The sequence below is a fragment of the Hemicordylus capensis genome, chromosome 2, assembly GCF_027244095.1.
Source record: "Hemicordylus capensis ecotype Gifberg chromosome 2, rHemCap1.1.pri, whole genome shotgun sequence".
Lineage (NCBI taxonomy): Eukaryota > Metazoa > Chordata > Lepidosauria > Squamata > Cordylidae > Hemicordylus > Hemicordylus capensis.
In genome coordinates, this window is record NC_069658.1 from 329560499 (window position 1) to 329673896 (window position 113398).

Genomic DNA, 113398 nt, shown 5'->3' on the forward strand with positions numbered 1-113398 from the left:
CTGGGATCCTTCCCACCCACCCCCAAAGAAGTCGACAGGTGCACTCCAGGGAGCCCTTGGGCTGGAGTCTTGGCCCCGCAGCAGCCGTGGGATTCCTGCGGGGAAGTGCGGGGTGAAGAAGCGATGGCAGCCTGAGCTGAGCGTTTACACCCAGAAAGGACCAGAAGATGTCAGTAAAGAAAGCTGCAAGCCGAACCCACCACCCTGGAAGGAAAAGAACTGGCCTGCTAGTCTCTCGAGCTTTTATTGACTTATTTCTGGAGGGTATGGTACACCAAATATCCCATTGGCAGTAAAGCGCATTCAATGTGTTTATAAGCCAAAACAGTCACTCTTTGTTTAAACAAACACAGGTACAAAGTCAAAAATAAAACCACAAAAATAATGAACAGCATGTTCATAACATACAAAAAATTGCCGCCTACTCAGTAGGTAACTACAACATTCCAACTCCTGAATATATTTATAAATTTTTACACTTCTGTAACAAAAATAGACTTTGAGAAGTTCAATTTTTTTGTTTTGTTTTTTTGCTTACATTCTGTCCTCGGGTTCTCTCCCTTTGTTTTTGTTTGTTTTTGGAGCCTCCGTTCCCTTTCCACACTTTCCCTTTCACCTTAAGGCTAGATGCGAAGCATCCAATCACACAAATGCATGACGTCAGCAGGGCTTCACAACAAGGCACCAAGACTTGGGACTTGGAAAGGGGGGGAAACAAACGAAAAAACTTTTTGCCACGTGGGAAAGTGTTTCCTCCTCAAGGTGATATTTACAAAGAACATCACACTCTTTTGACATGCTCAAATACATAGTTAAGTGCTGCTTTTTTTTCCTCCCCCCCCACCCCTCCCGCAAAAAAGTTGTAAAACTCATTACAGCTTCGTCATCACTAAGAGAGCAAAAATCACCATTTACAAAGAAAGAGAGAGAGAGAGAAAGAAAGATGGCCGTTCGTACCCCAAATAATGCAATATGAATATGTCAAGAGGTTTCCACGTCAAGAACCCAGAAGGAAAGGAAAGCCGTGGCACATATACAATTACGCATTGTTTTCACGTGGGTTCCAAAGTCCCTGGCTTCCCAGTGAATCGCGGCTTTGCGGGGAAATTATCAGGGAAGAAGAAGAAGAAGAGATCCATCGTCCATGCAGAGTCAGTCAGTTCTTGGACAGAAGTGGAGGAACTCAGATGTCCATGAGTTGTTTGTTTTTCAGGCAGTTGAAGTTGAAAGAAGTGTCCCAGGGCCTCGATGGCAGCTGGGAAGCTGGGGCTGGCTTTGGCTGGAGAGCCCAGCTCTTCCCACTTTCCCACCTCCCACCAAACCCGGGCCCACTGGACCAAGTACCGGTGGGATGGGAAGAGCCTTCATCACCCCCACCCCAAGGTCAGAGTTTGGGTTTGTTCGTGTTCCTTCCTCTCAACAGATCTCAATTGTCCGTGGTGAGAAAGTGGAGGCCATATCGGAAAGTGCTGAAGTCACTTGAGAGCTGAAGGGGCTGGAGATGCCCCCAGGCGAGGGAAAAGGGGTGACCGCCGCCTGGCTCTGGAAGGTGGACGGGGCGATGGAAGCGTAGCTGGTGGCCACCGAGGGCGAGGGGAAAGAGGGGAAGGGTGACGTCACGGGGGACGAGTATGAGGTCACGGGGGACGAGTATGAGGTCACGGGGGACGAGTAGGATGTTGTAGGGGAGGAGTGGGACGAGTAGGATGTTGCGGGGGAGGAGTAAGAGGCAGGTACTGGCGAGGGGAATGATGTGGTGGAGGGAGAGCGGTAAGAGGCTGCCCCCGGGGAGGCGGAGTAGCTGGCCAGTGGGGAAGGTGCGGGGGCCCCAGGGGTTGGCGGTGGCGCGGCGGAACCCTTGTCCGCCTTCTTCTCCTTCTGCCGGAGGTGGATCTTGGTGTGGCGCTTCCTCTCGTCGCTGCGGGCGAACTTGCGGCCGCAGATGTCGCAGGCGAAGGGCTTCTCGCCGGTGTGCGTGCGAATGTGCGTGGTGAGGTGGTCGCTCCGGCTGAAGTTACGCATGCAGATGCGGCACTGGAAGGGCTTCTGGCCGGTGTGGATGCGGATGTGCCGGGTGAGCTCGTCGGAGCGCGAGAAGCGGCGATCGCAGGACTCGACGGGGCAGGCGTAGGGACGCTCGTGTGGCGGCGTCTTGCTAGGCCGGTTGGGGTACTTCCTCATGCGGCTCTGCTTGACCAGCTGCGTTGGGTACGCGCCGCCGCCAAGGCCCTTGGGCTCCTGCTGCGACGAGCTGCTGCTCTGCGTGGCAAAGGCCTTGATGGTGGAGAGCGGCGTGAGCGACGGCTGCGGACTCGGGAAAGGCTTCTGGTCCACCGAGTTCAGGCCGATCTCGCTCTGCTGCGGCTGCTGCGGGAACAAGTAGTCCGGGATGATGGGCAGCTGGAAGTTGCTCTTAGCCGTCGGGTAAGCCGGCGGTGGGAACTGCAGCGAGCCCCCCGACGGGCTGGGGAACGCCTGGCTCGAAGGCTCCGGGAAGATCTCCGAGCCTCCCGGGTTGGGGAACGTGGGCGCCGCCGAGTAGATGGGGCTGGTGTCGCTGGCTTGCACCGAGCAGCTGAGAGCCGGGCTCGGCGAGGCGGACGACGAGCTGGGCGGCGAGGCGGACGACGAGGGTGCGGACGTGGTGGGCGGGTTGGCCATGCCCACCAGGCCGCTCACCAGGCTGAAAAGGGGCTCCGGCCACAAGGTGTTGCTGTTGCCTCCGCTGGACGCCGGCTCCAGGGAGAAGCGGCCGGTGTAAGTGATGGGCGGCAGGCGGGTGGTGCTCTGATTCGGGTAGCTCGTCTCGACCAAGGACTTTTCGCCGGCGCTCAGAGAGATCTCGGGGAACGTGTCTGGCGAGAGAAGAGCAACAGCCCCAGGTGAGTCCCGAGCTCTCCCGTCCAGCCCAGCAAGAGCTGCCACCTCCTCACCTGCCCGAGGGCGGGAGGAGCGAGGCTTGCTCAGCTCTAGATCCCCCGCGGGGCTCCCCGGCGCAGCCCAGCCAGCCCCAGCGTCGCCGCCACCGAGGCGAATAATGAATTATTGAGCGCTATACATATTGCAGCGCCTGGCGCGGCTCCAGCTGCAAAAGCCCGCGGCCCGGAGCGGGTGACGCACACCGGAGAATCCCCCCCCCGCCCCACTCTGTGCAGCAGGCGAGGCCGATGCCATCGCGGCGCCAGTGGAATCCCTTGCCCAAGGGTGAGTAGCCCCACTGGCCCTCCCTGGCTGGCTGGGATCCCCTCTGCCTCGGCTTCGCCCCCCGCCCCCGCGCCTAGATGCGCCTCTCCCTACCTGCAGCGAGGTGCTCGAAGGACTGCTCTCCACCTTCGCCGGAGGAGTTGAAGCTGCCGCCGCTCCCGCCGCTGTCGGGCCCCCCCGTGGGGTTGAGGAACTGGGGCCCCCCGCCAGCGAGCAGCATAATCTCTTCCAGCTTGGGATAGTGGCTGTCCATGGTAGGGGGCGAGTGTGGGAAAGAACCGAAAGGATCGGCCATCTGGAGCGAGGGCAACAGCTGCATTTCGGCCTTGGCCGCGGCCATGGGGGGCGAGCAGGGGCTCGGTCGGGTTTGGCTTGGGGCTACACGTAGGCTGGGCTGCCGCCCGCGGGGCACGAAGAGCGAGTGAGTGCGTGAGTGGGTGGGCGGCTGGCCTGGGGTTCCCCCTGGCTCTGCCCGCTGGAGGCGCTTCGCTCCCTCCCCCACCCGGCCGGCCCGGGGCTCCCCCTGGCTCGATTCGCTGGAAGCTCTCGGCTTCCCGCCCGCCCCACATCAGCCTCTATATATCGGATCTCGTCGGCCGCAGTCCGCCTCTTTCCTGACGTACATGTCCATATATGGAGGCAGGAAGCCCTTATTTGGTGGCGGGGCGAGAGAACCCTGCCTGGCGTCAGAGCCTGACATTGGGGGAAGCCGGAGAGGGGGGGGTCGGCGACCAAGGCCCGCGCCGGACTGCTGGGCCCCTGCTGGGCCCCCGGGGCCCGCGACCCTTGGCGAGAGCGGCTGCTCAAGCCCTGGCTGCCTCCCCAGGCGGGGTCCCCCCTTTCCAGCTTCAGTCGCGGCTGCCGGAAGCCCCCGGACGCGGCGGCCATATAAGGCCAGGCCCTTACAAGGCCCTGTTCCGGTGCGAGCTTTTCCTGCTCCTAATATGGCAATTCCGGCCGGGGTGGGAGGGGGAGCGGCCAGGAGAGACCGGCCGGGAGGGAGGAGCCGGGAGAGCCGAGGAAGGCGCCCTTCGCCTCCCCGCTGCCACGGCCCTGCGGGGCCAGCTCTGCAGAGCCCGGAGGGCGAAGAAAACTGCAGGGGGGCGGGCAGGGCGGGAGGAGCCCGGGGGCGCGGGCGGGAACAAAAACAAGGGCCGGCGCGTAGCGGTAGCTTCGCAGGGCCAGTAGCGGAGCACACGAGCCAGGCCAAAACAACTCGCCGCCCGGGGGCGCCACTTATCTCCTGCGGGAACAGCTTGCTGGCCCAAGTTTGCTGTGCCGGTGCACGACGTTAAAGATTGCCTGACGAAGCGGCTGAGTTGCATTTCAGACCACAATTGGGGGGGCAGCAGACCAGTGGAAAAAAGCATGGATTTCTCTCCCTGTGCTCAAGACATTTGTAGGGCCAAAGGAAGGCTTTTTGTCTGCGTTAGTGCTTGTGAGCTCCGGGCCAGAAAATAGCGCTTGTTCCAGATTCTTTGACCTGGAATACACGCACGTGGCTTTGTATATGTGGTTTAGGTGGCCTCGCGTTCCGCCCGCCACCCCAGTTTGCCCACCTCCAAAGTGTTTCCTAGCCTTTCGGCCTTTCCTTTGGCGTTTCTTTCAGTCGCATTCCCAGTGTAGCCCACGCCTGTTACTGATAATTGAAGGGAGGCTGTTGCCGGCTGTTTACCCGGAGTGGGCAAGCTCTCGGATTATTTAAACTTGTTGCGCCCGGCTTCTTCTGGTACGAAGATGGGCGCGCCGCAGACACTGCAGAAGGGTTGCCCATTCTTTAAGAGCGGGTGGCCGAAGGCTGCCAACCCCGACTGAAGCTATTCCTGGAGATTCTCCTATAATGTCCACACAACACCAAATCATTAAAATCTCCAGGTCTCTTGGAGTCAGATGCTGATTCCTGACCTGGAGGCCAGTCCTGGAGGGTTGGCTATCCTGCCCCCTCTTAAACTGGTGTGATGCCCCATAAACCAACTTTATACGCCTTTCCATCGTCGCCCCCTCCCTTTCTATGCTGAATGGATATTAATTATCCGTCCCCCACCCGCCGCCTTTATAAGCTTGGGGGAGTTAAACAACAGTCCCCTTTCTGGGCCCAGCTTTGAGCGGGCCGGGCCATCTCCGTTCCCTCGGGCACTGGCAGCACTTTGCAATTCTCTCCCCCTCCTTGAATATTCCTTGCTCTGCTATCTGCTTGGCTGGATTGGAGGGGGGAGAGAGAGAAACTAGGAAGTGTGCCAGTGCCGAGCACCCCTGGCGCATACACTGCAGAGGCTGCAGCAGCATCTCGTCAAAGGGAATTTCCTGATGATGCGAAATGCAGGGAATCTCGGGGAGTTGCGAAGCAGGCGGCTCACTGCTGCCCCCTGGTGCCCTGGGCCAGCTGCGACCAAGCGTCGCCTCTGCAGCTGGCTGGCACTGCAGATTTGGCAGGCGGGTGGGCGGGCAGCTGCGGGTGGGATTCGCCGCCCGACTCCCCAGCCCAGGGACTCCTCGGTTCCAAGGAGCAGTCCCTGCTGCTTCCGCTTCTTGGATTCCCCCACCCCTCCACCCCGCTCCTTGGCGTCTGCCCAAGTGAGAGCCTGAGACGCAGTGAGATCGCACTGAGCCTGCGCGGCAGCCTCTGCAAGTGCTTCCCCCGCAGTCCTCTGGGACCCAGCTCGTAGCTCTGAGCGATTGAGCCTCCTTTGCTGGAATGAGGCTAGTGCTGCAGAGAGCCGCGGAATGCACAGCTCCGCACAACACACACCGCCCCCTCCGCCCCCTGCGCGTAGGGCTGAGGAATCCCTGCCACTGAAGGGAAACCCTCGGAAGGAATCCACAGCCAGTTAGCGAGGCGAGCCTGCCAGCCCCTCGGCCCTCGCCTCTCCCCCGCGCAGCCACACAGGCAGGCAACCCTTTGGAGGCGGCACGGGGGTGGGGAGCCAGCAGGGACCCCCCCCCTTCGCCAAGCGTTGTCTTTCAATCACTTCATTTGTGCTACCGGATCTCCCCCATCTCACTCCTCATAAGCTCAGCTCCAGAAACTTAATCCCTTGGGATTCTGCTGGGGGCGGGCCGTGATTTTTGGACACACACACCCCGCCCATCACCCCTCCACTCTTTTATTGACTCCAGTAAATTCTCAGGCAGCCCGCCAGCCAACGAGCGGGTACCTGAAGGCAGGAGATGCTCGTCAGGTCCGAGCATCCCCTCTCTCACTGCGCATGTGCAGGAGATCCTCTATGTCGTCGTTGTCGTTCTGGTGCTCTCCTGGCCACGTCACTCTGCAGGCTCTGGAAGCTCGCCCCTTTGCTGCGGGCTACCTTCCCTCTGCGTTGACTGACTGACGAGAACAGCAGCAGGGGTGGAAAGCGGGGCGGGGGGAGCCTCTGAGTATTTAGTGAGCAGCCTTTCGGAGAGACAGCGCTGCCTGACAACGGCGGGCGAGCGCCGTGCAAAGACATGAGCTCCGCACCGCCTGAGGACGGTCCAAGAGGGCTCTGTGCTCACCCCTGATGAACTGGGCCCGTTCATCTGCTGCAGCAGGTGTAAACAGAGAGGGCAGCAGCATCCAGCCAAAGTGACACACTTCTAAGCCCCCTTGGTTGCAACCGGGACAGGCCAGCACATGATTATCTGCATGATCCATGGAGGTCCCCTGAGAGACAGCGAGACACTGGCCACAGCGGCACACCCCCCCTCCCCCCCCTTCAACTCGCGACACCAGGTTCCCCGCACGTTGTGATGGGCATGCGATTGATTATCGCGCCATCCTATGGGCAGAGAGAGGGAGGGAGGGAGGAGACAGGGCTCTGTGCCAAAGGGCTCACCATTGAAATCTGAGCTCCGCTGTGGATGATGAATCACTTAAGAGAGAAGCAGCCTAAGAAATGGGCACTGCCTATATGGTGTGTGTGGACCATCTGTACACTGTGTGGATGGTCAAAGTCAGCGGGCTGGGCACAGCGGGCCAGACTGTTTTGGCCTGATTTAAAACCAGGAAGGACTCAGAGGCCTTGGACTTCTCAGACCATCTCCTATGGAGCATATGCTCCCTCCTGGCCTCTGCATTGGCCAGAGGTTAGTGGACACCAGCTAGTTCCATCCACACCAGCTGAGGAGGAAGGGGCAGCAGACTTTGGAAAGGAAGCAATAGGCAAAGGGAGGACGAGCATCTTTTTCACTTTGTTCAGGGGCCTAGCAAAGTTGGGGTGGGCTCTAGGACAAAAAGTGAAGATGGGCCCCTGCCTCCCTCCCCACCTTCTTCAGAGAGGTGTGAGGGGGAGAGCAAACCACTGTTGTCACCAAACAAGTGGGGGCCCCTCCCTCAGGGGCCCAGGGACATTTGTTTCCCCTCCCCCTTGTTCAACTGTAGCTATGCCCCTGACTAATTTATTCTGTCCTTTCCACTCCCTGAGGATTCTCACAAGTCTAGCATTTGGGGAGGGGATGATTGTTTTTTCTAAAGCTTAGCAGTGCTCTTTGTGGCCTTCATTCTGAAACTGATTCCACACAGGCTCTAAATTAATCCAAGGACAAATTTAAATCTAGTGAAAATGTTCTGCGTTGACAATCCTCCACAGAGTTTTAGGCATGCCATTTTAGCTGAATTTAATGTATTTAGTTAGGAAATTTTGAATGACAAGAATAAACAGAAGAATTCATATAATGAGTGTTGCTGTATTTTGGCTTCATATTTATATTTATAATGAGGAAATGTATGATGAAAATTTGACTCTATTGTGTCAATCAGAATTTCCTAGCAACTTTATTAAGAGTATTTTAAAAGCTTCAATCTTCTATCTGTCTGTCTATCTATCTATCTATCTATCTATCTATCTATCTATCTTCGGGGGTAACCTTATTGAAGTTAACAAAATTTCCGCGTTATCAAGAGTCACAGTTAGGGTTGCCAATGCCAACTTCTTTTTCCTGGCAGTGTTACTGTGCCTGTAACAACTGCATTATATTTACAGACTGGGAAAATGTCTCCTACTGAATGTTAACATCCATTGAAGTGGGAAGATCAGGTCTTGGATTGCACCTGCACCTAGTTTTTTGTTCTTGATTTTAGAATTAAATTTCAAAATATGCATATAGCATTTCCCGTTCATCTGTGATGACAATGAATACTTTTGCTGCCATGTGGCAAAACCTTCTGGTATAGATTGTGCTACAATCCTGCACACAGTTATGCAGTTGCAATCCTATGCATATATATATTGGAACTCAGTGGGGCTTATGATACAACTGGGATACAGTCAATGAGAGTTATGCACTCTCATCATGTACAAGCCTACAGTCTTAATGGTTGTATATCCCAAAATCTACTTCTAACAATTTAATAGCTCCTGTTCTTAGACATTAGTAGGTTGTATTAGGAATGATTACACTTATCTTGCATTGGGCTTCATGAACTGTCAGATATCTTAATGTGATTCACAGCCTGAATTACTTTCCTTTATGTCCCTTGAGTATTTGTCTACCACTGCCTAGGAACAGTGCATTCAATGTAGCTGTAAATAACACAGTGTAGCTGTTTAAGACAGAAAGAGACAGGGTCCAGTTCACATAACCAAATGGGTAAATGTAGATTGAGCTTGACTTGTGGTAAAGTGGTCACAGGATTGCTTCACCACAAGTACAACTTGCAGCCTATACTCTGGGAAATTTGGTTTTCATTTCAGGGCTTCCTTGGGGAGATGAGGTCAATGGAATGCTGCTTTAGTCTGTGGGTGCTTAGAATATTTAACCCAGCATAATTAAAGCAAGGTGGAGAAGGCCTTATTCTTTAAAAGTTCAAATGTGGGTACAGAACATTTAAATTACTGTATAGGCGAAGAGTTCATTTTCTCATGGCTTGCATACAAGATCCCAAGAAACAGACATGGTTCATTCAGGGTGACACCAAACAAACAACTTGCAGATTTATTTATTTACTATAGTGTCTACATGTTTACAGTAATGATTGCTTTCAATTCATCAATAGAGCATGATGTTGTTAATCGCTTGCACCGTCTTCAACCACCACCCACTATTCTGACTGGGATCATTTTTACATGGTCAGTCACCTGATGCAAGGATTATCGACAGACACTCTGGCCTCCTTTTCTGTCTTTCACTTTTGGAAGTACTCCAAGACTGAGTAAACAAATACAAAGTTTGAAAGAGGAAAATTGTTCCCTACAAATACTTGGTCATGTACTCTGACCCACAATATGTTACACAAGATTGAATTCTAACTTCAGAGAATATCGTTGTGGTACCTTTTAACCATTTTTAGATGTGATTAAAGTTATTGTAACATTTCTTCTCCTAGCCAGACCCCAGATTTTTTTTTTTTAAGTGTTCAGCTAGGTATGGGAGAGATATGAGGGGAATATATGGTTACATATGAGGTGGGGAATTGCCTTTATAGGGAAACTAAGTTTAGACCAAACAAAAATATTTGGTTAATTTGTCTACAGTTTCAATTAGTTGTTCTCCGATACATTAGGCACATAGGAAATACAAGGTACATATATTTGAAAGGTTGTATTAATGAATCATTTATCATTCTCATTTTTTCATTAGTAATACAAGCATTCCAAATGCATGTACTAAATATTCAATCATGTTAGCAATTTAGAGTATATAAATCCAAAAGTCAAAAAAGAGTAGTGTATAGTTGTCAAATGTTATTATACCATCCAACCACAAGAGGGCACGCTTCTCTGTGATTGTGGGATGGGGGAAACAGCATACAGTGCTATTGCTAAACAGGGCACAGATTGCACTTGTTTTAGAAGTGAGCTTGCTGTTTTGTAATCACACTCATACACAGTTGAAATTCTGTTTGTTCTAGCCTTTATAGTCAGAGGGGGCATGGATCAACCATGATGCTGCAACCATCTGGCCAGTCATGGCTATGAGTAGCTGGTTGTACTTTCATAGTTGTATCTAAAACAGGGGTGCAACTTACATGATTAAGCATGCAACCTAATGGTGCAGAAGATAGTTTGAAGCATAAGATGCAATGCTACTACAGAAGTTAAGCAAATCTGGCCCTGTTAACTGTCTGGAGAAGCGAGTGTTTGGGAACTATATGTTAGTTCTATATGTTAGAGAGCCAGCATGGTGTAGCGGTTAGAGTGCTGGACTAGGACCGGGGAGACCCGAGTTCAAATCTCCATTCAGCCATAATACTAGCTGGGTGACTCTGGGCCAGTCACTTCTCTCTCAGCCTAGCCTACTTCACAGGGTTGTTGTGAAAGAGAAACTTAAGTATGTAGTACACCACTCTGGGCTCCTTGGAGGAAGAGCGGGATATAAATGTAATAATAATAATAATATGTAAGCTGATCTGAGCTTTTTGGAGATAAAGCAAGGTATTAAGTGAGATCAGTTAATAAATCCACAAAGCACTAACATCCATGGGGAAACTGTTGTTGACACCACTGAGATGTGAAAGTCACCATGAGTGTAAAAAACAACAGCATACAGAGATGGGCCAAGTACTGTTACCCAAAAGCAGATCTGAGCAAAAAGAAAGGGGGAGCGCCCACAATAGGTTTTTGGATCCTTGAAACAGTGCTCAGAAAACAGAAGGTTTGTGGATTATAGATTCCCACTACTTGTCCTTAGAAAAAACTTGACAGCCAACACCAGAGGCAGGGTATGCAGCTTCCTGTGTTGCAGTGATTCAGAGCGGGTGGCAGTAGGCTGTAATTCTGCCTCTTGGCTGTAAAGATACACAGGAAAGAGGGAGGGAGAAAGCTGTTCTTCCATAGCAACCATTGGCACCTCCCCTATGGAAGAACTGGAAGAAATCCACAACTGTCAATACTGAACATTGTTACAGAGGTAGATTTTGGTGGATTCTTTTTCTCCTAGCTGGAGATGGGAGAAGTCCCTGTCTCCTGACCTGTGCTGAAATTAAAACTAGGCCACATGTTCTTTGGACTAATTCCAATCACATTCCAATATATATGCAGAAAGGGGGGAAAGGACATTTCATATTGCCATATTTAAAAGTCTAAAAGCAAACTGCACCCTTTTATTGCTTTGCTCAGTAACTGCTAATGTATTTGCAAATGATATCTAATATATGTTAATATTGTTAATTAACATACATAACTGAGTTCCTAACAATAAAATCATTTATTTGTTTATTTTAAAATAAGTTTTCAGAGTGCTTCAGATCTATTATTCCATCAATGAGAGCTGAAGTAGCATAGTGACTCTGAGTGTGAACTATATGACCCAGGAAGTCACCATTTCAAATTCCATCCCGAGAAACAAACTGACTAGAACTGTAGTCCTAAATGCATTTACTAGGGAGTAAGCCTCACTTAACACAGTGGAACTTCTCCTGAGTAAACATTTACAACAGCTTGCTTTTGGCGGCTTTAGGCAAACTGCCACCATCCAACCTCAGCACTGTCTCTGCAACATGGGCATAATATACTGACCTACCTTGCAGGGTTCTTCCACAGTTTAACCACAAAAGCACTATATAAATACTGCATTATTATGGTCATTATTATTATCATTATTATTATTATTATTATTATTATTATTATTATTATTATTATTATCATCATCTTTCAAGGAACTCTAGAGATGTCTATATACAGTATGATAAATAGATAAACAAACACTCAGCTTTCACCTAGCAGCTCATGTCTTCCAAAGCCAATAGTACTGGGCTTTAAGCAGAAACAGTACCTGAAAACATTTCAGTGGAAATGAATCACACCTAAAGCACACTTAAAGGTGGTAGTGGAGATCCAGCAGTGGAGGAGGGTCTGTCCTCGGGGTGGCCCTTCCACGAGGCAGGATGAAGTGAAGTGGTTCCTCAGGTGCAGGCACAAGGAGGACCAGAGGGGGTGAGCAGTGGCCCCCTTCCACCACGAGTGCCACCACACAGACCTCCCTGCCACTTGCTGCCACTGCTCTTCCTCACTCCACTGGGGCACACTTTCATACTACCCTCCTTGCCCCACTGGGGTGTGCCTCTTTTTTCCCTTGTCCCCCTTGACAGGAGTTAGGATTGCCCCTGCTGCCATTGCTGGGCTTGGGGGCCTGGTATGAGAGTGTGTTCATGCCCCGTTGACATCGTCTCCTCCACATCATGGGCTGAGAATGCCTCTGAGTGCAGATAATGGAGGAGGGTTTTTTGCCCCAGGCAGCAAATTATCTTGGAGCTCCTTTCCTTGTCCCTTACAGTGGCTAGACCAAAAGGACTGGGTCTGACATGTTTGATGCAGAGCATAAGTTAGTTCCATCCATCCATCCATCCATCCATAAAGCACTAGGTTTAAAGATTACCTTTGCTGGTGAGCCAAGTCACATAGTGTAAGTGGGGAGGAGTGAAAGGTCCTGTCTTGGCTCTTCTTTATTGCCAGAACCAACTGCTGTCCTCCTCCTCCTAATATTTTGGTCCCTTTCTTCATCAAATGCTTTCCTCCGGTCCCTCATATCTACTCTATCCTCTCGGTGCCTAGTAGCAAAACAAAACAATGTTCTTATTGAAATTCAGCTGAGGAGCAGAGCATGAAGCCAACTGTAAAACCACCCAGAAGCTGGGTCACATATAGACTAGTCAGTCAGCTCCTTATTTTGCACTGTGTCTTATATGTTATAGAATGCTCTGTGCAATTCAAAGGCCAGCAGCAGCTGCAGCAGCAAATGCACCTAAAGCATTCCTAGACATCTCCCAACTTTCCTTCTCTGTGCTGTTGGCTTCCCATCTCTGACACTCACTACTCTCCTCTCTCCACTCCTCTCTCTTCGCTTTTGTCCTGTCATGAGGCTGCCTCTGATGGTGGTTTCTGCACAGGTGTGAATGTGTCTCAGGGAGCTGCAGCCAACCATAAGTTCCCTGCAATCCATGTGTTTGGAACACAAACGGCCTGTATTCCCGCCCCTCCTGCTAACTGAGGAAAGAGGCATCTCTCTTAAAGGATGGCTCCCTTTTATTTAGCAAGAGCAGCCATCCCTGTTCAGCGTACACAGTGCCTTTTTAGGTGGCTGTCTGCTGGTATCTCACTTATGTCTTTTTGTTTCTAGACTGAAAGCCCTTTCGGGACAGGGAACCATTATTTTATTTAATGTTAGCTGCTCTGAAAAGCAGTATATAAATGCACCTAACACAAGACCCTCCATGGTAGCAGCAGGAGAATATATCCAACCAAAATTATGACAATGTTCTTCTTTTTCCCTCTGATTCTATAAAAAGAAAAAGTGGGGAGGAGGCTTTTGGCTGGGTGGCTGATAGCTCTGCAAGTGAGAAATGTTAATTATATTGCAGGCCAGATTCACCCTGCCCCCACAGGAGAAATCAGGTTCAACTGGTACATCAGGAACATTTGATTTTTGTAAAAGATGCATGCTATTGCAGTCAGGGGTGGGAGGTGGGGGTTTGACCCTGAAAGTTTTATGAGCCTCTTAAACTGCAAGATTAATTCAAAGCACTTCTGATTTCTGAAGAACGGTGTGTGTGCAGTTTAACACCCTTCCCGCTGCAGTTACATTTGCAACTGACTGTGTGGGGCACCTGTTCCTTTATCTCATATGTGGCATTGGAACTTACTATTTATATGGCAAAGGAAAGAAATGAGGCTGACACTCTGAATGCCTTGTCTGTACAAGGGGCAACACACCCTGTTCCGACGGCTGTAAATGTTTCCACTTCAAGATTATCGTAAATAGTTTTGTCTTTAAAAAGAAGAGGAAGAAGGATGTTTCTGCAGCACATTTGTTTCCAGACTGCTGCATCACTACCAGAAATAAGCATTGTGGTTTCTTGTTTCGTCTCAGTCACCATGACACAGGAAATGCTTCTCTCCACTTCTGTCACATTTTCCACAAGTCTGAGAAAAATCAAGATTTCAATGTGATCAGCTCAAGGAGAGAGAAAACAAAAGGAAAGCATCACACATGACTGACATATAAATAGGTCTTGCCATTACCAGCCTCCTGTTACGGGCTGGCCATATAACTGTCTTTGCATCTCAGGTCTGATTTCTCAGCCAGATCACATTTTCTCATTTGCGCTGTAGACTCCTCTCCACCCCCGGGGTCACTGCAAACACTGTTATCACCAGGAACTAGTGATAATAATTGTTTTTCAGTGGCATCACTGAATGCCAGCCACATTGATATGTACTCAGGAGCAGATGGTATGAAACACCACAGCGCAGACCTGCAATGCTGCCAAGATGTTTGCTGCTCTTTAAATGGCTCTTCTGCAAATTATGTAATGAGCCAACTGCCATCAAACTGGGAAGAGGCATAGGCTTTGTATGGCCAACTCTGATCTGTGGCCTTGGAGCTGCTCAGCATTTCACAGTTGTGCCTTGGGCTGACAGAGCGCTACCCTTTATTTATTTTTTATTCATTTTGATTTGCAACCCATCCAATTCCTTCCAGGAGTTGCAGTAACAGTATCAACAAAAAAGATGACAGGTTTCTGTCTGTGCTGTACAGTCACCTTTGGGTGGGTAAGGAAGACCCAGACATAAAGGCAGTGGATCTCCAAGAGTAAATGTGTGCTAGATAGTGATTTCATGCATACTGTTAGTATTAAAAATAAAAGTGATTCCAGCATCGTGTCCATCCTGCCCCATTAACTCATATGCTATGAAAGCAGCAGGTTTTTATTTTTTGTTTTTGCAGGTGAAGCTCATAGAAAGAGGCAGGGTAACATGATGGTGTATATATGAAATCATCTCTCTCTTATCCAGAGAATGAGAAAAGATGCTCATGCACATAGATGTGCAGTCAGAGGGCAAACTTTGGGAGCAACACCATATATATATACACACACACACACACACACACATATATATATTTATATTTATATTTATATTTATATTTATATTGGGGGGAGGAAAGACACTGGAGGGAGGAGATATGGCTTATCAGGTTTTGCAGGTGGGAGTTCAGTGAAATGGGGGGAGAAGAACTCCTCGAATATAAAGGGGGGATCTGCTCCCCTGCACACACACTCACTCACATACACAGAGACAAAGAGCATATTGAGGACTTGGCCAAAGCCCCAGCACAGTGTACATCCTTTTCCCAGCAAGGCTAAAGGCATGAACATGATTCCATCATGAATTTTGCTTTTCTCCAGCATAGATGCTTTCCGATACAACCCAACCCAACCCAACCCATGAGATTTGTAATATCTTGTGTGACTAACCAAAGTAAATTTCAGATCATTGCTATAGCAACACCTCTAAGATGATTCTGGTCTGTCGCTATAGTAATATGGCATCTTCTTTATGGGGAGGTCCAAACATTTAATGTCATGTTTGTCTCTATCTTGGTTCTTAAATGCTTCTTTCTCACAAAATTGTGGGTTCAATTTTTTTGGTCATAAATAAGTGCTGACCTTATGCGATTCCACTTAAGCACCTGGATACTTACACACAATCTGAAAAATCTGACATAGTTTGCTAAAGAAAAGGGCACAGAGGGACCTTGACAGGGGATTGTGAAATAACCAGATTCAAGGATCATAACATATCATCTTTAGTTTCTGATTAAAACAACAACAACTTACACAAGCAAATTTAACAGAGTGGATAAGTACTTCACTGGGTAGGGGCTAATAACTGTGGAAGAGGAGTGGGGCAATGACCAGGAAGAGAAACTGCACAGCACAGGATCTCTGTCTAGACTCTAGACCAATCACACAAAATCTTCATCCGCTTCAGTGAGTACCATTACATGGTTTGAATATCAGTTGAACATTAGATGAAAAATGACTGATCTTGACCACATAGACAGTCTAGTATCCTTTTGTTCATTTGGACCATAAAAGGGGGAGGAGGCTAGTCTCCAATTATTTATATAAGGCATGACCAATCAACCCAGACACTTCATACAGTGCTCACCAATCTCATGGGCCAATGTTACACATCCCTATTCCTTTATGCCAAGAGAACTCTGAGGTCTGAACACCTACAGTCCCTGGTAGCTCAAGAAGAGAAGGTCCCAGCTCTGGGCCATGTTGTTTTTGATTCAAGACATGGAATTCTTCATGCTTTAAGCTCAGCTCTAAACTCAAAGTCAAAGAGCTGCAAGTTCAGCGGTATTTCCCCCCTCCTCTAATATTAACTGAATACTTTCATTTCATAATCACATGTCCTGTTAAGCTCAGTTACCACTGCTTCCTTCCTCCTGTTAATACGAATACTGAGTTATTTCTTCCACTTTTTACAGTCTCTACCAAGCACGTTAAGATCTTGGCATAAATGCATTAATTAAGCCTCACAACACCATGACATGGTGGGTCAGCATGGCTGAATCTAATTATTCAGTATTCTTTTTCAAGCAAATGCCTTTCAACTTGTCAAAAGCATTTGATCTTTCTACATTCAATCACACATCTGAGGGTGGTGTGTGTGTTTTTTAAGTCCTTTTCATATTGGTTTTAAAAATACCTCTGACTTGCATTATTTAAAAAATAAACTACATGGCATTTAAAAATTTAAATGCCATGAGAAAATACTAAAGCATTCTGAGAAAATAGAAAAGTGTTTCAGGAATTAAGCACAGCATTTTTATATAGCCTATTCTATGTAGCTCAGATCCAGAGCGTTGGTCAGAACCAAACAAAAAAGGTACCTGCCCCAAATCAATAGAAACTGGTCCATCCGAACAGCAGAACCGGAAATTGTCAAAATAATGATACCTCTGATGGTCTTCCTTCCCACTTCCTGGTACCTGCACTTCAGTCTTGGCATGCCTGAAAAGTAATCATCCCCAGCTTGGTTTCTGCGTCACTCCTACACGGTTTGAGAATGTGAATGGCGATGTACTGGCAATTCTAGACAGTGCTTCATGTCTAAAAAAGAGATTCCATTCAAAATAAGAAGTCACCTAACAAGGCCCTCTTCTTCTCCTCTAGCACATGCACACAGACATCACATCAAGTTGTTAAAGGGAGGGAGAGGTGCAGCCACAACTCCCGGATCTCTGTGTATGGAATGTAAGGAGAAAGCATACAAGTTCCAAGCTCACGTTCCTTGACTGAGTAGAGGGGGGTAGGACAGGTATGCATAGGCCTCTCGTTCCTTTTAATGGCCTGGCACAGTTCAGGCACACAAAGCCACACATGTGTGCCAAAGTGCTGTGGGGATGGGGCAAGGCTCTGATGCCCAATGAGATCATTCTGTGCATGAGCACTATGTCAGCCCACAGTGTGCTCTTGATATTTATAATGATCCTGCTTATTGCTATGCATGGATCTTTGCCTTGTTTTCTGTATGCCTCTCCCTGAATATAAAGCATGAATAAATATGCTTTATATGCCCTGAATATAAAGAATGGGAATAACAGCACATGATGAAGTGAAATTTCTGAAAATCTAGCTAGCAGTATAGAATAGAAAATGCAAGGGGAAACTTAACTTCCTCTTTGCAAAGTCAAGATTTGCAAAATGTAGCTTGTATCTAAAAAATGAAAGTTCCTATTATGGCTTTATACTGCTGCTTTTTTCCAAAAACAACAACAAAATTATTGGAAAAGAAATCATGAGATTCTATTAACTTAGATTGAACTATCCTGAACTCAGGTCAGTCTGACAAAGGGAAGTTTTTCAATGAAAAACAGCTTAGTATGGAAATCTTAATTCTTGAGTGTCATTATAATCAAGCTTCTCGTAAGAACTGCCCAGTATCAGATGTGAAATACAAAACATATCTATACTGAGATGAGTTAAAATCTTGGGAAGAATCCATCACCAATTCCATTTCCTCAGGCCCAAACCATGGAAATCCATGGGAAAATTCATGCCCAGTCAAAAGTCCTACTGTTCTATGCATGCCCTATGGTTTGGTTTTTCCTTATCTTGGTTGATCATAGGCCCGGGACATTGATTTGTATCCTTTTTTATCTGAGTTCACAGTACTGCCTTCATGGGATTTGTAGAACTCTGTGTACAGACTAACAAGGTTATTTGTTTGGGTTTTTTTTGGCATGATCTACTCCTGATATTTGTACATGGAAGGGTACGATCTATACAACCCATCACGTGAGATGCCATTGCACTCAATTTTCCATGTTTTTTGCCCCTTTATGCAAATGCTTATGTCCAATTAACAACTTACATTTGGTTTGATGTCACATTCTGCTATGGGATTCGTAGTCAACCCTTTTCAACTTCATGGCAAAAAAACTGGTATCATTAGATTAAACAGAAAGGAAGAAAAAAATGGCTGGACATGAATTATATTTGTAGACGGTATCATGAAATCATGCATGCCATATTTGTTATTATGCACTAAGAAATTGTGTAATGGTGGTGAAGCCTGCTGGTAGAAAGTAGCTGATCTGCTTTGATGTCACCGAAGTCCTGGATAGGCAGAAGCAGCAGGGAGTCTATGGGAGGGGGAGAGAGGTACAAAGGAAACAAGAGTGCTTTGAAAGTAGTAGCCCAGAGGAACAAGGGGAAAAGAAGGCTAGAAGGGGGGCCAGGCAGTGATGGTGGCTGCAGCTGAGCTGGGTTGCAATTGTGGCGTTACAGTTCTAGTTAATAGAATCATAAGAACTGGAGGTGGTCTTGAGGTTATCTCATCCAAACCCCTGACTGATGCAGGAAATTGGTCCCCTCTTGTGGCAAGTGTGATGAAGTTGAAACACAGTTGTAAAGTTGAAACCAGGTGGCAAGTACAAACATTTTAAGTGCCATTCTTCTTAACTTGGAGTGTCTTAAGCTGAGGACTGCCTGTACTAAATAGGAATTGTTAAGAAAATGATAAATGATAAAGAGTGCCTCCTTGTACCACCACTAGTTCTAGTATGGCCAGGACCCAACTATGATGATCCTCCTCAAACTTCAGTCTGAGGTAGAGGTCTAGGCAGGGGACTGTACACATGTGTGGGATCAAAGAGTACTTGTCACACATATTCATGGTTTTGTGTGAATAACTGTACATGTGCTGAGTTTGAAAGTGAACCTGGGTGCAGGCCCCCTCAAATGCAGAAAGGAAGTGTACTATTGTATGTACACTGAATATGATGTATGAATGTAAACAGAGCTGTGCATGTTTACATTGCACACAGAATGTTCATGTGCTGAACATAACATGTGAATAGGGTTAGTGGCAACATCTATCAGTGTTTATACTGCAGATGACAGAGTGGGACCAAGGAGTGCTTATTACAGAATACGCTGGCATATGGAATAAAATCATTCATCATTCATCAATTGTTCCAGTCCCACTGCCAACCAAGAACTGGAGCCTTAGAAAGGGTTAATATTTGATACACACAATTCAGCCATGGGAAGGAATAGTAATACCAGCTGAATCAAATTATCTGAGAAATTATGGAACTCCTTTCCTTGGATGTTTTTTTTAAAAAGATGGAAACATCTGCCATATAGTGTCTGGGAATCCTTTCATTATAGGAGGCTGAACTACCGTAGATGCCACTTGAGGCTAAGGTTGCCAACTTTTGGTTTTTGGCAGCAGTCCCCTGCTTTTAACAGCTGAATCCATTAGATGTAGCTTTTCCAGGCATGTCAGTGCACTCATGGGAAAATCTTCACTAACTGAATTTCTGCTGTATATAGGTGCCGGGGTAGGGGGAAAACTGAAGCCCTTCTCGAGGCCCTATCCTTTTACAATTCTGACTTACATCACAAAAGCTAACTGTGGTAGCATGCTATAGATGAACAACAAACAGTGCTCCTTGTGTGCAAAATACGAAGTCTTCCAGCTAGAAGAGGGTCGTTACCCTGGTTCATTCACCAATCCGTGGTCAACATGTTGCATAGTGAAATGCAGGTGGTTCTGAGCTGTCCCTGCTGCTGTAAGCATCTAAAACGGGGCTGCACAACATCGGCCCTCCTACAATTGCTGGCCTACAACTCCCTTCATCCCTGACTATTGGCCACTGTGGCTGGTGATGGGAGTTATAGTCAAAAAACAGCTGGAGGGCCAAAACTGTATAGCAAAAGAACTGCTGGAGCTCTTGTACAAAAATTCACACGGGCGCGATCACAATTCTGCAATGCTACTTACAATGGATGACATGACAGCCAGCGTTCCATCGACTTTAGGGACCCGTCAGGGCTATTGTGCAACTTGAAAGGATGGGACTGCTAAAGAACAAGTTGTTAAGCAGCTTGCATGCAGTCACACTCCTTCAATTCTTTTGGATGTAAAGGAGTGCTGTGCTGCTACCTGGAAGTGGTTTTAAGGCATTCTGCAGCAGCCCCATCAGGCTACATTGTTGGGGCTGCCTTTCAAGTTGTGCAGCAGCCCTGCTGGGTCTCTAATATCAATGGAATGCTGCTCACCATGTCAGCCATTGTAAGTAGTATTACAGAAGTGCGCTCACATCAGTTTAAATATTTGCACAAGAGTGCAAGTGGGTTTTTTAGACACTCGCAGTAGTATGGGCAATCCAGAACCACCCATGTTTCACTGTGCAGAATGACGGCCAGCAATGTGAGGACCGGAGACAGAAACATTAACAGTTCTTCTGTGTACAGTAATTCTGCTCTTTTCTCATCACAGAGAGAGTTTTTCCTATATATTTTTGTTTTGTATCTTTAATTTTATAATATTTTACAGATCACAACAGTAATAATAAATATTATAAAACAGATACACAGAACACATTCAAATATCCTGCCATTTATTTATTTATTTATTTATTTGATTTATATACCGCCCTTCCAAATTGGCTCAGGGTGGTTCACAACATGATAAAAACAATTAAAACAAATTAACAATTAAAATCAAACTATTAAAACACAATAAAACCAATAAAACAGCTAAAAGCCCTGAAAATCAGGGCAACAGTTTAAAACCGTTTAAAACAGTTAATCATTTAAAACTCTGAAAGGCCAGGCCAAATAGGTAGGTTTTAAGGGCTCTCTTGAAGGACAGCAATGATCTCAAATTACAAATTTCTGCCGGGAGTGCATTCCAAAGCCCAGGGGCAGCTACAGAGAAGGCTCGCCTCTGCGTCGCCACCAGATGAACCAGTGGCAACTGGAGACGGACCTCTTCAGATGACCTTAATGTGCGGTGGGGATCACGCAGAAGAAGGCACTCTCTTAGATAACTCGGACCTAAGCCGTTCAGGGCTTTAAAGGTAATAACCAGCACTTTGTATTTTGCCCGGAAACATATCGGCAGCCAGTGTAGCTGTTTCAAAACAGGCATCATATGGTCTCTCCGGGTTGCCCCAGAGACCAATCTGGCTGCCGCATTTTGAACTAACTGAAGTTTCCAGACTACGTACAAAGGCAGCCCCACGTAGAGCGCATTGCAGTAGTCAAGCTGGGAGGTTACCAGCTGATGCACCACTGTTTTGAGGTCATCCTCTCTGAGGAATGGACACAGCTGTCAAATTAGCCAAAGCTGATAGAAAGCACTTCTGGCCATGGCCTCCACCTGAGATACCAGGGTGAAGCCTGGGTCCACGAGTACTCCCAAGCTGCGCACCTGCTCCTTCTGGGGGAGTGTAACCCCATCCAGCACAGGAAGATCTAACTCATCCCTCAGATTCTGAGCCCCCACAATGAGCACCTCCGTCTTGCTTGGATTCAGCTTTAATTTGTTCTCCCTCATCCAGCCCATTACTGCCTGTAGGCAGGCATTTAGAGAATGAGTGCCATTTCCTGAAGATGAAAAGGAGAAGTAGATTTGGGTGTCATCAGCATACTGATAACAACCAGCACCAAATCTCCTGATGACCTCACCCAGCGGTTTCATGTAGATATTAAAAAGCATTGGTGACAGAATGGAGCCTGGGGGACTCCATATAACAGCTCCCGTTTTCAGGAGCAACTGTCACCAAGCTCCACCATCTGGAATCTACCCAAGAGATAGGAGCAGAACCACTGCAGAGCAGTGCCCCCTATCCCCAACTCCCCCAGGCGATCCAGAAGGATATCATGGTCGATGGTATCGAACGCCGCCGAGAGATCCAGAAGAACCAGCAGAGTCACACTCCCTCTGTCGATTCCCCAGTAAAGGTCATCCATCAGGCCGACCAAGGCTGTCTCAACCCCATAGCCATCCCTAAAACCAGTTTGAAATGGTTCTAGATAATCAGTTTCCTCCAAGACTGCCTGGAGCTGATCGGCCACCACCCTCTCAATCACCTTGCCCAACCAAGGGAGGCACGCACCGCAACCACATAACCCTTCAGATGGGTGACATGCTGTATCCTGTCAGATTCGAACCGAGTTCTCCTCCTTTAAGTCCTAACCCCTTAAACCCACCTACAATTCTGCTCAATTGCTCATCCAATTGCTGATCAATTGCTCATCCAAAATAAAACCAGTTAGAAGAAAACTCATTCATTCCAAATAATGTATATAAATTATTTGCACCAGTCTAATTAATTAAATATTAAATTAATGCACCAGTCTAACCATATCAATTTATATTTGTTGGGCTTGCTCCATTTCAACAGTTTATCTTCAATAAAAGTACCAAATTGATACCACTCCTTAAAACTGTCTTCTCCTTACTAATAGTTTATGATGTTTTTAAAGTTTCAATCAGAAACAAACATACAGAACTGCCGTATACCGAGTCAGAACATTGGTCCATTTGGCCCATAGGCTTTTGCATCAAGCATGTCACTGGTCCTTGAGTACTTGGGTTTCTCTCTCTCCCCTAAATCACAGCCACAGATAGAGGGCTCTGGATTAGGACTGTGATGTGAAGGGAGAGGGCCTTGAATCCACCATTCACCCCTTTTATGGTCCTGGTTTTCCTGTAGCTTCTATTTAGGGGATGGGGAGGCAAGCTCCCCACCCCCCACCATTGATGTGTTTGACACAACATGTAGTTTGGCTGCCAGATGGGTCTGACACCTGAAAGTCTTTAACTGGAGTTGATTGCATTGAATCAGAGACCTTAGATATTCAAGGTACATGCTCAACCCCAGAACTATGGCCATTCCCAGTCTCTTTCTACTGGTCTATTTTTTGACAAAAAGGTTCTCTTCTCTCCCCGCCCCCCAGCTAGTTTTCTATGGCTCTTGTGTTTTGGTTTTTTTTTTAGGGATCAGAGGGCGGGGTGGTGGGGAGGGAAGCTGTGTGTGTTCAAAACAATCTCAGTAAAAGGAACAGTGGCTGTAGCAGCGCTATTTTGTATTGCCCGTCAAGGCTGCTGCTGGTTTGGTTGCCATGGAAACCCATTCTCCAAGATTGCTGCTAGAAATAATTGGCAATTCTACCTTCCTAGCTCAGGAAATCTCCCTTGAAATCAATTCACGCCAATCTATGGTTGCCACCCTTTTCCTCCAAGGAGGGCTTCTTTACCTTTAACATGCTGTATGCCAGTCAGAAATGCAGGAAGTCTACCATTTCCCAGTGTGGGGGATTCAGTGAGGAGGAGAAAGCATCACCTGTTGAATGTCTTCTAGAAAAAAGTGGCATCCTTCCTCCCATGCAAGTTATACCAATGAATGAGTTGCCTAAGAGGAATGCACTAAGTATTGTTCCATCTTAAATTTGTATCTCCTGCTGCTCTTCAGAGTGGATTTGAACATTAATGATATGAGCAAATCAAAGAAGCACAACCCATGCATTCTATATTCATATGTATCATTAACATCTGAAGCCATCTTAGGCTGAAATCAAATGTGCATTTCAAAGCACTTCAATTGGAAATCTCCTCCTGCTTCAGTTAAAAATCATTGCCACTCACAAGTTGTGTGGTTGGTTTTTTTGTTTTGTTTAAAGGTCATCATAAGGGCCAGCATGGTGTAGTGGTTAGAGTGCTGGACTAGGACTGGGGAGACCTGAGTGTCACTTCTCTCTCAGCCTAACCTACTTCACAGGGCTGTTGCGATGAGAAACTTAAGTATGTAGTACACCACTCTGGGCTCCTTGGAGGAAGAGCGGGATATAAAATGTAACTAGCTAACCCCGCACAGAACATCTGTGCAGTTGTGTAGTGAGCCTATGACATCTCCCCCCACAGCTCGCTCACTCACTCTCCCCCCGCAGCTCGCTCGCTCGCTCGCTCTCCCCCCGCAGCTCGCTCGCTCGTTCTCCCCCGCAGCTCGCTCGCTCGTTCTCCCCCGCAGCTCGCTCGCTCGTTCTCCCCCGCAGCTCGCTCGCTCGTTCTCCCCCGCAGCTCGCTCGCTCGTTCTCCCCCGCAGCTCGCTCGCTCTCCCCCGCAGCTCGCTCTCTCGCTCTCTCCCCCGCAGCTCGCTCGCTCGCTCTCTCCCCCGCAGCTCGCTCGCTCGCTCTCCCCCCGCAGCTCGCTCGCTCGCTCTCCCCCGCAGCTCACTCGCTCGCTCTCCCCCGCAGCTCACTCGCTCGCTCTCCCCCGCAGCTCACTCGCTCGCTCTCCCCCGCAGCTCTCTCGCTCGCTCTCCCCCGCAGCTCTCTCGCTCTCTCCTCGCAGCTCTCTCGCTCGCTCTCCCCCCGCAGCTCGCTCGCTCGCTCCCCCCCGCAGCTCTCTCGCTCGCTCTCCCCCGCAGCTCTCTCGCTCGCTCTCCCCCGCAGCTCGCTCGCTCTCCCCCCGCAGCTCGCTCGCTCGCTCTCCCCCCGCAGCTCGCTCGCTCGCTTCCCCCCGCAGCTCGCTCGCTCGCTTCCCCCCGCAGCTCGCTCGCTTGCTCTCCCCCCGCAGCTCGCTCGCTCGCTCTCCCCCGCAGCTCGCTCGCTCGCTCGCTCTCCCCACACAGCTTGCTTGCTCGCTCTCCCCACACAGCTTGCTTGCTCGCTCTCCCCACACAGCTTGCTTGCTCGCTCTCCCACCCGCAGCTCACTCGCTCGCTCTCCTCTCCCACAGCTCGCTCACTCTCCCTCCTGCAGCTCGCTCGCTCTCCTCCCGCAGCTCGCTCGCTTGCTTGCTCCCCTCCTACAGCTCTCCCCATTGGGTGGGCCAGGGCCAGGCCATCCCACCACTGCCTCCCACCTTCTCCTCCTGGCTGGTAGGGCTTTGCTCACCGTCTGCCCACCTCCTCACCACCGCCATCATTTCTCCCCGCCACTGCCTCCTCTTCCTAGCCGGCGGGGCTTCGCCCACCATCCACCCACCTCTTCTGGCCGGAGGGGCTTCACCTGCCGGCCCTCCACCTCTGTATCCTGACCGCAGCCATTATCTCTCTCCGCTTCAATGCTGGAACTCTTGCACGCTCTAGAGCATCTGCCCGTTAGTACTTGATTGCTCCCCTCACCTCAGAGATCTCCCCTCCCTCACCTGAGCTGCACTCCTGCTCCTCCTCCATCCCGTTGCTTCCATCCCCCCCACACGTCTTGGTCAGCTGTAGCATTGCTGCTGCCTATTGGCCAAACTGCAGCCCCTTATCCCCAGAGACCTCCCCACCCTCACCCGAGCCCCTCCAGGAGCAGCAGCAGTGGTTGACTGGGCCCTTCCTCGCTGCTACCACCACCATGGCCGCTCGTTCCCTTCAGGCTGCTAACAGGCCCAGGCCCATCCCTTGCCTGCCTGCCTGCCTCCCTCTGACAATGGCCTCAGTAGCCCCAAACAGCAGCAGTGGTTGCCTGGACCCTTCCTTGCTGCCAGTGCCGCCATGGCCGCTCATTCCCCTGTCAGGCTGCTGACAGGCTCAGGCTCGTCCCTTGCCCCTCCTTCTGTCTCTTTTCCTCCTCCCTTCTTTTTCTCTTTCTCTCTCCTCCACTTGCTCTTCTCCACTCTTCCTTCCCCCTCCCTTCATGTTTTTTCTTCCTCCCTCCCTGAGTTAACAGATTTTGTTCATTTACACAACGGCATCCTCCTTCTCCTGAAGGGGCTCTTTCCTCCCTCAGGACCTGTCTTTTTGCAGACCCCTGACCACTATCCTTTTATATCCAGAACATCTTCCAACCAGTAACAGCTGCATTCCAACTGACCTTAACCATCACAGGCCCCTCCTCCTTATCTGCATAGGGAATCTCCACTGCCCAATCACCATGGTGCTTCTGCTCTCACAGGCTCCTTCTCCCTATCTGCATATGGAATCCCCACTGCCCAACCAGATGCTTCTGCTTGCAAACTCTGCATATGGAATCCCCACTGCCCAATCAGGTGCTTCTGCTTGCAAACTCAGCCAATCGCCTCCTTCCTACCACGTCACTGTGAGTGGCCCGTCTACAAGAAATAAGTATATAGATAAAATAATAAATAAATAGATAGATAGATAGATAGATTAAAATAAATGATGCACTCTCATATGGCTGTCTGTCATTTGCTTTTCAGCATTACCTGCCTTCTTGCTCCTCTTCCCCCAGCAGGCAAAATACTTGCCTTATCTGCAAGGCAAGCATTATTATCCATTTCACCTTTAGCACCTTTTGTCAGTTTCTTCTGAAAAATTAAAGTTGGATCCTGTGTTTTATTTTATTTTATTATTTATTTATTTATTGTTACATTTGTATACCGTCTTTCATTAAAACAATCTCAAGGTGGTTCACATAGAAAAATTAAAATAAGACTAACAATTACACAATTGGAATATTAAGCTAGAATATAAAAACAAAGATTTGACTAAAAAGATTTAAAATGCAAGCACAATATAACCATACAAAATACAAAGCAGCAGCTTTCTTTAAATCATATAAAAGCCTGGGTAAAAAGCCAAGATTTCACACACTTTCTAAAAACTGTGATGGAGACAGAGAAGTGAATAGCCATTGGGAGAGCATTACAGAGTCTGGGGGCAGCAGCAGAGAAGGCCTTGTCCCATGTACACAGCAGCCAAGCCTCCCTCACTGTTGGCACCCAGAGCAGAGCCCCCTCAGCTGACCTCGTCAAGCAGGTAGCAACCTTTGGGAGCAGGCGGTCCCTCAGGTATCCAGGGCCCAAACCATTAAGGGCTTTAAAGGTCAAAAACAGCACCCTGAATTAGACCTGGAAACAAATTGGCAGCCAGTGCAGCTCTTTCAAAATGTGTGTGATGTATCCCACCGGGCAGCTCCAGATAAAATCCTAGCTGCTGCATTTTGCACAAGCTGCAGTTTCCGAATATTCTTCAAGGGCAGCCCCACATAGAGCGCATTACAGTAATCCAGCTGTGACGTTATTAAGGTGTGGGTAACTGTGGCCAGATCTGCCTTCTTGAGAAAGGGACACAGCTTTGTATGCATGCCAGTCCTGGTGGATACATATGGTTTTGTATATAACAACAAATCTTAGAAATGTTGGGAAGCTGAGGACATGGTGGGAGAAGGACACAGAGAATGAGTGAACAGGCTTCCAGGTTCATAATTAACGGCTTGGGTCCAGGTTATTGAAGAGAGCGCTTCCTTTGTCATGAACCCTCCCACAAATTAAGATCATCTGGGGAGGTCCGATTATGGTTACCACCAGCTTGTTTGGTGGCTACTCGGGACTGGGCCTTCTCTGTGGCTGTTCCAGGACTCTGCAATGCACTGCCTGTCAAAATCTTTAAGGTCTTTAAAAAGACCTTTAAGACACAACTGTTTTCTCAGGCTTTAAATTAATTATTTTAAATGGTTTGTTTTATATCAGAAAATTGTACTCATTTTATCCTGTTTTATATTTGTTGTATTTTAACTTATGTATGCCACCTAGGGATGCACATGTCAGGTGGTAGATAGGTAGGTAGGTAGGTAGGTAGGTAGGTAGAGGACATGGAAGAACATGGGATGCCAAATTGCTCTAATTAAATGCATATTGTTTCTTGTGGGACAGCAGGGGGAGGTGTGTGTGTGTGTGTGTGTAGAATATCCTCAGGAAACCAAAGCCAGTGGCTGGGGGGTGGGTGAGGTGGGCTGGCAGCGGCTGCTCCCTCCTCTTCTCCCCTTCCCTTTACTGAATATACAGTCTTTTGCCTCCTTCCCCTTTCCCCTCCTTTCCCTCTTACTTTCGCTTAAGGCAGAAGAGCATTTGATTCAGAATCAGGGTTGCTTCTAGTTCCCTTTTCTGCTAATTGTGACCAAAGAGACATTTCCACAGAGGGAGGAGAGATTCACATGCTTTGTTTAAGAGACATTCCTCTCAATCTCTTTTAAGTCCTACACACCATCCACTCCCACTCCCCCATAGGGTATGGGGGAAAATAGTAAGTGAAAGATGAAAGATAAGCTTCAGATCTATTCACAGGTGATACAGACATTGCAGGAAGGTTGAAATGGGATTGTCCACCTTCCTGTATGGTCATCAATCAAAACACCTAATATATACACACACTGAAAACTGCATTTCTGTTCTTCATATATACACACACACCAACAGCAGAAGAGAGGGTCAAAAGCTGTTTAAGTCTTATGGATGAAATTGTTCTTAGCTGAGCTGAAGGGTCCTTAACTAGGAATTCCCTTACCAATCCCAACTGGGAAACTTAAGATCAAGCAAGTGTTCTGGTTGTTGATCGAAATAAAAACTAACTAACTGACTGACTAAGATCAAGCAAGATGTAACGTGAGGGTGCTCCCTGTGCCAAGCCCCCATCAAAATCACCCCCAAAGTTCATATTCGCTAGCCATGACAGGGAAATGTTATGGGCGTTAAAAATCTGCAGAGAGGCAACAGAAACCAGCCACCAGTAAGAGAAAGGAAAATACAAATGAAAGCAGTCCAATTTCCTCTATCAGTAAGAACACAGTGCCGACACCCTGACTAATTTTTTATTTATTTATTTATTCATTCATTCATTCATTCACTCACTCGATTTCTATACCACCCTTCCAAAAATGGCTCAGGGCAGTTTTTACTCAAGTAAGTCCTATTCAAATTAAAAGGACAGGGCTAATGTCCTTTTAATTTCAATAGGACATCCTTGAGCACATTTAGTCAGAATATCAGCCACTGTATTTTGAACTACATGGTCACTGCCCCATATTTTCAAGGACAGCAGTTCCAAGACTCTATGTGGGGCTGCCTCTGTACGTAGTCTGGAAACTGCAGTTGGTCCAGAATGCAGCGGCCAGGTTGGTCTCTAGGTCATCTAGGAGAGACCATATTACTCCTGTGTTGAAAGAGCTACACTGGCTGATGCTATGTTTCCCGGCAAAATACAAGGTGCTGGTTATTACCTATAAAGCCCTAAACCGCTTAGGCCCTGGGTATTTAAGAGAACATCTTCTTCACCATAAGCTTCACTGCCTGTTAAGATCGTTTGGAGAAGTTCATCTGCAGTTGCCACCAGCTCACCGGCCTTCCCATTGCAGCCCTGGGCTTTGGATTGTGCTCCCTGTTGAAATAAGAGCCTCCCCATCTCTGGCAACTTTTAAAAAGGCAGCCAAGATGCAATTGTTCACCCAGGCTTTTAATTAGATTTATAGTTTTAATACTTTTAATGTTGGGTTTTAACTGATTTTAATGTTAATGATTTTCATGGTTTAATCGGTTTTAATGTTTAAAAGATTTTAATTGTAAACTACCCAGAGACGCAAGTTTTGGGCGGTATAGAAATATGTCAAATGAATAAATAACAAATAAACAAAACATTTGGATGCCACTTGCAGCAGGGGCTCAAAGGGCCAGATGGGTGTGAAGGAAAGGAGGAGATGTTCTTTCAAGGTACCGGTGAAGATGGAAGGAGAAGCGTGCGGCTTCCTCCTTCCCTCACTTTCCACTTCTGATGACTGCTAGTAGGAAATCCCCATATGCTGGAGCAGTCAGACACACTCCATTTGGCTCAGGCTGGGAGCCTGACCTCAGCAACCTCGCTCAGGCCTTCCTTCAGCCCTCATTCGATCAAGCTGAAGCTGGGGCCCTCTCTTTCAAAGGCTTCCCTCACTCCTCCTGCCCCTGGACTGCAGCTGGGGCCATCTACAGTTCCTTTAAATTCCTTTCCTTTTCTGCCAACTGTCATTCTCTTCAACCACACACGCACAGTGTCGTCTTAGCCAGAGAAATGGTGTCGGTCCCTTTTAAAAGCTCAGTAGGCCAGAGGGAGGATGCAGCCAGAGCCTCCCCTCACTGGCTGCAGCAAGCAGGCCTGCTATCGTTTTTTGCTCCACAACAGGAGGGACAAGTAACAGGGTGGGCCAAAGGACTAGTAGAGCACCAGGGAGGGAGGCAGTGTGGCTAATCCTTCTCTCAGAGCCTTGAAGCCTGGGTCCCCAGATGTTGTACTGCAACTCCTATTGTTGCTGTGGATGATGGGAGTTGTAGTCCAAAACTGCCTGGGGGACCCAAGACTGAGAGCTTTATTTAAAGGGACAGGCGCCAACTTCAGGGGAAGGGCTGGCAACTCTGGCTGGGACCAGTGCAGCAGCTCCCTTAGAGAACAGATGTATCTTGCAGTTGTTTTGCATGCCTATATCAGAGACACCTACTCAACTCTGATTGGTACAGAACTCTTACTTTAAAATGACGATTTCCTATTTTTTCTGAATTTTCTTTGGGAGACTGTAACTAATGAAGGAATATTTTTAAAAAACAAAGTTTATCCTTGGCAGTTGTAATTCTGGAATATTGGCAGAGCTCTGTCAATTCCTTTTCACTGGTAAATGGCATTACCAATCTGCATTCATAGCTCTTTTCCTCTCTCATGCCTCTTCTCATTTCACACTTTCCCCTTTTTCTTTCTGCTTAGTTATTGTTTTCCTCTCTCTTTTTTATTTTCCTCAGTACCTGGAGCTTTACTCTGGACAGCTGGTTCTCCTGTAACCATGGCAACACCATGATGACATAAGCAAAAGGTTCCACCATTACTCTATGGAGTCAGATCTCATTAATGCTTGTGATGCCCTTTAAACTGATAGCGTAATTGTTAGAATTTAGCGACATATCCTTATAAGGAACAGGGAAGCCGGGTGTTTATCATAATTGCATTCTGGCAACACATGGACCTGAATACCTATGTCCAGTTTAAAGGGCACCTTTGCCCCCTGTACTACCCGTGGCAGACTCCAGTTTCTCATTACCATTGCCTGATTCCACTATGGCCACATAAGACTCCTCTTCCTGTGTCTGTTCACAGGGTTTGGGCACTTGTGAACTGCAGTGTTTTGAAAAATGGTTGTGCTTCCCACACTTGTAACAAAGCTTCCAAAATGCAGTACACTATATGAGGCCATGCTGCATACTGCGGCTTCTGCAATGTTGTCTCAAGCCTCTGTCTTCCTCCCCAGATGCTTTCTTAGGGCCAATCTACATGTGTGCACACAAATGCATGCTATAGAGAAGTATTTCTAACCAGTAAGTAAAGTTAAGTTGTGCTGTCGAGTCGGTGTCGACTCCTGGTGCCCACAGAGCCCTGTGGTTTTCTTTGGTAGGAGGGGTTTACCATTGCCATCTCCCGTGCAGTATGAGATTGTGCCTTTCAGCATCTTCCTATATCGCTGCTGCCTGATATAGGCGTTGGGAAACACACCAGCGGGGATTCAAACCAGCAACCCCTTGCTCCCTAGGCAAGTTACTTCCCCACTGTGCCATTAGACGGCCTTTAGAGCCTTTTTATTTATCAAAAACAGCAATTGGGGGGCATACCCCGCTGGAACTCGGAGGAGAGCATACAAGGAGGGGAAAAACTATTTCTCTGTACCCTAGTTTTCAGGAGGTTATTCACACTTGGCTTCAGGCTTTGGGGTAAATGTTGAGCGAAGCCACTTTGAAGTACACTCACGGCATTGAGGGAAGCAGCCCCTCCCCTCTGCTCTTGGCTTTCGTTTTTTGCAAGTACACATGGCAGTCGTCAGTGTTTTCCTTCCTAGCCAATGGTGTGTGTGTGGGGGGGGGGGGGAGTTCCATGCATCTGCATTTCTGAAGAGACCATGCCTCTTATCATGCTAATGATTCTAGTTAGCATCTCTCCCTGTTTGTTCCAGTGTTTTCAGAAAAAGTAGCTAAAACCAACATTTTAAAAATCCAGAAATACCTCAAGATAAGCTAGAATTTGCATCACAAAGCCCGACTTGTGTGTGGAGTGGGCCCAATGATCTCGTTGGGAACTTTCTCCTCAAGGAGATTTGGGGCAGAAGCCCCGTGTGTAGAGCCTCCTGCTGAAAATGATGCCCCATGAAATGGTGATTTCTCTCTCTCTAAAACAGTGGTTTTTCAAATGGGTATGCCTTCCTCCCCACTGTGTCTGTTTCTGACAAATAAAAGAAGTTCCTGAAGGCACAGGTATCACTAAGGGTTTTTAGTTCCATGGCATATTGCTCTTATATAAAGAATCCATAGCTTCCAAATGTCTCGTTCTTTTGGAGTACACATTGCTCCCCAGATTTTGTCATTTCACTGAATTTTACATTTTCTTCTTCTGTAGATGAGAAATTTTTGTAAAGCTCCAATGCTTTCTTCTCTACCACATGCAACAAGATGGATGACTTTTATTAGGGAATGTTTAACATATGGTTTACAAAAGCAACAGTGAATAGAATTTCCCGATAAAATACGGCCGCGTACTAACGAATGTGTGGTTGCAATGGTAGAGAGGATATAGCACTGTACGCAAGTTCCTATGGGTTTGGGTAGAGTCCAGTTAAAAGAGTTCAGTGAGAGGAATGTCCAAAAGGTCCAAGGGAGGGACAGATCCCAGCCTCACCTTGCGTGTGGCTGGCAGGGCCGTGCCAGTCTTCTTCTGCCAATTGCAGCCTCTGGGCGTGGGTCCTTGATGGCAGAGGGTCTTCTCCAGGTCCAGGGGGGTCCTCCAGGGGTGTTGTCAGCAGGAGTTCCTGGCGTGGTCAGCCGCTGTGCTGGCATCGTTCGTTTAGCATGCAGATATGTTATAGATCACATTCCTGAGGTGGGAGGTTACATACATACATGCAGGTCAAGACAGCCATAAGAAAATAAGTGTCCATCTGAGTTAGTCGCGATCTGCAAGGCATCGCCAATGTATGCAAGCCCTCCTTCGGTTCCACGCGTATGTGAATCTGGACAGAGTCCAGGATAGAGTCCAAGCCAGGAGAGCGGGGGGAACCCGGTCTCAACTTGTGGGTGGGAGGTGGCACATTGTCCGGGGTGTCCTCTGGGGGTTTCCAGGTGGTCTGGCATCCTTCTGCAGGGAAAAAAAGAAACCTCACTGGGCTTGTCCGCAGCTCTGGTGGAGCTCCTCTCTACCAAGGTAGGGTGGAGTGTGTGGTGGCTTGCCCCCCGTGGGCGTAGCAGGGCAAACCATAGGTGGCTCCCCTCCTCTGGGTTTTTAGGAGGGTGAGCTGTTTCCCCGTGGGATGTGGTGGCTTGGCTTGCCCCCTGTGGGCGTAGTGGGGCAAGCCGTGGGTGGCTCCCCGCCTCTGGGTTTAGGAGGGCGAGCTGTTCCTTTGAGTGCTCAGTGGGTACTTATCAGGTTTTTCTTCAGTCCCTGAGGCAGCAAGATAAAATTCAAATCTTTGCCTGAATTTCCTCCAGTTTTCTGCAATACTGCCAGGATGGATGGGGCTTGCAAAACCTCTCTAATACCTTACTGTTGCTAGCCTGCAACTAGACCTCAGATTCTTGCCCGCCATATTCAGTTGCCCCTACCCATGCTTCAGAGTCAGCGTACTCTGTACCTTGTGGTACCTTTGGGGTTCAACTGCATGAAGGCCACTTGAGTGAAAAGGTAAATGTAACATTTTATTGCCAGATACAGCTCTGCAATTTCTTCTCTGCAGTTTCTGGTGAAACTTCCTTTTGCTCCACCCTCTCAGGCCTCCAGGTATTCTTTGCAAACTCCCATGTTCCCTATATGGTTGGATGTGCCTCTATATTATAACAATCACTACAGCCAGTTTAACATTTCCTTTACGAATAAGGGGAAGTATCTGTTGAGGGATTTGAGGAGAAACATTAAAACCTTCACACAGCAGAGTATGCTCTGGTGCTAGAGAAGTTCAGCCCAAGAGATGATTTGGACACATTAGGTTGAGTTCAAAAAACAAACAAATATTTATTAAGAAACAAAAACATCACATACTGAGAGAGAGAGATTGAACAACATACTCAAACAGGCATAGCTTTTAACAATTGAACCATTCTAACTGACTCTTAACTGACCAAGAGAGACCTATTAACATGACTTACCATGCCTCTAGTGTCCAGAAGAGGCTACTGCGGTGCCAAGAGCAATGCTTTAGAATGCTCAGTTCTAACAGTATCTTCCCTAGCTGAGGCTTTTCTCAGCTCTGATACAGCAGCAGTTTGGTCATATAAGTGCTCAACGGCTGACAGTGTTTGCACATGTCACTCACAATGCCTTTCAGCTTGTCACTCACAATGCCTTTCTGCTTGGGGTCATGTACAATAACATAGGCGCAAAAGTGGAAGGATACAGCTTGAAACTGAGTGTACATTCCAGCCAATATTATATAATATTTAGCCAATTTAATTAGGCAAAAAGAAAAGAAAGATGACAAATTTTTATATTCCACTTTTCTCAACAAGGCAGTTTGCATAGATATGGGGGGGGGGGACAAAGCAGTTTGCATAGATATGGGGGGGGGGAACCTTGTGAGATGTGTGAAATGAAACCTATTGAGTAGCATGTAGTCCAGGCACACACAATTTCAGCAGTGAGCCCACTGTGCAATCACACTCACTGTGCTTTGGCCAGGCATATCATCTTCTCCCATGAATTAAGCTCAGGGAAAACTTGATCTCCCTGTTTGTGGCAGAAATCAATTGTGCACAGTGCTGATTGGCTGGAACCAATGATGCATGTCACCAAGCAATTTCTCCCCTTGTCAACATTTTAAAAAATGATTCTACTTTTTGGATTGAAATACCTTTCATTGGATAAATGTACATATGATACTTCAATATATTTTTTAAGGTTAACAGCCATGGAAGCATGGGAGAATTGGCAAACCTCACAACTTAAGCACCAATTGATTCACCAACCAGTATCATCTGTCAAATGGTAGTGCTGGGGAGTGGGGGTGAGCTTTAGCCATGTGGGAGGGGGAATCCATGCTGAATTCTGATTTGTATCTACTTCTGTGTGCACCCTAAAGGTCTAGAACTGCCACATTTCCAAAGCACTTTCACATTACAGGATGCTCTTGGGGAGAAATTTTCCTAGAACCAAACTGATGGAGTCCTAGACATAGGGAGTTGGAAGGGGCAATGATGCAGCAGGTCATATAGGATTATTGCACAGGAGCACCCAGTACGTTTGGTTATTACATGGCATAAATAAAAAATCACAACAAATGTGTTTAAGATGCATTGCTTTATTGCAATGCAATTTGAATATGCTCGAACACAGGCCTTTGAGCTTTGCTGGAAGTCTTGTCCTGCTATTGAAAGATCTTCCTCCACCATGCACCCCTGGAAACCTGAAATGGCACCTTTGTCTCAAATACCTACTAAATATGAAAATGCTCACTAACATGCACACTTCGCTTCCCTCCAGAGCTGTAGCCAACCAGACACGATCACCTGATGGCGCATAGGAGAACAGCTAAAGGCAGAGGCAGGAAAGCCAGGAGGTCCTGTCTTCGTGCTTCCATGGACTAATGGCCTTCTTGTAATGGCATCCAGACCAGAGCACTTCTTTCCCAGTAAGCACTGATCAGGCTTGAACTGGCCCACCGGGCAGCAGGACATTTTCCCGGTGCACCCTCACCTGGTGTGCCCTGCCGCGCTCACTGGGCTCTCCCCGTGCCAGCTGCCCGGCCTCCCCTTTCCCCCTCTCCCTGTCCGGAGATCCCCACCTCCTCTCCTTCCTATTGGTCATGAAAAGCAGACTCTGACTGGCTCACAGGGCAACAGGGCATATTCCTGGTGCGCCCCACCTGCCCCACCCCATCCGGTGCACCCCACCCTCCCCTGCGCCCCAACTCCCACCCTTAATTACCGATTCTGCTCAAAACCCAGCACCCTCCCCACATACATTCCCCCACCCTCTCAGTGCCCCCAGTCCGGGCCTGGCACTGATAGGGTTGCAGCCTACAGCTCTTATTAGTACCTCTGAAGCTCTCTTTCCATTCCCCTGTATTAAAGACATTGGCATGGCTGCATTCTCTTTCTGCATTAGCTTTTTTCCCTTGGAGAGGAAAAAAGAAAGAGCTCAGAGATTTCTAGGAAGTATTGCCATGCATCAAAGTGGAAGCAGATCTGGAAAGATTTGCAAGGGGCTGCTGCTTGCTTTCGGTTCTGTTGTGTCAATGTCTTGTTTGTCACAGCTCTTATCATCTTTCTGTCTCTTTTTCTCTCTCTCCGTTGGTCACAAGCCACCTCCAAGCAGCAAACAATATAACTGAATCAAACAAGAAACACTAGGCAAATGAGAGCAGGAGCTAGAAGTATCGACCTATATTAGCCAAATTGGTCAAGGTGTGCACTCTGTATAAGTCACACTATATAAGTCAGGAAGCTGGGTCAGGTGGTGTGTGCCACTATTCGCTTGTTATTCTTGTACACTTCCTTTGCAGCATCTGATGCTGGCAATGAGGATCAGGACCTCATGGGAGTCAACTGGGAAGGAAAAAGAAACACTCTGATGGCTTGTAGCCAGGAGAAGGGACCAGCATGGGGTAGGATAAAGCAGTGGAGACAGAAGCAGGTCTTCTAGGCCACTTCCAAATCCAGATAAAGGGCTTGGGTGAAGTTCTAGTGCTGGGAAGGGACTGAAGTTGATGAGCTGCAGCCCTATCCACATGTACTCAGGAATAGGTCCCACTAAACCCACTGGAATGTGTTTCTGGGTGGATTTCCCATAGGTTCCATTGGCCTGAGCTTTGGGGCACTCTGCTCGGGCGGCGGGGGCGGGGGGCACCAGTAGAGAGGTCAGTTTTTTGTTTTGTTTTTTAAAAATCAGTTTTCAGGGGGAAACCATCTGAGAAAATTCTCCAAAATATCTCCTTTGGAGACACCCTGAAACATGTTTGGAATTTCCCAGAAATTCTTTGAATTTCAAATTTCCAGTATTGGTTGGACTGAAAGTCAGAGTGGCATGATGACTGGTGGACTTTGCAAGTGTGTGCATGTGTGTGCACGCGTGCGCAGTGCCTGGAAGTGCCTGACCTGGGACCTCCTGAAGGGTAAATCCATTGCTATTTCTGAGTAAACATACTTCACCTCAGGCTGACATGTACTGGGGCAAAAGGTACGGAGGAACTGATAGTGCACTTAGAGCTGCTTTGGATCTGTCTGTCCATCTCTTCGGCTTGCTAAACCTGCAGATTCAGCTGCCCCTCAACAGCAAGCACACCAAGCTTGCAGCTTCCTGTGCTCCTCCCCACCCTCTCCTCCAGTCACCCCCACCCCTTTTCAGTTTAATATGTGCATGCACCACTGCAGCCAAGCAGTTTCTTCTAGTAACACAAACAACCATTTGCAACTTTAATATTAAAAGAGAGAGACATGTTCCTCTTCAACTGCAAAATGACTTAAATGCCCTTGCAGTTTCAAGAACAGACACTTCAATCCTCCTTCAGCTTCAGTACACACACACACACACACACACACACACACACACACACACACACACAGATGTGATTTATTTCTGCCCCATACATATTTATACCTCCTTCCAGGCAATTTCTTACTGTGTCCAATAAAGCCATGCAGAGGCTGTTATTAAAAGCAGCCAGAGCAGTAGGGTCTCGGGAAGCACGGATACGTCGACTTCCCTCTGACGTCAGAGTCTGGAAATCCCATTTTAATCAGGTCTGTTTATTTTATATGTCCCTTCTGAAGAACAGGATGAGAGTGAAATCTTTTCTAATTGCTCTGGAGAAGCAGCAGCTTCATTTTACTAATACAATCACGACTGTTTTTTGCATCTGCTTTTGGAAAGGAAGATGAGCTGCAGTATGGATCCTGGGAGTGGATCTCGGAAACTGTGGCATTTGTTGGGAAAATCCAGAAACTCTTTTTTAAAGATTCATGTCACCACATCCAAGCCAGCAAGCGTTTCTATGCCTACCTCTTTGCTATATATTCAAGGCTTGGGCCATGCATCTCCTTGAGTAATACGGGCCACAAATGCAGCTATACTGTCATGTATGCCCGCTAGTCAAAGTTTACTACTGGTAAGGTGAAGTGTGCCGTCAAGTTGATTTCGACTCCTGGCGCCCACAGAGACCTGTGGTTTTCTTTGGTAGAATACAGGAGGGGTTTACCATTGCCTCCTCCCGTGCAGTATGAGATGATGCCTTTCAGCATCTTCCTATATTGCTGCTGCCCGATATAGGTGTTTCCCATAGTCTGGGAGACATACCAGCAGAGATTTGAACTGGTAACCTCCTGCTTGTTAGTCAAGCATTTCCCCTCTGCACCACTTAAGGTGGCACACCAATGCTAATAAATATGATCAGGTATGAGTGCCTCTCCCTTCCTCTATTTTGGAAGAGAATGGATCATACATCTGTGTGCATGACCAACAATTACATGGCTGAATAACACCCTCTGAATAAGAGCTATAACAGCAGCCTATTCCACCATTGTAACTCTTGTCCAATCACATGGAGCTAGAGCTGATAAAATTGAGCGCTATTCCACAGGTAACAACATTTCATACCTCAGATTGCTACTAGCTAGCAGCTGTGCACACTGCTAAATAACTTTACAAAATTTTTTGAAGAATTTACTCCATGGTAGTGATCTAATTATGCCAAAATCAGATGACATAGGGTCAAATTGGATTATCACTGACCAGGACAAGGTCGCACTGAGAAGGACCAAAACAGAGCTTTGGAGTCTGTGTAGAGGGGAATGTAGAACTTCCCTCTTGTGCAATTAAAGGATGCTCCAACAGTGTCCATGACATCAGGGTGGGTGTGCTTGTGGTGTGACCTCATCTGGTTGTGTGTTGAGGCCAGTGATCATCCAAACCAACCCACTCTAAACATTGGGAACTACCCCTTTGGTTCAAAATACCCAGGGGAAAGAATTCACAACGGTCAGTATTCAAACCATGTTGAGCAGTTCAGTCTCTCCTGTGCAGCATGGAGGAAAGAAATGGTAGAAATTGGGAGACAAACATTAAAAAAAAAATTTTTTTTAAGAAATAGAGAAACCAGGAGATAGTAACTCTCCCCTTTGCAGTACATTTTTCTTCATCCATTTCCTAAAAATGCTATCAGCTAATTCACATTTTTTGGCAATGTTTCTGATTATATAACTTGCATATAATCAGCTTGTTTGGCTTTCCCCATTTCCTCAGGCAGTGAGAAGGCCAAGAGTAGTACCCTTTGGATAACAGAGCACTGAAGAATTGTGGTGCCTTTCAAATTTTTTTAATATATAAATATACAAGCAGAGCATATTGGACACAACAGGCTTGCTCCTACAGCAGGTAGCAAAACTGCTGATTCTGTACTGGATTTGCAGAGAACAGTTGCCTGGAAACTCCAGGGGCGGATTAACCTCCCCCCGCCTTTTAAAAGCAAGTACCACGGGGGTGGGGCAAGAGGAAAGTCCCCCTCCTTTACTTCATTTTTTAAAAAGCAGGGCAGCAGTGGCATTAGCTTCTGCTGGGAACGGGAGTGACTGGGTGAGGGGAAAGTTCTGCCCTTTTGTCCCCTAAAAGGCTGCCGCTGCTGCCAAAAGCGGGATAGGATGGGGCGCGGTGGTGGCTGGCTTCAGGGGGTGGGGGCCGAGGAGGGGCAAGTACTCCCCTTTACCTTTAAAAGCCCGCTGCTGAGCAGGAAGCGGAGCCTCAGCCTCAGTGCATTCACTCAGGAGGAGGCAGGAGCTAAGCTCGCCGCTGTGAGCGAAGGAGGGGACTCTCCCCTCCTCAACCCCCCCCCCCAGTCAGCTGCTGCCGCGCCCCACCCCATCCTACCCCCCCCCCGCAACAGCAGCTGCCTTTTAGGGGACAAAAGGGGAGAACTTTCCCCTCATCCAGTCACTCCCCCTCCCCACAGCAGCTACTGACGCTGCTCCCCTGCCTTTTAAAAAACGAAGTAAAGCTGCGCCCAGCTGCGCCCTTCGTAGTGGAAGAGCTACCACTTGAGTTGCACAGAGTTTAAAAATATAGAGCCATATGGTGGCTCTATACTTTCTTACCTCTATATATGCAGAGGCATTCTTACCACTGGACTTCAGGGCCAAATTCCAGGGCCTCCACCACCTTTGGGGGCCCCCAAATCCTCTTTAGTCTGTCCTGGGTGGTGTGGTTTGTGCCCTCAAGAACCTACGTGTTAAAAAATAATGCTTAATTTGCAGCAGAGGGGACTCCAAAGGCCTTTCGGTCCAGGCTCCACAATTACCTAGATACACCTCTGTATATATGGTTCATGCAGCTGCTCCTCCTTGTCCTGCTCTTCCCACCAACCAATGGGCCTGCTCCCAGACCCTGCATAATGGCACAATGGGCCTGCTCCCAGACCCAGCCAGGTTGGTCTCTGGGTCATCTCGGAGAGACCACATTACTCCTTTGCTGATGGAGTTACACTGGCTGCCAATAGGTTTCCGGGCAAAATACAAAGTGCTAGTTATAACTTATAAAGCCCTAAATGGCTTAGGCCCTGGGTATTTAAGAGAGCGTCTTCTTCGCTATGAGCCCCACCGGCCGTTGAGGTCACTTGAGGAGGTCCGTCTCCAGTTGCCACCAACTCGTTTGGTGGCTACAGAGACGGGCCTTCTCGGCTGCTGCCCTGAGATTGTGGAATGCGCTCCCTCAGGGGCGTAACTACTATTAGGCAAGGGGAAGCGGCTGCCTGGGGGCCCCCACGCCTCGAGGCCCCCCCCCCCGAGGAAAGTCACATGACTATATATTGTGAAGTGTGTGTGTGTGTGTATCAGCGAGGGGCCCATTTTGAAATTTTGTCTCTGGGCCCACTCCAGCCTTGTTACGCCCCTGCGCGCCCTACTTACATACAATCCTCCCCATCTCTGGCAATTTTCAGAAAACACCTGAAAACACATCTCTTCAACCAGGCTTTCTCAGCTTTTTAAAACTTGTTTTTAAATTGTTCTGATTATTTAATTGTTGTTTTATGATTTTTTAATTGTTAATCATTGTTTTATGCTTTATAATTTTTGTTTTAATTATTAACTGATTTTAATGGTGTTTTAATGTAAACCACCTTGAGTCTTTTGGAAGGGCGGTATAAATGTTTTAATAATAATAAATAAATAAAATAATGTCTTTGAAAGAAAGCTATTGGTCAGTGGGAGTGGCGGGGTGGAGGGCTCAGAATCACTAGTGAAGGCTGCTCCCTCCAAATATTGGGGGTGGGTGGGAAAAAGGGAGTTGTCGCCGCCTCCACCACTTGCCCAATGAGCTGTGGGAGGGGTGCCCACACACCACTGTACTCCCATTTTCATACAGCATTGGGGGGGGGGAGTTTCCAGGGCTAAGCTGTACCCAAAGGCCCAGAACAATTTGACACCATTCCTGGCCCCTTCCAATGGCAGACATCCTCATTTACTGTGCGTCTGCATGCTGGAAAGAAGCGCCCCCACTATGGAGAAATTCCAGAGCACTGCAGCACGTTATCACACAAGTGGAATGAATTTTCAGCTATCTCTTTTTTCACTGGAAGTGCCTTGCACCACCTGAAAATATCCCCTGAAGGTTGCACAGCTCTTCCGGGAGAAGGACAGATAAGCTAAAATCATGCCTTCCCTTTGCTCAGTAAGCACTGTGGAGCTCAGGAGGGTCTCCACAGGGCGCTTCCTCCCAGTGTGTGGGCAAACAGTGAGTGGCTGTTGGCCACTAACTTTGACTGATGTCACATTCCAAAGGTAGGGAATAGAGAGTTCCAGGACATTAAGGCAAACATTCTCTCATTAAAGAATATTAATTTTCTTTCATCATATCCCTGACTACCCGTTACCTTGTCAGTTGAAACACCCATTAATGCTCATCAAGATAGCACTTCTCTCTCAGCCTAATCTATTTCACAGGGTTGTTGTGAGGAGAAACCTAAGTATGTACACCGCTCTGGGCTCCTTGGAGGAAGAGCAAGGTATAAAATGTAATAGTAGTAGTAGTAGTAGTAGTAGTAGTAGTAATAATAATAATAATAATAAACATCTGCAAAAAATACAAGCTACCTGTAGCCAAAAATTGGTGGGACCATAAAATTGAAAAAGTTGTAGAAAATGAAGATGCAAAAATATTATGGGACTTCCGACTACAAACAGACAAACATCTGCCACACAATACACCAGATATAACTGTAGTCGAGAAGAAAGAAAAACAAGTTAAAATAATCGACATAGCAATACCAGGGGATAGCAGAATAGAAGAAAAAGAAATAGAAAACATCACCAAATACAAAGATCTACAAATTGAAATTGAAAGGCTGTGGCAGAAAAAGACCAAAATAATCCCAGTGGTAATTGGCGCCCTGGGTGCAGTTCCAAAAGACCCTGAAGAGCACCTCAACACCATAGGGGCCACAGAAATCACCACCAGCCAATTACAAAAAGCAACTTTACTGGGAACAGCCTATATTCTGCGACAATATCTATAATAACCAACAGTATTGATGATAAAATTCAGCCATCCCAGGTCCTTGGGAAGGACTCGATGTCTGGATAAAACAAACCAGTCAATAACACCTGTCTGACTGTGTAAACAATAATAATGTTTATATATTGCTTTTCAACAAAAAGTTCCCAAAACGGTTTAGAGGATAGGTAGGTAGATAGATAGAAATACATAAAGGCTCCCTATCCCAAAAGGGCTCACAATATATATAGAAAAATAAGGTAGACATCAACAACAGCCACTGAAGGGATGCTGTGCTGGGGTTGGATAGGGGCAGTTGCTCTTCCCCCACTCAATATAAGAAAATTCCATAAGCACATGATTTCATGATGCCCAGTGGCTTTGATGGCTTTAAAAGAGAATTAGACAAACTCATGGAGGATAGGTCTATCAATAACTACTGTCAATGACACCTAAATAGAGCCTCTGTTTTCAGATGCAGTATACAGGGGCAGAGCCACCACTGTGCGGTGGGTGCATGGCAAGGGTGATGGGGGCCACCGGCAGGAAGCTAGACGGGCCGCCGCCCACTGTATGCCACTGGCAGTATACCTAACATATAAGAACATACAAACAGCCCTGCTGGATCAGGCCCGGTGGGGTCCCCCAGGGATCTGTACAGGGATCAGTGCTTTTTAATTTATTCATAAATGATCTAGAAGCAGGGAAATGATCTAGCAGCGAGGTTGCCAAATTTGCAGATGATACCAAACTCTTTCAGGTAGTGAAATCCAAAACTGATTGTGAGGTGCTCCAAAGGGATCTTTCCAAACTGGGTGAGTGGGCGATAAAGTGGCAAATGCAGTTCAGTTCAGTGTTGGCAAGTGTAAAGTGATGCACATTGGGATGAAAAACTCCTACTTCAAGTATACACTGATGGGATCTGAGCTGTCGGTGACTGACCAAAAGAGGGATCTTGGGGTCGTGGTGGGCAGCTCATTGAAAGTGTCGACTCAATATGCGGCAGCTGTGAAAAAGGCCAATTCCATGCTAGGGATCATTGGGAAGGGGACTGAAAATTAAACTGCTAATATTATAATGACCTTATACAAAACAATGGTGTGGCCACACCTGGAGTACTGCATAAAATTCTGGTCACCATATCTGAAAAAGGACATTGTAAATCTGGAAAAGGTGCAGAAGAGGGCAACCAAGATGATCAGGGGCCTAGAGCACCTTTCTTGTGAGGCAAGGCTACAACACCTGGGGCTTTTTAGTTTAGAAAAAAGACAACTGCAGGGAGACATGATAGAGGTCTATAAAATCATGCATGGTATGGAGAAAGTGGATAGAGAGACATTCTTCTCCCTCTCACATAATACTAGAACCAGGGGTCATCCCATGAAAGTGATTGCCAGGAAATCTAGGACCAACAAACGGCAGTACTTTTTCACACAATGCATAATCAACTTGTGGAATTCTCTGCCACGAGATGTGGTGACAGCCAACCACCTGGATGGCTTTAAAAGGGGTTAGGATAACTTCATGGAGGAGAGGTCTGTCATCGGCTACTAGTTGGAGGGCTAGTAGCCGATGACTCCTCCTCAACTCCTGCCTATGGCTTCCAGCGGCATCTGGTGGGCCACTGTGTGAAACAGGATGCTTGACTAGATGGGCCTTGGGCCAGGTCCAGCAGGGCTGTTCTTTTGTTCTTAGGCCCAAGGCCCATCTAGTCCAGCATCCTGTTTCACACAGTAGCCCACCAGATTCCTCTGGAAAGCCGACAGGCAAGAGGTGTCTCTGTCCTGCTGTCCCTCTGTCCTGCTGTTGCCCCCTGCAACTGGTATTTAGAGGCATCTGGCCTCTGAGGCTGGAGGCAGCCTATTATTGGGAAGCAATAGTGGGAAAGGTCTAATTGCCTTCATGTTTCACTTGCGGACTTCCTAGAGGCATCTGGTTGGCAATGGTAAAAAATAGGATGTTGGGCTAGATAGGCCTTTGGTCTAATTCAGCAGGGCTCTTCTGACATGTTTATGATCCATCATGCTTTTCCTACACAAAGATTTTTCCCCCTCTGTATAGCAAAATGTCCTGTGTGAAGTGGCCCTGAACTATGCCTAGAATTGCAACCTTAATGTGCAACTATGAAAACACTAACCTTCTTGACAGCACTGGCCCTCATCAAAGAAAAGTATACAGAATAGAATAGCTAACATGATGTCACCAAACAACGGATGTCTTGCCCCCATCTAATTCAGTGGTGCACCTTACATCGTTGTGTTTTGGCAGAGGTTGACTGTTTGCTGTGGTCTGTGTTTTCCAGCCCACTGATGCTCAGTGAACTGTTTCTGCAAGACTGAAGCACTGAGCGCTTTCTAACGCTTGTTTTGCTAAGATTGATTGGGGTGAAGTGTAGTGAAAGGAACCTGAGCTGATGAGGACTCCGTAGCAGGGAGGATGCAAAGAACCTGTCTTCTTTCCCCTATACATGTATGTCCTCTCCGTGGCACTTCTCCATCAAAAGTTACTCAGGTGGGAAGATGACGTTTTCCACTCTACGTGGCACAGCGTTCCCAATTTGTTTGCACAGTCCTCCTAAAGGGCAGCTTCATCAGACTTATACCACCAGACAGTTCCCTCTAACAAGAGATCAGTTAATGGAACCGGCTCCAAGAATGTATTAGGACAGATGTAGCACACAGAGCAGCCTAGTCCTGGGTCAAGAGTAGTAGTTTGATTACAATAGCACAAGTAGCAGTAATAGTGGTGACATATATATAGCACTTCAAGGTGTTCAAAGCACTTTATGTACATCGTCTCCGTAATCTTTATAATAAGGTAAAATAGGTCAGTATTATTATCCCCATATTGTAGATGGAAGAAGGCACCTAGTTGCTGAAGGCTACCTCATGAATTTGTGGTAGAGGTGAGATTTAAATCAAGCACTTCTTCATTCACAACTCTGTCTTTGAGCCATCATGCTACATAAGCTCCTAGCAGCGATCAAACTGATAAATCAAATTAATTCTGTTGACCGTGGGATGATTCATCCCTGCTATGGATTAAACTCTTAACAAGAGTGTCATTAAGAAAACAGAACATGGGTCAGGGAGCCTTCATTGAGCTGGTTCTTTCCTTTTATTCTTTTCACAGATGTTTGTCCATCAGCCTCCGAAAAAAGGACCAGGTGAAAGTCAAGGCCTACATTCCTTCTGAAGTAAAATATCAGGTCTGAAAAGGACTCAAAGGGCATGGAACAATGTCATATTAGCAGTCACTAATTAAAACAGCAGCAAGTCCACATGTTTTCTGCACTCAGGAATTGGGGCATTGCACTTTTGCAGCATGGTCTGACAATTTCAGTCCTTCTGGTGTCACTGTTTTATTTTTAGATTGCCAGAGATTTGCTTAGGACAATCAATATGAGGGAACCAACATTCAGTTTTAGCAAATAAAGAAGCAGGACATTGGGTCATCATGGCAACCAATGAGTAAGAACTCTAAAGTCAAAGAGGACATTAGAGAACCAACTTGTTTTTCAAGGAGTTATAGTGCTGGAGAAACTACCTTCAGTTGCTGTTGCTTTCAATTGGCTCTTAGACACTGACTTTAGCAAGGGAAGATTTCTCCCTCTTCTTCTTTTTCATCTTCTGCATGCTTGTGCTTCTTCACACATATGGTAAATGATTTAAATAGTTTCAAAAACAAAATAGTTGTTTTCCCTCCAAAGCACCTCCTTGTTGGATACACATCAGAGCAGTTAGCTAAAGTGATATTCATCCCACAGCAACAATGTTCAGATTAGCCATCATCTTTTGGAAATATTGTGGTTATGCCAGTTAGATGCTAAATGACCACAATGTTCATCAGTGAGCAGCTGGGAGACATTCTGGAAAGACTAGATGTACTTTCTGTTTTTGTGGTGAACAACTTAGATTACATTAAATCTATACCATGTACAAAGAAATGGATTTGAGTATGCAACACTACAATTTATTGTTATACTAAAAGATCCATTACAATAAACAATGTAGGGACTTCTTATATATATTCTTATATATTCAAATGGATGACATTTACCCTCAGGCAGCCATTTTGTTCTGAGGCAAGGGGATAAAGGAAGCACTTTGCGACTGCCTAGAAATCAACTACTTGACACATTTTCCGATATACCCAGCCAGGCATAATATGGATCAAACAAAGGTAAGAAAGAACAGGTTACACAGGATCTACTCCAAACTTTTAACACTGGTCTCTGTGAGGAAAATCTGACTGGCAGGGGGTATTTCCAGATGGCAGCTTTTCCTCACCATCTCCCGTGGGCTTGGGCAAATGGCTACAAGCAGTGTCATAAGAGCAGTGCAGGCTCTTGCACTAGCTCATCCCATTATTTTCTGTCTGCATCAGGGGCAAAGTGTGTTGGGGGAAATCGCAGGTTAGTGTCCCTCCCACTGTCACCATCCCCCAGTATTTAATGTGTGCACGTGTGGAAATCAACAAATTTAATTTTTGCTAAGTTAAATGTTGTTGCTGTGCTGTTGCACAATTCCAGTACAGTGCACCTACTTTTGGTTTACCACAGTTTCCAAACTTCACCACTACTTCTGCAGAGACTCCTGTGGAGCTGATCACATAATAAACCGCTTCCTGAAATCCTAACAAATTGTTCCTTGTCATCCTGCCCTATCCCTTTAATGACTTGGCTGCTATCTTATGCACACTTTCTTGGGAGTGCATCCCATTAAACCTGGTGGGACTTACTTCTGAATACATATGCATCTATTGTGCTGTTGAAACCACAATTTACTTCTACTTCTTCTTTTAATGTTAAGTTGCTGTTCTTGTGCGGGGAAGGCACAAAAGTAATAATATAGCACCAATAATGCTTATGTTTTTTAAAAAAACTTGAGGGAAACACATTAGGAGCAAAGGAGGAGAAGGGGATGGTTCAATTCAGTGTTGCGGCCTAATGAAGAAGGCATGGAGGCTGATACTACTTAGCTGTCCTTGCCTCTTTCTCTAATGTTTCAGCCACAGACATTAATGGCAAATCACTAAAAGGCTTATAATTAGTTTATTTGTTGTCTGAATGGGATTAACATTTCATGCATGGTAGACCCTTGTGAGGCCATTATACCAACTAAATTTCATGCAGATAGGTGCAGGGGTTTTTGTGTGTGCCCATTTAAAAGTGCTCTGCCATTTAAACCCCCATGATCTGAGCAATCAGGCAGGAACAATTTTTTCAATAATCCTTTAATGTGGTTTGGAGTGGCTCCTAGTTCTCTGAAACACTGAATAAAAAGCAGAAACAATCATTTGGAGAGGCACAGAGAGAGCAGAAGCTGGGAGAGAAGGCTTCTTTCCATAAAGGTTGATTTAAAAAAAATAAACAAACAACTAACACTGAACGATCATATCAACCAACTTGGCTTCAGTTAAAAAAACAAAACCAAAAACACCATGAGGCAAAAATTGAAAGAAAAGTGTGCCCAGGAACAAGCATATACTTCGGTGTGGAAGTGCGGGGTGTACATGGAACACCCTTTGGAGCCGATTATCACCACTTTATGCTGATAACGAGTCCTCCACAAGTTGCATTATGGTTTATAAGCACCTTTTCCTCCTCACACAAGATTTCCCCCTTCTGTGATCAAGTAAGAATAAATGTAGTATAAAAATACATGGGTATTTCATGGATTATCATGCAGATTAAGGAAGTTATAAAATGTAGAGAATGTTGTTTGGAATGCTCACAAAATCACTCATAAGGTGATGTTGGAAGAAGCCACTATCTGGCAAGACTCAAGATAAACAAGGAATTCCCATCATGCTCATAGCCTCTGTACTGGGGAAAAGCTGACAACTATCAGTCTGACTCTGTACAGTTAGGTGCACCCAGGTTAGTCTGAAAACTGGTTGCATGATGCCCTCTACAGCTTTAATCTGTTGTGGCTAATTATGCTGTGGTGTTAATTATTTTTATTGTATGCCACTTCATGTCATTTTTTAACAACAGAAAAGCAGCCATAAAACATCTTACATACATACATACAGTACAATTCCCTGAGGATTCATCCACCTCCTAGACTATATTCTACACAGGGAAAAATAGCAAACGCAGAAGCTGATCACTCAGCTAAGTAAGACCTGACTGAAAAAGTGAGGGCAGAGCTCACTACTGTTTTCTGATTAATATGCAGAGGAGGCCCGTGTGACATTTCTGCAGCATGTCTCTATGCTCCTGGGATTTGATGATTCAGTGCAGGCTGCCTAGAATTTTTGCAGAGCTTCAACCTTCCACAAGATCTCCACTGCCTTTTATCAGTCTGTCAGACACCACTGGAATTTCTGACTGGATGCAACAAGAAAAAGGGAGAATGGATATTCCAAAGCTTAGTATGCAGAACAATGGATCAAGGTGTATGTGTATATAAATAAAGCTATATTTTAAATCAGACTGAAGTGCAACTGCCACAGCTAGTGGCATCTGTCTTCTAGATGCCAGGATTTACTTGCTTTAGGTCCATGCTTCTGATGGACCAATACCTATTTGCCATTTTCAGAAGAAAGAAAACATTTCCCAAGAGATATGGAGAGGTAGGTGCATATTAGGCATGTGCACAAAATGTTTTGTACAGGCGGGGGCAGGGGATGAGCGGTAGCTTTAAGGAGCAGGTGTGCAGGTCCTTACCTGCTCCTTCACTCCACTGCCCTGCCACCATTCCGGTCATGGAGCTGTGTTGCCGAAAAGAATGTGCGCGGCTCCTTCCTTGTTCCCAGCAGCCTATGCACGGCATCGGCACGTTCACTAATTATGACATTACTTATCAATGGTCAGCAAAGAGCCAGCTGGCACGGCCCCTCCTCAGAAGCCCAAGGCCATTGGTCTCCCCTTGGAGCTAAGTCGCTGATTAACTCTGTAAACACACATCTGGAACATTGCAGGGAGAAACGTAGCTGGGGAATTTACTTTTAAAGAGAAAAGTGGCTAGTAGGGGAAGAGTTTCGTTCCTTTCTTTCCCTCATTGCACTTGTCAAAATTACAGCTTCCTTAAAAGAACAATGTTTGAATCTTCTTCTTCATATGTATTACGCATGTGCCAACATTGGCCTCCCAGAGCCATGGGAAGTAGCACTGAGATTATTCAGCATGCTATGACTTAGTAAGGAAGCATCTGCTTCTGGATGTCCCAGTTACATACACTGCAGCTTGCCCCACACAGCCCCCCCGCCACTTTTTTAACTGAATGAGCTCTTTTTGCTCTACAATCCTGCAACAATCTCAAAATAAAATAAGAGAAAACTAATGAGCTTAATTGCACTAGACAATGGTGAGTAGGATCCTTGAGTTGGCGAGTTCCCAGGGATACACTCTTACTTCTTTATGGCAGACCCTTTAAGTGAAGATCTTGTTAACTTGGATGCCAAAAGATGGATCCTTCTCAGAACATGGAGCAATGAAGCACACAAGTGCTGTGTAATAACACTTACACAGTGTTACTACAATGAAGGGGAGGGGGTTGTTGTATTATTAACCCCTCTACAGATCCATTACTTAATGCTGCTTGAAGGAGGGAACCAAATGGCTCCCCCAACCTTCACTCCCACTTCTTTTTCCTATTAATACCACACTTTCAGAGATCTTCCTCTTCCTTCCACTTCTGTTTGGAAGGGAGGAGGAAGAGCAGCCTCATGCCATTTTGCCTGCAGACCATCCAGGGGGTGGATGGGATGTCGGGTGGGCTGCTGTGCTTGTCATGTTCTTTGGTTTAGTGGGTTCCAAGGGAGTACTTACATAGTGTGTACAGCCCCTGCATGTTTTGTTATCCTTGGTCAGCATCAGCTAGAGAGAGGGATTCTTAAAACAGTGGCTGCATTTGCATGTCACACGAAACCGCAGTTAAATGGTGGCAAAGGTTGGAATTTGTGAATGTCCAAATTTTGAAACCACGGTTTCACAGCAAAAGTGACCTGCCTTTTCCCTCATCAAACTCCAGACTGAACCTTCAGTTTGTAATGAGTTTCACTGCCCCAACCTGAGGTTTGAGGGCAGCAGCATTTTGTCCAAATGTCAACGCTGCCATAACCACGGTTTTGTGTTGTTTTCGGAGCTGTAAACATAGAGAGGGTGGCCCAGACGCTCCCGGGATCGTGACTGCTCCATGCCTATGGCACTTGCCACTGTCTGCCTCTCTGAACACTTGCCCTGCACCCATCTCCGATCTAATAAAGCAGTTGCCCAGCAACAGGGACGTCACCACATCCCATTCCAAGCTTGTAAGCCTATCAAACAGGCAAGTCACATGGGGGCATGCCCTCTCCCCACACGGTCCCTTGTTCCCCCCTCCTGGCAATCAGGAGAAAAAGGGGATAGGATGGCAAGACAGGCACTATGTGCTTTGCTGTCTGAAAATAAAGCGATAAAGATGAATGTTCACAAGCACATGCAGTTGCAGTGGCATTATATACCAGGCAACCCGATTAGATCACTGGGGAGATAACATATGGCAGGGTGGTGATTTCCAGGGTTGGGTTTAAAAGGCAGCCCTTTTAATGGCTCTGGTCTATTTTTTGTACAGTGATGTTGGGGGAGGGCCCAGCCCTTTCACCTTGGGTTAACACATGTAGCCCCATGGCTTACTCATGGGAAGAACCATCCAGCAGGAGCAACACTGCCTCCAGCGGAAGGCTCCTTTCACTGGAGATAATGCTCCTACATGTGTCATGATGACGGATACTGATCCTGAGCAGACTGCTCTGTCACGAGAGTGCAAGGCCATGGGGATACTCATTCACAACTCAAGAGAAGAAGTGGGATTGGGCTGAATCGCTAATAATGTGTGACAAAAGTCCTTCTCCCACAGACTGCTCTGTCATGAGTCTGTTAGGCCATGGAGACATGCAGGCGGGCTGGCAGATGGCGTCCAGACTGGTTGCTCCACACAAGCAAGCCACAGGGACAGGTATCCCTGCAACACCTCTCCCAGTCTGGCTGCCCATTGGGACATAGACATTTTAATTTTTGCCTGGTACAGCAACCCCACTCTCCTGGGGTTGCTGGAAATCAGGCCTCCCCTCTCCTGCGATTCCCTGCAGTGGCTGATCTGGATATGTTGCAATGCTGCTCCAAACTCAGGAAATTTGAATGAGAGTCAAGATCTTTCCTTGGTCCCAGTGTTTCTCCAGTCTGCCATTCCCCAGTCTGCCAACCCGGCAATGCCTGGACCCAGGGAGATTCAAATTCTCTTTTGGGTGTGGCAAAGGCTTCCTTGGAGAGAAGGGGATCACTGTGCAAAAGTTCTACCATTAACTAGTGAGAAAGGGGCCCCATACAAGCAGGCCCCCCTTTTTTTGGATGGCTCAACTCATAAGCACGCAGTCTGATGGAAGACCGAAGGTTTTCGAGCCTAAGGTCCTCCACCGTGAACTGACCCTCTTATGAGAGGGCTAATTTCCAGGCAGCAAGCTGACATAGGGCCAGGAGTGCAGTTTGGTCTCCATCAGCCATCACAAGAGCATCCTTGGTCACAGTGGGCCAGACCCCAGGATCCTTTGCCCTCCTTCATATACTGTATATATCTCCTCCTTGGAAGTCACCACATTCCCTTCCTGGAGTACTATAAAAATAGTACCCCTCAGCAGCAGCCCCTACACCAGAAAACTGTGCTTGTGCAAGGCTGTTTTGTTGCAGGGCTCTTACTAGGGTGGCAGTGCAATTGCTATCAGATGAAGGAATTTAAATGCCAAGGGCGGGCATTCTGAAAAGGCACAATCACACTTGGCATGCCCCCTTGAGATGTTCTACCGCTTTGCCCATGGTCTGGCAACGCAAGTGCTACGGAGCTTGCTGAGATACGGACTTGGTGGACCAGGAAGAGGGAGGGGCTCCTCTGCACTGAAAAGGGAGGTTGCCAGGTTGCAGTTGGAGGAACATCTGTGATGTGATTCACGCTTAGGAAAAATAACCGCGGGTTCGGCCACCTCTGGTTTCATGTTACGTGCATCAGCATCTCTCTTTTGAAACTAAGACATACATGAAGATACGACAGCTTTCAGGTATAGAAACACACACAGGACTACTACTGACTGTGCCCACAGAGTAGCAAGAGGGAACCTGGGTAACAGCATTCCTATCTTCTTAAAGGTACATAACACATATGCCACAGTGCTGCCCTGGAAAACTGGCTCAAAATCTGGTGCCTCAAGTGACCCACTCCACTCTGCTCCATGGTAAGGCCATCCCTGTTTAACTAGCACAAAAGCAAAACAGAGCAGGACATTGGTCAAATTTCCCTTAATGTCAAGATTTGCTCACAAGGCACATTAACAATTTTCAGGGAATAAACAGGAAAAGATATGCTGCTAACTGGAGTGTTAGCAAAATAATCGAATTGTGAGGCACACAGGAAGGGAAAGGCTAAGAGAGATGGTGATGCCAAGGGACTAAAATAGAAACCACTTACTATGAACTCAACACAATATCAGAGCTGTACATAAAGCAAGAAGCAGACAGCTCATGTAAGAGATCTGCTAACCAACTATATAGTGTATTCAGCTCTGGGTCAGGATGTCATTGTACAGAAAAGAAAAATGAGAAGTCAAAAGAGAGAACAAGGGTAAGAGCTTGTAATTGGAGTAATGCCAAGAGGTGCTGACATTCGCTTACTTTCCTTTTTCTAGAATGGCAGCGCTGATGGAGAATTTACTTGACCTGTGCTAATTCTCCAAATCAGACATTTACAACTGTCTGGCCAATTTAATCTGGATTATATGGACTACCCAGTGTGCCACAAAACAAGGTGCACTGTGCCAAAGACAACCAATTTGTTGCCCACCCTCAAACATATTAGCACCCACCAGACATTTTTTGGCAGAATTTCTTTTTGCTCTTCAAAATGTTTTCAGGCATCCTTTAGGGAAGACTCTAGGATCCTTTGGAGAAAGCGACACACAATGGTACATTTGCTGACATACTCAATACATGGTTGCTTGAATTGGCCTGTAGTAGCCATAGTCCAATTCCAATTTCTTAATCCACACTGCATGGGAATAAGGGTCAAAATCCTACCTGGCACAATATCTACCATGTGTTTACTTGGGGCCATCAGAATAGAGTTTGTCAGGAGGCAGAAGCAAATGTGTAAGGCCAAACCCAGGAGCTTGGTGAGAGAACATGAAGAGTCACTGTCAATTCCCATAACTCAGGGCTGCACAACCTCAGCCCTCCAGTTGTTGTTGGACAACAGCTCCCATTATCCCCAGCCACTGTGGCCCAATAGTCAGGGTTGACACCCAGGAGTCGTAGGCCAACATCTGCAGGAGGGCCAAAACTGTGCAGCTCTGACATAGCCAAACCGACATGAGGAGGAGGTGGTTGCAGGACAGTATTTGGCCATGTAGTGAAGCAGTTGTGCAATTGCTCCACAATCAGTAATGGCCATTCCACAACGCAAATCTTTTGGGCAGCTCTGTGGCAAGCACAGCAAGAGTTGCTTTAGACACTCTGAAGCTGTGTAGGTTAGCATGAAACTCACAGGTTGGCCAACACATCCAACAATGGCACACACAGCTTTTTGACTGTGTTTATGTATGCATGCCGGGAACCTGCAGCAGCTGGCTGCTACTTCCCAGCCTGTGTACATTGGATAAACATGCTGTGAAGAATCAGGGAATATGATGGACACAGCGGAGCTGCATAAGGGTTTACACTTTCTACACCAAAACACTGAAGGAATTTCTTATATTAGAAAAAAATGCAGTAGTGTTCATATAACACTTTCCCTGTGTGGAGAGGAGCCACAGTCCGGAGGATATGCTTTGCATCCAGAGGATGCCAGGAGCATTTCCAGATGGGGCTTTTAGCTCGGAATGGAGGGTGTGCGTTCATATGTTGGCTGGATTTGTGCCCAAGTCCATGCAAGATATTGAGGAGCACTTCACTCATAATTTGGGTTTTTCATTGTGTATTAGACTACAGCCTAGCCCAATTTAGGTCCGGGGTAAAAAAAAAATCCACTTTTTGCATTGGGAGGGGGGGGGCAAATTTAAACTCTCAGTAAAGCCTCACAGTAAACCTGTGGTGAAACCTGCTATCTGGGAAAGCTCCTGGTTCAGTTCCCAGCATTTCCTGTCTTGCTTTTGTTTTAAAGGGTCAGATAGGACAGCGTTTCCAACCGGTGTGCCATGCTGAATTGTTCTGTGTCAGCTCCCAAAGTGGAATGTTGAAACTCCCCATTTGAGGAGCTTACTTGCCACATAATGCCTTGGGAAGGATTCATCCCTGCTGGTGCATCAGGGAGTGAGTCAGCTCCAAAAGTGGGGCATTTAAACTCCCCAGTTTTGGCGCTGACTGATCCCTTATGCTAACTGGGCAAAGAGGCAACTTTTAAATGTGGTGATTCTCTTTACTGAGCAGGGGGAGAGTAACTGGCCCTACCCACGCCCAGCACAGTACCTCCAGTGGCTGTTGCTGGTGTCTATCTTATGTTTCTTTCTAGATTGTGAGCCCTTTGGGGACAGGGAGCCATCTTATTTATTTATTTATTTATTATAGGACACTTTTGTTGAAAAGTGGTATATAAATATGTTGTTGTTGTTATGCGCCAGGAAAGACACAAGGGATGTGTCCATGAGGCTGGAAGAGGAAGGAAGCAAAAATAAATAATCATGCAGTGGCTTTGCTGTCTCCATTAAAAAAAAGTGTATCTGTGTCGAGGGGGCAGTGTGCTCTTTATCTTAAATGTAAGTGTGCTGAGTTGAAACCGTTTGAGAAACACAGACAGCAGATTATGAAAGACCTTTGCCGGAGACCCTGTGGAGCAACTGTCAGGCAGAACAGAAATGCTAGGCATGGGAGACCACCGGTCCAGCTCAGTCAGAGGCAGCTTCATATGCAAGTGCTTCACTTACATATTTACATATTTCAGTAAGCCAGGTGTCTATACAGACACTCATCTAGTTGCCCATGACGAAAGTCTTCTCCAGGCAGGCAGAGACATTTTTTAGGACACGAAAGTCTAGCATAACTTCATTTTATGACATTTGTGGACTTATGTGCAAGGCTGCAGTCAGCATCATGCCAACTCTGCAAGACAGGTGAGTATTCTCATAATGCTATTACAAATGGGGGCCTGAGACTGAAGGTCGCGGGAAGGGGGCAGACCGCTGTCCTAAGGTTACCCAGAGGCTATTCAGTGAACTCATGGCAGAGGTAACATTTGAACCAGGCATTTCCTGGCTTGCAGCTTCTGCTCCGAACCATTACTCTAGCTCTGAAGCAGTCTATGCCTGCATTCACTTGAGAGCAAGATGCATAGCATATCACACGAGAAGTGCCTCAGCAGCATGTCCTGCATATGACCACTCAAATCTTGTGGGTCAGCAGACTAAAATGGGGCATGGACGTTAGCCCTCATGTGCAGAGACCAATTCAAGCACATCTGTTCCTAGAGAAGTTGGGTAGGCTCCAGAGACTGTTTCCTTTTCTGAAGAGAATCTCTTGTGACTAGATATCTTCCCCTCCCTGCACCATAACTGCTCACCGCTATGATAGCTATTTTCTGTTCAAATTAATTAAGTCTGTAGCTTGCCTGAAAGCTTCATCTACAAGCAGTGCTCAAAGGCTGTCTTTGCTGTGATGGCAAAATCTCCATAGCAACGGTGTGTTTGCCGCCTGCATTCCTAATAGAAGTGACGTTGCTCCTGCACTTGCCTATCAGTGAAATTGATTTGAAATTGAATCTATAAATATTGCAGTTACTTAGCTTGCCTGCTAAATAGCTCTCTGTGGTTAACCGAGTGAAGGGTTAATTAAGGAGTTTGGCCAGCACTGGCTTCGGCTGTTTCTAGAGGAATCTTAAGAAAACTGCTGCCTTCATTTCTCGGAGATGTCCAGTCACGTTACTTGAGGTTGAAGAACACCTGATGATACATACCATCACCACCAGGATTTTTCATCTGTTCCCTACACTGTGGCCTTGCTCCCCACAGAAGGGCTGTTCCCTGATTCATACTGTACAAACTGCTTGTGGCAAGGGAAGCAGAAGCAAATCAGATCTAATCACTGAGCTATTTTTTGGTACCTTCTCAAAGCTAAACAAGTTGTCCTAGTAAGAACTAATAAGCCTACTTTCCCTTTCACTGTCTCTACAACTGGACTAAATCTGGTTCAAATCGAGGTCCACAAGTTAGACCTCTTGCACCTCAAATGTTCATGCATCCACCATCTTGGATCAGGGTGGATGACATCATTACAAACTACACCATTGGGGCATCCCTATGTGGCCATACTGCTATAGCAAATTTGGTTCAGCTCAGTTAGAAGGTCCACAAGTTAGTGCACTTGCGCCTCAAAAGCGTATGTATCTGCCATCTTGAATTGGGTTGGATGACATAATCACAATCTACGCTGTTGAGGTGTCCCAAGGTGTCCCTATAGCTGCAAAAAAATTGGTTCAAATCAGTTAAGCGGTTCACAAGTTAGCCCACTTGCGCCTCCAAAGTTTATGCATCCACCATCTTGAATCGGTGTGGATCACAAACTATGCTATTGAGGTGTCCCTGTGTGTCACTCACTGTAACTGTACCCAATTTGGTTCAAATACTGATGCAGAAGAAGAGGAAGTTGATGACTTTTATGCTCAAGTCCAGTCTGAAACTGACAGAACATGCAAGCAAGATGTGAAGCTGGTGGTTGGAGACTGGAAGGTAAAGAGGAAAATACAGTCAGACTATATGGCCTAGGAAAAAGAATATGTCTATCTGATTTGAACCAAATTTGGAACAGTTGTAGGTTGTGACACACAGGGACACCTCAATGGTGCAGTTTGTAATGACAACATCCACCCCGATTCAAGATGGTGGACACATGAACATTTGAGGTGCAAGAGATCTAACTTGTGGACCTCAATTTGCACCAAATTTAGTCCAGATGTAGATACAGTGAAGGTAAAGTAGGCTGGTTAGTTCTTACTAGAACAACTTGTTTTGTTTTCAAGTGGCTTGCACACTGATCTGAGCAAATGTTTGTTCTGCGATTGATTGACAATTCTGCTTACACTTTAAAACTGCTTGAAGGAAGTGGGGGATGTGCCTTCATGATTGACCCAAAGGGCAACCAGATCTGTGCTCAGCTTTGCTCTGAGAACTGGAGGAGGTGGCTTCATGAATAACACAAAGGCCAGATAATCAGCAGTCTTCAAATATGGCTTCTGCTGAAAACCAGGACAGCAGCATTTCCCCTTATCCAGGGGAGAAGGCTGTATATGTGCCAGAAATGGGGTGAGAGTGCGCTTCCAGAGCAGGCTCACACAACTCAAATTATGTAGCCTGCACTCACCTTTGCTAATGTATTGTATTTCTTTGGTAAGAACAGAGAATGAAGGAAAACTCATTGCATTCTTTCCACTGGACACAAGTTGAAAACACAGGGAAAAGTAATATCAGATGCAGCCCTAATATGTACCATATTAAAGATGCATGAGAAAGAACAAATGCAATAGAAAACACCAATATCTCAACCCCATGTCTGGAAAAAATTGTGTTAGAAACAGGAGAAACTGTCTTCATGGAATATAAGAGGGAAAGCAGACAGGAGCATTCACCAGGCTTGTGACAGTAACTCAGAATTGCTTATATAACGTACTCATTCACTCACTCACATACATACAAGTCGTCTTTGAACACAGATGCTAATAGATACATCATTATGTACAGAAATATGCTCATGTATATCTAGAATCACATGGCTGGAGAGAGTTGTACAGCACAATCCTGTGCATATTTACTCAGACTTAAGCTCCACTATGTTCAGTGGGGCTTACTCCTTGGTAAGTGTGCATAAGACTGCAGGCTTAGTATACTATCCAGCCCAACCATCCACCTTAAGGAAGGAGACCATGACCCTAGATTATGCCTACCTGGCAGCTGTCTGTAACAGATGGTACATGTTGCAGAGGTAACTTCCAGATGAGGCAGTACACCTGTTAGTCCTACCCCATCTCCAGCCCTGCTGCTTCTGTACATGCATGTACCTGCAATCTTACATAAGAGATGTATTCTGTAATTCTGTAGCCAGTTACAGTATAAAGAAAGGTAGCCTTCAGAACAGATTCAGAACTCTCGTCAACAGAATAATGTAGCAGTGCAAGAAATCTTGTCAGCTTTCTCGGGTCATTTAGAATTGAATGAGAAAAATGAAATTCTGAAGGGTTTCAAAATGTTATTTCTCAGGAGTCTTCTAGACATTCTTGACAGGTTTGTCCCTGTGACTTGGGTATTCATTTGCATTCCTTTTTTCTAGAATGGCAGTGCCCAGCACAGTCCATAAACATATGAATATGTAACAGCTGGGGAGGATGGAAGAAGCTTTTGGCTTGTGTGTGAGTATCTGTTTTATGCTCAGACCCAGATACACACAGACATGCACACCACACATTGAATGCACCTACCTGCCACCATACTCACATAGGACAAAACACACCAAGGCACCTTAACTCCGCCTCTCACAGCTACCAATGGGAACTCGGTTCCTTGCAGTGGCAGACCGGCCTTCTTATAATGATGACATCTGTGAAGGCCGAGGGCTGGCTCATCCAGTGCTAATAACACTCAGAATCAGTGAGGGGTGGGGCAGGGAGAAGAGAAGAGGAGGAGAGGAAGAGAAGAGGAAGGGTTTCCACCTCCACACAAGTCTGCAGGGAAAGCCAGGCTCATAAAGAACAGTTTGAGCTAAATTTCATAGCCAAGGGATCCCAGCTCAATCAAGAGGCAGAGCCAAACACAGCTTTTAAGTAAATTCAATCTGCTTACCATAGAGTATCTGCCTAGTCAGTATGCAATCTCATATGAAACAGGAGAAGCCTAGAGACAACCAGCTGAACTATTTGCCTGCCTTTGACTGTCCTTAGTGCTCTGAATTGAAACTGATGGGTTAGTGTTAATACATACAACAAACAAAAACTCACAGTTATGGACCCTAAAAGGTAACAATTGTCAGTTCAATTGCATCTTTGTCCTCTCTGCTCCATTGAGTTGCTTTCAACTCCCTGACCAGTCCCAGTGAGAATAGTCAGAATTCCTCTTCAGAACTACAGATGAAATATGGACGATGTGGGATATGACTTTTCCAGCCATAATATACACAAGTGAAACTTGTACCTACCATTCGGCCAGAGTCTGAATATAGTCCTGTCACCTCCACAGATATTTATATGCTCTGTAGTCAGTCTAATCTATTATAGCCAAGGGATCTAGTTATCTAGCATTTCACAAATAGCAACTTTTAAAGTTGTGATTTATATATTATAGTGTTCCAGCCCTCTTCCTTTGCAGGTTAAGTGAGCACTAAAGCCAGAGTGAGGGAGTCAGACGAGGAGAGGAGGGCAGCTCCAGGCTCTAATCTCCACTAGGCACGAAGCACACTGAATGATCTTGAACCAGCCAACATACTGAAATGGGCTGTATATAAGGGCTGGGTGAGGAGAACAAGGCTGATAGACAAAGGATGTGGGGCCATATCACTGGGGGCAAGTGGGCATTGGGGCATGGAGGCAATACATACATCATCAAGAGAAAAGAAGAGTTGAGTCCTGCATTTACTATGAAAGATGCATAGGGTTGGCCTTTTCAAAAAGTTGGCTCAATTTAAATTGAATTGATTAAATCTTCAGACCTTACAAACAGAGCAAGTCTGGAAGCTTGGTATTTTGAAAAGCTTTAGGAATTCCTCTGCTGGTTTTGCTTAAGGTTCACCATGCACAAGATTGTATTCTGTAGCATAAGATGAACTATGCAAGAAATGGCTTGTCAAGAATTTTTAGAATTTAAAAGTAAATTAAAGTTTGACATAACATTGACTTCAGCTTCATTGCTGTCCTCAACCTGAAGAGGAAGAAGATTGGGGCTGAAAAACAAAGGGAAGCTGTGGATGCATGGAAACTGAGTTGTCAGAGAACATAGTGCCTGAGACTGGAGTACATTTTTACTGCTTAGGTAGTGCAGAAGTTAAGATGGGCACCTTAACTTAGACGGTCTATGCATCTTTCCTCTCCTCTCAAAATGAAGGGTTTAAAAAAAAATATCTTAGAATTTATACAAGTACACTCCAGTTTTAATGCTAGCTAGAGTAACAGGAATGGAAATTAAAATAACCCAGTAGTGACCAGAGACTGATTTGAGAAGCACAGGCCACTTCTTCTACACAATGTTGAACAGAATGAATGCCAAATGAAGAAGTTTGTAACTTCAGAAAACAGAAAGACATCTTCTAGCAAGAGCATAGGTCACACACATACTAGATGCTCAGAGGCAGTATTTTCACAAGGCAATGTGAGGAGGTGGTCACCTCAAGTGGCAAATTGTTGAGATACCAGCAAGGTAGCAAGATGCCCCCTTTTGCCACCATCAGAGAAATGCTGACTGATCTGACCTGTGCAAGTTTTGCAAGAAGCCCCTCTCCTCACTCTCCCAGCAAAGCTTGCAAGAAGCATGTGGAGAGGAGAGGAGGCTGCTAGCAATTTCCCCTCCTCCCCAATTCCATGCCACTTTTATACCTTGCAAGGGGTCAGTTTTGAAAGGCAGCTGGCCCCCACCAGGGGCTTGGGACAAACCTTGCCTCAGGCATTTGGTGCCTTGCCACAGTCCCTTGGGCTTACCCTGTAGATGCTCAGTCAAGTAATGGAATATTCCACATTAAAAACACAGACACCTTAGAGCTGGCCTGAAAATTCAGGGGAGAGGACAAACAGTGGCTATTTTGAGGCAAGGCAGGGAGTTTTATGAAGGTATCAGTAGCTTGGTACTTGTTGAAAGCAGGGGCAGGTGTCTTTGATGGCAGGGACAGCAGGGGGCAGGTTGGCAGCAGGGGCAGGTGACCCCCTCTTTAAAAAAAAACCTTAACTTCTACTGTGCCTCTGTGGGCAGTGGTGGCAGCACTGGAGCTCTTCCCAGTGGCTGACTCCAGTTGGCTACCATTTTAAAAAAACAACCAACGCTACATAATAAGGTTGTTCAAACAATCTTAGCTGCGGGGTTTGGGGAAAGGCAGAAGCTTACCTGCCTTCTCCCCACGAGCAGCAGCTCCCTCAGACTCCGCCATGCTACACACCAACATGATCGGTGTCACAGTAAAGTCCCAAGGTGGAGCTGGGAGAAAGTCCTCCTGCATCCCACAGGGCACCATGCAAGCAGCAGAGTGGCTGCTCTTCACAGTGCAGCTCCTCTACTCTGTGCGGCCACTCCTCCCACCCACCCCAGGTCGCTGCCTAAAATGGCAGCTAGCTGGTGGGAAGCCCAGCTGCCTGGGGCAATCACACACACCATCACCTGCTGAGGTAGAATGAACCATTCTACCTTGTGAAAGAGTTGGGCTACACCATGAGCGACTGGTCTTGAAAGGCAGGAATGGCACCATTCCCACTCCAACGAACAGACACAAACAATCTGTTCTTCTACTTCCCTCTCTCCCTCTTGCTGTCGGAAATCTTACTAGATTTGATTTAACTGCAGTCCCACTGCTGTCCAAGAGGGGACTTCTGCCTCTGTGCATTGTGTGCAAAGACAAGTTAAGAAATGTGCGTAGCAAGGACAGGCAGCAGATCTGGCACTCACAATTGCAGTAAATGCCAGACCAAATCCTGCCCTACACAATTAGCGTATTCATTTCCCAGGGCGTTTTCCAGACTATGAGATTTGCAACGGTTAAAGTTTGCAAAGTGCAGTGGAATTAGGCAGCGGGTTGAAACCGCAAGCACAGCAGCTTTGATGCAGTTTTCTATGCAATGTGACAGGGTTTTGACTGTCCATTTTGCCCGCCACTGCAGTGGATTTTCCAGGCAGGTGGTGTCCATATTCCAGCTGGATCACATTCACTGCCCCCACCCTTCTCCTGCATTTCTAGCCAATAGGTTAGCAGAGGGGGTGGGGAACTGCTGACGCGACAAACTTAAAAAAAATTCTTGGTGCTTTTGTGCAAAGGTGCAACAGATTTCTCCTTTGCACAAGCAGAAGCACTGAACATGTGGGGTGTGTGAGACCAATGGGATCAAAAGCAGAAATAAAAATGGAGCATATATATATATATATATATAGTATGAATGAGACTTTACATATCAAATTCCAGAGACAAGTGTGACTGAAACCTAGGGCCGAAGACAGAAATGAAAAACCAAGAGGCAACAATATATTAAGAAAGATATATTGTGTGGCTTTATATATCAACAGATCCTTGATCTGTCGAATAAGCCAGCAAATCCACAGCATGAATGTGTCCCCCCAAAAAAGTCTTGATGAAAAACATGAGCAATTGAAATAAAAAGCCAAAAGCAGATGAGAAACAAGTTGCACCCTTGCACCATTGTGGGTTGCACCCTTGCATAAGAACTCACGTTGGCATTAAAAAAAAAAAAGAATTTACATGAGAGGCAACATTATTTCAGGAATGGATGGAAAGGAGCTGTAAAAATTGGCAAATTCAAGTGAACAATCCAGACCACACTGTGCTGCAATGCATCAAACACAGGGCAAGCCTCTGTCCAACGGAAAAACACAGCACGTTCCTGCAACAGTTTTACAACGTTACAGGGCCAAAACGCACCAATAAAACTTGAATAAAGGCATCAGAAATATGGACAGCACCCTGGTGACAGCACAGTGACTGTGATGTCACAACATGAGAAATGTGGAAGGGCGCTTAATGAACACATGAGACTGTTGTAGCATGTAATCTAGGAAATGCCCAGAAGAACCCAGAATGTGTTGTTTTTCCACTGGTTTTTTAAAAACTCCTGTGGGCAGCAGCGTTGCCACTCTCACCTCGCAAAAGCTGGAGTTTGCACATGCACTCTATTTGGCCGGGAAAAGAAGAAGGGAGCAGAGGAAGGCAAGGGTGTTGCTGTTAGTGGCAGCAGCAGCTGAAGTGGCTGTGGGGTACAGCTCCTTACTGCATCTCATTCAAGCTCTCTGGGCAGTATGCATAGCCCACTGGGAGACTGATCAAGCTGGCAGGGAGGGAGGGTCGATCATGCACCCTCCTCCCCTGCTCCTTCTCCTTTCTCATCTCTTCCGCCTCCTTTCCTTTCCTCTGGGCTCTGCTTCTGCTTCCTCCCCTCTCCTCCCTCCCCTCCTCTGCCCTCACAGTTCCATGTGCAGCCAACAAGAGGGCAGGCTCCAGGCAGGCTCTATACACTGCCTGACCACTCACTGAGGGTGCAATTAGGCATCATGATGTGCCCCAGAGTTACTTCAGTGGTTGCCCACCTCTGAGAGAAGGGGCCGCTTTTTAAGAGTGAAACCAGACTGCTCTGTCCAGATGCACTTGCTCAGTGGCCAGGGGTGGGGTGGGAGTGGGACGCTTTGGGAAAGAGGGGACAGGGGGAAAGATGGTGGTAGAAAGATAGGGTGGCAGGCGGGATTGCAGGCTGGTTGGCTGGCTGAGTTCAAGGACCTGCAGGATGGTGGGATGGGGGGGCGCATGTGGGGGGGGGCGCATGCGGGGGAGAAGCCCTAGTAGAAGACTTTCTTGGCTCTCCCCTCCCGCTTTCCCTCTTCTGTCAACTGAGCGGTGGATGCTTTTTTCTTTAACTCTCTCCCTCACCCCAAAATAGACCAGTGGCCACTAGGTTCGGCATTGCTGTCGTTTCCCAAATAGGTGAGCTTCTCTTTCATAGCTCTATCTTCCCTTTGTGGGAAGATTCCTCTGTCCTCTTGACAGAGGTGGACTTTGCAGAGTCTGGCTGAGACTGTGTTGGTACAGAATAGTTACCTAAGAGCATGTTTTGTACACAATACCTGTTTGAAAATCCAAGAATTTATTTTGTAGAGTTTGCACACTTCTCTGCCTGTCTCTTAGAAGCAAATATTAAACCTGACGCAGTAAGTTTTATTTCCAATAATATTTATTGGAAGTTAAAATATAATTGATATATTTATGAGGGTCTTGATAGATATGATTCAGTTTTTTAACTATGAAAGCGCTCGTGCAAAAAAGTGCCTTTTCTTTTTTGTCAATTTAAGAGATGGCCTTCCCATCCCCAATGGCTGTCCTGACCCTGTTTTCAGTATGCGTTGGATAAAAACTATTGTGTTGCTTTCTGTCACAAAAATGAAGCACTAATGGTTTTCTTGGAGGATCTTCCTGCCCCTAAACATTAAATAAAGGAAGTTAGGGTGTTCAGTTTTATCTTCTGTAAAAGGCAGATAAACTGCTTTCAGAGAGCTTCTGAAGATTTTAAGTGTAATTATGAAGGGAACAAAGTCTTCAGGAAATCTGAATCTGTTTTCAGCAGGAAGAAAGACAGTCTCTGAGCACAAGCAGATTGTATGCCATGGTGAGCCTGGCATCAGATTGGGGTGGCAATGTGCAGGTGAGGTGGGCAGAAGCGTTAAGCTAAAGGTTGACATATTCTGGAGAATATGTGAGTGAAGGAGTGGAAAGAGTGCCTCGGAGCATGGGCAGCGTGCATTCCATGCTGTGCTACTCTCTGGCCCCCCAGCCCCAGTGACCACCAGCTGCCACTGGGCTCCACAGGTCTGGAGCAGCCAGGACCAGAGGGCTCCCAGTGCTCCAGACGACACAAGCTGCTTGCGGTAACCCAGGCAGCTCGTATCATGTGAATAGGCTCAACATAGTTCCTGAGGCATTCTGGGAAAAATTGTGGTTGCTCAGAGCCAACCCCCAGAAGGAGTTCAAACATTTTCCATGTTGCTGCTGCCACCCACAGAGGCACAGCAAAAACTGATTCAGAGGAGGGCAACCAAGATGGTGAGGTGGTCTGGAAAGTGGAAACCAAGTCCTATAAATAGCAGTTGAAGGAGCTGGATATGTTAGTCTGCAAAAGAGAAGACTAAGGGGAGATACGATAGCTGTCTTCAAATATCTGAGCAACTGTTGCTTGCTCTCTGGACTTGTTCTCTGTTGCTCCCGAGGACTGAACTACAATCAATGGGTTGACATTGTAAGAGAGCAGATTTCGGAATAATTTCCTAACTGTAAGGGTTGTTCAACAGTTGAAGAATCTCCCCCATGTAATGGTGGGCTCTCCTTTGTTAGAAGTTTCCAAACAGAGGCTGGGCAGCCATCTGTGAAGGATGCCAGAGGAGATTCCTGCACTGAGCAGGAGGTTGGAGTAAAAGACTTCCAACGTCCCTTCCAACTCTGAAATTTTACATTTCTAAAAAAAGTTTAAGGGAGGGAGGGAGAGGGAGAAGTAAAATCAGAAGCAATGCTAAGGTGCATCATATCAAAGATGCTGTAAAAGGACTGTAATAAGACATGCTGACAGAGGTACACCAAGGTAATTTTGCAGCCTGAACCTAGAGGCCAGAGAGCTTCTGAAGATTTTAAGTGTAATTATGAAGGGAACAAAGTCTTCAGGAAATCTGAATCTGTTTTCAGCAGGAAGAAAGACAGTCTCTGAGCACACACACCGTGACACACGCAATATTTTTTAATACATGACCTCTTGAGGGCACAAACAGCAACTGAACTCACAAGAATGTAAGAATATAAAACAGGTATATTTATGCAAATATGCATTATCAGAAACATTTCAACACACAACTTCACATATTCCCATCCCACATTTCTTTCTCCATTCCCCCCATCTCAAAGCAGAGATCACGCTCGGCCACCCGGTGCAGGTCACAATCACACTCAGCTGCCTGGGACTAAAGAGGATTTGGGGGGCCCAAAAGGGTGTGGAGGCCCTGGACTTTGGCCCAGAATCCAGGGGAAAGAGGCCTCTGCATGCTGATACACTAGTCCATGAATGTGAAATCATTTTGGAGTCTACATTAGAAATGGGGAAAAGAGGGCAAATATCTACAAATCTGATCTTTGGTCCCCACTATCCCCTCAAAAACCTCCCCTGAAAGCAGAGGTCCATATATGCAAGCCAGAATCTCTCATGGTACAGGAAATGATTGCAAACCATTCCAGCTGCATCTCCTGATTTTTTTGGTCTCATTCTCAATAAATATCTAGGTCAGAAAGGGAAGCAGCAACAATATAATTATCTCATTAGAGAATTTATATTGGACCCTGTTTCCTCTCTACTGCTTGCAGTCCTCACAATGAGAAATTCAAGTTCTGGAATTAGCGTGTGTGTGTGTGTGTGTGTGTGTGTGTGTGTGTGTATCACCAACAAAAAGGTTGAGAGGCAGCAGCTAGCACAGCCATCTCTTTCTCTTCAGCCAACATCATAGCACTCTGACACACTAGTTTAAACCTACTGTATCTCAATCTTTTGAGTGTACAAGAAATTATACATCTCTAGCATTTGCAGGGTTAATATAAAATATTTCTCCCAGAAACATTTCTGCAGCTTTAATTGGAGATACACACACACAATACATACACACCCTCAATCAGAGTACAAAGCTAGCGTTCAGTTACCATGGTCACCTATTACCCTGGAAACCATTAGATACTTCTATATTTTTAGATTTCACAATTGATTCTTTTTCCATGGGAGATGGATCCAGTTAAAAGCATTGCCCTCCCACCCTGTCCCAGTGAATCATATTGGGCAGTTCAGTGGTATTCAGAGGGGGAAAACAAAGGCAACCACAGTTACAAGTACAACCAATTGGTATAGCAGGCTTACAAAACAAACAAATCCATGTATGAAGCCCATCCCTGTAGAGATGGCATTCAAGAGGTTGATTGGATATTGCAGGAATGAAAAATGTGGAATAATGGGAATGAAGAACCTCTTTAAATATGCCTAACTGGTGGGCTTTTCATTAAGGGAACCAATAAGCTTGGGAAGGCTTTTGTAAAACTAACTTTATTCCAGGGTCCCTCCGTGACTTTCAAACTACTAATTATACATATAACGGTACAGTCTTTACATAAAAGCTATTTCAGATTCTCAGCCTGTGTCATTATCAGAATCACTCTAATCTACTTCTTAGCATTTCAGCAAATTTTCAGCAGGTGTGTTACTTACTCCCTCTGGTGGACAAAAAACAGAGCGTTCATACCTAAGTAAATAAAGTGTTAAAAGGTAGAACTACTAAGGTGCACTAATGAAAACTGTAACCACTTAATTTGTCAATGACAACATAAAGGATAATAAAATAACCTTATTGCCTATCTCATGTTCAAGCACTGAGGATTTGCTCAATTTCAGAACCCTCTCAAAGAAGGTTTGAGCATTTCCTGAATTTTGCTCTTATACTTCCCCTACTCAGGCTTTACCAAGACCATCATTTGAGGCCTCAGCTCTTTAGTGTTCAGATATATTCCATGGGGAAAATAAGCAGCAGCAGCAACAAAAATAGAGCATTGTAAACTTTGGGGCAGGGCTTTTTTTGAACCGCTTCCTGTAGAACACCTGCTATAAGAACTCAGTAAAAAAAGAACCATTATAGCCACCTTAAGTGGCACAGCAGGGAAATGCTTGACTAACAAGCAGAAGGTTGCCAGTTTGAATCCCTGCTGGTAGATTGTGAGCCCTTTGGGGGCAGGGATCCATCTTATTTGTTTATTATTTCTCTGTGTAAACCACCCTGAGCCGTTTTTGGAAGGGCAGTATAGAAATAGAATGAATGAATGAATGAATGAATAGGGCAGCAGCGATATAGGAAGATGTTGAAAGGCATCATCTCATGCTATGTGGGAGAAGGCAATGGTAAACCCCTCCTGTATTCTACCAAAGAAAACCCCAGGGCTCTGTGGGCACCAGGAGTCAAAATCAACTTGATGACACACTTTACTTTTAAAAAAGAACCACTAGGGCTGTAACATTAAGTTGATTAACCCGTTGATTAAAAATGTTTTAATTGACTAAAAAGGTCCCCTTAATTAACTAGTCATCAGATTTATAGAAGAAGAGTTGCTCCTAAAGCTTTCCTTCTGGCTGCACTCCTGAATGCAAGTACTTGCAAGCACTGTCTTAAGAGATATTACCTCCTTTGGTCCAAGAAAATGAGAAATATTGTCTTCTTGGACGATCCCAGTTGTGAACATGTTTGTGCATAATCTAAAAATAAAAGTATGCCTTTTCCCCTTTGCACATATGCAAATTTATGCATTTTAATAAATTGATTTTAGACATACAATCAATCAGCTAAGATTTCTTTCATTTGCAATGCTATCTATCTTCTATCTGTATAATTCTACCTGCGGCTAATCCTGTGTGGCAGCTCTTGTGAGAGTTCATGAGCAGAAGCACCGTGGTAATAGGGCAGTGGAGATTCCATATGCAGATAGGGAGGAGGAGCCTGTGAGAGCAGAAGCACCATGGTGATTGGGCAGTAGGGATTCCATATGCAGATAGGGAGGAGAAGCCTGTGGCATCATGGTAACTGGGCAGTGGGGATTCCATATACAGATAAGGAGAAGGAGCATGTGATGGTCAAGGTTAGTTGTGTCAGGCCTTTGTTCAAAGACTTGGAAGAGGAGTAGGAGGTAGTGAATTTACCTGAGGATCCCAAGGGTGAGTGAGGAGGCACTCAAGGAGGACTTGTTGCAAGAGGCAGAGCAGAGTGATGAATCCCAGGAGGAACTCTAGCTGCTGGTGTTATTTCCCAGGACACACAGGCATGAGAAGCGGCGTGACCAAACCAGGCAGCTGAGATGCAGCAGTCACTTGCAGTGTGCATGAGACTAATTGAAGGCAGCTGACTGGGTGGAACACTGATTGATTCCAGCTGGCAACCTGCTATAAATCCTGTAGCTTCACTCTGCTGCGCTGTGGGAGACAACTTGCCAAACAGCCTTGATACTGCCCTCCATGATGCCTTGGATTTGGGATCTCTGGAATCTGGTGAGTGATCTTGGTTGTGGGGGAATGCAAGTTGAACTTGGTGCTTGATAGTGATTTGTTCTCTTGTGCTTTTTACAGATGCTGGATGAAAACCTTGTGCCTGCCTGAAAGTAGTATTGTAACTGGAAATATCTCTTCGCCTGCTGCTTGCTGCATTGTAAATTATGGCTGGCTTATTGAGTGTGGTGGGTTTACAAGTTGGAATGCAACTGTTACTGGTCAGAAGATGTTCTTGATTGTAGAGGAGAGGAATCTATATATCTGTCAAATGATAGTGGGCAGGGGTCTGTGGAGAGGGGTTGTGAGGGAGGAAAGGGCCCTTTCAGGAGAAGGTGGCTGCTGTTGTGTGAATTAGATGAGGAAACAAGATGAGCAAGATCTGTTAACTCAGGAAGGGAGAGTGAGAGGGGGGAGGGGGGAGAGAGGGGGAGAAAGACAGAGGGGAAGAGTGAATGGAGGAGAGAGAAAGAAGGAAAGGTGAGGGATGGGCTGAAGCCTGCAAGCGGCTTGAGGGGAATGAGCGGCCATGGCAGTGGTGGCAGCAGCAAGGAAGGGCCTAGTTATCCACTGCTGCTGTTTGGGCTAGCCAGCGTGGTGTAGTGGCTAGAGTGCTGGATTAGGACTGGGGAAACCTGAGTTCCAATCCCCATTCAGTCATGATACTTGCTGGGTGGCTCTGGGCCGGTCACTTCTCTCTCAGCCTAAACTACTTCACAGGGTTGTTGTGAGGAGAAACTTATGTAGTACACTGCTCTGGGCTCCTTGGAGGAAGAGCAGGATATAAAACGTAAAATAAATAAATAAAATTGGCAGAGAGAGGCAGGCAGGCAAGGGATGGGACCTAGATCAGGCCTGTCAGCAGTCTAAGGGAAACGTGGGCCATGGCAGTGGCAGCAATGAGGGAGGGCCCAGTCAACCACCGCTGCTGCTGCTCCTGTGGGGAGGAGCAGGAGCAGGGCTCGGGCCCGGAGGTCTCTGGGGATAAGGGGCTGTAGCTTGGCCAATAGGCTCCAGCAACGCTGCAGCCGGGACCAAGAGGGGTGAGAGATATGGAGTAAAGGGATGGAGGAGTGACCAAGAGGGGCGAGGGGGATGGAAGCAACCGGATAGAGGAGCAGCATGAGTGCAGCTCAGGTGGGGGTGGAGAGATCTCTGAGGTGAGGCAAGGGGTGAAGGGAACAGTCAAGTACTAACGTGCAGATGCTCTGTTATTATTATTGCTTTAGCTAGTTGTTGTTATTGCTTTAGTAGGTATATATAGCTCAATGAAAGGGAAAAGGATGATAACCATTATCAAATGAAATGACTCGTTCAGACAAATCTTCATCTAATTTTATAGAACTTGTTCTCAACCTGTTGTTTAAAGCCAGTTCTTTAAGCTGGTCCCCCTACTTTTATGCTAATAGAAGCACTATTGCTAGAAAACAACTTATCTCATTAATGACAAATCTGATCCTAAATCTCCAAAGTTATCATACCCACAATAATTTGTATTTCTCATTTTCAAATCCATAATCTTATATTTTGTATTAGGGCAGTGTTATCAAACATCTCCCATTTAGTATACAGACATTCTATGGTAACTATTTGCCCCACTGCCAAGTTTCCTCACACACCATGTTTTTGAAACATCTCATTTTCATTTTCCCTCATCCCAGTTCTATTTTTACTAGTAAGGGTATTATCATGTTTAATACATTAAATTATATTTTTCAGTATATTTTAACATTTTTCTTATTTTGCTCCCCCAGCCCCCTACCACCCACAAACAAATCAGTAGTTTAGTGGCCCAGAATTTTACATGACTTTTTAGGGCACTAAGGACTGGTGGAAGGGGTGAATTCTGCATCAGAGAGAAAAAAAACATTCCAGTGATTAGGTATCTTGAGAATATAAGCTTGGAAACACTTATCAGTAGAAGACTTCGTTGAGGATGTTCAGGTCTTTACCCTGGTGAGTTATGGCTACCTTCGCTCTCTCAGAGGTGAAGCTGTTTTGTTCCATCAATATATATTATTCTGTTAATATTGTGCACAATTCAATGTCAATATTGAATTGTGTGCATGTTATAATGCCTCATCCTATGGGGTCTCACTAATGTTTTTATTTATTTTTAATCACTTTAACTAACCAAGTCAGGGATTCAAGACAATGTAGAATAAATAAAAATCAAGTCCAGTATTTAGAATATTTGCACAATGTGAACTACTCTTGCCAGGAGATTTGGTGATAGTTTATTTTAAAGGCCCTGGCATAGCGTGGTATGGCAGCTGAATGGGTCCTGAAGAGAATGTTAATGATGGCAGTCGGGTACTGGAGTGCTGCAAGTTATTTGTATACACCAAGTTTTCTAAGAGAGTGCCTTCTTTTACATGATCCCCACCGCATCTTAAGATCATCTGAGGAGGTCCATCTCCAGTTGCCACTGGTTCGTCTGGTGGCAACGCAGAGGCGGGCCTTCTCTGTAGCTGCTCCGGGCTGTGGAATGCACTCCCAGCAGAAATTCGTAATTTGAGATCATTGCCGTCGTTCACGAGAGCCCTTAAAACCTACCTATTTGGCCTGGCCTTCCAGGGTTTTAAATGATTAACTGTTTTAAATTGTTGCCCTGATTTTCAGGGCTTTTAGCTGTTTTATTGGTTTTATTGTATTTTAATAGTTCTTAATTTTTAATTTGTTTTAATTGTTTTTATCGTGCTGTGAACCGCCCTGAGCCATTTTGGAAGGGTGGTATATAAATCTAAAAATAAATAATAAGCATATGAACAGCAAAACTGATCTCAGGCAGTACAACAATCCTGATACTTTCTGAAACGGGGTAGGTTTATATTTGTAAGAGACAATGGACAGCTTCACACAATCAATTACAAGTAAGGTGAATTGTGTGAAGCTGCCTAATGATGCAACATGTGGAACATTTTGGGGCATCGAGAACCAATACAGTTAGACATCAAGCCTCTTGATTTTCAATTGAACTGTCTACACATATAGATAGTCAAAGGCAGTGGAGAACCATAAGTAACAAAATCTAAGTGAAGGGCTCAAGCTTCCCTTTTTATTAATGTAGGATCTATAGGAATGTATCTCTCATAGATATGGCATCAGAAGAGAGCGTTTGCCAGAATTTTTAATGAGGGTTGCATGAATAACTTTGTATGAAAAGATAGCTTCAGCAAGCTGCAACATGTATCTGCACTTTCAGTGTAAAAGGGCCGCCTAATTTTTAGATCAATGTTGATTACTTGTTTTGTACAAACTTTTCTTTGGCATATTTCCAGTATGGAAGCAGCCTCTTTTTTAAAAAGAGAAGAAAAAAGGAGACTCAAATGCTACAACAACTAAGCAATACAGCAATTGAGGAAAGTAAACTGGTTATGATCAGCCCTTCCGTGAATGGGGACACATTCATGTTTAACAGTACAATATTGAAGAGACAGAGGCCAATATATATTTTGTCTACATTCCATATTTCCAATTTGTCATTGCAAACAGAATGGTAGCAGCTTTGATACTGGACTTTGCTACATACATTTGTTCAAATAACGGTCATCCTCAGAAACTCAAAGTTCTAATGTCAAAGTTCATCATTCTGGCCCAGAGAGTTTCCAGGAAAAGTCGATTTCACAGTCTCAGGTGGCTGCTGTAAACTATTGTTCCTCCTCTGAAATCCCACTACATGTTTGGTCCCACTGGTCCCAATCGTTTGGTCGGGCCACTGCGACCTCTCCACAGCTGTGATAATTCTGTTCAGGAAGGGGGAAATTCAAGGCCTGCTCAGGTTGTGGAATAGGAAGAGACACAGAATCTAGTAATGATCTAATTAGTGAGATGCAGTGCAGAGGCTGATTGATTGATTCAAGTACATTCTAGGGCCTTCAAACAAACTTTTAGTACATTTGGTGTCAGTCTCCCCCCTCCCATGTGATATGATTTCGATTAGTACATAAAGTGTAACATCACTCAAGTAACTTTGCAAGTTAACTGTTCCCAAATATATTATTATTTTAAATACTACTTATTGGGTTACAGCTCTATAAAAGGCTCAGCTATGAACAAAATTATAAACATATTTTTCTGGTAGAGTAAAATCATACAAGATGCTTTAACATAGACATTCCATCAGTCACCACGGGACTGTGAAAGACTAGTACACTCCTACTAAAAGTTCAAAAAGTAACACTGGTGCGTGAATGAGAAGAGAGCCCCTGGAACACTTATGCTGGTAACAGACACCCAACTGACACTTAAGAGAGAATGAAGAGAATGTAGTGTTTCCAAAAAAGAAAAGGAACATTCTTGTTCATGATACAGCATCTTCATATACAGCAATAAAAGAGAACTGTATGTTCTCTCCATAGGAGATTAATGATTTTTCCTGTGAGGCAACAGGACATGGGTTTTCTTAGGGACTGAGGTGCAAATCTTCCTTTTCAGGAGGTATCCAGTTGCCAGCATCCTCTGATGGGTTCGGGTGCAGGTGTGGGTGGGTGGGTGGATGGATATGTTTCAAAAGAAATCCTAGTGAGATAGAACATGGGGAAGGAAGATATCCTGGGACAATCATTATGGGCATTGTAAAGTAGTTTGGGCTGTTCAGAGCACTATCCTGAGGAGCTCAACACAAAATGAAAGACATAGGCAACAATCTAAGTCCAAAAGCACCAGCTGCCAGTGCAATGGGGATAAAGAATTGCACAGCATCAAGGGCAAACAGCTTTCTAAACAAGAGCTCTCAACAGGCAGGGTCAGCATGAGTAGCAGACATACATAGTACCAATGGAATGTGGCAGAGGAGCTTGCAAGGAGCTTTTCATTGCCAATTCAACTGCAAAGCATTGTAAGCTTAGGTGTGCAGCAGCTGACCTCTGTTGGCAAGATAGCGTAAGAACATCTCTCTCGAGGAGAGTAGGCTAAGGCTTAACTCAGGCTGCCTAGTGACATATGTTTCTATTAGTTTGTGTAGCTGACTCACCCTCTGAGTCTAAACTGATCCTGAGAATAACCTGTTTGTCACATCTCCTTGGAAATCCCCTTGCCTTTTCTCAGTTTAGTCACATAAATCCTGTGGGAAGACCTCTTCTAGCAACTTGCAGTTCCCTGTCCTATCCTGCCTTGAATAGAAGTCAAGACTCTCTTCCCCTTCTCACAAATGCAGACAGTTGCTGTGTACAAATGGTTATTTCTCTGGAGCAACAGCCATAGCCTCCCCTTTAACACTGCTGTGGAACTAGCTCCACTCTAATACTGGTAGCTTGATAACGGAAGAGATCCTGCTGAGAAGGGGGAGGCCTGCTTATTAATTTCTGCCCTAATCTAATTGTAGCAGTGCCCCATACTTGTCAAGGTACCTGAAAAACTGACTACAAGATCAGATCACAAGCAGCTTCTGTCTAGTCAATATCACTCTTGAAAGTAACTTATTTTTAAAAGAAGAAAAATGTTCTTGAATTGCTGAAAGGAAAGTAGCCTGCACTCATATTCTCTAAGCATCTATCCTTCCACAAACTTAAATTGTTAAAAATAATTAACACCATTTCCAAAACTGCTCCATGCATATATGAGAGAATATGAATGTGAGTTACATATAATGAACTTTACTCAAGAAATGCCACATCAAAATGTGCACATCTACTGCAGCAGTGTTAGCTGTATTGGGAGACAGCTTTGGCTCCCCTTTGGAACACTACATAATCTGCAAAACCAGTTTGATAAAAGACAGTGGCAGTACAGAGAGAGAAAGAGCCCCAATGTGTGTTGATTGCAGGCAATGATGGTTCTATAATGCAGTCTCATGTTTTGTGAAATTCTATTGTCCGTATTCAGCCAATACTTTTGATATTTGAAGACTTGATTGAAGTGGCTGATGGCTCTTATGAAACGATCAGGTTAGGGGCCTAAATTACCAGCCAACTGGTCTAAGAGTTTTGAACAAGTTTGATTCACCCAGTTTTCCCCTTTTCTTGCTGACTTCTTGCTGTTTCTCTAGCAGGCAATAGCAAGTATTGGCTACAGTATCGTCGTCTTGTCATTTCTAGTGTTGCCTGTTACAGCAAATAAGGAAAAGGGCTGGCATGCGACATAATGAACTATCTTGCTTGCTTTGCTTTTGCTCTGCCACGCAAATTCAAACAAATAATTTGAATCTTTGTAAAAGGATGAAAGTAGCACTGCACCCTTTACACAGCAGAGTTTCGAGAATGCAAGTACTAAAGCAGCTTGGACTTCAACAATCCTGGTTAAAGGAAGCAGAGCAAGAACTGCAGCACAGGATCTATGTATGTCTTAATAGTGGAAGAGGAATGATTTGTCAGTAAGAAAATGGCTCTCAGATTAAACATTCTGTGAGACCTTTAAGACATGCATTTGCTTATATCAACATAAGTTGGCTCAACAGAACATGAACACCTTCTTCCTTCTGTACCTCATCAGATACTAAAACAAAGACAATATGAGCTGCTGTTCTGGTGCAAGAACAACATTCCCAAAAGGTCCTAAATGTTGTGTTCAGCACAGCTATAACATAAGGAGGAAATAAACCAGAATAGCTGTCCGTGTAGCAACAGGAAATACTTCACTCTACGTCAGAAGGCACTCTTTTGCCTGGAATGGGGAAGAGCAATAGATTTTTGGGATGAAAAGGTTTTTTTTTTTTTTTTTAAACAGACTTTCTAATGCCCCTGAAGAATTGAATCATGTTGGGCACCTAATTCTCCAATAAATATTTGACAATACCTGGCTATAACACAACGGTCACACTACAGTACTCTGCTAGTTGCATGTATTTTCTTTCTCTCTGGCCCTTCTAATCTTATTTTCCCACACACATCCATAGAATAAGGCTCTGGTAGGTATGGAGGAAGGCCAGTGTATTGTCGCCACCCCCTGAAGCACCAGAAATTCTTTGTATTCCAATGAAGCTGCCTAAAGTGATCCAGTGATGTTTCCACTTAGTTGGAGCTAGCAAACTAAAAGTCAATTTTGAATTCTTCTTTAAATTTCCCAATAAGTTAGAGGAGCAGGACAAAGTAATTTTTTTTCCTTAAAAGGATGAATTCAGATTACCGCGTTATTTATATACTTATTCCAGCTGTCCCATGATTGTCTCAAGGTTTAAAACTTTCATTACAATGTGACTTTACTGAATTTGTAACTGTGCATCACCCCCTGAATGGGTTTTTAAGAAGGGCAGCTGAGTCCACACAGGGTGGGTTAACTTCAAGCACTGAGAGAGTTTCAATAGTGGCAATCCTGCCTACTCTACAGAATAATGCTAGATCAGAGGGAAAGACAGAAAGTGGAAACACAGTAGAGCCTGCTATTATGCCATTAAAAATGGTATGCAGGTCTGAAAAAGGCGTAGCAGCAGTGCATTCATCACTTTCTTAAAATCACTATAGCTCCTCCCATGTTTCACAGAACAGCAAAGAAAATGGACCTAGGAAACTACCATATTATACAATTGAGAAGATGACCCATTAGATGTCACATCTCCTAAGACAGGTGCATAACAAGACCAATCAAGCAGAATACAGCTCTGCAGCCATACACAGGGGCCTGTCGAGTGATTGACAAAACTCCTCCACCCATTTTTGCAACCTGACAACAAGAATGTGGACATCCATTTAAATTACAAGCACATTCAGACTAGGCTAATTTAAAAATGAAAAGCAAATGCTGTTTGTGATATGCTTAAGTTCTGGTACTGTTTAGAACAGGTATGATGTGTGGAGGGGAGTTATACTGCAACATGCCTCCTCTGGGGGCTAGCATATCCTAGAAAGCATTGTTGCTGACCACTGCTGAAAAATTGTGTCTTCATATAGGCTAAGGTTGCTAAGCCTGATCCCAGTCCATCAAATCATATGCAAAATCATTGCTTCACAAAGGGATCCTGGGAAGTATCATATATGCTTGTGAAAAATATGAGACAATCTGTACAAGCAAAAATCACAACACAGAGTAATGTATAAAGCACTGATAGTGGCTCTGTTGGGAAAATGGTCATCCCTCTCTAATACTGTAGAAGCCCAAAGGCCTCATTTTTAGCCAAGCCATCATCCAAATGCACTTTTCTCATTCATATTCCATACATCATAAAGTGAAACCTTCATATATAAGCCCCACTGTTCAAACAGAACCGCTCAAGGCTAATCGCGTACTAGAAGAGAGCCATCAACTATATAGAAAACACAGGCCAAAATCCAATCTAACAAAGCGTATGTGCAGTGATACTGAGTATCAATTTTCATCAGTCTTCCCTTCCCTCCGTAGCTAACTCTGACTCCCAAAAATATGTCCCTGAGGGTCACATAGCTCTCAGGGACATTTTAGGAGTGACAGCCAGCTACAGAAGGAAGGGGAGATGGACAAAAATTGCCCCTCCCCTGTAGCACATGCTACATTGAACCAACACTTTGTTAGTCTGGATGTCAGCCACAATATGTTTTTATGTTCTCACACTTGGAAAACCAAAGCCAATTTTCTGAGATTTAGGGTCCACATCTTTTAAAGAAGACAAAATATCTTCAATCATTTGTCAATTCATTGGTATTAAACAGCTGCTGCAAAAAACGGAATGGCAAAAATGTTGTGAATCATATTCTCTGTTCTTACAGAGGCTGGACTGCCAGGTGTCTAAGACCGAAGTGCAGCACCAAAGCACAAACATGTAACTGATTTACAAGAGAATTAAGACAAAATCTTCAATAGAAATGCTCATGTAGTCTTAACAATAGGTCCTTTCTGTTCTGTTAGTATACAAACAAGAGAGTTAGCTAAAGGTGCAATCCTAAAGTACACTTACTAGGAAGTAAGTCCTGTTGAGCTCAGTGGAGCTTAACTTCTGAGCAAACATCTTTAGAAAGCACTAAATGTTAGTATGCACTGAAATATCTGGGTTTAATGTTGGAGTAAAGTAACTGCATGGCCATTTTGTGGTGCTCCCACATTACCTCCCACTTCCAGAACCTGGAGAAAAAGCCTGTAGTACAGTCAAGTGAGGGTTACTGAAACTTGGTTCCTTTAGTGGCCATATCTCTTGTACTGTTCCAGTTCTAAAAAGGCTAATGGCTTTGGCACATGTTCAGAAGATGGAGAATTTATTATTAGGGCTAGCCTAGGGAACAGCAGGATGAATCAGTATACTAACTGCCTCAAAATCCCTTCACTACAGGGATTTTGTAGTGGATACAAAAATGTAGTATCCACAACATCTGAATACTACAATGAGGTAGTATTGTAGCATCTAGATGTGCTTAGTCATATTTGGCTATGTTAGGCTGGCTGGAAGTGAAATATTGTTTGGGATTTATTTGCCTATTTGCTTGGAGTTCTACACAGATATCACTGCAATTATCACAAAATACCGGGTGGTCTCAAACACCAAATTATATTGCCTCTAAAAAGCAATCAGAGTTAGCAGGGAGTGATAGTGGACAGTAGTGTTAGAAAAGGGGTAGTTCCTGAGATCTGAGTAACCTTATCCATTGTCCACTAATGGAATCATTAGGAATGTCCTTGTCTTTCCCATATTACAAGATGGCACTCAGAAAGACTCCTGGATGGGTTGCTACTTTTTGCCTATTTGACAAGCTGCATCAAGCTCCAACCTTATATTCTCAGTGCAAATAAAGCATAATTAAGTACACTGCAGAAATGTAGATACCATTTAACTATCCTCCAACTTCTTCTACACACATGCCTTTATCAAATAATCCTTATAGAAAGCAGATTGACCTGAAAAATCTAAAGTATAAAGGCAACTCTGAAGGTGGGGCCAAAAGGTTTGTTTGCTAGGCAGTGGCTATTCATGATTCCAACTCTTTGAAGAGATACTGATATGGCACCCTTGGCCACTGAATGGCTTCTTCACCGTCTTCTCTACCATTACTCTACTTGAAAAGGACATGCAAACAGTTCTATCTTCTGCAGAGCTTCCACCTAAGAAAAAGAGGCTGCTAGAAACAAATACCAGTCACTAATAGAAAAGCCAGCCACTTGGCCGTTTCACCTTCAGCCCCTCCCCCCAACATCTGCAGTCCCACACCAAAAAACCCCCACCCTTGACCCACTCCCTCTGTCACCACATGAAGCATTGCCCGTGTCGCAAAGCACGAAACAAACCACCACTTCTGTCTCTTTCTCTTGCCAAAACAAGTCTGGATGACACAGTTTTCAATATCAATCACTTCGCTTCAGGCACTTCCTAACAATTCCCCACAGCAGCTACAGCATGACATCCTGTGAAATGCTGAAATATTCTGGGGAGCTCCCCATCTCCAATTGGAATTTCAGTGGCACCAGTCTTGAATTTCCCCCCCCCAGCCTCTCTGCCGAAGATGGCTCTAACCCTAATTAAAGAGTTGTTCCAGCAAAGAGTTTCCCAATTAGGGTTACACAGAGAGGGAACCCCAAAGCGACAGGCTATTTACAGACAGATTAGCATTCTCTCCATCACAAAGATGAAGAGTAAATAATTCCTGAGGATGGCCATCCTCTGATCTGTGTGCCAAATTTCAGTCACCCTCTCGCCTTGGAATGAGCTCTACAAAGCAGCAGCTGTTATGTACATGATCTCAGCTCCCTTTCCTTCGAGAGTGCTCCTCAGAGTGATAGAAGAGCCCTGGGACAAACAGCCTGGGGTGTCCTTAGGCTGACTCGCCAGTAGCACTGGAGCCTGCAGCTTTCTTCTTAGGACGAGCTTTCACTGTCTTTTGTGGGGGCTGAAAAACAAGAGAGAGAAGTCACATGAAATGAAGGGCAAGAGGAAACTAAAAAAAATGCAAGTGCTTTGTTCAGTTCTTCAAGAGATTTCAAGCCATCTGCTGAGCTACTGCTTCTAGAACTTAGGAAGAACCAATGAAATTGCCCATTGATTGCTACCCAATTCTTAGTTATAATAAAATTATGATAATTTATCACTGTATCAACTCAATTAGCATCATTTCAGTTACTTAAAGGGCAGATGTGTAGAAGATAGCCCAAGAAGAAGAATAGGTACCATCTCTCAGAAGACACCCAAATATCCAGTGTAGGTCACAGCCTACTCTCATCACCCAATCATCTGCATCATCAGCTGTGATCTAGCAGGAGACCAAAGCAACTAAAGCCCCATTCTCATACTGATCAGTCCTCTAGATAAGAGCTGCAAGAAAATGTCATAAAACCCAATGTACATACTGATCAGTTGCCCAAAAGGATACACAATGTGTGCACTGATACCAGCACTATTTCATTTTGCTTTTTAGCCCTCACACACCTGAAGCTAATCTTTGTTCATTCTCTGTGCACATGCACTTACTCCTCACAGAGTTCTTTCCTTAAAAAAATAAATAAAATCTAAATCTGTGCATCCCTTTGATTAAAAAAGTTTGAGTACCACCTTGGAATGCAATTTCAAAGTAAGAAGGTTCAGGGATTGTGAACTTGCCAGGCTTTTAGCTTCTATTAGTAGAGGAAACGAGCAAGGTGTCTAGATCAAGGGTGTCAACTGCTAGCCTGCAGGCTGGATCCAGCCTATGGAGCTATGCAGTCCAGCCCCCAACAAGCTGCCGCTGCTGTTTCTCCTCCCTGCCGCCTTGCTTCTCCTCCCTACCACAGTGTTCCTTACCCCCACCCCTGCTGTACTTCTCCTTTCCACCATGGCGTTCCTTACCCCCCCGCCCCACCATGCTTCTTCTCCCCACAGCGTTCCTTATTGTCTACTCTGCTGCACTTCTTTGGCACATATCCTTCTGCCCCCACCCCTACCACACTCCAAAGCAACTGCAGGCCTGGGTGCAGGGAGGAAAGGCAGTAAATGGGTGAAGGCTCAACTCCCCTCACAATATTAAAATTAGACCCCACCCGCCACTCAATCCCTGTATTATAAATGAATGGGGCAGACACAAGAACAATTAAACTGGCTATTGTTAGGTTTGCCTTTGCCCTTAGTAATCCCTCATTTTCTTAGACAACAGGATGGTTTCACTAAATCAGGGCGACTCCTTTAATATATGGTATGCCCATGCATTTAAATTGTTGACAGAGTAGATAGAAAATGTGAAACAATACTTAGTTCAGCAAAAACCTAACATAACTGGCAGGCTGTTTTGCAGGTAAAAGTACACACATGGGGCAGAGGGGCATTTATTAAAAAGAAAAGTGTACCTGTCTGGGGAGCACAAATAGTTTATTAGACACTGCAAGCACAAGGGCAACTTACTTAGTATTTTAAGAACAAGCTACACCTGCACAATCGAATTGCAGCCATTGCAAAAAACACCACCAACAACAACATTCCAGCTTACCTCAGTCTTTGTAATTTTCTTAGGAGCTTTAAGGCTCTGGGTCCGTTTGGGAATTTTGTCTCCTGTATCATCATCTGATGGATCTGTTCTGGCATCAGACTGGCTCCCATTATGTCTCTGTGAAGCAGATACTTCCTCTCCTGAGGAATAACAGGAAGCACCTGAGAAGACAGCCAACAGTAGGGTGCCTCTTATTTTCAAAATAAAGGAGAGGAACAGAGGAAGAAAATGTCTTTTGGAGACAGGGGGCAGAGAAGCAAGAGCCTTGTGTATGCTCAAGTGCCAGGGCAGTGGAGAGTAGGGGTGTGCACGGAACCGCCACACTGCAGTCTGGCACTGGGGTGGGGGGGTAGCTTTAAGAGCAGCGGGAGGGTTTACTTACCCCTCCTGCTGCTTTCACGCTCTGGCGCCGTAAAGTTACGAGTAATTGGGGCGGCAGGATACCTCCCTGCCGCCCCTTCCCCGATGTTGCTCTAAAAAAACCTCCCAGTAGTCCTTTGTGTGCGTGCGCGCACGTCAGAGACGCAAAGGACTACTGGGAGGTTTTTTTAGAGCAACATCGGGGAAGGGGCGGCAGGGAGGTATCCTGCCACCCCAATTACTCGTAACTTTATGGCGCCAGAGCGTGAAAGCGGCGGGAAGGGTAAGTAAACCCTCCCGCCGCTCTTAAAGCTACCCCCCACCCCCGAACCGAACCACCCAGCTCTGGACCGGTCCAGAGGCCTTTTCAATGGCCTCCGGACCGGTCCGGGCCCATCCCTAGTGGAGAGTCAAATTCTGAAAGTCAAACTGGACAAGACAATTGGAGATCAGTGACTGGATCCTGAGAGGTTTTTCATAGCTAAAAACAGCTGTGGGGAACTCCAATTTGGATTGGGGCCATGGCACTGTGGGGGAATTAACCTTCCTCCATACTATTTGCCCAGCAGAAATTCCATCCAAGCTGCTGTTAGATTTCAGTACACAGTAGCTGGGGGGGAGGTGGGTATCTATTGGAAAAATGGTACTGCAGGGACTGGTTAAACTTCCCATGTGCTATGGCCTGGCTGCTACGCAGCTGCTTTTACTTATGGGAGCAGGGTTGGGGGATCCATAAGGGGTCCAGGCACAGTTTCCCATCACATCATCTAGTTTGGCCCTGAGAAGCCTAAAAATTAGTGCAGGTGGATTCAGTTTCATAAACCTTTCACATGATGAAACTTTTCTTTGTTAGATATATGTCCTGCTTTCCCATAAGACCATATTCAAAGCGGCTAATGAAAAGTTCTGCAGTTCAGTACAAAATTATGTTGGTAGATAGCTAAGAGAGATGCTGTAGGGCATGATGTTAAAGCTCCTGCCCAGCTCACTGGTGTTCTTGCTGCCAGTCCCTGGGGGTCTGTAGTGAGGCCAAGAGGAAAGACCTCTGCCACAGGAACTGTGCTGCCAGGCAACACCAGATGTAACTGAGGGTGGAGGGAAGTGTTTTTCCTCACTGCTCCTGAGAGATTAAGTTATTTAATCTCCTGAGAGATTAAAACAGCATCTCACATGACTCACTCCATGATGGAAGTTTTAAACAAACAGGCAGTAATGGTACAACTGATAAACAAGGTTCTCTGAAACCAGGGCCAGTAAGGTTCCAACCAGACACAACACTAAATACATCACAGAGCTTCCATTTTTGTTTCTAAACTAAAATAGTAGCCACAAGGCTGGTGATCAGGAATGAGAATGCAGCATGAGAAGAGGGCATATTTAACTCTTTCCCTCTGGGCCATGATCCCAACAAAAATCCTCCCCATGAAGCTGCTATTAGCTCCAGGAGGAAACTCACCTAAGTGTTTATGGGAGCTTCTCTCCCCAGCTAATAGCAGCTTAGGTGGTGGGATTTTTAATGGGATTGCAGCACAGACGGAAGGGATCATCTCTTCCGTGCATGGTGTAATCCCAATCCTGATTGCCACCTCTGCAGTGACTATTTAAGTTCACATACAAAACTGTAAGCTCCAATGATGCATTTGGTGCTACAACTGATTTAAACCTAACCTTGGGCATGCAAATTATGCAACTCAATGAAGTGAGAAAACTGCTGGAATGAACCTGCACAATGTTGGTGCAAAGCACCTGTCAAGAAGGGCTGAGATCTTCCCAACTAGTCTATAAGGAACAGGAGATTTATGGCCTTTCCAGAAAACCAGAAATAATACATATTATGTATTATATATGATAAGCATAGTATATTATTATATGCATAATATACACAGTTGTATTTTTGTATGTATATTTATTTGTCATGATGGAATCAGATACCTTTCCTCAAAGTAGTATTTTTATAGAAGAGATCCTGCATTTCCTCAGTCTTCAGAAAGCCAAATGACACAGAAATAACAGGTTGTTCCCCTGTAATTTATAAGCTGGAAGAGATCCATTAAGATCCATAAGTATGGGTTCTGCGCCTGCGCAGGGACCACGTGGTAGCAATGCTGCAGCTTGTCGAGGCGTCCAAGCCCCACCTCCATGCCTACAGCATGCTATTTAAAGGTGGGCTGGGCTCCATGTTCCTCAGTTCTTGGACAACCACCGTGGAGGATGACCACCCAGGTAAGCAGGTGAGTTCATCAATGTTAATGGGAAAAGGCAATGGCATGCACACAAGCAAGCACATAGCAGAGCAGTGGTCCAGGAGGGTCTTATGGATGTCGATGGATCTCTTCCAGATCATAAGTTACTGGTGAGCAACCTGTTTATCTGGATCAAGATCCATTGAGATCCATAAGTATGGGTGTTTAGCAAGCTCTCCTTGGAGGAGGGTGCAGTAGTGATTATTGCAAAACCCTTTTCAGAACACTTCTCCCAAAGTTCACCTCAGCAGCAGAGCGCACATCTATGGCGTAGTGCTTTAGAAAGGGCAACTCTGTGGACCATGTAGCTGCCTTGCAGATGTCCGTGAAAGTCACCCCCGAGAGGTGTGCAACTGAAGAAGCGTAAACTCGAGTGGAGTGGGCCTTGATTGCTTCTGGTGGAGACTTGTTTTGCAACTTGTAGGTGAGCAAGGGGAGCTTGACTAGCCAGTTTGATAGTCTTTGTCTTGATATGCAGGAGCCCCTGGCAGTGCCTTGGTAGGCTAAGAACAAGTGATTAGAAGATCTGAAGTCATTTGTTCACGCTAAGTAGAACAGGAGAGCCCTGCGTACATCCAGTGAGTGCATAATACATTCCAGAGGGGTGGAGGGATCCCTGAAGAACGTAGGGAGCACGATGTCCTAATTCAGGTGAAAGGTGGACACTATTTTTGGCAGAAAATTGGGGTCCGAACACATCAGTACCTTGTCTGGATAAAACCTTGTATAGGGAGAATCTATCCTTAAGGCCGTTAGATCACTTACACGCCTTGCAGTGGTAATGGCGAGTAAGAAGCCTGTCTTTAGGGACACAATTTTTATGGATGCAATAGCCATTGGTTTGAATGGAGCTTGAGTTAGCGATGAGAGGACCAACGAGATGCTCCAGGGCTCCACTGGGGCTCGAATAGTACATGTTTGTAAGTCCCTTTAGGAAGGCTTTACTTTCTGGGTGAGAAAAGAGATTCCATTCCATCCACGGTGTTTTGATGAGAGTGAGGCTAAGTGGATTTTCAGGGACACATTGGCCAAACATCGAGTTTTCAGCTTAGTCAAAAAGAGGAGAACATCCTGGACAGTTACACATTTTGGCAGAAAACCATGTGCCCTCGCATAGGTTTTGAAGCTGAGTCATTTCCCCATGTAATTACGCCTAGTAGAGACCTTTCTTTGGTTAAGCAAGATATGCTTCAGATTCAGAACCCAATTCACCATACAGTCATATGGAGTGTGAGAATGTCTGGGTGGAGGACGTGTCTGTCATCCTGGGACAGAAGATCTAATACTCGAGGTAGACAATGATAATGGTTCTCCGACAGTCTGAGTAGCTGTGGAAACCATGGTTGTCTGGGCCACCATGGGGTCACAAGGATGCAAGATGTTGGGTTGGCTAGAAGATAAGCCACCACTCAGCTTATTAGTGGTTGTGGAGGAAACATGTAAGATGTTTCTTGAGACCAATCCAGTTGGAGAGCATCCCCTAGTGACTGTTGGTCGTGTCCAGCCCATGAGCAGAAACGGGCATACTTCGTGTTTATCGAAGTTGGGAACAGGTCTATGGAAGGGTCCATCCAGTGGCTGAAGAGGGGAGCAATGTATTTTGTCTTGAGTTCCCACTTGTGTTGTTGGTGTTGTAGAAACACTTGGCTGAGATCGTCCGCTAGGACATTCTCTAGGCCCTTGATGTGGCTTGCCATTGGGAATACTTGGTGCCGGACACACCAGTGCCACAGCTGAACACTGAGGGCACACAAGGTTTGAGATACAGTCCCGCCTTGACGGTTGATGTAAACTTGGGCTGTTGTGTTGTCCAATTGTACTTGGATGACTTTGCCTTGTATCAGTGGCAAGAAGGCCTGTAGTGCCTGGAAGATGGCTAGCAACTCTAGGAAGTTGATATTCAACTGGACCTGGTGTGGGGTCCATTTGCCTTGTATCTGATGACCCTCGCAATGGGAGCCCCACCCTAGCAGTGATGCATCCATCATCAGCCAAATGGATGGAGATGGTGTCTGGAACAGGACTCCCTCTAGGAGATTCCGGCTGTCTGACCACCATGACAGTGTTTGTAGAATTTGTGGTGGCAGCTCCAGACATTTCCGCTGATTGTCTCTGTTGGGATGGAAAACTGACAGAAACCATAGTTGTAGCTTTCACATTTTCAGATGTGCGTAATATATAACTGTATTGCAGGATACCATAAGGCCAAGCAGTCGCTGTATCAGCTGAGCTGGCTGTATAGGGTGTTGGAAGACCTGCACCAGATTCCTGATTCCTATGTTCTTAAGGTAAAAGGCTTCCAGGATTTTTCCATCTGGTAAACTTTCAGTGCCCCCGGGGAACAGGTACCCATGGTAGTCACTAAGGGGGCGGCACTTGAGACTGGCGTATGTGCAAAGCCACAAGTGTGCCAGCCAGTAGGGCTTTGTAAGTGCTCTGTGGACAAGGTAGATGCCAGGGTTGGTGGTGGAGCAGTGCTCCACTGACCTTCAGTACCCGAAGGGAGGAAACCTTTGTAGGTCAATGTGGAAAGGGTACTTGAGGAAGACTCTAGTATCGAAATGAGAGTGTGTGCAGTGGTAGGGTCTAAGCCAGTATTGCCATCTGCGTCCTCATCGGCAACCGGCATCGTGGTGAAACCTGTCTCGATGTCAATAACACCAGAGTGTGCAAGGTCGATGTCAAAGGAGCATCTTGTCGAACCTTCGGTGTAGAAGGGGCTGAAGATGAGATCAGTGTTGGCGCAGCGAAAGGGAACGTGCCCTCGATGTCGAATTAGTTGGTGTCGACGGGCAGTTGGTGTCCAGCGGTTCTGTAGGTACTGGTGCCAAAGGCACGGTGTTGAGGGAGACTTCCAATCTTGAAGTCAGTGTCAAAGGAAAACGCTGAAGTGCTGATGGTGATGGCATGCGTTCCCGCATTAAGTCGACAGTCTTTGACTTTTTCCTTGGTGGTGTTGTGGGAGTCTTGGTAGCGTGGCGCTTCATCAACTTTGAGACTCCTGGCATCGAGTTGGTCCCTTCACTGTGTGGATGATGGATTTTGACCGTAGACAACGTAGGCTTGGGAACTTTCAATGTAGAGGGGGACGTTGACATTGACACCCTAGGTCTGTGTTGGCGCGATAGAAACATCGATGTTGACAGTCTTAACTTTTGTTGATTTGATGCCGAAGGAGACGCTGAAGTCAATTTTGACATCTTAGATCTTTGTTGAGTTGGTAGTGACGACAGCACCGAGGCTTACTTTGGTGGTGTCTTAAGACACCAAAATAGACGGGCATGGCTCAACAGGTGTTGAAGGGCTCAAGACTTGGTCTTGAAGACTTCTCTCAAGAGCCAGCATGGTGTAGTGGTTAGAGTGCTGGACTAGGACAGGGGAGACCTGAGTTCAAATCCCCATTCAGCCATGATACTAGCTGGGTGACTCTGGGCCAGTCACTTTTCTCTCAGCCTAACCTACTTCACAGGGGTGTTGTGAGGAGAAACTTAAGTATGTAGTCCACCACTCTGGGCTCTTTGGAGGAAGAGCGGGATAGAAATGTAAATAATAATAATAATAATAATAGAAAGAACATTACAAATACTTGGGCATTCTCCAGGCTGATAACATCGCACACGCTGACGTTAAAAGAAAAATGGGAAGTGAATACATCAGGAGAGTTAGAAAAATCCAAAAGTCCAAACTCAATGGCGGGAACACCATACAAGCCATAAACCCCTGGGCTATACCTGTTATCAGATACACTGCAGGAATAATAGACTGGACCCAGGCAGAGCTAGAGACACTAGATCGTAAGACCAGGAAAATCATGACCATCAATCATGCTCTGCACCCCTGCAGTGATGTAGATAGGCTATACCTCCCTCGCAGATCAAGTGGAAGAGGAATGCTGCAAGTCCATCAAACAGCAGAGGAGGAGAAAAAGAGGCCTTGAAGAATATGTAAAGGACAGTGAATAAGATGCACTTAAAATGGTCAATAATGAGAAACTATTAAACACCAATGAAACAAAGCCTACAAGAAAAAACAAGTCAAGAACCGAGCAGAACAATGGGAAAATAAGCCACTGCATGGTCAATATTTGCACTGGAAAATCAGACATCACCAAGACCTGGCAGTGGCTTAAGAATGGCAACTTGAAGAAAGAAACTGAGGGTTTAAAACTAGCTGCACAAGAACAGGCACTAAGAACAAATGCAATAAGAGCAAAAATTGAAAAATCCACAACAAACAGCAAGTGCTGCCTTTATAAAGAAGCAGATGAAACCGTGGACCACCTAATCAGCTGTTGTAAAAAGATTGCACAGACTGACTACAAACAGAGGCATGACAAGGTAGCAAGGATGATACACTGGAACATCTGCAAAAAATACAAGCTACCTGTAGCCAAAAATTGGTGGGACCATAAAATTGAAAAAGTTGTAGAAAATGAAGATGTAAAAATATTATGGGACTTCTGACTACAAACAGACAAACATCTGCCACACAATACACCAGATATAACTGTAGTTAAGAAGAAAGAAAAACAAGTAAAAATAATCGACACAGCAATACCAGGGGATTGCAGAATAGAAGAAAAAGAAATTTTAAAAATAACAAAATACAAAGATCTACAAACTGAAATTGAAAGGCTGTGGCAGAAAAAGACCAAAGTAATCCCAGTGGTAATTGGCACCCTAGGTGCAATTCCAAAACAACTTGAAGAGCACCTCAACACCATAGGGGCCACAGAAATCACCATCAGCCAATTACAAAAAGCAGCTTTACTGGAACAGCCTATATTCTATGACGATAACTATTATTATTATTTATTATTATTTCAATTCCTATACCACCCTTCCAAAAATGGCTCAGGGTGGTTTACACAGAGAAACAAAAAACAAATAAGATGGAACCCTGTCCCCAAAGGGCTCACATTCTAAAAAGAAATATAAGATAAACACCAGCAACAATCACTGGAAGTATTGTGCTGGGGGTGGATAGGGCGGATGGATATAATAACAGCAACAACATTGATAATAAAATGCAGCCATCCCAGTTCCTTGGGAAGGACTCGACATTGGGATAAAAACAAACCAGTCAATAACACCTGTCTGACTGTGTAAACAAGAAATAATAATAATAAAATGGTGGCACGAAGATAAAGTGCTCAGTTTTTGTGAGTCTGCTTAGAAAAAGGACAGACAGATCTTGCACGAGGACACGTTGTGCTCCTCACTCAAGCAAATGAGGCACAAATCATGAAGGTTCTTGAAGAGGAGTTTAGCTTTACAGCCCTCACATCTCTTAAAGGATTTTTTCTCCTCAGCCATTCCACAATTCAAGAAAGCTTAGTCAGGTCTGTTCCGGGGTCAGGTGCCAGCCATTTCCCGTCATTCAAAGCAAGTCCAATATTTCACCAAACGTAGTCTGTCAGCCAGAAATGGACCAAAAAACTGATATCTGTCATATATATATCTATACACACACACACACACACACACTCTCACTGCAGGCGCAGAACCCATACTTATGGATCTTGACGGATCTTGATCCAGATCTACGTTTTTAAAATGTTAGTCTGACACAATCATACATAAAGTAGGCAATGAGGGTGCAACTTAAAGTGCAAAAGTGGTGTGCAGGCATAGGAGGAAGCAGAATTCTCCCCTGGCCCAATGTTGTCATCCACACCCCATATATTACAAACACTTTTTCTAAGCCAAATTCACTTCCAATATAGGAGCCAGGCTGGAAGAAAGGCCCTGAGGGGACAACGCATCAGGTGCGGGGAGAGTTCAGCACCTGGAACTGCTCATCCAGTCCCAACATCCTGTTTTCTAAAGCAAGCAGCAGCATAGCTATCCCCCACTGAAGCAAGACACTTGCGCTTGCAGCCCAAGCCTAAGACCTCTGACATCTACCCTCATGGGACAATATAAATGGATTGCTATTACCTGAATCATCAACAGTTTCAAGAAGGCCAGTAGTAGAGGGACGCATACGTGGCTCAGGACTCCGCAAATGCACGGTGTCTTCATCGCGAATCAAAGTCAGATCCTGCATGCTGAAACTCCGTAGCTTTTCAGACAAAACTCCCTGGCCCTTTAAGACACAATAGTCAGTTTCAACTATTAATATGCATTGCATTATTCAGAATGCATCACAGGAGACATGCTGGAAGAGGCTCAAATGGAAAATGCAGTATGAGGGCAAGAAGATAGTACAAAAGAGGGACACAATTTGGCCAGCAGGTATGAGAATAAACTTTCTCATACTCAAAGTAGTTTTAACAACTGCCTTAACCTGAAGGAACAACACAGCAGATGCAAGGTAGCCAGCGTAGAGAAAGGGGGTGGGGTAGAGCTGCAGGATACCAAACATTAATCCAACAAGAGGAAACAGGGAAAACAATGCCACACAGGTATTGGGAGTTACCTTTGCAGCTGCAGTAACTGCTGCATTGGCTGCCAAATTTAATCCTCGCTTGCCAACTCGCATCATAGTTTCATAACTCTTGTCACGGGCCTGGCTGATATACTCGTCGATTTCCTAGGATTTAATTGAGGGAAGGCCACATTGAAAAATTAAGATTATATAACTGTAGCCCTCTAGCATGAGATGCCCTCACACAACAGTTTTCAAGTCTGTTGTATGTACCAAGTCCTTAGGGTTTGGATGACGAGAACAAAATTTCTCAAAGTTGTCATAGTGAGCTTCCCAAAGTCAAGAATAAAATCATTCAGATTTTATCTATGCAAATCTTTCCTACTTAATGAATACAAAGTATCGACAATGCAATGTAGAATGGGAAAAGGAATATATACCATCACATCTGCACTAATTAATCTTGAGCTGTACTGCCTTCTGGCTCTACCAACACATTCAAGAATTCAGCAAGAAGGGGTCAGAGAGAAGCCCACATCTCCCACTTTGAGACTCATGGCTATACAGTAGAAGTGTCAATCACAATTTAAGTGAGGTGAGGGAAGACCTCGGCAGCAGGGGGCCATGTTTAAGCACTTATTTACATGGAAGAAACATATCTTCAAGCAAGATTAGGACCAAGCAGAGACTTGTTTTTATGAAACAGAAGAAGGGAATTTCACAGAACAATTCTGGCAGCAAATATAGCAATTTCATTGAAGCATTATGTAAAAATAGAAGTTGACTTCAATGACTTGTGTATATCACATCCTGGCCTAAAATAATCTAGATTGCAAGTCTGGTGAAGACAATACCCCTGCTTAATGTACTTTTCTTGGTCCATCTAACCTAGGAAGAATGAAGCTGTAACAAACTCCAAAACAAAAGCTAGCTGTTACTCAAACAGCTGCTGTTTGGTAGCCATTTGGCTGCTATCTGGCTGGTCCAGTCCCTCTGTCTTCATAAGATCTCTTGATTATTCTGTATGCACTTTGGAACTCACTTTTCACTGTCATTATTTCGATTGGACAATCTATAGTTATGTACCCCTGATTTGAAGATGGTTATGGGACATTAATAGACTTATATGAGTGTATCAAATTAATTCAAACTGTTGATGTTTGGCTCATAGTGGCTGCAAGTCTAAAGGCCAAACTAGATGTGATGGGGTGCCGATATGTGTTTTTCACATGTCTGCCCCATTTATATATAAAGTGGAGTGGTGGTGAGGTGTCCAATTTTTACATTAAAAGGGACACACAGGTGAGGAGAGAGGAATCTTCTCTATTCCTTGTTTTATCTTTCTCTGTCATTTGAGGCACTTTCCTCCCAGCTCAGTTCTGAAACCATAAGTGAGACAGAATGGGAGAAAAGTGCCTAAGGTAATGAAGCACAAGGAAATAAGGTAAGGGAGGGTTTTACTTCCTTCACAGACATGCTCTTTTTAATGCAAAAATAAACTCCCATAACTCTTTTAAACATGAATGGGGCAGATGCATGAACAAATAAATGTAGCTGCCACAGTCATGTCTATTCGACTCTAAACCAGTCAGATCTGATGAAAGATTAAGCAGTTAATTGCCAAAGTAACTTCAGGATTATTATTCACACAGACCATGGTTTTAACAAGGAGAAAAAGATTACAATATCTTCCAAGACTAGTGGATTAATCATCTTAGTAGCATTCCTCATCCAGTATAAGGAAATAGAAAATGAATGATTATTTGAGTAAGCCTGGTCTTCAACCCCTCCAAGAGAAAATTTTGCAAGCAATGGGAAAATAGTGACATGCATAGAATGTTTTATTTAATGACAGCAGCCAACCTGAAGTGCAGCAGTAGGTCAGCTTAAGAAGGTCTGTGGTCCTCAGGGAGCCTCTAATGTTCCTGTGGCGATGACCTGATACACAGCCAAACAGGAGCAAAGGGAAAGGGAAGAGCGATATTCGCTTCTTCTCTCCCCTCCCTCAAAAAACCCTTTTCACTGGCATACATATATTCATGAGAGTCGCACACTCCTGAGTAAAAAGATTATGCAAGTGGAAAAAAAAACTTTTGGTGGGAGGGGATAAGCAAAAATAACTTCCCACTCCCCTGTCTGCCCACTTGGCTGTGCAACGGGTCATCACTGTAGGGATGCTAGAGGCTCCCTGCAGACCCAACTTGTTAAGTGACCTACAGCTGCACAACATGTTGACCAGTACAGTTGTGGGTACAATAGATTCTTTCCCCATCAGTTTAAGTACTGAGGCAATGACCCCTCCTACTTATGAGAAAACTACTGTATCCAAGATCATTTGGATCTTACTCCAGCTATTGAGGACTCCAACTACTGAAGACTTGGACACCATAGCCTTCTCTTGTATTTGTCAAAATTCTCCATTTCATACCAGAAGCCTCCGAGCCAAGATAGGTGAGCTGGAGTACTTGGTTACTAATGAAAACATAGATATAGTGGGTATAACAGAAACATGGTAAAATGGTGAGAACCAGTGGGACACGATTATTCCTGGATATAAACTCTATAGAAGGGACAGGGAGGTGAAGGTTGGGGGAGGAGTGACGCTGTATATCAAAGAAGGGATAGATCCCAATAAGCTAGAAAACCTAGGTGGACCAGAGTCCTCCACAGAATCATTATGGGTAACATTATGAGGACTGAAAGGAAATGTGTTACTAGGGTCATGCTATCGCCCTCCAGATCAAATTGCTGAGAGTGACCTGGAGTTGGAGAAACAAATAAGAAAGGCATCAAAGAGTGACAGGGCAGTAATGGGTGACTTCAACTACCCCCACATTTACCCCTAGGTAAATTCACATTCAGGTAATGACAAAGAGTCCACAATTCTAGATGTGCTAAATGACTGTGCCTTAGAACAGTTAGTCATGGAATCAACCAGAGAGATGGCAACTTTGGATTTAATCCTGAGTGGTGCCCAGGACCTGGTGTGAGATGTCAGAGTTGCAGAACCATTGGGTAGCAGTGACCATAGTGTGATCCAATTCAGCATATATGTGAGTGGAGAATTGTCAAGGAAGTCCAACACAGATGCAGTGGACTTCAGAAGAGGAAACTTCTCAAAAATGAGGGGACTGGTAAGAAGGAAGATGAAAGGGAAAGTCAGGAGGGTCAAATCATTCCAGAAAGCATGGAACTTTCCAGAAGCATTTAAAACCACAATACTAGAAGCACAATTGGAATGTATACCAAGAAGGTGGAAAGGTACCACCAAGTTCAGGAGGATGCCAGCATGGCTAACAAGTAGAGTCAGGGAAGCTATAAAAGGGAAGAAGACTTCCTTCAGAAAATGGAAGTCCTGCCCAAATGAAGAGAACAGGAAGGAACACAAACTCTGGAAAAAGAAATGCAAGGACACAATAAGGGATGCAAAGAGAGATAACAAAAACTTCTTTAAATATATCCGAAGTAGAAAACCTGCCAGGGAGGCAGTTGGACCATTAGATGTTGAGGGTGTAAAAGGGATTATTAAGGAGGATAAGGAGATTGCAGAGAAGCTGAATGAGTTCTTTGCATCTGTCCTCACAGCAGAGGATACTGAGACTACATACCATCTCCAGAAATTGAGCTTTTTGGGTTTAGCGGCTGAAGAACTGAGCCAATTTGAGGTGACAAGAAAAGACGTTCTAAACTGTCTTGAAAAACTAAACATTAATGAATCACCAGGGCCAGATGGCATCCACCCAAGAGTTCTGAAGGAACTCAAATGTGAAATTGGTGATCTTCTACCAAAAATATATAGTTTATCACTATAATCAGGCTCTGTACCAGAAGACTGGAAAGTAGCCAACGTGACTCCAATTTTCAAAAAGGGATCTAGGGGGGATCCGGAAAATTACAGGCCGGTCAGCTTAACTTCGGTGTCAGGTAAATTGATGGAAAGCTTACTTAAGGACAAAACTGATAAACATTTAGAAGAAAAGGCCTTGCTGAAGGAGAACCAGCATGGCTTCTGCAAGGGAAAGTCTTGCCTCACTAACCTTTTGGAATTCTTTGAGAGTGTCAACAGGCATGTGGATAAAGGTGATCTGGTTGACACAGTATACTTGGGCTTCCAAAAAGCTTTTGATAAAGTTCCCCACCAAAAGCTCTTGAGTAAACTTAGCAGTCATGGAATAAGGGGACAGGTTCATGTGTGGATTGGTATCTGGTTCAAGGACAGGAAACAGAGAGCAGGAATAAATGGGCAGTTTTCACAATGGAGGGAAGTGGGAAGTAGGGTCCCCAAGGGATCGGTACTGGGACCAGTGCTCTTTAACTTGTTCATAAACGATCTAGGTTGGGGTAATTAGCACAGTGGCCAATTTTGCAGATGACACTAAACTATTTAGGGTAGTGAAATCCACTATGGATTGTGAGGAACTCCAAAAAAATCTCTCTAAACTGGGGGAGTGGGCAACAAAATGGCAAATGAAGTTTCAATGTAAGCAAGTGTAATGTGATGCACATTGGGGCAAAAAACACCAACTTCACATAATCGCTGATGGGATCTGAGCTGTCGGTGACTGACTAGGAGAAAGATCTTGGTGTCGTGCTGGATAGCTCATTGCAAGTGTCGTCTCAGTGCACAGCAGCTGTGAAAAAAGCTAATTCCATGCTAGGAATAATTAGGAAGGTGATTGAAAATAAAAATACTAATATTATAATGCCCTTATACAAATCTATGGTGCAGCCAAATCTGGAGTACTGCGTACAGCTTTGGTCGCCATATCTAAAGAAGGATATTGTAGAACTGGAAAAGGTGCAGAAGAGGAGAACCAAAATGATCAGGGACCTGGAGCACCTTCCTTATGAGGCTAGGCTACAGCATCTGAGGCTCCTTACCTTGGAAAAGAGCCACTAAGGGGAGACATGATCGAAGTGTATAAAATTACGCATGGAGCGGAGAGGGTAGACAGACAGCAATTTTTCTCCCTCTCTCACAACACTAGAACCAGGGGTTACCCCATGAAACTGAAGGTTGGGAAATTTAGGACCAACAAGAGGAAGTATTTTTCCACACAGTGCATAAATTAATCTATGGAATTCTTTGCCATGGGATGTGGTGATAGCTACCAGCTTGGATGGCTTTAAGAGGGGATTCATGGTGGACAGGTCTATCAGTGACTACTAGTCTGGTGGCTGTGGGCCATCTCCAGCCTCAGAGGCACGATGCCTCTCAATACCAGTTGCTTGGGAGCAACAGCAGGAGAGAGGGCATGCACATAGCTCTTGCTTGTGGGCCCCCAGAGGCATCTGGTGGGCCACTGTGTGAAACAGGATGCTGGACTAGATGGGCCTTGTGCCTGATCCAGCAGGGCTTTTCTTATATTCATATGTAGATTCCATGATAGTTCCTAAAGGTGTAGCAATTCTAATAGCTACATTCATCAAACCATTCAGTCCTTTATGATGATCCTTTTCTGGACTCCAATAGTTAGAGATATCTGATGAGAACTTACAAGTTTTTAATGGTTAGAAACTCTGTCAGGTGACTAGGCACAGGATCTTCACAGCAAAAACCTCTGTTCTGCTGTTGTGAAATCAGACCCTCAAGCGGAAGATGTCAGGCAAGTGCCTTTGATGCTCAAATGAATACCAAGGCCACTTGGTTCACATAAGTACGATAAGTATTTCATTTACTGTCCCAGATTCAATCTACCTCAGCATTAACAAAAACAAAGAAAAGGAATGCACATACCAAAAAGGCATTATTAACCTCAGCAATTCAAGTGAAGTGCAATTTGTTATGACTTTGTGGGAAATCCACCATATCCATTAATAAATCAGATGAATTATTTGTACTAGCCGACCCCGCACAGAGCATCTGCGCACTCTTTGGGGCCGGTGGTTACCTCTTCCCCCACACCTTCTGCCCCAGTCTCCGCTTTCAGGCCCAGCCGCCTCTCCTCCCCACTGCCACTTCTGCCCCACCACTTTCTTTCCCCCCTCCTGAGCCTTGCCGGGCCTGCTGCTGCTGGGCCAGACCTGCCACTGCCACTGGCCTCCACGGCCCGGCCAGGCCCGCTGCCACTGCCGGCCTCTGCAGCCAGGCCAGGCCCGCTGCCACTGGCCTCTATGGCCGGGCCCGCCACGGCAGCAACCAATCCTCCTGGGTGCACCTCAGCCAATCAGATGTGTCCGCCGCCCTGCCAATCAGCTGGGCGCCAGGACGCACATTCCAAGGCACACCCAGGAGAATTATATATATAGATTCCACCATATATTCCAGTGACTGCTGTTAACTGTCCTAGTGAGCTCTCTTGAATTTCGCAGAACTGTAATGTAGCAAAAGATATGAAAAGCTCAAACTGCATCCCTGCTTAATTCAGGCCTTGGGTCTCTCCAGAAATATTTTCATGTTAGAAAACCTTTGCCTTAAGTGGAACCCAGCATGATCCCTATCAAATACAAGAAGTGGAAGACCAATCCTTTCCTGGTTGCCATATCTGTGTAGCTTGCCAAGAACAACTATGGTGTAAAATTTGTGTGCTTTTCATAGTTGTGGCAAGGTATGTGAATTGTACTCAGATACTTATACCCAAGTGTAAGTATTGTGAAATAGAGGTGGACAGCCTATGACCTGTGAATTACATGTGGCCTGCCAAGCTCTTCTTTGCAGCCCTTGAATAACCCCAGATAATCCACTAAATATAACTCATGAGATGTACAGCTGCCCATAGAGCCTGCTCCAGCACATTCCCACTTTCTAGCATTGTGACAATATATCCAACATGATTTTTCTGAATCTCCAGGCACATTCTGTATAAAGCCCTAACCCCTATAAAGCCATTCACAATGGACTTCTGTTTACCAGTGTAGAACTCAGAAATCTCTACATATTAGAAGGCACAATACAGCTGATCTTACAAAATAAATGGTCTGAGCCTCCCACTATGTTGCCCAGCCCTAACTTACACTACTATAAAGGAAGGATGTGAATTTCGGTGAATTCTACTCTTCAGAAGCTCAAAAGCTGGTGCAGTTGTGCACACCATCTTTCTTCTAGAGTGAAAATGCATAAACCATTTTAAAAGATACAGGAACCAAACACTGGTGGCTAGAAAGCTTTCCCCAAGAATCTCCTTCCCTCTAACAGGGATTCCCAGATGTTGCTGACTACAATTCCCAGAGTCTCCAGCCAAAGGCCACTGCAGCTGGGGATGCTGGGAGTTATAGTCAACAACATCTAGGAATCCCTGTTAAAGGGAACAGTGATCACCTGGTGACTGTCGGTCCTCTTCTACTGTCAGCAGCCTTGCATTGTATGGATGGCTCTGCCTATAGTCTGCATTATATTAGAATTATATGAGATGATGACAAGTAATAAGCCACATCCTCATATTAAGCCATCATCTCAGTGTAGCCTACAAAGAATAATGGTGCCAGCAAAATAAGGAAAGGACCAGCACATAGAACAATGAATGCTAAAAACTGGATTCAAATTGCCCCATGTGGAAGTGAAAAGCACTTCCATGCACACACAGGAGGCACTGCTGATTTCCTTTCTGATTGCAGTTCCCTGTACCACATCAAATGCTGCGCCAAAGGACTTCCCAACCTTCAGGTAAGGCGTTTCAGGGGGACACAAACAGTTGCAATAGGAAAGGAGGGAAAAGCTGTGGTACACATGCACAACAACATGCATGGCCCTTTGGATCACAGCCAGAACCTGTGGGCTCCAAACCAATGTTAGGAAAATTAGGGCCACCATATTCTCATTAGGATGCCAACTAGGAACTCACCCTTGTTTTGTAAAGTAAGTAGTCACATGCATTCCTTGTGTGTAGGCATAGGCATGGCTAATATCAAGACCTTTATTGCAACCTAACTAGGTCCAATGTCACCCAACTTCCAAGGACAGTAAATGGGGCAATCTGAAGGAAGTACCTTCTCCTTATTGGAGAGCGTTGGGTGAACAAACTTCCTGTAGAGGACGCTGGAGCCCTTGGTGTAAGGAGAGAGCAGCCAGATCACAAATGCGATTTTCAACTCGAAATAAAAGGGAAACCTGAGAGAGATGGAAAAGCTGGAATGAAGCTCAGGTTAGAAACAGACAAAGATTGACAGTCCAGAGAGCAGTACAGATGGGATAAGAAAAAGGAAGAAGAAAGAACTACAGATGAAACAGAATCCACACTACAAAGCTAACTATAGGAAAAGTAATAAATACCTTTTCTGATGTCTCATTTTATCCTATATATAGGATTATCCCTCAACCCTGCAAACACAGAACTATATCCCAGTACTTGCACTATTGAATAATTTGCCAGAGAGCCACGAAACGACTACAGTACATGTATATCTGGAAAGTTACATCAGGACTGGTCAGACTTCCTCAATCTAGTGCTTACCCCACACATTCAGCTTGCCTTCTGTACAAACTGACAACTAGGTGTTCAAAATACAGCTATTATCCATTTAATGTTATTATCACAGGATTAAGGCATAACATTTTCCTTCAGTATATAGGAAGGAGAAGTAGATCTGCAAATACAGTTCACTATTCTCCAAATGGAGATACACTTTGTTGAAACAGATGTTTGGATATTCTTTTACAAAGCACAAGACACATGGATGACATGCAACAGTGCCAGAAACTACCATTTTATTCAGAACTAGAATCCCAACACTAGAAGATCACTGCTGGATGAAAGCAGGGGCGGGACTATGAGTGTTCAAGAGTGTTCCTTGAGTACGGGCCCATCTGCTCTTAGAGGCCCATCCACTCCTGCCTCCCCCTACCCTCCTCCCTGTCTGTATCCTCCTCTTTCCCTTTCCACCTCCTTTGCCCACACAATGCTTGCAAGTACTTCCAAGAATCATGTGGGCAGAGGAGGCAGAGAGGGAAAGAGGAGGTAGCGGACAGGGCAAGGAGAAATGACAACAGGTGGAGGCAAGTGGGCAGCAGAAGGTTTATTGGGGTCATGCCCTTTCTGTGCACCATTAGTGGGGTTCTATGCCAGGGGGGAGGAACACAGGCCTCCCTTGTGAGGCCTAGCTACACCAGTGGATGAAAGGCAAACTACCTCACCAGTTTCTATTTGGTTTCAACCTTTTAAAAAATAAGAATAAAATTATTGAAACTAGAATTCTAGCTTTCATCGATACTCTCTTTTTGTTCCCCAGAAAACATTGGATTCTTCTTGGTGGGGAGGATAAGAAACAGAGATTGGCAGGGAGCTCTTATTACTCACAATAAGTCAGTAAACTAGCTGCATGGAAGGCTTGGCTTGCAGCCCACTGTGAGCTAGGGGGCATGGAGAAGTGATTTTCACTTCTCTCCCCTCCCTGTAAAAGCCTTTTTCTTTGCTACAGACTATGGGAAACACCTATATCAGGAAGCAGTGATATAGGAAGATGTGGAAAGGCATCATCTCATACTATGAGGGAGATGGCAATGGTAAACCCTTCCTGTATTCTACCAAAGACAACCACAGGGCTCTGTGGTCACTAGGAGTCGACAGCGACTTGATGGCACACTTTACCTTTACTTTACATGTCAGCCGGAGTAACTATCAATTTTCACCAAACAATCACTATGTATGGCATATCTGAGAACTGTGTTTGCTACAATATATTCACATAAACTTCCAGAAGAAAACAATGTTCACTGCATTTAAGGACATGATCATTGTGAGAGGTTAGAATACTTTATTAAATATTCTTACAGCAGCCAATTCTAGACAGGTGGTTGAAAACAGAATTAAGATATCCACCCCTTCCACTCAGCAACTTTCTATCACTTGCTAACACTGGCAGATAACTTACCAAGAGAGAATGATATCTGTGAGTGTCTCTGCTGTGGTGAAGAAGGCAAACACAATCCAGTACATCATCCACTTGACCTGCAAAGCAGCCAATCCCATTAGAAAACAGTCAAAGAATGATGTTAAGACAAATTATTGACTGAAGACTTTTTCCTCTTTGTCCTTAGATGCCAACTGTGGTTCTCCACAGTTGAGATTTATCATCATCAATCAAATGCATTGTAATATTTTTGTCCATTCATCTGAGTTGGAACTTTTGTATTGATCCTTAGTAAATAACCTGTGCACATCTGAGGAATCCTTTGCACACTTTTCAACTAGATACTGAAATGCACACTTCACCTTTAACATCTGTATTGGCAGCAACAAGGAACCTATGCAGGTGCAAGTGATTCTAAGCAACTGTCCCTCTTTATCACATTGCACTAACAATGCATGGGGGTTGAAACTTTGCAAATCTATTTTACAATAAGTACTTGTGCATGCAGAGCCTGTCATGGCTTGTTTTTCTTATTTGCAACCTTTTGACTTTCGTTTGTTTGTCTATCTATCATATTTATATACTACCACCTGTCTCTTTTTCTCTCGGTGGTGTACATAATCCAAGTTACAATATAAAAACAAAACAAAACACTTTAACAGAATAAAAACAATTCACAAAATAAAACAATTTCACAGAGTAAAACAATTAAACAGTTTAAAATTAGTTTTAATTAAAAGCCTGAGAAAACAGGTGTGTCTTAAGGGTCTTTTTAAAAGCAATCGGAGATTGAGAAGCTCTTATTTTTCTTAGAGTCTTCTTGCTTCAGACAGTTTTTTGTAGGGTTCCCTCCTCTCTTCCAGTTATGTTTTGCACAACTGTGATATCCACTAGGCTGTCTAATATTTTCCACAATGAGATATCACAGGAAATAAAAAGAAATCTTTTACAAACTGTATCACTTAAGTAGTGACTTGCAGCTGTCAGGGGTGAATGAAATGACAATGTCTACATTTCCCTGAAGACCACTTAGCAACTGTAGAATAACCCAATAATGTAGATTCAGGATATGCTACTAATAACAGAGCTGATCATCTTTCAAAAATGCACTATAAGTAATGTGATTTGAAATCACTCTAAAAAGCAGTTGATACATATCACTGAATGTTACCTTATTTCAGTAAGTTTCATAAGAATACACATATTTTTGTAAGACATAGGAAGCATTGTCTATCTAGCTCAGTATTGTCTTCACAGACTGGCAGCGGCTTCTCCAAGGCTGCAGGCAGGAATCTCTCTCAGCCCTATCTTGGAGAAACCAGGGAGGGATACCGGGTATCCTCAGAAGATGGGTTAGTGTGGAAAGGGGTTACCTGTAGATAGGAAATTTGAAAACCACTCTTCTGAAGAGTAACTAAAGATTGCACACAAGTGAAAAGTATCCTAATGCATCGTCCCCCAGACTCAAAATTCTGCACAAAAGAGACTCAGATTTTGAAATCAGAATATTTATATACAATTATTAAAAGGTATTATTTTTCTAAAACATACAAAGAATGTTTTAGTAAATGTATATCATGTATTTTTACTGAAGTATCTGATATTTTGTCCTGTGTGGATTTATGTTTTTGTTTTGTTTTTTCTACAAGAATGGCTACAAGAAAAGGAGAGGAGCTTAAGAGAAAGGGGTGACAAGGCAGTAAGCATAGAGGATAAGAACCAGGAGTGATACGGAAGATAACAGCTAGATTACTTTTGGAAGTTTTGAATTTCTAACTGTTCTATAGGGCTTTTGCTGATGATCAAGGGCTTTCCTAGGGTGGCAATACTGCAGAAGGTTAGCACCATTCTAACATAGAGGGGGTCCTTTTGGCTTGTGACATTTCCAGCTGCTGACTCAGCTACTGAGAGTTTAATCATCCTCTTGCTAATACACAAGACTGAACAGAACTCCTTTATTTTAGCTGCATACAAAAACTATTTGTGACTTATTGAAGGTCAGGAATAGATAGAAGAGAAAAAGACATTCAGAGAACAGTAAAACCCTCATAGATGTTGCTAGTTTTGTTATGTTTTTCAGCCAGCAATATTTGAAAAACTAAATGGAGGAGAGGTTATTATTTAGAAGGTCTTTTTGATTCCACTCTCTCAAAATCTTACAAAAACATGTAGAGTCACAGGCAGCCCACACCATAGCATGGGAGAAAAAGGTATCCCTTTCTTTTAAGAACAGGAAATAAAGCAAAAAGCAGAAGAAAATATAATCAGATAGAACTTTCTTATCAGTGAAACAATACAATAGCAGGAAAGGTTCAGACAGGAAGAAAGAATTCTGCTGATTGTACAATGTTACAACATATTTAGAAGAGGTACAATTGCATTTGTAACTACCATGTATGCTTTTGCAAACGATTGTCCATTATTTAATCATGGAAGAAGAAGCCAGTTTGGATGAAATTATGGAGACAGGTGGATGGGGTAGAGAGCCAGTTCTGATCAGATACTTCCAGCACGATATTTCAATAAGGAGCAACATAACAATGGGCAGGGAGGTGGGGTTGTCATGGTCCATAGAGAGGATTAATTTCAGCTGCTGAGTTTCCTGACATATGATCTACAGTATATTAAGTGTGTGTAACAGGTGTTGGTGCAGTGGGGAAATGACTTAACCAGCAAGCTAGAGGTTGCTGGTTCGAATCCCCGCTGGTATTTATTTTATTATTTATTTATTTGATTTCTATACCGCCCTTCCAAAAATGGCTCAGAGAGGTTTACACAGAGAAATAATAAATAAATAAGATGGATCCCTGTCCCCAAAGGGCTCACAATCTAAAAAGAATCATAAGACAGACACCAGCAACAGTCACTGGAAGTACTGTGCTGGGGCTGGATTATTATTATTGTTGTTGTTATTATTTTTACATTTATATCCCATTCTTCCTTCAAGGAGCCCAGAGCGGTGTACTACATACTTGAGTTTCTCTTTCACAACAACCCTGTGAAGTAGGTTAGGCTGAGAGAGAAGTGACTGGCCCAGAGTCACCCAGCTAGTTTTATGGCTGAATGGAGATTTGAACTCGGTTCTCCCTGGTTCTAGTCCAGCACTCTAACCACTACACCACACTGGCTCTTATAGGGCCTGGATAGGGCCAGTTACTCTCCCCCGCTAAATAAAGAGAATCACCACATTAAAAGGTGCCTCTTTGCCAAGTTAGCAGACAAGTTAGCAGACAAATCTGCAGACAATAGGAAACAACTATATCAGGCAGCAGCAATATAGGAATATGCTGAAAGGCATCATCATCTCATACTGCGTGGGAGATGGGAATGGTAAACCCCTCCTGTATTCTACCAGACAACCACAGGGCTCTGTGGTTGCCAGGAGTTGACGGTGACTCAACAGCACACTTTACCTTTACCAGGTGTTAGGTACAAGGGACACAACAAAGATTTCATTGGTGTGTCAGACTTCCTGCTATGTAATAGGCCTCCTAACCAAGTGCAGCTTAAAATTTCATGGCCCCTATAGCAATCCTTTATGTCCCAACAGGTTTCTGGCCTAACATGCATAGCAGGTCACTCTTAACTTAGTCTCTTATTCTGGAAAGCTTAAAGGTGATCCTTGGTAGAAGGGTCCACTAGTGATCACTTTCCCATACACAGACCACTACCTGGTTATGGCTGGACTTTTGGATTCTTCAGTCTAGCCTTAGGGGATCTGACCAGCTATCCTGTCAAACATCTAGGGTCTATCCTTCGCTTCCCTCTGCTCTCCTGGACTGACTCAATTTATTTCTTTCCCCAAATTTGTTTGGATCTGTTCTTCTCCTGCTCTTCCTCCAGACAGGTCCAATTTGCTTTCTCTCCCCAAACTCATTTGGGCTTTTCTCTCCCCTTTCCTCTGGTTAAGCACTGACTCAATCGACTTTTATTCTCTGAACTCATTTGGGTCTCTCTCCCACTTTTCTCTGCCTCCTCCCTGGATCAGCTCAGTCCAATTCCTCTACCTGAACTTGTTTGGGTCTGTCTTTCTCCATCCTCTGCTCATTCTCTGGATTTCTTCAATGATCTTGCCTCTCTCCTTGCTCGATCTTGCTTGGGTTTGTCTTCTTCTTTCTCTCCCTCAGTACTCTACCCTCATCTCCCCCACTCCTCAGTAGACCACACACACGCAAGCAACTAAGTATGAGCAGAGATCAAGTATTATAGCTCAGACACATGAACCACCTTGCATATTTTGTGTAATGTGGGAATACCTGCATGTTCTACCATAGCCCACCTCTACTTTGTATTCAGTACAATTTACTTGTACAGTATTTGGACTTTTTAAATCTGTGGCTGCTATTTTCTTGGGAAACTGCCTGTTTTATAAGCAATGCCTTAAGGTCCCAGATGGGACCTAGCACCCCTAAGAACTTCAGCACTGGCACTACTATCCAAAGACACAGCACTGTGTCCTTGGATACATCCTCTAATTCAGAGAATTCTGGATTTCATCCTCTAACTCAGAGAATTCTCCTGAGGACCTGACAGCCCTAGTACAGGTCCCCTAGTGCTGCCAGAACCAGCACCTTGAAAACTGAGCAAGGCCCCCTTAAGCAACAGAGCCTTCCCTAGGAAAAAGGTTGGGTCACATCACTCTTCCTGGGCAGCAACCATATAAACTTGTAGTTTGCTCTAAGTAGCTGGTGGAGTAGTATCTTTCCTATGCTACTTAATCAAACTCTTGTGGGTTCCTGCTTAGAAGTAGTTGGGGTATGTATTGACCTTTTTCAGCTGTCTAACATCTGTCTCTCTTCTGAATCCCTGTTTTGGTAGAGACTCTCACTTGGCCTAGAACAGGATAGCTGACCACACCCAACTCTATTTCTCCTTTGTTGTAGTCTGATGAGGTCTCTGAATGATTGTTTGAGGTCAGTGAAGGATGAGATGAGGTAAAGCTAAAGATGGAGTTTTTTGTGACAGATATTTCTCTGACTAGAAAAAAATGTTCTGGATGGGATCATGTCCCTGTCTTCTGAGGTTGGTCATTATCTGGGCAAGGATTTTTGTGTGTGGTGGTGGCGCTTCATACTTACCCCACAGGAAAATGCTGGCAGTTTAGGAGTACTTTAGATGGCAGTTGTGACCAGGAGCATTTTTTACCAGCTTTGGCTGGTATGCTAGCTGGACTATTTTCTGGATAATAAAGGTTACATAACTGTTCTGCATACTCTGATAACCTCTCAATTTGTTTAATATATTGCACTGCATGCAAAGTTGCCCTTGAAGATTATCCTAGGACATAGGAAGTTGCCATATACCGAGTCAGACCATTGGTCTATCTAGCACAGTATCATCTTCACAGACTGGCAGCAGCTTCTCCAAAATTGCAGGCAGGAATCTCTCTCAGCTCTATCTTGGAGAAGCCAGGGAGGGAAAACTTGAAACCTTCTGCTCTTTCTAGAGCGGCTCCATTCCCTGAGGGGAATATCTTAGTGCTCACACTTCTAGTCTCCCATTCATATGCAACTAGGGCAGACCCTGCTTAGCTAAGGGGACAAGTCATGCTTGCTACCACAAGACCAGCTCTCCAGGACAGATGAAGGAGCATCTGCCTCCATATGCTCCCCTCTGATTTAAGATTAGAAGAGGAGACTCAATTTTTATTTTATTGCGGGTGCCCCCATCTTCTGAGGTTGGTCGTTATCTGGGCAAGGTGTTGTATTTTTGTGTGAGAGGTGTGTGTGTGTGGTGGTGGTGATGGTGGAAATACAGTATTCTTGACCAGACTGGCTACCATGTTCTCTCTTGCCTTGCCCTGCCATGATGTAAACCTGAGGCGTGCAGACTAGTATTTACCAGGTTGGGGACTTCAATCCCCAGCCCAGCAAACAACCTGAGGCATGTGGGCTGGTAACACCATGGCAGGGCGAGGCAAGAGAAAGCAAGGCAACTGAGCTGTAGCTTGTTTTCTGGTCTGCCCATACTGGCCACCATTGCCTGAAGGAAACATAACAAGCTACTGACTCTTCTAGGTAGGCAATTAAACATCCTAGTTTGTCACACTTTGGTTTCTTGAACTGTTAGGATAATGTTATATGGTTGTCCTGCTGCTGATATATTTGATCTTGTATGAGGGACTTTAAAATATTCATTATTTATCTTTTTAAAGTATTCTGTTTGATTGCTTATGAACCACCCTGAGACCCCATTGGTGAAAGGTGGGAAATAAATTTAACAAATAGTCATCCACACATCACACAGCTCAGAAGTGGAGGTACATGTTCCTCCTTTAAGGAAGAGTGCATACCCCTATTAAGTATACAGAATAAGTAAAGTATATTAAGGACTTGCTATGTGGGTTACATTGGACTAATTACATCAGTGTAATTTGAATAGACATCTGGTTTAGTGACGAGAAGTTCCAAAGCAGAAGTCCTGGTTATAAGACCCTTTACCACTATAGCCTTACGGGTCAGGTAGACAGCTATTGAACCCATAATCCTCTTCATTTGCTGTCCATGAGGAAGCAGCATTGATTAAGGATGCAGATGCCTACTAGAGATCAGATTTACTCAATAAGCATAACCAATACTCACCCCCCACTAGACCCCTTGGAGATACATCCCACAGGTTTTGCAAACTGGAAGTTAACTAATCCTAAAGAGTTTATTTTCTGAAGCTGCTACAAAAAATATTTCTAGTCAAGATTTCCAAATGCAATTAATGTGTTAATGTCCCTAGAACAATCATTTATTAACACAGTTAGTCCAAATTGTATAAGTTTATCAGAAATTAATTAACTTCACTATCACATAAGGTAGGCATTTGCTTCATTTTATACACTGAAACACAGAAAAATAAAATAAAAGGCACACAAGCAGAAGCAGCACCATTGCTTCTCAACTAAACCTATTCCCTCATGCATATCTTTTGGCTCCCATCCTTCACCAAACATATATCATCCCCCAATTGCCTGAACTGCACTGTATCCTAAACTCATTTTCACAAGTGATGAACATGACTAAGACTGTCTCTTGAATTCCCCACATTTTAAATCAATCAAAGATGCAATATTTAATTTAAATGCTGCCTTCTGTTTCACAAAAACTTTCAGAAGTGGTGCATCCCATATTAAAAGGCATTCTTGGCATCACTTGTGAAAATGCTGTTCTAGATGGCAACACTAGAATAATTGGAGCCACTAGAAAGTGGCAAATGAAGGAAAGCTGCTAGCATAATTTATGAAATGAATAAGAAACAAGAGGGGTATTTTTCAGCCTCTCCCACTACTTGTGTATGATGCAGTATGGATGACACAAATTCAGTTTTCAATGTGCAAGAATCCAATTTTCATTTATTGAAAGCTGTTCTGGAAGGCAGACTTGCATTGACATTTCACCCTTCTTGTAGCTTGTATGACTTGTGGGAGAACATTAGGGATCCTCAAGACTAGACAAGTAGGCTGCACTAGCTGTAAATAACCTTTTCAGTAAGGAAAAAAAAAGAATGGAAATCAACTGGAGCAGTGGTGACATCATCAAGGATACATAATTCATAAAGAAGTGTGTTTTAAGTAACTAGTGAAAATACCTTCAAAAGCTTCTCAGCAACTTTCACATGTAAAGCTTAGATCATTTGGTTCTTAAATAGGTCTATAATGCCATTTTAAATCCCAAATTGACTAAAAAGTACATTTGGATTGCCTCAACCATCCTATCCCATATTATCATAATCAAAAACAATGCACAGGATGCTCAAATGTGCATCTAAGTGCCACATGCAATAAGGAGATCAGAAACTGCAGTATTATTCTGGAGCACAATCCCAGTGTCCTGCCTATTCACATCCTCCATGCATATCTTCATCCCAGGAGCAGACAAGCTAGCTATGGGATGTGAGGGAGACAGGGGGGTCTTTAGAGCAAGGATATGGTAATTGCCTCACACTTACGTATTCCTTCACATTTTTCGTCTTCACAGCTTTGTAAGAAGAATATGCAGGGTACAAAGTGCCAAAAACCAGCCTGGAATAAGAGTTAAAAACAAACAAAAATAGTCCCGTGAGACTGCTAGTTGATTCAGGGCTGGGCTCCAGACCAGACTCGCACAGTCCTCCTGCCCTGGCCCCCTCTAGCCTGGCCCAGCCTCTCCCGTCTGCTGCCAACCAGAGCAGGCCCAGCAGCTACTGCGATGCCGGCAGAGTCTCGCAGGCGCTCTCTGCTCCACCTGCTGCAGGCTGCCACAATCCCCTTTCTCCCCCTCAGGGGCCAGCCAGGCCATTGCAGCCCAGAGTCTCTTACACGGCACCCCCACCCCCCTGCTCCAAAGGGGCCAGGGGAGGAGGAAGTCCCAGTGTCCAGGCAACGCCCCGGGGTTGCTCATGTCACCTGCCAGGCTCTGGGCTGGGCAAAGCCGGGACGACGAGCGGCGCTCGCCTCCCACACAGAAGCCCGTGGAGGGGGCAGAGGAGCCGAGCAGCGCCCAGCCGGCAACAGAAGCCCACGCGAGGGCTGAGCGGCACCGCCGGGACGGACGCGGGGCGCGAGAGAGAAGCGCCGACGAGGGACAACCGCCATCCCGTCCCCATCTTCATCCCGTTGCCTAGCAACGGGGAGACGGAAAAGGCCTCCCCGCCCTCCGCCACGGCGCGCTTACACCACCAGCCGGGAGATGATCCAGGACACCATGGCGAGGCCGAGGCTCCTCTGGTGGCCGGCGGCGACTGCGGAGCTGAGTTCCAGCACCGGCCACGACGGCAGCGAGAAAAGGGAGACCGCTCTTAAAGGGCAGGTTTCTGCAGCAAGCACGGTCCCGCCCCGGTTCCTTAAAGGGGAGGAGCCGACACCGCGTCGGAGGGAAAAGGGCCGCAGACCGCATCACAATATAGGCTCGTTAGTGCGGACGCATCTACGGGACGCGCCTAAGTGACGGGCCGGCAGCTCTTCTCCCTCCAGACATGGCATCAAGCGAGAGATGTCTTCCTCCCAGTCGTTTGGATTTGTGACAAACTCCGGCAACCCACCTACCCGCCAAGCCAGGGCTTAGAGCTGGGCAACCTGTCTGCAGTGCCAGGATTTCATCTGGGATAGAAAGAATAGCGCCCTGTTAGTATACAGCGCACCTCTTGACCTTAGAGCCTTTTCAGGCGGAGATTATTTATCAGCATAGCAGCGGCGAAAACCATTCACGTGCCAGGGTGGGGCGGGGGTTTGGCACTGGAAAGGCATCCTTCCCTGAAGACCTTTTAAAGTACACGGGGTAGGTACTGTTGCTCTGGAAAGGGTTGTTGCCATATATTCTCAGCTCGGAATCCTCATTTCTGAGGTTCAAAGTTCTCCTTTTTTTTTTGTATACAGAAAAACGGGGAGAAACGACAGTCTTGGCCTCTTCTTCCACCCTTTCCTTTTGGTTTATCTGTTCCTCTCGCCCAGGGGCGTAGCAAGGTTGGAGTGGGCCCAGAGACAAGATTTTAAAATGGGGCCCCCCCCCCAAAGTCCAGGGCCTCCGCACACCCCAGGCCCCCAAGGATTTAAGTCTGATATTCCAAAATAAGTATGCTGCCTGAAAATACATTTCACTGAATACACACACGCACACGTCACAATATATAGTGATATACATTGAGTACTATACATTTGTTTTACTTTTAATGCCTAGAACACACTAGAAAGATGAATGATTAAAATGGGCCCCTTGCTGCAGATTAGCCAAGGAGACTTTCAACCATGCAGGGTGAGCCTATGTTTGTTTTCTCAGAATTCTGAACAAATTCAGTCAAATTCGATTCCAGGAGGTTTTTCACAGGAGGCTTTTAAAGCCCTTTAACCCACATCTCCTCTGGAATAGAGGTGCTGCATTCACATGTTGGCCAGATTTACCCTGAAGTCCCTGCAAGTTATTGGGGAGCAGTTCACACACAAGAAAAATAAAATAAAATAAAAGCAGAAGACACGCTTCACAGTTCTCACTCAGACCTTCTGGGTTGCAAAACAACTTGAACATAAGTGCATTTATAAATGAATGAATAAAATAAATATAATACTGTTTCTTCCAGAAGTTTTTGTAATTTTCTGCCATGAAACAAGCCACTTATAGGACTTTTTAGATAGTTTTTTTTAAGCCAGCAAATTTTCCAAGCTGTTTAAAAATAAATATTCAGAGACTTCTCAGTCCCTCCCCCCTATATCAAAGCCCTATGGCAAGCAGATCCCTATATATCCGGGTGGGGGTGGGTGGGGAAGGTAACCACAAAAAGGAGTTCACACTCTACCTGGCAGCAGGGGGTCTTCTGCTGCAGAGAACAGTGGAGGCCTCTCTGGCTGCCTCCTCCTTCCTGGCTGGCTTGGGCCCTACTGGAGTTCAGGCTTCACAGAGGCCTACACCAGACCTCCGTGGAAGCCCGCCGATCAGCTGAGAGGCGGGAGAAAAGGAGCTCTTTGCAGCCTGTCTGCTCGATTGCCGGCCAGGAGAACAAGCTGGAGAGACGGCGAACAGGGCAAGTGGCTGAGGAGCCTTGGGGCTGGGCAGGGGGCAATGGGGAGTCACGTGAGGTGCCTCTGGGGGGCCCCTCCAGGCAGTGGGGCCCCCAGACAACTGTCTCCCCTTGCCCTATCGTTGTTACGCGCCTGCTCTCGCCCTAACCATTTAAAGGGGTGTAGGGTTCCCCTCCCACCCGCAGGGTTTTTGTTTTTGTAAAAAAAAAAAACAACCCACCCAAAGAAAAACCTCAAGCCTTACTCCACGCAATTCAAGTGAACAAACTGAGGTGAGGGACGGAAGGAAACCCCCTCCCTTCCCGTCCCCCTTTATTCTGGTGCTATTGAGAGAGGGCAAGATGAAATGACCACTTGTTGGTCTTGGTTAGGATAAATACAGCAATAAAAATTCTCTTTTTATTACTGTAAGTACAGCAATGAAAGAAGACGTAGGAAGCGAGTCAGACCATTGGTCCATCTAGCTCAGTATTGTCTACACAATACTGGCAGACTGGCAGCAGCTTCTCCAAGGTTGCAGTCAGGAGTCTCTCTCAGCCCTATCTTGGAGGTGCCAGGGAGGGAACTTGGAACCTTCTGCATGCAAGCATGCAGATGCTTGTCCCAAAGCTGCCCCATCCCCTAAGGCAGTGATTCTCAAACTTGGGTCCTCAGGTGTTATTGGACTTCAACTCCCATAATCCTCAAGCAAAGGCCACTGAGGCTGGGGATTATGGGAGTTGAAGTCCAATAACACCTGAGGACCCAAGTTTGAGAATCCCTGCCCTAAGGGGAAGATATTACAGTGCTCACATGTAGTTTCCTATTCAAATGCAACCAGGGTGGACTCTGCATAGCAAAGAGGGAAATTCATGCTTGCTATCACAAGACCATACATCACATTTTCACATGCTTGCATAAAACTAGGATGGAGATCAAACTAGGAACTGCTATTGTGCTGCACTGAGCAACCCGTAATTCTCTGTTATCCATTGTCTGAGTACAGGACTGCAAAGAGCTTAATACTTCCTTAACACAGAAGTTCTCAAGCCTGAGTCCGCAGATGGTGTTGGACTGCAACTCCCTTAAGAACAGCCCTGCTGGATCAGGCCCAAGGCCCATCTAGTCCAGCAGCCTGTTTCACACAGTGGCCCACCAGATGCCGCTGGAAGCCACAGACAGGAGTTGAGGGCGTGCCCTCTCTCCTGCTATTACTCCCCTGCAACTGGTACTCAGAGGCACCATGCCCTTGAGGCTGGAGGTGGCCCACAGCCCTCCGACTAGTAGCCATTGATAGACCTCTCCTCCATGAAGTCATCCAAACCCCTCTTAAAGCCATCCAGGTTGTTGGCTGTCATCACATCCTGTGGCAGAGAGTTCCACAAGTGGATCACATGTTATGTGAAAAAGTACTTCCGTTTGTTGGTCCTAGACCTCCTGGCAATCAATTTCATGGAGTGACCCCTGGTTCTAGTGTTGTGTGAGAGGGAAAAGAATCTCTCTCTCTCCACTTTCTCCACACCATGCATGACCTTATAGACCTCTATCATGTCTCCCCGCAGTCGTCTTTTTTCTAAACTAAAAAGCCCCAGGTATTGTAGTCTTGCCTCATAAGAAAGGTGCTCTAGGCCCCTGATCATCTTGGTTGCCTTCTTCTGTACCTTCTCCAGTTCAACAATGTTCTTTTTAAGATGTGGTGACCAGAATTGTATGCAGTGTGGTCGCACCATAGTTTTGTATAAGGGCATTATAATGTTAGCCGTTTTATTTTCAATACCCTTTCTAATGATCCCTAGCATGGAATTTGCCTTTTTCACAGCTGCCGCACATTGAGTCGACACTTTCAACAAGCTGTCCACCACAACCCCAAGATCCCTCTCCTGGTCCATCACCAACAGCTCGGATCCCATCAGCATATACTTTAAGTTGCGGTTTTTCGTCCCAATGTGCATCACTTTACGCTTGCTAACACTGAACCGCATTTGCCATTTTGTCGTCCACTCCCCCAGTTTGGAGAGATCCTTTTGGAGCTCCTCACAATCCGTTTTGGATTTCACTACCCAGAAGAGTTTTGGTATCATCTGCAAATTTGGCCACATCACTGCTTACCCCTGCTTCTAGATCATTTATGAATAAATTAAAAAGCACCGGTCCCAGTACAGATCCCTGGGGGAACCCACTTCTTACCTCCCTCCATGGTGAAAACTCTCCATTTATACCTACCCTTTGTTTCCTGTCTTTCAACCAGTTAGCAATCCACACATGTACTTGTCCCTTTATCCCATGACAGCTAAGTTTCCTCAGGAGTCTTTGATGAGGAACTTTGTCAAAAGCTTTTTGGAAGTCCAGGTAGACTATTTCAACTGGATCACCTTGATCCACACACTCGTTTACACTCTCAAAGAAGTCCAAAAGGTTGGTGAGGCAAGATTTATCTTTGCGGAAGTCATGCTGGCTCACTCCCAGCAGGGCCTGTTCTTCTAGGTGCTTTACAATTTTATCCTTGAGGATGCTTTCCATCAATTTGCCTGGAACGGACATTAGGCTAACTGGCCGGTAATTTCCTGGATCGCCCCTGGATCCCTTTTTGAAAATCAGTTACATTTGCTACTCTCCAGTCCTCTGGTACAGAGTCCGATTTCAGGGATAAGTTAAATATTTTAGCAAGGAGGTCGGCAGTTTCACATTTGAGTTCTTTGAGGACTCTTGCATGGATGCCATCCGGCCCTGGTGATTTGTTAG

The 113398-nt window shown here is 45.3% G+C and overlaps 2 protein-coding genes and 4 long non-coding RNA genes across 15 annotated transcripts; 2 read left to right on the forward strand and 4 right to left on the reverse strand.

Moving 5' to 3' along the window:
• Positions 1 to 228: 228 nt before the first annotated feature.
• Positions 229 to 3751, reverse strand: EGR1 (early growth response 1). Its single transcript, XM_053297831.1, has 2 exons — positions 3298 to 3751; positions 229 to 2855 (listed from the first exon to the last, which is right to left on the reverse strand). The coding sequence occupies exons 1-2, from the start codon at positions 3542 to 3544 to the stop codon at positions 1417 to 1419; spliced, it is 1686 nt and encodes a 561-aa protein (XP_053153806.1). The 5' UTR covers positions 3545 to 3751; the 3' UTR covers positions 229 to 1416.
• LOC128345611 (uncharacterized) lies at positions 2960 to 48844 on the forward strand. Of its 2 annotated transcripts, none has more exons than XR_008316537.1 (3): positions 2960 to 3204; positions 45538 to 46587; positions 48588 to 48844. It is a non-coding gene; the product is annotated as an uncharacterized LOC128345611 (long non-coding RNA). The 2 variants fall into 2 exon arrangements; XR_008316538.1 differs by lacking the exon at positions 2960 to 3204 and adding an exon at positions 44392 to 44916.
• LOC128345613 (uncharacterized) lies at positions 9125 to 17064 on the reverse strand. 2 transcript variants are annotated; one of them, XR_008316541.1, is made up of 4 exons: positions 16871 to 17064; positions 13830 to 14039; positions 12496 to 12667; positions 9125 to 10984 (listed from the first exon to the last, which is right to left on the reverse strand). It is a non-coding gene; the product is annotated as an uncharacterized LOC128345613 (long non-coding RNA). The 2 variants fall into 2 exon arrangements; XR_008316542.1 differs by lacking the exon at positions 9125 to 10984 and having other exon boundaries at positions 11315 to 12667.
• Positions 32385 to 52353, reverse strand: LOC128345612 (uncharacterized). 2 transcript variants are annotated; one of them, XR_008316539.1, is made up of 2 exons: positions 49079 to 52353; positions 32385 to 33075 (listed from the first exon to the last, which is right to left on the reverse strand). It is a non-coding gene; the product is annotated as an uncharacterized LOC128345612 (long non-coding RNA). The 2 variants fall into 2 exon arrangements; XR_008316540.1 differs by lacking the exon at positions 49079 to 52353 and adding an exon at positions 40011 to 40173.
• Positions 52354 to 68614: 16261 nt separating this feature from the next.
• LOC128343499 (uncharacterized) lies at positions 68615 to 69335 on the forward strand. Its single transcript, XR_008315568.1, has 2 exons — positions 68615 to 69155; positions 69234 to 69335. It is a non-coding gene; the product is annotated as an uncharacterized LOC128343499 (long non-coding RNA).
• A 2929-nt stretch (positions 69336 to 72264) lies between these two features.
• On the reverse strand, positions 72265 to 110473 carry REEP2 (receptor accessory protein 2). Of its 7 annotated transcripts, none has more exons than XM_053292647.1 (8): positions 108840 to 109008; positions 108136 to 108208; positions 100222 to 100298; positions 98341 to 98461; positions 90466 to 90579; positions 89985 to 90132; positions 81443 to 81582; positions 72265 to 79876 (listed from the first exon to the last, which is right to left on the reverse strand). In XM_053292647.1, the coding sequence occupies exons 1-8, from the start codon at positions 108869 to 108871 to the stop codon at positions 79802 to 79804; spliced, it is 780 nt and encodes a 259-aa protein (XP_053148622.1). In that variant the 5' UTR covers positions 108872 to 109008; the 3' UTR covers positions 72265 to 79801. The 7 variants fall into 7 exon arrangements, with proteins under 7 accessions (XP_053148622.1, XP_053148621.1, XP_053148618.1 ...); XM_053292646.1 differs by having other exon boundaries at positions 81443 to 81603; XM_053292643.1 differs by lacking the exon at positions 108840 to 109008 and adding an exon at positions 108572 to 108825.
• Positions 110474 to 113398: the final 2925 nt, after the last annotated feature.

What these genes read in the sequence shown, in the direction of transcription:
- EGR1 (XM_053297831.1), bottom strand. Translation starts at nt 3,544, where the DNA reads ATGGCCGCGGCCAAGGCCGAAATGCAGCTGTTGCCCTCGCTCCAGATG. An exon ending in CTTCGAGCACCTCGCTGCAG is followed by an intron (nt 2,856 to 3,297) that starts GTAGGGAGAGGC and finishes TTCTCTCGCCAG; the next exon opens with ACACGTTCCCCGAGATCTCT.
- REEP2 (XM_053292642.1), bottom strand. Translation starts at nt 108,777, where the DNA reads ATGAAGATGGGGACGGGATGGCGGTTGTCCCTCGTCGGCGCTTCTCTC. An exon ending in CAGTTACTGCAGCTGCAAAG is followed by an intron (nt 90,133 to 90,465) that starts GTAACTCCCAAT and finishes TGTGTCTTAAAG; the next exon opens with GGCCAGGGAGTTTTGTCTGA. An exon ending in AGAAAATTACAAAGACTGAG is followed by an intron (nt 79,877 to 81,442) that starts GTAAGCTGGAAT and finishes CTTGTTTTTCAG; the next exon opens with CCCCCACAAAAGACAGTGAA.